The 144,179-nt window shown below is 33.1% G+C and overlaps 9 protein-coding genes and 1 non-coding gene across 14 annotated transcripts; 5 read left to right on the top strand and 5 right to left on the bottom strand.

The window, feature by feature from the left end:
* Positions 1 to 1,416: 1,416 nt before the first annotated feature.
* LOC128042033 (small nucleolar RNA R71) lies at positions 1,417 to 1,523 on the bottom strand. The gene has a single exon (XR_008197241.1). It is a non-coding gene; the product is annotated as a small nucleolar RNA R71 (small nucleolar RNA).
* A 25,717-nt stretch (positions 1,524 to 27,240) lies between these two features.
* Positions 27,241 to 31,296, top strand: LOC105773871 (transcription factor VOZ1). Of its 2 annotated transcripts, none has more exons than XM_052632925.1 (5): positions 27,241 to 27,491; positions 27,954 to 28,217; positions 28,433 to 28,582; positions 29,704 to 30,208; positions 30,343 to 31,296. In XM_052632925.1, exons 2-5 carry the CDS (start codon positions 27,990 to 27,992, stop codon positions 30,882 to 30,884), a joined length of 1,425 nt encoding a protein of 474 aa, XP_052488885.1. In that variant the 5' UTR covers positions 27,241 to 27,491; positions 27,954 to 27,989; the 3' UTR covers positions 30,885 to 31,296. The 2 variants fall into 2 exon arrangements, with proteins under 2 accessions (XP_052488885.1, XP_012451500.1); XM_012596046.2 differs by having other exon boundaries at positions 27,243 to 27,491; positions 29,686 to 30,208.
* A 21,728-nt stretch (positions 31,297 to 53,024) lies between these two features.
* On the bottom strand, positions 53,025 to 54,618 carry LOC105773310 (transcription elongation factor 1 homolog). Its single transcript, XM_012595083.2, has 5 exons — positions 54,462 to 54,618; positions 53,906 to 54,027; positions 53,609 to 53,679; positions 53,463 to 53,484; positions 53,025 to 53,361 (listed from the first exon to the last, which is right to left on the bottom strand). The coding sequence occupies exons 2-5, from the start codon at positions 54,016 to 54,018 to the stop codon at positions 53,244 to 53,246; spliced, it is 324 nt and encodes a 107-aa protein (XP_012450537.1). The 5' UTR covers positions 54,019 to 54,027; positions 54,462 to 54,618; the 3' UTR covers positions 53,025 to 53,243.
* Positions 54,619 to 54,685: 67 nt separating this feature from the next.
* Positions 54,686 to 59,191, top strand: LOC105773309 (uncharacterized). Of its 3 annotated transcripts, none has more exons than XM_012595081.2 (8): positions 54,687 to 55,141; positions 55,215 to 55,418; positions 55,577 to 56,068; positions 56,192 to 56,302; positions 56,801 to 56,986; positions 57,981 to 58,211; positions 58,588 to 58,708; positions 58,806 to 59,191. In XM_012595081.2, the coding sequence occupies exons 1-8, from the start codon at positions 54,737 to 54,739 to the stop codon at positions 58,916 to 58,918; spliced, it is 1,863 nt and encodes a 620-aa protein (XP_012450535.2). In that variant the 5' UTR covers positions 54,687 to 54,736; the 3' UTR covers positions 58,919 to 59,191. The 3 variants fall into 3 exon arrangements, with proteins under 3 accessions (XP_012450536.2, XP_012450535.2, XP_012450534.2); XM_012595080.2 differs by having other exon boundaries at positions 55,574 to 56,068; XM_012595082.2 differs by lacking the exon at positions 57,981 to 58,211 and having other exon boundaries at positions 54,686 to 55,141; positions 55,574 to 56,068.
* A 14,897-nt stretch (positions 59,192 to 74,088) lies between these two features.
* LOC105774527 (NAD-dependent malic enzyme 59 kDa isoform, mitochondrial) lies at positions 74,089 to 76,868 on the bottom strand. Its single transcript, XM_012597046.2, is given in 5 exon segments — positions 74,089 to 74,155; positions 74,276 to 74,382; positions 74,510 to 74,593; positions 74,669 to 74,772; positions 75,467 to 76,868. Coding segments are annotated over 5 exon segments (369 nt in total). The 5' UTR covers positions 75,474 to 76,868.
* A 6,297-nt stretch (positions 76,869 to 83,165) lies between these two features.
* On the top strand, positions 83,166 to 85,077 carry LOC105795911 (40S ribosomal protein S6-like). Its single transcript, XM_052632050.1, has 4 exons — positions 83,166 to 83,195; positions 83,961 to 84,045; positions 84,502 to 84,737; positions 84,946 to 85,077. The coding sequence occupies exons 1-4, from the start codon at positions 83,166 to 83,168 to the stop codon at positions 85,075 to 85,077; spliced, it is 483 nt and encodes a 160-aa protein (XP_052488010.1).
* LOC105794389 (probable serine/threonine-protein kinase At1g54610) lies at positions 84,425 to 87,141 on the top strand. Of its 2 annotated transcripts, none has more exons than XM_052632912.1 (5): positions 84,425 to 84,733; positions 84,946 to 85,186; positions 85,433 to 85,750; positions 86,593 to 86,693; positions 86,780 to 87,141. In XM_052632912.1, the coding sequence occupies exons 3-5, from the start codon at positions 85,445 to 85,447 to the stop codon at positions 86,997 to 86,999; spliced, it is 627 nt and encodes a 208-aa protein (XP_052488872.1). In that variant the 5' UTR covers positions 84,425 to 84,733; positions 84,946 to 85,186; positions 85,433 to 85,444; the 3' UTR covers positions 87,000 to 87,141. The 2 variants fall into 2 exon arrangements, with proteins under 2 accessions (XP_052488872.1, XP_052488871.1); XM_052632911.1 differs by having other exon boundaries at positions 84,425 to 84,749.
* Positions 87,142 to 104,829: 17,688 nt separating this feature from the next.
* LOC105774509 (ras-related protein RABA1f) lies at positions 104,830 to 106,112 on the bottom strand. The gene is made up of 2 exons (XM_012597018.2): positions 105,713 to 106,112; positions 104,830 to 105,568 (listed from the first exon to the last, which is right to left on the bottom strand). Exons 1-2 carry the CDS (start codon positions 105,931 to 105,933, stop codon positions 105,142 to 105,144), a joined length of 648 nt encoding a protein of 215 aa, XP_012452472.1. The 5' UTR covers positions 105,934 to 106,112; the 3' UTR covers positions 104,830 to 105,141.
* An 842-nt stretch (positions 106,113 to 106,954) lies between these two features.
* Positions 106,955 to 108,733, bottom strand: LOC105771987 (rac-like GTP-binding protein RAC13). The gene is made up of 7 exons (XM_012593351.2): positions 108,484 to 108,733; positions 108,299 to 108,386; positions 108,098 to 108,207; positions 107,951 to 108,014; positions 107,556 to 107,620; positions 107,369 to 107,434; positions 106,955 to 107,285 (listed from the first exon to the last, which is right to left on the bottom strand). The coding sequence occupies exons 1-7, from the start codon at positions 108,580 to 108,582 to the stop codon at positions 107,187 to 107,189; spliced, it is 591 nt and encodes a 196-aa protein (XP_012448805.2). The 5' UTR covers positions 108,583 to 108,733; the 3' UTR covers positions 106,955 to 107,186.
* Positions 108,734 to 134,067: 25,334 nt separating this feature from the next.
* Positions 134,068 to 135,076, top strand: LOC105771470 (pathogenesis-related genes transcriptional activator PTI5). The gene has a single exon (XM_012592938.2). The coding sequence runs from the start codon at positions 134,148 to 134,150 to the stop codon at positions 134,757 to 134,759; it is 612 nt and encodes a 203-aa protein (XP_012448392.1). The 5' UTR covers positions 134,068 to 134,147; the 3' UTR covers positions 134,760 to 135,076.
* Positions 135,077 to 144,179: the final 9,103 nt, after the last annotated feature.

Below are 144,179 nucleotides of genomic sequence, written 5' to 3'. Positions count from 1 at the left end.
CGATCATGTTTTCAATTAAAATCAAGTCTGTATTTCATTCATACGTGATCAGAATGCACCTGAATTGGCTGAACGATCCTGACCAGAAGATGACTAATGGACACATAATTGAAATGTGCATGCTCAATTTAGATCCTGACCCGATTAAATTGTAGGCTGCATAACAACTCTGACCAAGCTCTGTTATCTGCATAGTTTTTAGATTTGTGTGATTAAATTGTTTCAAACCTGACACGTCCCTATTACTTCACACGAATACTAAGAAACTCTTAGTAAATAAGGATCAGTAAAATGTGTATTTACTGAGTAAAGGATTCCAAAAGGACCTAATGTGGTTTCCAAACTCATGAAAGATCGAATTGCCATGGAATGTTTTTCCGAATGTTATTAAGCATGTTGATAATAAATTGAGTTTAATTAGAGTAATTGTCCTAGTTTATTTATGTTATAATTGTTTCAAATTGTGTTTAATTTTACTAAGATCTATTTCATTCATATAGTTTGTATACATAGGATAATTTGCATTAGTGACCATTGTATTTAATTTAATATATTTTAATCATCACTTCTCAACTATATTGTGTTTTTTATTTACCAAATTGTTAATATAATTTTACAAATTAAGTGACTTAGCACACATACAATCCCTGAGGAGACGATAACTCGATACTTACTTATTACTTGATAACGACTGTGTACACTTCCACAAACCCCAGCGTTACAAGTTTTTGGCTCCATTGTCGGGGATTGTTAACTATTGCCATAGTCATTTTTTTCGTGAAATTATTTATTTTTAATTTGATTTATTTCTAACATTACTAACTTATTCTTTTTGATTTTTAGTGATTTTCCATTCAGGTGTTTATAAGCATAGATTGAATTATCGATTTACTTCCTATAGACCCTGAAATTGAGCGAACTTTCAGACAAAGAAGATGTGAACGAACAGCTTAAAAACAAGTCGAGATGGACCTTGGAAATCAGAATCAAGACCAAGGTAATGAAGCTGTTTATGTACGAAATCATATCCTTATTGCTGATGATAGGGATTGATGCATCAGACAATATGCTATGCCACTTTTTAGTGAGTTAAACCCAGGAATTAGAAGGCCAGATATTGAGGCAACCCAGTTTGAATTGAAACCAGTGATGTTTCAAATGCTACAAACTGTGGGCCAATTTAGTGGTATGCCCAAGAAAGATCCACATCTCCACCTTCGATTATTTATGGAGGTGAGTGATTCATTCAAGATAGTTCGTGTAACTGAAGACGCACTGAGGTTGAAGTTGTTTCTTTACTCGTTGCGAGATCGAGCACGAGCATGGCTCAATTCATTGCCACCAAGTTTCATATCTACATGGCAAGAATTAGTAGAGAGATTTTTGGTTAAGTATTTTCCACCTAGCAAAAATGCTAAGTTAAGGAACAAGATCACAACTTTCCAACAATTGGATAACAAGTGTTTGTATGAGGCTTGAGAGCGATTCAAGGAGTTACTTCGTAAGTGTCCTCATCATAGGATTCCTCATTGTATCCAGATGGAGACATTCTATAATGGTCTTAATGCACATACAAGATTAATGGTAGATGCTTCCGTAAATGGTGCAATTTTGTCTAAGTCTTACAATGAGGCTTATGAGATCATTGAGAGGATCGCGAGTAATAACTATCAATGGCCAACAAGTCAAACAGCTTCAGGAAGACGTGTAGTCGGAGTTCATGAAGTTTACTCTTTCACTTCATTATTAACTCAGGTATTGTCTATTTCATCTATGTTAAAACAGTTAACCGTTAATAGTACTAATAATTTTACAGCTCAGCCACGATGTCCGTTTGAAGTAGTTTCCTGTGTGTACTGTGGGGAAGGTCATTCTTTTGAGAATTTTCCATCAAATCCTGAGTCAGTATACTATGTGGGGAACCAATATCAAAATAGGAGTGGACAAGGATCCCAGTCCAACCTCTACAATCCTTAATGGCGTAATCATCCTAACTTTTCTTGGAGCAACCAAGAAAATGGACCAAACAACAACTTATTATAGCAAAGACCCAATCAATCTCAAGGGTTTAATCAGCAAGCTCCAAAACTACCTCAAGCTAAGGTATCAAATAGTTTGGAGAACTTGTTGAAAGCATACATGGAAAAGAATGAGGCTTTGATCCAAAGCCAAGCAGCAACATTCAAAAATTTGGAAAACCAAATGGGTCAGTTGGCTACAGAGCTTCGTAATAGACCGTACGGAACCTTGCCGAGCAATACAAAGAATCCAAGGAATTTGGGTAAAGAGCATATCAAGGTAGTGGCATTGCGAAGTGGTAAGACTCTAGAACCCCGATTGATTGATGTTGAAGATGAGCATGTTGAAAAGGAGGGAAGTCAACCAAATGTTGATGTTCCTACACTGAAGGAATCAGAATCTACAAAGTCTAACAAGGTAAACCCTGACTTAGTGAATTCAAATACTTTAACATTTTCTTTGAAGGTAGATTTATCGAATTAGAAAATTTGTCTGATTCAACCAAAAGTTCCATCACCTCCATGTCAGCAAAGATTGCATCAACACAAGCAAAAATAGGAGGTGCAATTCAAGAAGTTTCTGGATGTTCTGAAGCAGTTACACATCAATATTCCGTTGGTGGAGGCTTTAAAAAATGTCGAATTATGTGAAGTTTATAAAGGATCTACTTTCCAAGAAGAAACGACTGAGTGAGTATGAGACTGTTGCCTTGACAAAGGAGTGTAGTGCGTTCCTGCAAAACAAATTGCCACCGAAAATGAAAGACCTAGGAATCTTTACTATACCCTATAACATTAGTGAATCTTACTGTAGTGAAGCTTTGTGTGACTTAAGAGCGAGTATCAACTTGATGCCTAATTCTATCTTCAAGATGTTACGGATAGGAGAAGTAAGACCTACAACTATGACGCTTCATTTAGCGGATCAATCTTTAGCGTATCCCGAAGGAAAAATCGAGGATATTTTGGTAAGAGTCGATAAATTTATTTTTCTTGCTGATTTTATTATTTTAGATTTTGAAGCAGATAAGGAAGTGCCGATTATCCTTGGGAGACCTTTCTTAGCCACGAAGAGGACGTTAATTGATGTGCAGAAAGGCAAACTCACCATACGAGTTCAAAACAACTAGGTAACTTTTAACATTCTTAAAGCGATGAAATTTCTTGATCCAGCAAAAGAGTATTCAGTTATGGAAGAAGTAGAAACATTGGTTTTTATGGAAAGCAATTTTGAGGAAGATCTATTGGAGAAACCCTTAGAGTTTGACCCTTTGGAGGATGAAGAAGGTGAAGAAAACATAGCGTTGGTGGAAGTCAATCCAAGAAATTTTATTCAATCCACATGATTTGAACCGTTAGAGTTAAAAGTTAAAGAATTTATGCAACCCAAGTTGTCAATCGAAGAACCACCTACACTAGAACTGAAGGTACTTCCTTCCCATTTGAAATACGTTTATTTAGGTGATTGTTCTACTTTACCTGTGATTATTTCAGCGGAACTGACGAAAGAGCAAGAGGAGCAACTAATTGCTATTTTAAAGAAATTTAAGAAAGCAATTGGTTGGTCCATAGCTGACATTTGAGGTATAAGCCCTTTTTTTTTGCATGCATAAAATCATTTTAGAAGAAGGTGAAAGAGCTCGAATTGATGGGAAAATGAGGCTCAATCCTATTATGAAGGGAGTTGTGAGGAAGGAAGTGATCAAATGGTTAGATGCAAGAATCATCTATCCTATTTCAGATAGTTCATGGGTAAGTCTGGTGCAGTGTGTGCCGAAAAAGGGTGGAGTCACGATTGTTGAAAATGAACGTAACGAGTTAATTCCAACAAGAACTGTTACCGGTTGGAGAATCTGTATTGATTACAGAAAGCTGAACAAACCCACTTGGAAGGACCATTTTCCGTTGCCTTTTACGGATCAGATATTAGGTCAACTGGTAGGTAATGAAGTCTATTGTTTTTTTAGATGGCTATTTGGGATATAACCAAATAGTTGTAGCCCCGAAGGACCAACATAAAACAACCTTTACTTGTCCATATGGTACGTTTTCTTTTAGGCGAATGTCGTTTGGTTTATGCAATGCACCTGCAACATTTCAATGATGTATGATGGCAATATTTACTGATATGGTCAAAAATTTTGTTGAGGTTTTCATGGATGATTTTTCTATTTTTGGTAACACTTATGATATTTGTTTGAGTAATTTGGCTAAGGTACTGAAGAGATGCGAAGAGACAAATCTTGTCATTAATTGGGAAAATGTCAATTTATGGTCAAGGAAGGGATTGTCTTAGGTCATAAGATCCCAAAGAAAGGAATTGAAGTCGATAAAGTAAAGGTAGACGTAATTGAAAGATTACCGGCCTCAATTAATGTGAAAGGAGTCAAAAGTTTCTTAGGTTATGTCAGTTTTTACAGAAGGCTTATCAAGGATTTCTCAAAGCATGTTTAGAAAAAATAAAGCATGTTAGAGAAAGATACAATGTTTGATTTCAACAAACCATGTTTAAAAGCTTTTGAAGAGCTAAAAAAATAATTAATCTCAGCCCCAATAATCATTACACCCAATTGGAGAACACCTTTTGAATTGATGTGCGATGCAAGTGATTATGCTGTTGGAGCTGTGATGGGTCAAAGAAAAAACAAAGTGTTCCACCTCATTTACTAAGCAAGTAGAACCTTGACGGGAGCCCAACTCAATTATACAGTAACTGAAAAGGAACCATTTTTTATAGTTTTTGCTTTTGACAAATTCCACTCATATCTTATAGGTACCAAAGTTACAGTATTTACTGACCATGCGGCCATTAATTACTTGCTCACGAAGAAAGATGCAAAACCAAGGCTAATTCCTTGGATACTTTTACTCCAAGAATTTGACCTTGAGATCCAAGACAAAAAAAGGTGTCGAAAATCAAATAGCTGATCATCTATCGAGGTTGGAAAAGGATGAGGTAACTTAGTCATGTGTGCCTATCAATGAGAATTTCCCAGATGAACACTTCTTTGAGGTAAATCAAATTCATGAAATACCCTGGTTTGCTGATTTTTCTAATTATCTTGCTTGTGGAATAATTCCTTGAGAAATGACATACCAATAAAGAAAGAAATTCCTTCATGATAGTCTGTATTATTTTTGGGATGATCCGTTTTTGTTTAAACAGTGTGCAGATAATATAATCCAAAAGTGTGTAGCTGAAAGTGAGATTGCTGAGATCTTATATCGTTGCCATTCATCTCCAAGTGGCGAACATTTTGGTGGTTCACATATTGCAGCAAAGATTTTGCAAGTAGGTTTCTTTTGGCCTACACTATTTAAAGATGCTTACGCTTATGTAAAGATCTGCGATTAGTGCCAAAGAACTAGAAATATATCAAGGAGGAATGAGATGCCCTTGACAAACATTTTGGAGATTGAATTGTCCAACGTTTGGGGTGTTGACTTCTTAGGCCCGTTTCCTTCTTCGTATGGAAACAAATACATATTAGTTGATGTGGACTATGTATCCAAGTGGGTTGAAGCTGAAGCATACACTACAAATGATGCTAAGGTAGTCATACAATTCCTACATAAGCATGTGTTTACACGATTTGGGACACCAAGAGCTATTATTAGTGATGAAGGTTCTCACTTTATGAACAAATCGCTTAAGTGGTTGCTTGAAAAATATGATGTGAAGCACAAGATTGCTACTGCCTATCACCCCTAGTCGAATGGGCAAGTTGAAAGAGTGAATCACGAAATCAAAGGTATCCTTGAAAATGTAGTACGCCCTAGCAGAAAAGATTGGTCTCGAAGGCTTGATAATGCATTATGGGCTTATCGAACAGTATTGAAGACTCCGTTAGGAATGACTCCTTATCGGTTAGTCTTTGGAAAGGCATGTCATTTGCCATTAGAATTGGAGAATAAAGCTCACTAGGCTTTGAAGCAATTAAATTTTGATCTTAAGCAAGCCGGTGAGAGAAGGATGTTACAACTAGATGAGTTGGAAGAGCTGAGGTTGTTTTCCTATGAGAATGCCAGAATATGCAAAGAAAGATCAAAGAGATGGCATGATACTCATATACAACCTCGTGAGTTTAAAGAAGGTCAGAAGGTGTTGTTGTTTAATTAAAGGCTGAAGTTATTTCCTAGGAAGCTAAAATCCTGATTGAACGGACCCTATACCATCTACCGAGTTTATCCTTATGGAGCTATTGAATTATATCACAATTACGGAGGTACGTTTAAATTTAATGGTCAACGTCTCAAACATTATTGGGATGGTGAAGTTGAGAGAGTTGATTCCTCGTTCAAATTAACAGACCCTTGATTTTTCATGAACTCGCCTTGTAAATAAATAAATAATTAGAATTTATTTTCTTAATTAAGTACATTTAATTAATTCAGCCTAAGGAGATTGGAACTTAAGCGGGACCAGTGTGACCCCTCCAACCTTTCCTGGGAATTAATTTAATGTAATTTGTTAAGAAGAAATTTTCTAATTAAAATTTTTAAGTTTCATTTTGTTCAGTTTAAATTTTAAATTTTTATTTTAATAAAGAGGGTCAAATTTGGCCCAAGTACTAATCAATTTTTTTAGTAAGATAAAGTTTGAGTTTGAGGCCTAAGACAGTAAAAAGGAGGGAAAAATTCATGCCTTGCCGTCACACCTATTGCTTGCCGCCCAAGTAACCCTAATAAAATTTGTCAAATTTTCGGGAAAAAATACCATGTCTCGCAAAAAAACTAGATTGTCAAAGACTACTCCTGAAAACCTAATTGTGGTTGATGAAGAAGTGAAAGAGCGATTTGATTTAATTTTCAAGCATCAACCTATGATGCCGGAAAAAGGTTTTAATCTGAAGAGCAATAATGTGATGGTTGTTCATGTGCTAATTAGAAAGATAATCAATGCTCTCAAGTGGGAACGATTCTGTGACACTCGCTCACTTCCCGATGATGAACTAGTTGGAGAATTCTATGCTAGTTTGACTACGCAAGATGCTACTGAAGTCATCGTTCAAAAGAAAAAGGTACCACTTACTTCTAAGTCCATCAATGATTTGTTTAATTTACTTGATGTTGAAGAAGATGAGTACTACCCTATTATGAACAATATTAATTGGGATTTTCTTCAACAAGTGCTTGATGTTGTGACAAATCTGGGATCCCAATGGATTATAAGAAAGTATGGGAGCCATTCTTGTTGAAGAGAATACTTAAAACCAATAGCAAAGATATGATTTTATTTTGTTCGCTACAGTTTTATGCCTATCTCACACAGTTCCACCATCTCGATGGAACGGATGTTCTTGTTATATACAATCTTGACAAAAAAATCTATTAATGTTGGGAAAATTATTCTCAATGAGATTTATGATTGTGCTAAAAAGAAGACAGGAAGTGCTTATTTCCCATCATTAATCACTTCACTCTGCTTAAGGGCCCGTGTTAAAACACAAGCAAATCTGAAGGGGCAGCATGTCAAAGGGTGCATTACAAGTCATGATCTTGAAAGGTTAATAGAGAGAGTGCATGAGCTGAACCAAGGCGAGCAAGAGGAACCAACTGAGCCAGAAACCAAAGAGTCCACAAATAAAACTGAAACTGAAGCTGATTCAGTTACAGACACTGAAGAAGAATCTGATAAGGAACCAAATAGTCCTCAACCAGCTGAAGGAGCTAATAACCCTGAACCTAGGGTTGAGCTAGAAGAAGAACCAATCAAGCTAAGTGTTAAACCTGAATATACAACTCCTATGCCGACTTCTGCAAGTACTTCAAGGAAATCAGAGTTGTCAATTTTGATGGATATGTGCAAGTTCATGCACAATCAACAACAAACTTACTGGAAATATGCAAAAATTAGAGGTGATTCAATTCAAAATGCTTTTAAAAATATCTCTAATACTTTTGTTCCTGAGTTCTCAGATGCTATCTTTGAGACATGGACAGAAGAGACTAACGATGCAAGCAAAGATGGAGCTAAGGAAGACAAGGGGAATAAGTCAGAAAAATAAAAGGAGGGATTCTTGTCTTGTTATTTATTTAATTGTTTTTAGGTCTTTAGGAATTTATTTCTTTAGTAATTAGGTTTTAATTTTTTGAAAATAAAACATAGCAAGTATGAATAAATACTTCTTTAGAAAGAAAAAGACTAAGTGATGTGGCAATGGGAATGAACATGTCTAGGATTGGGTTATTAGGAAAGACTTGGTATTTAAGCAGTCTTAATGACTCACCTCTCTTTCTTTACAACCCTACCTGGTGTTCAGTTTTCATTCATTACTTTGTTCTTGCAATAAGGACATTGCTTCTTTTTAAAAGGGGTAAGGCAAATTGCTCAAATTTTTTAAATTTTCAAGTATGTTTCAAATCATTCTTTCATAAGTATGTCTTAATAAATGAATGTTTAGAGAAATTCTTTTTAATAAGATAGCTTGTATGCAAGCATGAATGATGATTTTATTTGAATGATTGTATGTTATCATGAAAAATGGAATGTTTTTATGATCTTAGTCTTAGGTAATGTTGGCCATGAAAACTTAGTTTCTCTTGAGATTAGACATGCATAACGGTTTATATCTTTAGAATTGACTTAATAACTTTCTTGAGGCGAAATCCTATGGGACATAAAAATCTTAAAATGATATAGGCACCATTTTTCTTTGGATCGTTTTAGCCTTTTCAAGCCCACCTTATGATATTAGACCCTTGAAACTATAATTTTGAGCTTAAAGGCCTGTTCATTGTAATAAACCTACATTATAAGCCAGTTACCATCTTTTTTAAAATTATCCTAATTTTGTGCACCTATCTTAACAAAAGTTGTCTTAGGAATCAACATTTGAGGAAATTTTCATAAAGATGTATGTGCTCATGCTTAAAAAAAAAACAACAACAACAAAGACAAAGAAAGAGTAAAGACAATTTTGCTCAGTTTCCAAAAAGGAAATGTATGAGTATGAGTTCAAAATAAGTTTGGGGGAGTTCCACAGGTTCACTTGAAGAAAAAGACTGAATTTCGAGAAATCCAAGATAAGTTAAACGTTAAGATTTTGAAACCGAAATGTCTCATCTCTTAAAATCCCCACCTTTAACTCAGCCCCATTACAACCTTATAAAAGACCTATTGATTTGATGATTATGTCACCTACATTAGTGGAGAGGAAGTATTAAGTTCAACATATGAAGATCATAAATAAGCCTTATGATTTTTTTGCTTGATTGATGAGAAATTGTGTTGAATGAAAAATAATATCTATGGCTCTGACATACATGCAAACTATGATTCATGTTGGCATATCTTGAAACTTAGAATAAAATTTTCAAAATGTTTGTATATGAGTTACTTGTTAATAAATAAGGTCTACGAGCATGAATTTATTGATGCATGATTATCAGACAAAGATTGACACTACTCACACTCTTAGCAAAATTTGCCTTAGCAAGACTTTGTGCTGTGCATAAACATTACTCGGGGACGAGCAATGATTTAAGTTTGGGGGTGTGTAAACTAAAAAATATATAGGATTTTTCCTATATAATTCATTACCTTTTTACTTAAATTTGTTCTTAAAACCAAGTAATTGTTTAATAAATTAATGAAATGTGCAAAAAATTAAAATTAGGACATAGATATTATTAAAATGTGATTTTATACTTTATTATATAGTTTTCATGAATAAAATGGATTAGTTTATATTAATTTAAGCATATTATATTTTTAAGCTATAAAGTGGGCCGTCCATGATTAAATTAAATAATAAAATATAAAGTTATGTTTCATAATTTATTTTTAATATTTCATTAATAAATTGGGTTTTAATTAATTAAGTAAAATGATTAATTAAAGTGGTTAAATTATATTATTTAGTCCTTTAAACTATCTACTATTTTTCGATAGGTTTTAGAGTTTTCTTGTACTTGCAAAACCGTCAAATTGGGGACAAAGTCAACCCAATTTTCAGCTGCACATGGATGTCATAAACCATTTTTTGGTTTAATTATACAAATTCCTTGAAGAGTTAAAGAAATTGGAGATTCTCCCGAAGATTTGCTAATGACCGAGTCTTAGTCCTGAGTTGTTGTGGCACTCAAATTGACCAAAATCAAGGAAAAATCAGCCACCTTTCCTCAATTCATGGCTGGCCACTCTTGGAGGAAGTTTCAAAGGATGGACACTCGTATTTTTAGCAAACTAGCTCCCTTACCTCACCTATAAATAAGAGCTCATTTCTCACTTTATCCCTCATCCTTCATCCATCATCCCTCATCGTTCTCTCCTCTCTCAACTCTCTTAGCTCTCACACCTATCATTATCCTTGCATAAGGATTTTTAGCAAAATTAGCCTCTTAAAGAACCCTTGATTGGCCACCTTGGAGAACCATCAGCAAAAGAGCAAAGCAAAGAAGCGAAGGAGTCTCGTCAGTCAGAGTCTTGGGTGACAGCCACTCTGAATTGGTTTAATCTTTCTTGTTTTCAATTTAATTTAAAGATGTCTACTATGAGTTCTATGTTCTTGTTTACAACAATGATAGCTTAATTTTATTTAAGCTAGGATGATTATTTTAATTAAATAATATTTATTTGATTCATGCTTATAATGTTTGTGCCTCAATCGATCATGTTTTCAATTAAAATCAAGTCTGTATTTCATTCATACGTGATCAGAATGCACCTGAATTGGCTGAGTGATCCTGACCAGACGACGACTAATGGACGCATAATTGAAATGTGCATGCTCAATTTAGATCCTGACCCGATTAAATTATAGGTTGCATATTAACTCTGACCAAGCTCTGTTATCTGCATAGGTTTTAGATTTTTGTGATTAAATTGTTTCAAACCTGACACGTCCCTGTTACTTCACACGAATACTAAGAAACCCTTAGTAAATAAGGATCAGTAAAATGTGTATTTACTAAGTAAATGATTCCGAAATGACCTAAAATGTTTTCCAAACTCATGAAAGATCAAGTTGTCATGGAATGTTTTTCCGAATGTTATTAAGCATGTTGATAATAAATTGAGTTTAATTAAAGTAATTGTCCTATTTTATTTATGTTATAATTGTTGCAAATTGTGTTTAATTTTAATAAGATCTATTTCATTCATATAGTTTGTATACATAGGATAATTTGCATTAGGGATCATTGCATTTAATTTAATATATTTTAATCATCACTTCTCAACTATATTGTGTTTTTTATTTACCAAATTGTTAATATAATTTTACAAATTAAGTGACTTAGCATTCGTACAATCCCTGTGGAGACGATAACTCGATACTTACTTATTACTTGATAACGATTGTGTACACTTGCACAAACCCCAGCATTATAGTGGCTGTCTAAATTCGTAGGAAAAATTTGAGTGGGGAATACCCTGAGTTCCTAAATACCTATGTATTTCATCCTGAGTGGTACTACATTCGTTCGAAGAAGTTTCCACGCGTGATGGAATATAATTGGGAGCTTGAGGTCCTAAAGAGAAGGGATTTTTGGGATTGACGTTTCAATTATTTGGTAATGACCACTCCCTCTAGTGGTTGTTTTAACCATTTTCATATGTAAAAGAGAAAGGAAAAGGAATGAAGAAAAGAAATTGTTACCTTGGAGAAAGTTCAAAATGAAGATCAAGAAGGAAGAAAAATTAAGTAGAAAAGAAGTTAGGGTTTCAAGTAATTTAGCAAAAGTGTTTGAAGGGGTATTTGAGTATTTGTTTCATAGAGACAAACTTGTGTAAGAAGTTTATTTCGTGGAAACTATTTAGGTTATCTAATACAAATTTGACATTTGTCCAAAAGGTAAGTTGTATAACATTTGAATTTACGTGAGTAATGACCGCCTCTAAATGTACTAACATCATAGTATGAATATTATAGTAAAAGATATAGATATATGAGGCGATATCTGCAAGTATACAGGTCCAGTTGTAATATAGCTACAACGGAGTAGGTGAGTACAACGAGGATCATACCATAGGGAGGCTAGTCCTAGATTCAATTTTAACTTGAATACTAAAAGATCTAATTAGTACTTTAATTCAGTTATAGTACGAAATTAAAATAAAATAGAGTTTTTAAAATTTCTATAATAATAAAATTAAATAACGTGAAGAAATAAAATTTAAGAGATCAAAGAATAGAATAAATCAAATATGATTATGGGTGATTAGCTTGCTTCGGTAATCCCTATTAACTATCGCTTCGAGTTTCTCGTTAATCAACTAGTCGCTATCCCAACAGGATCTTCCAATCTTCCACTCAAATAACGAGTTAGCAAGGATTACTTATCTTCCGACCTCACAGTTCAGAACGATTTATGGTGAAAGTGTTCAGGGATAGGTCATACCACTTTTGGGTTAATTCCCTCCTTGATGACTTCCTAGGGTTGTCAGGCCTAAGGTTTAGGTTCTTCCTTTCCCAAAAAGCTGATCCATTGAATAACCCTATAAAACAGTTAATAAATCATACCTCCACTCGCTAATCCCCCATAGAGAGATTAGTTCCTCATGGTTTTCGTAAAAAATATGGAATTAATGTAAAGAGAAAACATGATGAATGAATTGAAATGTAGATTTTAAGAAAATGCTTTGTATTAAGAACGAAGTGAATCCACAAGTTTGAACATTTCCACAAATTAGATCTCTTGAAATAAATAGGGATAACTGGAAAATAAACCTAAAACCTACAAATAAAAAAAGCTAAACTAAATTTAAAAGAAAAATTCTAAACTAAGTGAATGCTCCCTTTTACATGTGACAAAGAAGCCTATTTATAGATAACAGGTGGTCGTCATACTTAACCCACGGTTAGCTAACGTTCTCAAGCTTTAAGTTTGATATTGTCTAGACCAAAACGCTTATTGGCTAGTGTTTAATTCTCGTCCAGAGTCGATGTCGTGACACACCAAGACTTGTGTCATGGCATAGGAGATAGGAGTTAGTATACTCCTCTTGGGATATCTTCAAAGGTATGTCACGACACCCTTAGGTTGTGTCGCGACATCGAAGTTAATCTGGCAACTTCTTCATTTTGCTTTCTATGTTGTGACATTGATCATTAAATGTTCCGACATTGTGACCAGTATTGATTTATTATTGCTTCTAATGGTCTCCTGCACACTTATAAAGTTCATTAGCTCGCCCTTAGGCCTCATTCGACCCCTAAGGTCAATAAAAGACTCAATTTACACATTTTATTAACTTAAAGGAAACTTAAGAAAACATAACTAAACTTAAAGAAAATGTTTGTCTTCAAGCTCCTAAAGTGTGAAAATTAGTTTAATCTACTACACCGTATTACGACAGATCAAGTAACCACCAAATTCTAAATTTTCCAATTAGTGGTATGCGTCTAGCACGAACAGTTAGTTTTCAGTTATGTAGTGGAATTCTATAAAGTTAGAAAAATTTCGACGAAAAAATTTTATTAAGAGGGGAAGAGTTGTCACATCCCAAGTATGGTGGGTCCAAGATTTATGCATAATCTAGTAAAATAATATGTTTGACGAAGTGTAATCCGCCCATATCTTTCTTTTGGTGCATAGGTGTGCATGTATAGTAACTATCGTGTGAGTAAGTGAAGATTTTATTTTAGATTATTCTGCTATTTAAAGAGAAATATTTGGTTAAATAAAAGCTAATTGCGGTATGAGTTAACACCAAAGGTGTAGTATGTCTTGTTTGTCTGAAGTAGCCGAAGGTATAGTGTAACAATCCTTACCCGTATTCGACACCGGAATAGGGTACGAGGAATTACCAGAACACATATACTTATAAACATGTTTAACCAAGTTATAAAATTTCATTCAAATTTAAACTCTTCAAATTTTTAACATGCTTTTATAAATCTTCACGTTATAACTTCAAAATACTATATTTGTAGCAAATAGGGCTTTTGAGACCCAATACATACTCATACAATTCAATACTTCATTTCCACTTCATTTAATTCATGATTCTCATGTTCACGATTCAATTCAATTTCTCAATCCAATATACATTTCAATACCACAATAATTCATTTAATTCAAATCAAATCATTTTCAATTTCCATTTAATTCACGTACAGTTCAATTTCATTAAGTTCAATACTAATACATATTTATCGTTTAACTTAACGTCCCATTTTTGCGTCATTTTCCACTACAAGCATGAACTTAGTATTTCATTTCCTTTCCACTCCCGTTTCCTATGCATATCACATAAGATATAAACATTACACTCAACCATAGTCTCAAGCTAGTGCATTTAATCCATATACCATTCATGGCCTTACTTCATACCAAATTATATATCAAATATACCATACACATATACTACGAAACTTTATTTTCCAATATGAGCTTAGACCATGATCAATAATATACAAATGTAAGCATCATTTCTATTTCCACGTTTATCGATTATAATCGATCATATAACCAACTACACATAAATCATTCGTATATATATTTAATTTTCCTCCTCCTCCTCTCCATTCCACATCCTTAGTGTACTTAACACTCTTAGAAATAACATTTTCTATAGTTTCTTTATTCACCCTTATGTATATTCAAAGCTATCTATCCGAGTCAAGATCACTAAATTATTTTTATCTAGAGCTACAGAACTCCAAATTAATAACTGTTAATTTTTCCTGAAACTAGACTCACATATCCTCTTATCATAAAATTTTAAGAATTTTGGTTTAGGAAAATAGTACATTTTATTCTTTAAAGTTTACCGTATTATGCGGTCATGATTCGACCACTCTTCACTCAAAATGAATTATCTCATTATACAGAATTCAAATGGTGTTCTTGTTTGTTTCTATTGAAAATAGACTCATCAATAATTCTAATAATATAAATTATAACTCATAATTATTTTTGAACAATTTTAATAATTTCCAAAATCGAATAGGAATTCCAAAATCAATTTGTCCCTGTCTCACTAAAATTCAAATATCTCAAAATATATAACTCTTTTGCTTGCTATGTTTCTTTTATGTAAAAATAGACTCAGTAGGATTTTATTTCATTTCTTATTCACTCTCTAATTCTATTTTCACCATTTTTGGTGATTTTTCAAAGTCACATGATTGTTGCTGTCCAAAACTATTTTGTTGCTAATTCAACTTTTTCATAATTTCACCTTTTCACTTTCAATCACTATTCAATTCAAAATTCACTTTGCCATTTTCAAGTCAATATTCAATTCAATTCCATGCATATATTCATTATTCAATTACACTTAATCGTTACATGATCTCATGTATTTTCACTTAGTCAATTTCCCGATGAACACTTTGGAATACTAACAAATACACGGTGGATTCAGCACACAGCAACCACCCTTTGTAATCAATGAAATCCGGTGGGATCAGCACATAGCAACCACCTTATGATTAATGATACTGGTTCACATAATAGCCTACACGTAGTATTACACATGTGACCATCACTATCCGATACACGTAGTAGCCTGCACATAGTACTACACATGCGACATTTCTTTCTAGTACACGTAGTAGCCTGCACATAGTACTACACACGTGACCATCACTTTCACTTTCACATAGTGGCCAACACACAGTCCGTGCCACACATATGATCATTTCTGTCACGTCATTTGTATCCCTGTTTATTTCGAAGGTTCAATTGGGAATTTTTCACTTTTTCTCACTTTTCTTTTTCACTAATCAAAGTCAATTCTTTGTCTTTCTTGACTTATAATGACACATTTAACTTATTTAACACTCGCATTCATCAAAACAATCCTTGACTCGAACTTTAGAAAAATTACGATTTTGCCCCTAAACTTTTGTATATTTACACTTTTGCCACAAAGCTCGGAAATTGAACTTCATCTCTTATTCTTATGTTTTATGACACGTTGAACATTTTTCCCTTCTATGGCAACACGAAATTCCCACTTTAACACTTACTTATGAACATTAGGTATTTTTACCGGCTCTATCGTTTTACTCGTTTTCACTTAAAATCGCTTAGTAAAAGTTATTTAACATAATTTCTAGCTTTATATTCTACCATAAAACATCAAAATAAACACATTTCACCTATGGGTATTTTTCCAAATATAAACCCTAGGTTAAATTATTGCTAGAATAAGTTAAATCAAGTTACCGAGACTCTAAAAACGTAAAGAAAATTAAAAATGGGGTTAGAACGGACTTACAATCGACCTTGGAAGCTTGAAAACCCTAACCATGGCTTCCCCCTTGCTAATTTCGGCCATGAGGTTTAAGATGATGATTTTTGGCCTATTTTGTCTTTTTAATACTTTTTAATTACTAAATTGACAAAATGCCCCTAACTTAAAATTTTTCTATTTCACTTATCTCATGTCCATTTTTGTCCACAATTTTTTCAATGGTCTAATTACCATTTAAGGACCTTCAATTTAAAATTTCATAACAATTGGACACTTCTAACATGTAGAACTTAACTTTTGTACTTTTTACAATTTAGTCCTTTTGGCTAAATTGAGTGCCCAAACGTCGAAATTTTTGAACGAAATTTTTACGAAATTATTTTGTGAAATTGTAGATCACAAAAATATAATAAAAATAAATTTTTCCTCGTCAAATTTGTGGTCCTGAAACCACTGTTCTGACTAGCCCCAAATTCGAGCTGTTACAACTCTCACCCCTTTAGGGATTTTCGTCCTCGAAAATCTTACCATATAGTAGATTAATGATTTGCTTCCACACAGTACATTTCAAATTCACACATGATTTTGGACTTTCATATCTCTTACAGATAATCACATAGATTCATAAAAAAATCAGGATAGTGATATTTCAACATTTGAAGCTACACAAAATATTAAAAAAATTACAATCCATATAGAATGATATCAATTCTGATGATATCCCAGAAAATGTTTAGAAAGATCAATGTCACTCATAAATACTGGAATCTAAAGTAACAGAGGCAATATAACTTCACGTATATTCAACAGAACAATAACCAGTAGAAACAAAATATTAACCTCATTGGGCTTTACCGTTAATTTTCGTATTCACACAAGGGAATAATTACCAGAAAAAGACTTGACAATGTCAAACATAACCCAAACAGACCAATAATACTTTCATTTATTAATATGTTTAGCTAATGTTCTCATACGATAAGAATTCTTTTTGAGACTAAACAGTAACATATACTTCTGAAGATAATTGTACACACAATGTCTAAAAGGAATCATAGTAACTACCCAATTATAGCTACTGTATTTAGCTATTAATACAATACAAACATTATTCAATTGTCTAATTTTGTCATCAGAATTTACATTATCTCTTCACTAACAAAAATCAATCCAGAAAAGATTCTGGTTAATTCTTTCTTTAAATAACATACCTAAATAAATCATTTAATCGGATTTAACTTCTTTTGTGACAGTAACTTTGCATAACCTGAGTAGTTTTCTGAAATATCCAATATCTCTCTTTTTTTTATATTGTCTTCATTTGCTAATTCATTCACTTTTCCGACCACATTATTAATCTTTCGTACCCAACCTTCTGTAACACTACATTCGTAAGCTTATTCAACCTAAATCTTACAAATATCATTGTAACATTTTACTAATATGGGAGTGAGTCTAGTAAAGCCTTAAATTTATCTTACACATAAATGCGCATAACACATACCATCATAAATGGCCAGTTCATTGCTAATTTCACTTTCTCAAAGCATTTAATAAACATTTGCTTTTAATCACTTTTGTTCTTAACACATAATTCATATGCCAACTCAAATCACTAATTCACAATCGAAATTTCTATATAGCATCATAATCCAAATATAATAACTCATGTGCTCATATAATTATAACATTTATCAATAACAAAATGTTATACTCTTTGATCCATACCTTTACGAGTTTCAACTCATAGTCAATAAATTTTCACTCAAACATTTAAGTGTTTACTTCTATACTATCAGAATTAACTCAGTTGAAAAACATATCTGTTTCATCAAGATATTTTGTCATAAAACAATACTGATAAGGGGGTGATGGTGAGGTCATAATGCCTCTAACTTACTCTCATAGATACATATATTTATGACTTTGCATTCATCATCAATGTAATATCATATAACCACGTAGTTCATTCCAAGCAAATTAACACATCTATTTATTATGAATATTTTCTGTCACCTATAATTTTACACAATGAATTTACGTTCTCGAGCTCAATACTAATATCTAATTAAATTCCAATACTTAGCTTCCATTTTACTTACCGAAATTTATTTAATTAGAGAACGTCTTACAGAATTGAGTACTTCGTTTTCTCTATGCCATAGTATAACTATAGTCGTGCACATATTTACATATTGATGCCATAACCCAGCTATGGTCTTACACAGTAGTACATATCACACCGATGTCATATCCCGAATATGGTCTTATACGGAAATCACATATCACATGTTGCCCTGGTCCAACCATGGTCTTTTTCGTCAATTCATCACATATCACTGAACGAAAGTACTCATTCCTGTGTTCTACTCAATTTAATCTTCTAATTCAATTTCCATACTATTATAATATTCATGATTCAATAATAAAAACATAAAACAAAACATCATATTACCTCTAATTTAACAACTAAACATAAGATCCTATCATATGAACGTACCGATTTCACTTATTCAAGCAAATGTACATAAACACACATTATATCTATTTAAGTAAATTCGCTTAACATATTCACTTAATCAAATATGTTGAGCACATAGCATCATATGATCACCAACATACTTGGATGAGCTTATCACAACATAAACTTTCATTTCGTTTTTTTTTTCAACTTATGATCATCTCTTTTCATACATGAACACATACATATCACGAATTTCTATTCTTACCTTTCCAAATTCCAACATAACATGAGCATATTTCATTTATCTCAATATCATTTTCAATATTATCGAAAATAGCTCGGTTGAAAATCATCTCTGTCGTAACAAAACAATTTCGTTAGAGCTCGGAGATATCACACCATCACGAGTCATAACATGGCATGTATAGCTGGACTCACATATGTTATGTTCAGTCTGAGAACCGACTAAACCGTAGCTCTGATACCACTAAATGTAACACCCCTTACCCGTATTCGACACCAGAATAGGGTACGAGGCATTACCAGAACACATACACTTATAAACATGTTTAACCGAGTTATAAAATTTCATTCAAATTTAAACTCTTCAAATTTTTAACATGCTTTTATAAATCTTCACGTTATAACTTCAAAATACTATATTTGTAACAAATAGGGCTTTTGAGACCCAATACATACTCATGATTTTCAATACTTCATTTCCACTTCATTTAATTCATGATTCTCATGTTCACGATTCAATTCAATTTCTCAATCCAATATACATTTCAATACCACAATAATTCATTTAATTCAAATCAAATAATTTGCAATTTCCATTTAATTCACATACATTTCAATTTCATTAAGTTCAATACTAATACATATTTATCGTTTAACTTAACATCCCCTTTTTGCGTCATTTTACACTACAAGCAGAACTTAGTATTTCATTTCCTTTCCACTCCAGTTTCCTATGCATATCACATAAGATATAAACATTACACTCAACCATAGTCGCAAGCTAGTGCATTTAATCCATATACCATTCATGGCCTTACTTCATACCAAATCATATATCAAATATACCATACACATATACTACGAAACTTTATTTTCCAATATGAGCTTAGACCATGATCAATAATATACAAATGTAAGCATCATTTCTATTTCCACGTTTATCGATTATAATCGATCATATAACCAACTACACATAAATCATTCATATATATATTTAATTTTCCTCCTCCTCCTCTCCATTCCACATCCTTAGTGAACTTAACACTCTTAGAAATAACATTTTCTATAGTTTCTTTATTCACCCTTATGTATATTCAAAGCTATCTATCCGAGTCAATATCACTAAATTATTTTTATCTAGAGCTACAGAACTCCAAATTAATAAATGTTAATTTTTCCTGAAACTAGACTCACATATCCTCTTACCATAAAATTTTAAGAATTTTGGTTTAGGAAAATAGTACATTTTATTCTTTAAAGTTTACCATATTACGCAGTTTGACAGTTCTGACCACTCTTCACTCAAAATGAATTACCTCATTATACAGAATTCAAATGGTGTTTTCATTTGTTTCATTGAAAATATACTCATTAATAATTATAATCATATAAATTATAACTCATAATTATTTTTTTTACAATTTTTAATAATTTCCAAAATCAGAACAGGGGATTCTGAAATCAATTTGTCCCTGTCTCACTAAAATTCAAATATCTCAAAATATATAACTCTTTTGCTTTCTATGTTTCTTTTATGCAAAAATAGACTTACTAGGCTTTCATTTCATATCTTATTCACCCTCTAATTCTATTTCCACCATTTTTGGTGATTTTTCAAAGTCACATGATTGTTGCTGTCCAAAACTATTTTGTTGCTAATTCTACTTTTTCATAATTTCACTTTTTCACTTTCAATCACTATTCAATTCAGAATTCACTTTCCCATTCTCAAGGCAATATTCAATTCAATTCCACACATATATTCATTATTCAATTACACTTAATCGTTACATGATATCATGTATTTTCACTTAGTAAATTTCTCGATTAACACTTCGGAATAATAACAGATACACGGTGGATTCAGCATACAGCAACCACCCTTTGTAATCAATGATATCCGGTGAGATCAGAACATAGCAACCACTTTATAATTAATGATACATGTTCACATAGTAGCCTACACATAGTACTACACATGTGACCATCACTATCCGATACACGTAGTAGCCTGCACATAGTACTACACACGTGATCGAAGCTATCCGGTACGCATAGTACCCTGCACATAGTACTACACATGCTACCTATCTTTCTGGTACACGTAGTAGCCTGCACATTGTACTACACACATGACCATCACTTTCACTTTCACATAGTGGCCTACACACAGTCCGTGCCACACATGTGATCATTTCTGTCACTTCATTTGTATCCCTGTTTATTCCGAAGGTTCAACTGGGAATTTCTCACTCTTTTCTCACTTTTATTTTTCACTAATCAAAGTCAATTTTTTGTCTTTATTGACTTATAATGACACATTTAAGTTATTTAACACTCACATTCATCAAAACAGTCCTTGACTCGAACTTTGGAAAAATTATGATTTTAGCCCTAAACTTTTGCATAATTACACTTTTGCCACAAAGCTCAGAAATTAAACTTCATCTCTTATTCTTATGTTTTATGACACGTTGAAAATTTTTCCCTTCAATGGCAACACCAAATTCTCACTCTAACACTTATGAACATTAGGTATTTTTACCGATTATGTCGTTTTACTCGTTTTCACTTAAAATCGCTTAGTAAAAGTTGTTTAACATAATTTATAGCTTCATATTCTACCATAAATCATCAAAATAAACACATTTCACCTATGGGTATTTTTCCAAATATAAACTCTAGATTAAATTATTACAAGAATAAGCTAAATCAAGTTATCGGGACTCTAAAAACGTAAAGAACATTGAAAACGGGGTTAGAACGAACTTACAATCGATATTGGAAGCTTGAAAACCCTAACAATGTCTTCCCCCTTGCTAATTTCGGCCATGAGGTTGAAGATGATGATTTTTGGCCTATTTTGTCTTTTTAATACTTTTTAATTACCAAATTACCAAAATGCCCCTAACTTAAAATTTTCCTATTTCACTTATCTCATGTCTAACCAATGGTCTAATTACCATTTAAGGACCTCCAATTTAAAATTTCATAACAATTGGACACTTCTAACATGTAGAACTCAACTTTTGCACTTTTTACAGTCCTTTTGGCTAATTGAGTGCCCAAACGTCGAAATTTTCGAACGAAATTTTTATGAAATTATTTTGTGAAATTTTAGACTATAAAAATATAATAAAAATAATTTTTTTTTCTCGTAGAATTTGTGGTCCCGAAACCACTGTTCCGACTAGCCCCAAATTCAAGATGTTACATATAATATGCCTTGTTTGTTTGAAGTAATGTTCTAGTTAAGTTGTAAAGTAACATGGATAGGAACCAACTGGATAGACTAGTTTGATATCTATAATGCAGGATTCTCATTTATGTTTCTCTCGGAAACTGTAGGGCCATTAAGAAGGAAAAATTATGAAGTTTGTGACACTTTTTAAGTTCCACTATGTAGGATGGGTCATATTTATAAGTGTCAGAAGGTTTTGAAAGGGGTTCTTCTTCTTCCTTCAATACTATTCTCTGATTCTTTTCTTAAGTCTAATTGCATCTCTTCCTCGTTAAGTTTGAAGCTATGGTTCTTAGTTAATGAGTGGTTATTTCATCTCTGAGTAAGTATTACAACTCTACAAGTTAAGTTTTGAAAGGTTTAAGTCTGTAAGAGGTATATGAATAGTAATTTTTAAGTACAAGGTTTTGCATTGAGGTTATTAGTGATTGAGATGATAGTAATTTGTATGAAAATGAGTTTTAATTTGGTAATCATATATTCTGTAAGTAGTTGTTGCTGCTGGTTCGAGAAGTATATTTGAGTTTGGAGCTTCAAACTATTATAAGTAAGTATTAGGTGAGTTTCTATCCTGACTCATTTATGTGAATTTCTTAGGTAGAAGCATAAATATATATATGGGATGATGATATCTACAATAATTGGTAAGAGTATGAGTATAGTAAGGATGAGATATGGGCTATGATGATATGTATAAAGTTTTGCTAAAAAGAGTGATGATTTGGTAAGCATGCAAGTAAGGTCTGATATACGAGATGTATGAACTAGTCAAAATGTGAACAAATCTGGGTAAGTGAATGCTGAGCAAACGTTCTTTTGTGAAGCCTCTGGTACGATAATTATATTGCTAACCAGATTGGCAGATCACAGTATGAAAGGCTAGTATAAAACCATGAGGTTGTGACCCATGGCATCGTATGATATGAAAACACCCATGGTGTAGCCTCCAGTAAGATGGAAACTAGAATGGTAGATCACGATACATGATAGTATGTAAGTCCATGTGGTTGAGACCCATAGCAAGATATGTTTGTATGTGTGTTCATGATGTAGCCTTCGATAATGTGTAGATTGAATTGGCAAATCACGATACATGAAATTTATGTATAAGTCCATGAGGGAGAAACCCATGGAACCTTCTATGAAAGTTCCCCCGAATAGTAAACAGTGACTCTATATGATGTCTTTATGGCGTACTTTGTTAGGCCTTTGTGGCGTAATCTGCTAATTATGTTTGGTAAATTGTGCTTATCTTCCTTGATGGTAAGATCTGGACAAATTCTTATTGTTTTGTAATAAGTATTGCTATGATAAGGTTATGATATGTGCAAGGTGAATTTGGTTGAATTGGATCTGTGAAGTAATAGAATAAGTTTTTAAGAAATTTCTTGTAGAAAAGTGTTTATTTGTATGCTAAGAAAGGTATCCGCCATGATAATCTATTAGTGTTGAAAATGGGCATATTCATAGTGATGAGACATATAATAAAATGTTAACATGAGTTCGTTTGTGTTATGTAATTGTTGAATCTAAGTTATTTGGAATCAGCCATATATGAGTTATATTATGTCTTCTTTTAAAATCATTTGGAACCTGAGCTATTGTTATCCTAAGTTTCTAGGGTCCCAAAATAAAGTGGTATGGAATTCATTCGATTGATCTGTGCAGTATATTATTAGTGTGAGTTTGTATAGTATTAAACTAGGGTATGATTTGATTAGTAATTTGATGGTATTCTAATTAGCGTAAGTATTCGCCAAATGCATATGTATTCTCCAGTGATTAGTATTTGTGAACAACTGTTATGGAATAAGTGTATATGTTAAAAGATGGTAGGTATGAAGTGAGATCTAACAATATATTTTTTTGAGAAGTATCTATGTGATAAAGAGATTTATGAAATGTCTAGAAGGACCTTCAGTTAGTTAGTTAGGAAAAAATTGGTACATTAAGAGTATGGTAGGCAGCGTGTAAGTGTAAGCCAAAACCGAAATAGTATCCACCCAATACAGAAGTACATGGTTCAGAAGGATAGCTAGCACACAAATGTTCTTCCAATATTATAAAGTATCCGCCAAAGTATTTTGTAATAGAGCTCTCTAGGTTCTCTTGAACTTACAATGTTGTTGTTATAGGTGTTTGGTAAGAGAATGCACCAGGAGGGACGACGCAAGGAGTATGCCTAAGTAGCGCCGAAAAGAGTTATTATGCATACAATGGAAAAGTAGCATACTATAGTATTCTGCCCTAAGAGTTAGTCTTGAGTAAATGTTTGTATTTTAATGAATTGTATTCAGTTTGATGTAATATTTTATTCCTAAATTATCATGTATTTCTTTAATATTGAGTCTTTAAATGAAATAATAACTAAAATGTTTTAAGTAAGGAATGTCTGTCAATTGTTTGTTATTTTGTTTAAGTATTGTATGTTGTAACACTTGAGATTCGGACCCCGTGAATCAGGTTGGGTTGAGGGTGTTACACTAAATATAGACTTGGTATATAAGTATGGTTACTTATTTTAGAGCTAAAATGAGATTGAGATGGTTACTTAATTGTCATGTAATGATATGTTATCATTTAGTACATTGCAAGTTTGATGATATATCAAGCTCACCTTGTTGTTATGTTGTGATATGTTAGGCAAACTTGGTCATGTGTAATAGTTTAATATGTATAATGGTTCATTGAGGTAAGTTAATTGTTTAAATACATATGAACTTACTAAGCATGCGTAATGCTTACCCTATTATTTTCTTTTTTTTGTAGATTTTGATTTGTGGAACGTGTTGATCAAATCCTCAAGGAGCTTACACTATCCATCTCCCGATTCAGTAGACTTTTGATCGCTTGAACTCAATTATGTGTGACATGTACTTAGGAGTTCCAAGTTATTTATAATATTAAGCATTTTTTGAGACATAGTTGAATATGAACTCTTATGGTAATGACAATTTGCTCATATTCATGGATTGAATGTTATATAGTATACATATATGGATTGGAAATCAAAATGAGTAGGGTATGAATGGTATAAGTAGCTTGTATGGCTTGTAATGGTTCATATGTACAAGTATTAGTGCTAATGTGGCATATTGGTTAGATGTTTGGGAGGATGATGTATGATATGTTTTGGCATGGTTTTAGGATGTTTTGAACAGGTTTAAATGTTGCTAATTGCACTTTTTTTACTACCTTTAAGAGTTGGTTTCAAAACAAACACCAAATGGCCTATTTTTGCACCAAATAGATTCATTATCCCGACATCGATCTCCCCTCGTTGCAACGTCGGCCAACAATTTGTGTCTTCCCAGCGCCAAGTGGTCTGACGTCATGATGTGACAAACTGTTTGGTGACATCTCGACATGGAGGAAGTCACATCACGATGTCATTCTAAAATTTTGAATTCTTTATAATTTGGTCCTTGCTCGATCCCGGGTCAACTTTAGAGCTCACTAAGCCCATATAAGACTCGAGAAAAATTTTAAATTATATTGAATGATCGATATGATTGAATTATCAAACTTTTGTCTCAAGTTATCTGTTAAATGTCTGTAGTTCATCCGTTTTGTATTGTAGCACTCTGTAGCTTAGTCTCGGCGATCAATTCGGCAAGAGATGTTACACAACTATTTGAAATTGATCATTTAAGTCAACCCTCTATTAACTTGCTAATAGACTTCAATACATGCCATTAAGTCACGATTCCAAATATATTTTGATAAGGTACACCATTAGTCATCCAATTATTAGTAAATTTTTGTTTTGGTCACTCAATGACGAAAATTTACAAAATGATTACTAATGGGCCGAAGACATGGCAAATTAACTCATAGGCTTTATAGCTAATCGGTCCCTAAACTATAACTAAAATATTAAATTGGTACTTTTAGATTTTTTTTAATAGTAAATCCAAAAAAATTTAAAATTACTAGAAATTTCTATAAGAAAAGGTTGAAAGTTCATAATTTAGTTTTGTTTTTTTTAATTATAGAAGTATTTTAAAATCTTGCAATTATGCAAAAAAATATTATAATAAAAATTCACCAAATTCTAAAAGGTTTTTTTTTTTTAAATGCTTGAAATTACATTGGTCGGTTGCATGATTTTTTAGATCCAAGTTTGTTTGTTAGTTTGTTTTGTTTTGCTCTTTTTTGTTGTTGTTGGTACTTATTTTGAAAGTAAGTTAAAGATGATGAACATGATTGGATCACAATTTTTCTTTTTTGCTTGATGGATAATCCAATTTATGCCATATCTTTACAGTTTTACATCATGTTATTATGACCATCATGTTAAATACGTTTGAGAACTCACCTAGATTTAGAAGAATATCTTTGAAGAAGCAATGCATAATGTTAGAATGCCAAAAACACTACTTGGCCAATTAAATCAAAAGCTTGTGATGTTCACAAGTATTACGAGAAACAAAATTAATATATATATATATATATATATATATATACCTAGTTTAATAACCTTTGTTTATCTCTAATGAAGTTTTAAGATTTATATTTACTTAATTTTATATAATTCATTATGCTCTATCATGATAAAATTTTTCGAGAATAATTTCTAATAAATTAAAAACAATCTTATTTTGATAAATCTCATTTATTTGTCATGGCATTGTTAGAGTTTAAAACTAAAATCATTACTGCTTTAAAAAACAGGATAAACAAAATAAAAATATATATATGAAAGTGTGAATAGAAATTACAATAATGTAAATTGAAAAACAAAAAATCAGAAAATTAGCAGTTGAAACAAAGATTTGATTTGAAAAATTATAGAACCCAATTTTAATTCAATTTTAAATAGGTAAATAACCAAATTATAAGTAACGATGGGTATAGTTTATTTCTTTATTTCAACTGCTAATTTGAAGAGATAGATCAATCTTTCACAAATATCCATGATGGTAATTTTCTTCATTTAATAGAAAGCCAATCATGCTCTAATCCACTGCTAATTAACTTTTCCCGCGTTACGGCGTACGTATGCAATGCTCTTTGTCTTAAAAAAAAAATTGTAGACAAATGCTTTCGATTCAATCCCCATTTGATTAAAATGAATTAATTCTACCAAAATAAAAATAAAAATGAATTAAAAAGAACCTTACTGTTGAGGATTTGGAAATAATTTTTTAGAAAAAACCGAATAAGAAAAGAAAAAGAAAAGCATGGAGGCAAGGAGCATCTTTTTGTTTTAGTAGTTTTCTTAGGCTGAATGAATAGTGAACTGTTTTGTTTCATCGAATATTTGTTGTTCTCTCTTTATTGCAATTTCCCAGCACTTCTTTTTCTTCATTTCTCTCAATCTACTTTTGTCTCCATACAAAGTTGAGAAGCCCCTGAGCATTTGATCCCTTCACGGTTAGCTTTCTAAGATAACTCTTTCCAGCTAATTTTATTCTACAATTTGTCTTTGATCCCATGCTGTCTTATTTTAATCTCAGTTTCTGTGTATTTTAGAAACTGGGTTGCTTTTCTTTTTACATATGGCTCAGATTTTATGGGGTGTTTTTTTATATAATCATTTTCTAACTTTCCATGCTTATGGGACTTTAGTTTATATCGTTTGATGTAAATTTATTAACCATGACTTTAATAATATTTTATAGTTTGGTTTCCTTTTAATGGGAGTTATCTGTGGCAATCACAGCTTATTTGATTCCAAAGGGAGGAATCTAACTTTTTTTTTTTTTTTGTTAGCCTTGTGATTACTGGAAACTGATATCTAGTTATAAAATTTATGAAATAAGACTAGTGATTGTTGGATTCGATTTCAGTCTGGATTGGATCTTAAATTGTCTTTTATTGCTTTTTTTATTGCAGGGTTTTGGTGGGAGCTGTTAAGGGTTGTTTATTCTAATGGGGAAAGGTTCAAAAAACAACTGCAAGTCAGCATCCCACAAGCTCTTCAAGGACAAGGCAAAGAACCGGGTGGATGATCTTCAGGGGATGTTCTTGGATCTGCAGTTTGCGAGGAAGGAGAGCCGTGGCGTTGATGTTGCAGTCCTTGAGGAGCAACTCCATCAGATGCTCCGTGAATGGAAAGCTGAGCTCAATGAACCTTCTCCAGCTTCTTCATTGCAACAAGTTAGGACTGCATTCATTGGTTTAATTTGAATTACATGTATAAATTTATGTCAGTGTGAGTTTGTGTGAATTGTGGTTTGTATATTGTTAGAAGGATTTGGTTTGGCTCTTAGAAAAGGTAACTAAGATCAATTCTTTTTAGTTATGATCTCAAGGGGTGAAAATACTGTCCGAAATGTGTGGTCCTGAATTGATGATCCTCTGATGATTTACAGGGTGGGAGTCTTGGTTCATTTTCATCGGACATTTGTCGCCTGTTGCAGCTTTGCGAGGAGGAAGATGATGCAACTAGCATATTAGCTGTGCCAAAGCCTGAGCCTAATGATCAAAGCCTGCAAGTAGGAGATACTGCTGCCTCCCAAGAGGTGATTTCTCTTTTTCATTGGATTCTTTGCCTAATGATCAAAGCCTGCAGAAAATCTTTGTAGAAATTGAGTTTCTTGTTATAAATTGATCAGTGCTTAGTAGACTATTCTCGTTAGTGCAAAACGCAAATAGTCATTAGTTTCATTGTATCTAATTTGCTTGAAACTCTTTTGCACACCGAATATATGGGGATGAATATAACTTTAAAGATAGTGGATTGATACACGGCTTGGAGCCTTGTCCTATTTCTTCATTTTCTATTCGAATTCCGTTTGTGTATTTGAGATTTTCCTCACCGGAGATTTGTACTAATATTTTTAACCAGCAGGATACATGATATTTTATTAGAGCATTAAGTATGTTTCATTGATTGCACACTCGATGAATAGGAACACAGGTATAGCGAGTGGATTTCATTCTAAGTTATCTTCACACAGCACCAATAATCTCTTCTAATGAACATTTCTACCCTGTAATCTTCTTGTTAACATTTAGTTTTTAATTTATATCAATGTAATTGAGGTAAATTATTTTTCCTTTAAAATTGCCACTGATCTAATTGAGCCAATTTAGATGTTGATAGTATAGTTGGTTACTTTATAGATGCCTATCAAGTGGATTGCTTTACTGCCATCTTACTTTATGGGGATTAAATGATAAGACTGAGCTGGCTTGTTAGTCACATAGAGTGGGGGTGTGCAGTTTGGAATTATCATATGTGCAGATAAGGGGGACCAAGCTTCTGCCTACAGGGCCTGAGTGGAGTGACCTAGAATGTGCTTCAGGGCTGCATTTTAAGGTAGGGTTGGCAAGCTTGAGAAGTCGATGAAAATTTTCCCTAATTTTATTTGTTTACTTTCTTCATGTTAAGCTTTATTCGTACTTTAAAAACTAGATCTTGATTTGAGCTTACTGGGGCTTTAATCTACTTTGTCTTGTTTGTACTTTTGCATTAAAATGTAATCTTTTCTAGATCAGAAGTTTATCTCCTTTGTTTTTTTATTAATTATATTTAATGTATGAGTTCCCATTTTTCTTTGACATGTTATCATGTTGAGAAAGGCATTCACTTGCAAGATTTATAATCAATATGTTTTTACAGCTTTATGCTGTGAATCAGGGGCAACATGAGTGTGGCTTTCCATTAGTTGATCAATGCAAAGAGTCACCTTCACAAGTGTGTACCATGTCAATTAACAGCTTGGAAGGGGCTACTCAATTGGAGTACCATCAGTTTGATTTGGATCAGGATTTTGAGCATTTCTACACTGGTTATAACGGTACAGAGTTCTGTAGGGAGGATGATGCCATGCCTCGTACTTATAGCTATCTGCCAAGTATATGCCCATCGCCATCCGCATTCTTAGGTCCAAAGTGTGCACTTTGGGATTGTCCAAGACCTGCTCAAGGGTTGGGTGGGTGTCTGGACTTCTGTAGTAGCTTTCATGCCGCTTTAGCAATGAATGAAGGGCCCCCTGGAATGGGCCCAGTTCTGCGACCTGGTGGCATTGGTCTCAAGGATGGTCTGCTCTTTGCTGCTCTCAGTGCAAAGACACAAGGGAAAGATGTGGGTATACCAGAATGTCAGGGAGCTGCTACTGCAAAGTCTCCATGGAATGCTCCTGGTATGTCTTATCAGCAATTCTTTACTCGGTTCTATCGACAACTTTTATTAGTGGCAAGAGAATATATTCTCTAAGCATACACTATGTTCTTTATGACTTTGGTTAAATTAATTAATTTTCTGCTGTGATTGCAGAGCTCTTTGACCTTTTGGTTCTTGATGGTGAATCAATTAGGGAGTGGCTCTTTTTCGATAAGCCTCGAAGAGCATTTGAAAGTGGGAACAGAAAGCAGAGGTCTTTGCCGGATTACAATGGGCGTGGCTGGCACGAGTCGAGAAAGCAAGTCATGAATGAATTCGGAGGACTGAAGAGATCATACTACATGGATCCACAGCCACTAAACCATTTTGAGTGGCATCTTTACGAATACGAGATCAATAAATGTGATGCTTGTGCCTTGTATCGGTTGGAATTGAAGCTTGTTGATGGAAAGAAAAGTGCGAAGGGAAAACCAGTGAATGATACAGTTTCCTATCCGCATAAACATATGGGAAAGCTCCCCGACGGGTTCCCTTCTGAAAATAAGTGCTGTGTCAAAGGAAGGACAAAGGTTAATGCTAAGATTGGTGTTGGGAATTTTTTTTCCACTCCAAATGCAGTGGTACCAACGAGTGAGAAGTTCGAGTACGGCCCGAGTGTGCAGTATGACTATGGGGGCAGCTATTATCTAACATAATATAAGGAATGCGGATTTGTATACGTCTGCTGAAGCATTTACAGTCATAGAAGGGGTGGAGATTATGCATTTTTAGTAGTCTCTTTTTCTGGTTGATTATCAGAAAACCAAATCAAGCACTTATTTTTGGTGACCATAAATTTGTACAGTTAATTTGCACTTCAAAACAAGCAGTCCGTAGATCATCTCTCACATGCCATATTAGACGATCCAACCTTTGGAAGAAGGTTACTAGCAGCAGAAATAACTGTTTTTACATCAGTGCATTACTATACCCATTGAGTCATAGTAACCAATGGCAGCTAATTTTCTTTTCTAGACCTTTGATATTGTATGCTAAATCTTTCAGTTTCTCATGAAAGAAATTTTTTTTTTTCGTAACTGAGTTACAATAAAATATATTTTGATTCAATGAGTGTTTGATGCTTTCTCATGTTATAATTTCAATTAAATGTAAGTTTTTTAATGTGGTTAATAGGGACGTTATTACTAAAAAATTACTATATAACATTTGGTATATATTAAAAATTAATATAATTAATTTAGTACAATCATCATTTTTCTAATAAACGAATGTTACTTTATAAAATTATTATTAATAAATATTTGAATTAAATATTTAATAATAATATTTTCAATAATCTTTATTATTAGAAAATATTTCAATCAACCCATAATGTATAATCTTTTATGTTCTAATTGAATTTGTTACATGAATACATTTGAAAAACAATTTGTATATTCACTCAATATTATGAAAATGTATAATTTACAAAGGAATAATTTTCGTACAATGACAATGAAGTTTTAGACTCTACAAGTAGGGTTAGAGGGTAGACAAGTGTCCTATAGGAGGTATAGTAAAATGTTAAAAAATTACTAAAAAAAAGGAAACACAACAATTTTTTTAAGGATGCTTGTGAAATAAATAAAAAAGTACATTGTTAGTATACCAAATACTAACCCATTTTAAAATGTGCTCATGAAAAATATATTTTGTTATAAAATAAAAGGATAGAAAGTAGAGAACAAAGAGAATGAGAAAGTAAAAGAGAGCATATTTTATTGATCAATCGAATATTTACAAAATTTCTCAAATGTTTCTATTTATAGGCATAAGAAGTATAAATGAAGTAGAGATCTACTTCTAATGACTATAAAAATTTAAAGTACATCAAAACTTATCTTGATCTTGATGGACATCCACTTAATAATATATTCATAACACTCCCCTTGGATGTCCATTGGTGGATAATGTGTCTCGTTAAAAACTTACTAATATAAAAACCTTGTGGGAAAAAAATCCTAATGAAAGAAAAAGAGTACACATATCTATAATATGCATATTATGCTGCCTTACTAAAAACCTTACTAGGAAAACTCAATAGGACAAAACCTTACTAGGAAAAAGAGTATAGCGCTATTGACTCCCCCTCATGAAATCATCACATACTTTCTCATATTCTACGTACTCAATCTTGAATACTAGTTTTTCAAATGATTATTTGAATGTATTTGTTAAGCATTTACATCACCATTCTTTTGAAAGTCATGAGTGAGGAAAAATTTGGGGGAAATATATTTTGGTCTCTTCAAGAGTTTTAACAATAATCATAATAAACTTTAATCATGATTCTTCTATAAAACACAAATATGTATTTTGGATCATTTTATAATCCTCCTTCAACTACTATTCACTAAGTCAAATTTACCACATACGTTCAAATTATTTTAATTCATATAAATGAACAATTTCACGAGAATTTTAATATGCTTTTAGCGTCCTAAATCCTTCAATGATTTTAATATAAACTTTACTATATAGTAGTTCATAAAAGGTTGTAACAACAACCATTAGATGCAAGTTAAATCTTTTATGAATTGTCAAAATAATATATCTAAGGGTTATTACTTCCACCACAAAAGAATATTATTTTTTTCATAATCAATTCGAACTTGGAGAAAAGCTTCATATTTTATTTTGCTTTTACAAAACTACTTCATTTATACCTTTAGATATTTGGATTCTTGGTCTACAAACTCCACGAATTTAATTGTACTTGAGATCGTCTTTCTATTTTGATGATTTATTTTATATCTATATTTCTCAATAAATTTATTCAAGATCCTCATTTTATTTCATTATTTCAATAATAATATTGCATTCAAAATCATTGTTGCCACTTTTATTATTCGGTTTCACATTTTTTCGAATTGACATAACTTATCGAGATCTCTTATTATTTTAATCTTCATATTCAAGTACCTAAATCTCTTCTAGAGTTTTACTTATTAGTTATGTCTTGGGTCTCTTCGGAACACATGCCTCTACTATATGACCATTTAAAAGAATTTTCATCTTTGGAACCAATGAATCTATTATTTATTCTAACTGATTGTCCTATTGGGACTTTGATTCCAATTAAGATATTAGATGGTATATAACACTTTGTTATTCTCATCAAGTTTGTAAAAACATTTGACAGTTAACTTGTAATGAGTTATCCTTGTTAAACTTTTGGTTAAAAATACTCTCCCCAAACTCATTGCAAGTTATTATTGTTGGAAAAAACGGGTTTGAAAAACGCAACAGAAAATAAATTTAGGGAAAAACTAGAGTTTTAAAAAAAATTCCAATACAAGATGTTGGTTTTGATATCTAAAGTAATAAACACTTGATCAAAATTGTATCTTTTTTATTCACCTAGGATGAGCCTTCGACCAAGTAGTTTTCTCCGTTATCCTCAAGCTCATGTCTGCCGAGTGTGGGCTCGCTTCGAATCAGAAAATTTTTCACAAAAATTACCAATGGGGTAATTTTATAATTTCTCTAAACTTTTAGGTCTAGTTGTAAATCAAAAAAATATCTTTAGAAATTTTCTTGAATATTCTCTTTAGAGAATTTTCTCTCTACAACTTTCTCTCGAATTCAAATGTGTGTAAATAATGACTCAATGCTCTCTTTATATAGAGAGAGTTTAGGCATCTTGTAACTCATCAAAAGAATAATCATTTAAAGTAGATGAGTTATAAGTTACCTTAGGATCATTGATGGCCATAAGGCATAAGTTGGCTACTTCATCATCAGATGAATCTTCACCACTCCAAGCAGCAACATAGGCCTTTTGTTTGCTAGACCCCTTCTTTTTAAGTTGAGGACAATCATACTTGATGTGTCTTGGTTTCTTGCACTCATAGCAGCAAATAATAGGATATTTCTTCTTGGTAGATTTAAGCTTAAGTGCTTCCTTTTTTTTTTTTGAAATTCTCTTCCTTTGTTGAACCTCATGAATATTTTGAATCTTCTAGCAAACATCTTCATCTCTTTATATTTATCCACCTCTTCACTTGATTCATTATCGTTATTAGTGGTGGAATTTAGAGCTTTACCAACATTCTTCTTCATAATTCTTTCTTCTTCACTCCCTTTGTTAAGTCTCATATCATGTGTAAGCAAAGAATCGATAAGTTCATCGAGGAAGAGTGATTTGAGATCTTTTGATTCTTCTATTGCCTTCACTTTAGCTTTTCAAGACGTTGGGAGACTATTGAACATCTTCTTCACCATCTCTTTCTTGGGATAGATCTTCCCAAGGGCTTTGAGACCATTGATGATGTGGCTGAAGTGATCGGACATCTCCTTGATTCCTTCTTTCGATTTTTCTTTAAACAACTCATAGTCAAGGGCGAGAAGACTTATCTTGGACTCCTTAACTCTACTTGTCCCTTCATGGGTAACTTCAAGCTTGTCTCATATTTCTTTAGTATTGTTGCACAATGAGACTCTATTCTACTCATTCACACCAAGAGCACAAAATAGAGTGTGCATAGCTTTTGTATTTAATTGTATCTTCTTGATATCATTGTTATCTCATTCACTCTATTCCTTTGGGACAATAACACCTTCGACCCTCTTCATTGGAATGAATGGTCCATTTGTAATTATCCTCCAAACTTCATAATTATTGGCTTGGATGAATAGTTTCATTCTTGTTCTCCAATATGAGTAGTTGGAAACATTAAATAAAAGAGGCCTCATGGTGGAATGCCCTTCTCCCAATATGGTGGAATTTAGCTCGAAAGTGGATGTTATTTTGTGGAATGAGTCGATGGTCATTTAAGCTTCTTCGAAGATCTTCTCTTGGTTGTTATACCGTCTTTAAAGGCTAACTCTGATACCAATTATTAGCTCGAAAGGATCAACTCGAGATCAATGATAGGGAGGATAAATCAGCCTTTGAGAAGTTGTGATGGAAGCAACAAAAATTATGCAACAAAGAACACAATGATTTATAGTGGTTCAGCCCCAATTGCCTACTCCACTACCTTAGCTTTCCACAACTAAGGATTTTCCCAAAATCACTAATTTAGCAACCTTTGAGGACAAGGTTTAACCTTACAATATCTCTTAACACTTATGCCCCAAAATCTTAAGATACAACTCCCTTAAGGTTTCTACCCAAACCTTAAGAATAAACCCTCTCTCAAAAGAGATACAAATAAGCAAACAAAGAAAACAATCCTCACAAGATCAGGATGTTTGCTAACTAAGCATAAATACAAAGAAGAACACTTGAGCTACATGAATACAATGAAAACTCACAAGTGTCTACAAGAAAATGTATGAAAGAATTAAGCTCTAGGTTGTTTTGATTCATCTTTAAGTTTTACACATTGCTCTTCTTGTTGCTAGACTTTTGGAAGATGGTATTTATACCCTCTAATTGATTTCCAACCATCGTGGTTGTTGTAGAAGTAAATATAGTTGTTGGGGATGAAATATCAGGTCATTAACTGCACCTACAGCAACGAGTACTGATACCTACTAAAAGGGTATCGATATTTTTTTGTAATTAATGCATATTTCAATAACCGTTGTAGCAGGAATATCGATACCTTAGGAAATATATCGATACCTTAAGAAAAGTATCAATACCGGATCGATACTTACTAGGGTTTGAAAGAAACAGAATGTTAATTTGGTATCGATTATCAGAGGGGTACCGATATCTTGTAAAATATCGATACTTAGATAAAAAAGTATCGATACTTTTTGTCCTAGAGCAATTCTAACTTGTTTGAATATGGTTAAAACATATTTGAAAATGTTTGACTCAATTGAAATCATTTCAACTTGATTTTATCAAATTACTCAACTTTACTTTTATTCAAAAACATTAATTTGTTATATCAAAACATATTATCCAATAAGGCTTAGTTTAACAATTGCCCATAAGTAGATCTTTCATAGCCAAATATTTCATTTTCAACTCCTTAACAGGGATGATGACAAAAGAATATTACAAAGATAGTCACGATCAATTAAATTTATAACAAGAGTAATAAATATAAATAAATAATCCAATCCTCTTTTTATTCATATGAAATATAATTTTTTTTCTCATTTACAATCTCAACATGAGATCCATAACAAATATTGTTGACACCATTTTTTGGATGAAAACGGAGTCGACTTAGGTTTTGAAAAAAGAAACGGGAGTCGCCACCAATCCATTTTTTTAGGTGTGATTGGATCACCTCGAAAAGGGGTTGCTTTTAATAAACGGTTTGATTTTATTAAAACAACAAGTTTGGTCCACGAAATTCAGAAAAACGGGTTCGGGAGTCGGTTACGCATGAGGAAGGATTGGCACCCTCGATACGCCCAAAATTGGTACCTAGTTGATTACTTAATGTCTTAATGTCGAAAATTGAAAACCTTGAAGAATTTTAAAATACGATCCTTGTATTAAAACATTGAAAATTTTAGGAGAAAATGGGATATTTCACGTTATTAGAGAAGAGAATCATATCCGATGAAGTTAGGACACAATGTCTCGAATTCCGATAGGCGAATGAAAATGCTTATTTAAAATATATTTTATTATCTCGGGTTTAAAAATGAGATCATGACCAGTAAGTTAGGACACGATATTTTCACGATTTCCAAGATCGTTTAAAACTTGAATTTGAAAAGATTAGTGTATTTAGATTTATTGTGAAAATCGAAACCCGATGAAGTTAGGTACGATCTTCTTGAATCTAAACACGAAGTGCCATTTTTAAAAAAATTTGTTATATCGAGTGAAATAAAAAACATGAAGTCGTAGTAAAAATGTGAAAGCAAATTACATTGTTATGCATGGCAAAACCATGATGAATACAAAAGTATAAAAATAATACGGACAATAATACTAAAATAAAATAAATAAAAAGAACAAATCGATAACATGCGGAATAATAAACCGTAACATATAAATAAAATGTGCAAATACATATAAATATTACATATATAAAAAAATATATATATGTACATGTGAGATATAAAAATAAAATGAAATAAAATAATATATATAAATATAAAAGAAACTATATATATATATACATATACTCGTAAAACAAAGCACATAGATATTTATATATATAAATATTTATATATATTAAATAGGTTAAAAAATACATATATATATTTAAGCTATCACATAATAATAATGATAAGTAACAGTAATATACATAATAATAATAATAGAAATAATAATAATAATAAATGATAATACATTAAAATAATGAAGAAGATAATGAAAAATGCTAGAAAGGGACTAAATCGAAGTAAAGTCTAAAATACGGGGTGAAATCGAAATAAAAAAACAAAAAAAGGACTAAATCGTGATGCGCACCTAAAGAGAGGGGACCAAAATGAAAAATACCCTAAATCCCCAAAATGCAGCGTTAAAAAGGATCAAATTGAAGCAAAAACAAAATTATGGGGTTAAATCAAAAATAAAAGAAAATAACGAAAAGGGGCTACATTGTAATGCGATGAAAAATAGAAGGGACTGCGCGCGTAAATACCCCCTTTAAGAAAACACGCGGATCCTCCCCTCTGGGTCGGGTCATTAGAAGCGGGTCGAGAACCAAACAGGCGTCGTTTGGCACTGACCCTAAGGGTAAAACGGCGCCGTTTTATGGGGTTATTTAAACCCAATTTTTTTTAAAAAAATCTTCATTCTTTCTTTTCCCTTTGAAAAAAAAAATTGAGAAAGTTCTCTCCCCCCTTTCTCAAATCTGGCCATGGGTTCCCTCAACCCCAGTTCTTTGTTGTCGTCATTAAACCACCGTCTTGTGATTCTTGGAAACTTCGAAAAAGGTAATTTTTTTCTCTTTTTTCTCTTTTTTTGTTTGTTATATATATTATACGTATATAAATAAATGAACAAAAAAAATAAAAAAGGGTTAGAATATGTAAAAACGAAAACAAATAGAGCCAGAAACCTTTGATTTTTGTGTTTCTTATTTCTGAACAACCTTAAAGAGGAAAGGAAAAGAAAATAAAACCAAAAAAAAAAACCCCCCTTCTCCAAGATGATATTCGGCCTCCTTATAGCCGATTTTGCTTCTGCCTTTGCTGCTTCTGTGTTTGCTTCCTTATTGCAGGTAATTGATGGGACGAATGGGGCAACTGGCTGAGGCGATGGGACGTAGGCGGCGGCCAGCAGAGCAAGTGGATACCCTAGGTGCGGCACACCTAGGGTTAGGGTTGTTGTTTTCTGATTTGGGTGGTTGGGCTTTTAATTTTGGGCTTTGTAGTTGGGTTTTAGGTTTAGGTGCTTTGGGTATTGGGTTAAAATTTTGGTAATGGGCCCAGGCAAAAATTGGGCTTGTACAGTTGCCCCTCTTTGTTCGTTGTCGTGTAACGATAACAGAGCAAAGACTAAGAAAGACCAATTTTTGCCCGGTCTCACCAATTCTTGACTTCTCTTGACGATTCTTTTCAAGTAACTTTATTCCAATCCACTGTGTCTTGTCGCTTCGATCCATTCCACTGTAAATTCAGAAAGATTTAACTTGTAGCTTCAATCCACTTCGCAGCAACTTCAGGGGGACGAGATTCGTGGTTTTAGTTTGTCCTACTGCAACGTCAGGGAGATAAGACTTGTAACTTCAATCGCAACTTCGAGGTATAGACATTGGCGCTTGACCCACTCCATAGCGTCGGGAGATAGAATTATCGCTTTAATGTACTCCACTTGTAACCACGGGGAGGTAAAACGATGCGATCTACTCTACTATAACCCGGAGAGATAAGATCCTTTGTTTTAATCCGCTCCACTGTAATCTCGGGAGATAGGATTAATAGCTTCAATCTGCTCATTGTAATCTCGGGAGATAAGACCTATCGATCTTCTCTCGTAACCCGGAGAGATAAGATCCTTTATTTTAATCCACTCCACTTTGTAATCTCGGGGAGATAGGATTACTAGCCCGATCTGCTCATTGTAATCTCGGGAGATAAGATCGACATTCTTGATCTGTTCCACTTTGTAATCTCGGGAAATAAGACTGGCGTGATCTACTCTCTGTAACCCGGAGAGATAAGATCATTGGTTTTAATCCGCTCCACTTGTAATCTCGGGAGATAGGATCTGAAATTCTTGATGCATTCCACTTTGTAATCTCGGGAAATAAGACTGGCGTGATCTACTCTGCTGTAACCCGGAGAGATAAGATCATTGGTTTTAATCCGCTCCACTGTAATCTCAGGGAGATAGGATCTGAAATTCTTCGGTCTGTTCCACTGTAATCTCAGGGAAATAAGACCTGACTCGATCTACTCTGCTGTAACTTCAGAGAGATAAGATCCTTCATTTTAATCCACTCTACTGTAATCTCAGGAAGATAGGATTACTAACTTCAATTTGCTCCGCTGTAATCTCAGGGAGATAAGACCTGACGCGATCTACTCTACTGTAACTTCAGAGAGATAAGATCCTTCATTTCAATCCACTCCACTGTAATCTCAGGGAGATAGGATTACTAACTTCAATCTGCTCCGCTGTAATCTCAGGGAGATAAGACCTAACGCGATCTACTCTACTGTAACTTCAGAGAGATAAGATCCTTCATTTCAATCCACTCTACTGTAATCTCAGGGAGATAGGATTACTAGCTTCAATCTGCTCCGCTGTAATCTCAGGGAGATAATATCTGAAATTCTTCAGTCTGTTCCACTGTAATCTCAGAGAAATAAGACCTGGTGCGATCTACTCTACTATAACTTCAGAGAGATAAGATCCTTGGTTTTAATCCACTCCACTATAATCTCAGGGAGATAGGATTACTAACTTCAATCTGCTCCGCTGTAATCTCAGGGAGATAAGATCTGACACGATCTACTCTACTGTAACTTCAGAGAGATAAGATCCTTCATTTTAATCCACTCCACTGTAATCTCAGGGAGATAAGATTACTAGCTTCAATCTGCTTCACTGTCAATGCAGGAAGGCAAGATCCTTTATCTTCAACCAGCTCCATCACAACTGAGAGAGGCAAGGTTTGTGTCTTCGACCTGCTTCGCTATCAATGCAGGAAGGCAAGATCTTTTGTCTTCAACCAGCTCCATCACAACCGAGAGAGGCAAGGTTTGTGTCTTCGACCTGCTTCGCTGTCAATGCAGGAAGGTAAGATCTTTTGTCTTCAACCAGCTCCATCACAACCGAGAGAGGCAAGGTTTGTGTCTTCGACCTGCTTCACTGTCAATGCAGGAAGGCAAGATCTTTTGTCTTCAACCAGCTCCATCACAACCGAGAGAGGCAAGGTTTGTGTCTTCGACCTGCTTCGCTGTCAATGCAGGAAGGCAAGATCCTTTGTCTTCAACCAGCTCCATCACAACCGCGAGAGGCAAGGTTTGTGTCTTCGACCTGATTCACTGTCAATGCAGGAAGGCAAGATCTTTTGTCTTCAACCAGCTCCATCACAACCGAGAGAGGTAAGGTTTGTGTCTTCGACCTACTTCACTGTCAATGCAGGAAGGCAAGATCTTTTGTCTTCAACCAGCTCCATCACAACCGAGAGAGACAAGGTTTGTGTCTTCGACCTGCTTCGCTGTCAATGCAGGAAGGCAAGATCTGTTGTCTTCACTGATCTGTTCTCTAGGGAACATGACCTGTATGTTCTATTTTATGAACCTAATTGTGCCTAGTGATTAGGATGAGATGATCAGAACGAATCAAATGCTCCTAACTAGATGTGTATGAATGACATGCAAAATGTCATGAAAATGATTCCTTAATGCTTAGGTTATCATCACACAAAAGCTTATTAAGGCTTTATCACTGACGTGCTACACCGTCTTCTTGCTCGGCTAGCATATCCAAAGAAACACTTAATCTGATTGCCCCCCACTGTGCACGTCAAAGTTCAATCCACTGGGATATAAAATTTGTACCATCAATCTCCCACTGTAACCCAAGGGTAGAAAGGTATGACTTTTCTCGATCTTCTCCTATTGCAATTCAATGATATTGAATGTGAAACTCTTTGGTCCTTTACCTCATCCCCAAGGTGTCATACCAAATGCTCATGCCCAATTACAAAAATTTTCTTCTCCCAGAAGACCTTTTCTTTTTGCCTGGTAAACATCACTTGTCGGTTCATTGAAGCTTTGCCACCAACACGACATCTTGTCATTTTGTTCAATCAATGTTTAGACAACAAAATCTGAAAGGATAGTCTTTAACTTAGACTCTTCCTTCTTAGATATTTCACCCTTTAAACTTGGTGTTTTCTAAACAATAGTCCTGTTTCAGGTCCCTATATTATTTAGAAACTTCTAGAGTAATATGCAAAACTTCCATTGTGAAAGTATTATTAGTCCATTAATCATTATTCTAATGCAACATGCTTGCAAAAAAAATCATAATGATAGGTAAAATAGAATTGATTTGAGAGCATAGCTCGAAATGAATAAATTATCAAGGATAGCAAAAATAAATAGAGGAATTGATTAGAACATGTATCTTGAAAAAGAAAAAAGTATTCCAAGAATGACAAAATCAATATATAAATAGTATGAATGTCAGGTGCCCCAGATATCGCAGCTTGAACTTCTCTGTACAAACTTTCTGAAGACTTTCCTCAGTTTGACATGTGTTTAGGAGATCTACAGGATTTTGTCGATGCCCCAAGATGTCACCTTACCCTTTCAGGTATAGCAAGATCACCACATGCCCCAATCTGATCAATATTTGAGCCGCCCTTTTCGGGTTTTCAACTCAAATCCCCTTTGGCCTAAGGTGCCCTTTGCGGGTTTTTCCCTTAGCCTCTCCATTTTTACTTTTTCATTTTTTTCATCTTTTTTTTTACTCAAAGTGCCCTTTTGCAGGTTTTCACCTTGGTCCTTCCTTCTTCTTTAAACGAAGTGTTTCTTGACTGGATCCGAGTTTATAGGATTAGCAATCTTACTCAAGATCAGTGCTCCTATAAAAATGGTCTTCTTTACAACATAGGGACTTTCCTAGTTTGGCATTCATTTCCCTTTAGAATCCTTTCGTTAAGGAAGAATCTTTTTCAACATCCAGCCCTCTTGTGGAATTCTCTGAGACGAGCCTGTTTATTATGGGCTCATATTATTTATTTATGGTACATCTGACCCTGATGAATAGCTTTTAACCCTTTTCCTAGGGCCAACTGATCACATCGCGACTGGATCCCTTCAACAAGCAATGAGGGGATTTCAATAAGTAGAACTACCACAATCCTGTAAACCAAAAAGAGAGGCGTTGCCCCAGTACTGATGTTCGACAAACAATGAGGGCAAATGGTAATTTCTCACGTCAATCCTTGTAAGTCTCAGTCATTTTCCTTTAATTTTCGATGTTCAACTCTAGGAAATTCAGTGACGAATCGTGGTGTCTACTTCTGAGTTAATTTGAGACTTCAGCGATCGTGCTATTGTTTAAGCTCAATGCATTCTCCAATACCCTCTTCTCTGAAATTCTGTATCGGTATACGATGACTTTAGCTCATGAAGTAGCCTCTCAAAATGAAGCAATGCCCATTAGAAGTCTTCAATAATGGTGAGGTCCATGCCTCATTGTGCTCGAAATTTGAGTCGCCCTTTTCGGGTTTTCAACTCAAATCCACCTTTGGTCAAAGCACCCTTTGCGGGTTTTCGCCTTGACCTCTCCTTTTCCTTTTTCTTTTTCTTTTTTCTTATTTTGACTTTGATTTTTTTTATTTTTTTATTTTTTTTGATTTTTTTGATTTTTTGATTTTTTGATTTTTTGATTTTTTGATTTTTTGATTTTTTGATTTTTTTTTTGAGTCTGAACTCATGAGATTAGGCAAGTCTTGGTCATGCTTTTCGACCAGAATCAATGTTATTCTAAAGTCTTCCACATAAGATCTTCCACTTTCATCTTGTATGTGAAAAACCTTCTTTGGTACCAGATTTTTTCATAGAGCCCTTTTGGGACACAACTACGACAAAAAAATTTGGATCTTCCTCTTTAATCAGGATAAAATCCAACAACATCTTGAAGGGATGGAGACTCGACTTCAAATGGGCAAAGCTATGCAGACTCAACGAGAGAGACATTGCCCCGGCAAAGAATTACATCGTTCGCACTGTAAATTTCTGATATCGTGCTGTTATACAGGTTTTATTATAAGAATCGAGGCATACCCTGGTATGATCATACAAAGACATCTTTGAACTCTAGAGGTAACTCAACAAGGTCTTACTTCGTCTCTGTGGTCAGGTCAATTCTAGTCTTCACCAAACTCACAATTTCTAATGATTCATTGAGAGGTAGGATCTGTTTATCCTCTTATTCTACCATCCTCAACAAGTCCAGAGATAGGCTACGATCTATGTCATCTTAAAGGCGTGAGTTCCCTCTAAACACATGTCTCACTCAAAAGGAGATTCTAAGTCTGTAGCAGTGTCATTCATGTCGTTGATATTCAGGGACCTACTGTAGGTACAAAAGAATATACAAAGAATGTATGAATTTAAGAATAATTATTTATACAATATGATTATGAATGAATGAATGATGTGGAAGAAAATCCAAAAATAATCAGACATAATTATTCAAAAAGAATGAAAGAATATTGGCTCAAAAGTGAATGCAAAGATGTGTTTTATTAGAATAATAACGTTCAGACATTAGCCTATTTCACAAAGGAATTTCTATCGCTTCTAGGCTAAAAACAACAAAATGTTCTGAACATTACTCTAGATAAGCCCTAAAAACTAAAGGGATTTCTTCCATGACCCAATTGCTTAGAACACTCCAGTTTATAAGGCGGATATCTAACAAGGTTCCTTTTCATTCGTGTCTTCAAATATGTCATTGGTGTGAACGCTTGCCAACATTGAGCGTATGTTTTCCTCCTCTTTAATTTCCTCACGAAGTTTCATCCCCTTATCCTCCATCATGTCCTGAACCAAGGCCTTGAATTCCACACTCTCTTGGGTCTCGAACCCTCTCTCATGATGGAAATCGCAATGGTTCCGTGTCTTTCCCTTATTTCCTCCTGAATCAGAAATAATTGATCCCCTTCCTACCTTCATGTCTACCCCATTATCAATATGGCTAGGTAGTAGATTTTCTGCACTAGACGAGTCATCAAATCTGACAACCCCCATATTAATGAGTTTTTCAACCAGTTTCTTGAAGGCAATGCAGTTCTCTATTGAATGCCCCGTAATTCCCGCATGGTAGTCGCATTGTACGTTCGTGTCATACCATTTGGGATACGGTGGCTGTATGGGTTTTAAGTAGAAGGGGGACACCACACGTGCATCAAATAAGCTTTGGTATAACTCACTATATGACATCGGAATTGGTATGAACTGGAGCTTCTCAGTACCTGGCTTCACTCCAGATTCTTGCTTTGAAGACCTCTGATGGCTGGTGGTTTCTGTCTTTGGTCGGCCCGTAGTGATTGGTTTTGAGTGGCCCTTGTTATACCTGCCCGCATTATCCCATTTATTCCCCTCCTTCTTTGGGGCCTTTGTGGTACTTAGGTATTCCACCCTCGCCTGCTTTGTTTCAGCCAGGTTGTCGAGAGCAACAGGAAAATTGTTCCTCACTTTGGACCTTAGGTCCGTCAAGCCACTCACCGGTGCTGTTGTACCAGTCTGATATTGTTGAGATCTTATGGTAAAGAGTGCCCCTTGTGGACGCCCATCCGGCTGGACTTGGACACTTGTCGGAGTATAATCTAGGGAATGGGCAGGATCCTTATTATCAACCCCAAAGTGGACCACTAGGTCCTTCCTTTTTTCTAACTCTCCAGCTGGCGATCGGTTGAACCGACTCATCAAGGTTCTTTGTAATTCTAGCATCGATCTCTCATCTCTGTTGAAATTCAGTCAATTGCTCCCGCATCTGAATCTGCATTCGCTCTAATCTCTCAAACCTTTGGTCCATTCCTTAGTTTCTATTCGGGTACCGCAAAAATGTTGGTTTTCCAGACTTTCTGAAATAATTTTACCTAATTAGGGTCACTTCGTGAAAATCTAATGCATATGATACAATGTAATGCAAATGCATGAAATGAATGCCTAAAGAGACGTTGATTCTGATTCAATTACATTTAGGAAACTTTTCTAGGAAGCAAATTCCCTTACATAAAACGGATACATGTACGACCTCACCCTCATATTCCAAGAAACAATATCGATTTTTCTTCATCCGCATGTTTGAGGTAATCTCTCTAATAGATGCCATTGCTAGATGCCATTGCTAGCTCATTTTCTTGATCTTGGTCGCGATCCATCATCTGCCCATCTTCATAAAGCTTGTCCGCCTCTTTAAGGGGGTGAAATGTTGAAGGCTCTTAGACAATTGCCTTGAATCCTCAGGCTACGAAGTAGGGTCACGAACTCTTCCATCGCCATTCTTGTGTTTCTCAGAATATATTCGGGAAGTCGTATTGTTTTCCACTTTATCAAGGAATCCGTATTCCATGACAAGCTTTCTAATTTAGTAATCGGACTTGAATCAATATCTCTTTCCTAAGATGCAGATGCGATGCAATCATGATCAAAGCACAAAAAAGATGGGTTAGTACAAAAATAAACAAGGAAAACAGAAAGTACCTAATCGGGTGACTACTAGGGGTTTGGAGTGGCTCTATCTAGGCTAAGTTCCTAAGTCCACTATATGATGTTTGGCTCTAAAGATAATGTACCCGAACCAGCAGATTCCTCGATCTTCACCCATTATAGGCTCATATAGACCGAGTTCGGTTCAGGGGAATACATTTCCCTATGGCTGCACGGAGATGAAAATCTCACGAAGACATAGGTACGGATGTATCCCGAAAGCGATCCACTATCCTGCACAGAGGTGAAAACCTCACGAAGAAGTAGCTTCTCACTCCCACTTAAAAATGTGTGACCAAAGGTCATGCAATGTAATGCAAAAGATGCCAAAATTTAAACAAATAGAGCAATTATAAATCAAAATGATGAAAATTATAATGAAGAATGATATGCAATTAAAGGATCGTAAATTTAAACCAAATTTTTAATTTTTGACAAAAAAGACAAAAAATAATCAACTCGTGGCTCGACTCACTTATTTTGAAAAAGTCCCCAGTGGAGTCGCCAAGCTGTTGACACCATTTTTTGGATGAAAACGGGGTCGACTTGGGTTTTGAAAAAAGAAACGGGAGTCGCCACCAATCCATTTTTTTTAGGTGTGATTGGATCACCTCGAAAAGGGGTTGCTTTTAATAAACGGTTTGATTTTATTAAAACAACAAGTTTGGTCCACGAAATTCAGAAAAACGGGTTCGGGAGTCGGTTACGCATGAGGAAGGATTGGCACCCTCGATACGCCCAAAATTGGTACCTAGTTGATTACTTAATGTCTTAATGTCGAAAATTGAAAACCTTGAAGAATTTTAAAAATACGATCCTTGTATTAAAACATTGAAAATTTTTAGGAGAAAATGGGATATTTCACGTTATTCGAGAAAGAGAATCATATCCAGTAAGTTAGGACACAATGTCTCGAATTCCCGATAGGCGAATGAAAAATGCTTATTTAAAATATATTTTATTATCTCGGGTTTAAAAATGAGATCATGACCAGTAAGTTAGGACACGATATTTTCCTGATTTCCAAGATCGTTTAAAAACTTGAATTTGAAAAGATTCGTGTATTTAGATTTATTGTGAAAATCGAAACCCAGTAAGTTAGGGTACGATCTTCTTGAATCTAAACACGAAGTGCCATTTTTTAAAATAAATTTTGTTATATCGAGTGAAATAAAAAACATGAAGTCGTAGTAAAAATGTGAAAGCAAATTACATTGTTATGCATGGCAAAACCATGATGAATACAAAAGTATAAAAATAATACGGACAATAATACTAAAATAAAATAAATAAAAAGAACAAATCGATAACATGCGGAATAATAAACCGTAACATATAAATAAAATGTGCAAATACATATAAATATTACATATATAAAAATATATATATATGTACATGTGAGATATAAAAATAAAATGAAATAAAATAATATATATAAATATAAAAGAAACTATTTATATATATACATATACTCGTAAAACAAAGAACATAGATATTTATATATATAAATATTTATATATATTAAATAGGTTAGAAAAATACATATATATATTTAAGCTATCACATAATAATAATGATAAGTAATAGTAATATACATAATAATAATAATAGAAATAATAATAATAATAATAATAAATGATAATACATTAAAATAATGAAGAAGATAATGAAAAATGCTAGAAAGGGTCTAAATCGAAGTCTAAAATACGGGGTGAAATCGAAATAAAAAAACAAAAAAAGGACTAAATCGTGATGCGCACCTAAAGAGAGGGGACCAAAATGAAAAATACCCCAAATCCCCAAAACGCAGCGTTAAAAAGGATCAAATTGAAGCAAAAACAAAATTATGGGGTTAAATCAAAAATAAAAGAAAATAACGAAAAGGGGCTAAATTGTAATGCGCTGAAAAATAGGAGGGACTGCGCGCGTAAATACTCCCTTTAAGAAAACACGCAGATCCTCCCCTCTGGGTCGGGTCACCGCGCGGGTCAAGGCCAAAACGGCGTCGTTTTGGCACCTGGCCCCTAAGGGTAAAACGGCGCCGTTTTATGGGGTTATTTAAACCCAAATTTTTTTAAAAAAATCTTCATTCTTTCTTTTCCCTTTGAAAAAAAAAATTGAGAAAGTTCTCTCCCCCCTTTCTCAAATCCGGCCATGGGTTCCCTCAACCCCGTCATGTGCATTGTCGTCCTTGCCACCACCGTGTGATTCTTGGAAACTTCAAAAAGGTAATTTTTTCTTTTTTTTTTTTTGTTTGTTATATATATTATACGTATATAAATAAATGAACAAAAAAAATAAAAAAGGGTTAGAATATGTAAAAACGAAAACAAATAGAGCCAGAAACCTTTGATTTTTGTGTTTCTTATTTCTGAACAACCTTAAAGAGGAAAGGAAAAGAAAATAAAACCAAAAAAAAAAAACCCCCCTTCTCCAAGATGATATTCGGCCTCATTATAGCCGATTTTGCTTCTGCCTTTGCTGCTTCTGTGTTTGCTTCCTTGTTGCAGGTAATTGATGGGACGAATGGGGCAAGTGGCTGAGGCGGTGGGACGTAGGCGGCGGCCAGCAGAGCAAGTGGATACCCTAGGTGTGGCACACCTAGGGTTAGGGTTGTTGTTTTCTGATTTGGGTGGTTGGGCTTTTAATTTTGGGCTTTGTAGTTGGGTTTTAGGTTTAGGTGCTTTGGGTATTGGGTTAAAATTTTGGTAATGGGCCCGGGCAAAATTTGGGCTTGTACAAATATCTTTTAAAACCAATGAATTAACCATCACAAGATATTAATATATTAGCTCTTTTGGAGCTTTCAACTAATTTTGTACTATCAAATATTGGAATAATATTTGTTTGTTTCAGTACTGAATAAGATAAATATTTTCTATCTGTAATGATAAAATTCATTACTACATTCTCATATATTTCTTCAAATAATATTAACAAAAATAAAATATTTGGGCATGCGCCACATATGTGGCCAATAATCTTTCATATTACATTGATAACATAAGTTATCTTTGCCCTTTGAAGAGTTATCTTGAGAACTCTCATTGTTCTCTTATTTATCACTATGTTCCCACTTTTAGTGGTCTATGATTATATCTTTTATTTTCTTTATATTTGCATTCACTTTAGGGAATGTAACAAATCTAGTAGGACAGACTTCTAAACACCTCCATTGATTCTTTATTTCATAATCACCATCACAAAACATGCGTGGATTTCAAATTAAAATATATTTATTCATGTTGTCATGATTAGTCGCCAATTATAATAAACATGATATAATAAATAAATCATAGTAAAATACACCGAGATTCTTTAACATCATTATTATCACCACAGCTATTATCACGAGTACTATTACAAGTAGTAAAACAAATTTGTCTTCGTAATAACATTTATAATCTAAGAGTAAAATAAATCATTTAATAAACAAAACCAAAATTTTCGTATACGATGATTGAAAGTTATTTGATACACAATGTATCAAATTTTAATATCACATATATGTTATAAAATCTTATGAAGCTTCTAATCAAATATTTATACATTCAATTTAAAAGATATAATACAATCATTAAACATTAGCAAGTTAATAAGACTTAGTAGATCCTATCAAAATTCCCTTTAATCAACTATGGTAAGTTAATAACACTTTCCACCATAATTTTAATCAAATTATAAGAATATTTAATGACAAGAATTTAATAATCAAATCTTTAAACATCTAAATATTATGCATATTATAATTTAATAAAAAATTTTAATTTAAAAGAAACCTTAAAGTAATAATATTTTTCATAAAATAATTTTACCAAAAATCAATCAACAAAGGAGAAAAACATACTACGTAAGGATTATATATATATATATATATTTCCATGAAAGGACATAAAAAAGTATAGAGATTTATGCGTACCTAAGTGGTTAAAGGCTCTAATAATTATTCATAGTGTGCAGACCTCAATTGATATAGCAGCAGCTCTAGGAGATAATCGACAATAGCAAATTTTGAGATATTTTTATGACTTACAGAGAAAAACAATTAAAAGAAAACGGTGTTGATAACGTGTTATAAAATAAAAGGACAGAAAGTAAAGGACAAAGAGAATGAGAAAGCAAAGAGAGAGCGTATTTTATTGATCAATCAAAATATTTACAGAGCTTCTCTGAAGTCTCTATTTATAGGCATAAGAAGTATAAATGAAGTAGAGATCTACTCCTAATGACTATAATAATTTAAACTCCATCAAAACTTATCTGGATCTTAATGGACATCCACTTACTAAAATATTCATAACAATTTTAAAATATTTTAACAAAAAATATAAACATTTACTTACTTTAAATAAGAGAACATCCAACAAATGTGTTTTTTTAGGCTTAACTCACGATTTAGCCTCTGAAGGACACTCATTTTTTTTTCATTTTGGTACTTTTTTTGTCCCAATTTGGTACCTAAAATATTAATTTCCTCTATTTTTGGTTCATTTTGTAACGAACGTTAAATAAAATCTGTTAGGTGGCTGAAAAGCACCACATGGCATATTTTGTCTAATGAAAAAAATGCCACATGGCAACTAGGCTTATTTAAAATAAAAACATTAAATTTAGATTTAAAAAATAAAAAATTATAATATTAAATATTTAAATATTAAAAAACACTTGACGTTGACCAACCTTTAACCGGAGTTGACTGATCGTTAATCGGGCATTGACTGACCATGCGACGTTATTAGAACACGTTATGTGTCCTTTTTTAATATTATATTGATTAAAATTTTAAACAAATCATATATAATATATATATATAAATTTAAAAAAGTTGAATTTTTTATAAAATTCTTAAATATATAATTTTAAATTTTAAAAATTCAAAATAATATATAAAAATTGAAAATTTTATAAAATTTTGAAATAAAGTAATTAAATTTCAAGTAATCTTGAAATTTAAATACCTTTAGGATTATATATTTTAGAATTTTATAAAAATATTTTAATTATTTTTAATTATTTTTATAATTTTTACGGTTTTGTAATAATAATATTATTTTCTTTTCCATTATTTTTATTCTTTTGTAAATTTTATTTTTATAAATTTTTTATAATTTATATGTTTTCTAGATATTATATATATTTGTGAACTTTTATATATTTATTTCTATTTTATACGTTTTAATGTGTAAACACATTTAATTAAAGAAAATATTTGGCTTTTACCATAAAAACACCACGTGGTACTTTGTGATAGGCTATAAAATTTGTTTTTAACGTCTATAAAAATGGACTAAAAAATAAGGTATGTGTGTGCTTAGGTACCAATTTAGACAAAAAAGTTTAGATACCAAAAAAAGAAAAGGGTATATTTTAGAGACCAAATTGTGAATAAAGCCTTTTTTATTATTATGAATAAGTTAATACCCTAAACACAAATAAGATTATTATTTTAACTCTATCAAAATTGGACTAAAAGTATAACAGAGGTACACTTTAGGTACTAATTTGAGAAGTGAGTGTACTTTAAGTACCACTTTTGGCAAAAAAATTGAGTACCAAAATAAGAAAAAGGTATAATTTAAGAGCCAAATCGTGAAATAGACATTTTCTTTATTATGAATAAATTAATACCTAGATACAAATAAATAATAATAATTTAAATAAACTTTTAAATCAATTTGAAAACCACATCCACATTTCAACCAATTAAATAAATTTTAAATTCAAATCCAAATATTTGTTTTAAATTTAAATTCCTTTACTATTTAAATTAAATTTAAAAATAGTTGTAGAAATCAAAATTAGTTAAATTATTTAACATATAAAATGAAATTAACTATCCATAATCTGAATTCATATTGAATATTCATCATCTAAATTCATTCGAGAAAAATAAAATGAATTAAGATACTAAGTACCCTAATTAATATTCATTATCTAGTTAATATCAATATCTAAATCAACTACAGATAATAATTAAAATATCCAAATCTAAAAATTCAATTTACTTTAATAAATATCTAAATCTGCACTATCTAAAGTCATTATCACTTCATCTATGTTTGGAAACTTATAAATTATTTCAAATTTGGCAAGAACGACACGGTATTCATGAAAATAATATTAATGTCAACGTTACTTATTATTGTGAAAATCCTTTTACACTACTTTTGATTTACTTGAATGGAATAAAGTTATAATGAAATAGAATTTTGATGGAATAGAGCTATAATTACTAATTCAATTATTTAGTTGAATGAAATAGAATAAAACTATAATTGTATTCTTATATTTGATTGAATGAAATAAATTTATAATAGTATAAAAAGTCAAAATTACCAGAATACCCTTAACAAAAACTATTTTAAATAAATGATTATTGTTATTAAATTTTAATAAAATTATTATTAAATATAATTTAATAAAAATAAAAATAAATAATTTAATCATATTTTAATATAATTATTATTCAATGTGTAATATATATTCATATTATTCAATATGTAATATGTATATTCATATTACTTCAATAATATAGTAAAATATTTAATAAATATAGTAAATTTTAATTAATATATAAGTTTTTTTTTACTTTTTCTTTCCCCTCAAATGTTTATTATTTGGAGAAAACCTTTTATTAAATTTCAGATTCCAACAACGATCATTGCTGTCTCCACCGCCACTTTAGTTGTGACCAATCCAAAATAATTATCTGATTCTCCTCTTTTTCTTTTCCATCTTAGTTTTGTTTTCCTAAAATTCATCACAAAAATTCAGATCTACATAAATTATTTTTAACTTTCATTACTATTTTTGCCGTCAACCATCATGCCCATCACCACCAATCGAATACCCATCCACAATAACTGTGAACTAACTCAATCAAAATTTCTCTTCAATTTACTGCAAGTTTCTCTCTTGGGAATGTGTTGAATAATTTTTGCTCTTACCATTTTTTTCTTTTCCCTTTTGATTTTTGATTGGGTTAAAATGGAAATAAAATAATAATATCTATTTTAAGTTGCTTAGAATAGCTATTCGAAGTAAAAAATGACTACTCGGGAACTTTGAGGAATAGTAGTCCCGTAATGAGTTATTCTGCTGAATAACATTCAGTAAACCAAACTAACGTCGTCCTGTAGGACATGGAACCGGTCAGCTATTACAGTCAACCAAACGTGCTGTTAATCTTTCAGCTCTTGGATGATAACACCGGATAGCTTTGCGTAAAACCATGTGCAGCATCATTCATAATAGGATCACGTAGTTGCATTAAATCAACATAACAACACGAAACGAGTATCTGATAGCCCTTTGACGAAGTTCTTGCTTAGCATACAATGGATCATTTAGGCTATTCATACCATAAGATGCTGGAAGATATGCATACATGCACACCAACTACTCCCCACAGAAAACTAACATAATTACAGCCTTGGTAAGTACTATAACATCCATCGCTACTGCTAGTCCCATTCAGATGTTGAAACCCGTTTTCTAGGTACATAACCTTCATCCTGATCCCCATCATCCTCTTCTTCAAGGTTGTTAACACGTTCACATTCATCAATCCATTCACTGTATCTGAGAAGTCACGGATATATGCAAGAGAGTGAGGTAAAGACTAAACTCCACACTGATAGGCGACGGAGTAAACACTAAAAATCACATTGATATGCACTTACATGTCTATTGGTTCAGTCAAAGCTGCAAATACGTAAACAAAGAAACATGGATGAGTCAATAAAAAGCCAGCCAACTTAGCTTTCATCACAACTTGCAAAATATTTGAAGTTCTTTACCAGCCACAAGGTATTGGTATCATAAGTACCTGTTATAACAGTGCTAAAGCTTTCCTGGCATATTCTGCAAGAGGCTTCGCCAATCAAGTTCTTCATATCACTGGAACAGAAAAGCAAAATATATTTTCACATAAATTCTTATGATACAAACGCCATTTTCACATAATACAACTTTTTCCTTTTATCTTTCATCAAAGACAAAAATGGATAACAATGTTTACCCATTGAAAGTTGAAATAGAAGCATCTTCCCAAAATTATCTCAGTTATTAGGTCACAATATGGGCACAATTTCTCATAAAACAAGCATAAGAAGTTTGTACTTACAGGCGGCACTCAACACTGGTTCCATGGTTACAAAAGGGGCAGCTGAACACAGTGTCAAGCTTATCCATTCGCTTCTTAGGAGCAGGCTTTGCTCTTGATTTCCTCTTTCCCATACTTCAATTCTTTCAACATGTCAAATTACAAGTAAAATAAGCATAAAAATTCTGAAATTACAAAGTTTTTTTAAAAAAGTTCTCAAAGAATACCAGATTCTTCAATTCAAACCCTAACTAATTATTTTAGACATTCTTCCTTCGGGAAAAAATAATTAGTTTAAGCGGTAAAACAAAATATTAAAACAAAATATTTTTTCCCCTCAAATTTCTCAAAAAGCATTTAAATTCGTTCTTCGATTTACTGTTCTTCTTAAGGCTACGCAACATTGGAAAAAAAAGAATTAGGCAAATTTCAAAGGCTAATCAATCCGGCCGACAAAACATCCACCAGATTAATCTAAGCAAAAAGAAAAAGAATAAATTTTTATTTAGAAAACAAATGATAACGAATATAACTCGAAACTCATCGATAAAGAATCAAGTAGAATAATTGAACTTACAAGAGGACGATCTCGATAATCGTAAGGAGCGAAAACCCTAACTTTTCGATGCGTTTCGAAGCAGAGATAGTAGAAGAATGAAGAGAGGGATTTAGATTTTCTAATTTATAGAGTTAAATGCAAGGCAGTTGAAACGACACCGTTTTCTTGAAAACAGTTGCCCAGACCCACGTGTCCATCTAGCACCTGCCCTCAACGTTCAAAACTAAAAATTAAAGGAAAAAGAAAGGTAAAAACCCTTCTAAAATCCCTAAAACCCTCTGCTTTCATCACCAATGGCTTTCACTCATTCACTTTCCCTTCCATTTTCCATCCAATTCCCCTCTCATTCCCCCCAAAAGTTCACTTCTTTCCCCAAGCTACCCTTCCGCAACCCCAAGATTCCCTTCCTTATCCTCTCCCGTTCTTCTCCTAAGCCGGCTCCATCCACCGAACAGGAAGCCCTAAAATTCATAGCGGACTCCGATGGAACCACGCTCCCTTGTGTTCGAACCTACGAAAACGACCTCGCTCGCCTCACACTCGTTGGGGCCGTTAGCTTCGATCAGGCTTTGACGGCTGCTGCTGCTGATGGAGGCCGAGCCGCCACCGAGCACGTCGACTCCGGTATCCCCGCTATGGTTATTGAAACTGTTTTCCCAGGTCCAACCGCTAAAAGCGCCACCGTTTCTACACGATTGGTTCGTTCATTCCCGTTCTTTATCAAAATAGGAAATTAGCCGTTAAATATTTATCTAATTTTTTTGGGAACAGTTTTTGCCGGCTAGGAAAGTTAAAGAAAAAGCTCAAAAGCTGAAAAAGTCATTTTCTGAAGATATTTTTTCCGGAACATCATCAAAAAACATACTGGCTATGACTTTTAGGCAAGTGGTTATGCAAAAGATTTGGAGTTTCGAACTGATTTTGTTTCGACCTGGAACTGAAAGAGATATGGAAGATCTTGAAAATCCAAGAGAGGTTAGATAACCGCTGGTATTTCATTTTTGTGGATTCTGTTCAAGTTTGTTTTCTGTATGTCGGATTTTTCCGTGTAATGCCATAATTAATGTTTTTTCTGCAGGTTCCACTTGATACTGATAGGTTCGGTTCTCTTGTTATGCATTTACTATCAGCAGGTTCCAGCCTCGTTCACTCTCCGGTCATCAGAAGAAAGGGTTATCTCTGTGCTCGGTGAAGTAGTTTGCATCTCAGCTTTACAAAGCACTGAAAAACATTTCCTGGAAAATTTATTGGGAAAAACTCCCTCAAACTTCTTTCGGTGGTTTCGGAAATCAAAAGGGATTGTATCAAAAGATTCATCTGTTGTTTTACATAAAGTGTTTGAAGATGAGATTGTTGAAAATGCCAGGAATCTTCTTGAAAGTTTTAATTCCAGTAAAGAGAGTTTCAATGCTACGGATCTGAGGCAGAAAAACTATTGGTGGACTCATCCTTTGCAGTCTAAGCTGGAAAAGAATGGTGGTCATGAGTTTAGTGCTTGGACAAGTGAGTATATACCTGCCTATCGGCTGGAAATAGATGCAAATACACTTAAGAATGTAAAGTTTGAAGGATGGAGAGAATCTAACGAGAGTAGGTGGCAAGTTCTTCTGACACACTCCCAAATGGTACTTTATTCTTTCCCTTTGGTGTTTCATCTTTTTCTTTATATATTGTATTTAGCTTATTAGTGTGCATTATTTCGCAGATACTATCCTTCTCTTTTGATGCTAGCTTATAAAAATTTGTAGGTTGGATTGGCTGATATATTAGATATGTACTATGAAGATGTTTACACACTGCCCAAGAAACAACTACACAGTGGCATGGTTGCCAATTACAACAGCTTGACCAAAGCAAAGGTATCAAAATGCATATTGATTGTTAAAATTTGAAGCTCTATTGTTGTTTGGTTTTATCATACTTTTGTTTGCCCATTGGCTGACCTTCGCATATTAGATGTTTAGAAATTTTAAGATAGGAGGTGACTGTAAATAATTTGTAATTTAATAAATCAGTTAAGCAAATATTAAACAAGTTTTAATGCTTTTTATTGTGGAAGTATGTGTAAGATTATTGATAATGCTTGGAGAAGTGTTAAACCCAGTACTGGATAGACATATCAAGGATGTTTGAAACTATCTCTTGGAGAATATTCAATAGTAATTGTTAGAATTTCATGAACTCTATGCTATATTTGACTAATTTGAAATTTTTTGTTTTCTTCTCTTATTTTGTGGTCTTTTTCTTTTCAAGTTGTTTAGCCTTTTATGAACTTGAAGGATCTTGCTGATAAAAATATTGGTATTTGAATTGAATCAAGTTCTTAGTCTTTGTCTAATTGTTTCAATTTCTTACAGAGGAACTCTTCTTTCTTGAAAGTAATATCTTCCATCATTGCAAGTGGAATTCTTCTTATTACCATCAGTACTATCAGTCTATTTAGTTTTCCTTATCTAGGCAGAGGAGGGAAGTACCTTGGAAAATCTCGGTCTCCATCATCTATTATTGAGTCTACAACAATTCAATCTGTAGACGCTGAAAAGGTGGGAATACACTGGTCTCTTTGTAGCTTTGTACTAATTCAGTTTCAGTAATATCTGTGTATTTATTATTGTATCCATGCTCTGTTAATGCTAGTATTAGAATAGGCAAACTAGTTTTCCCTAGAAATTTTCTATGCTATTAGTCCTTGTGGCGTTGCATGTATTTTCTTTGCTGCCAAAAGATTCATGTGATTTAGGAATGTGATATATAACTCTAGAGCCCCATTTAATTTGTAGACTGAAGAGGAATCTTGTTGAAGAAATATTAGCAACAAGAAGAAAAAGTATTCGTAGCTAAACAAACTTAACCATCAGAGGAGAAACTTGGAGGAAGAGTAACTGCCATAAAGAGAAAGTTTTAAGACAGCCATCAGGGCACATCCTGTTTCTTGTTCTGCTTGCTGATTAGTTTGCACTTTTGCGACAACAATACCTAACCAAGCTCAGATGGCCAGGAGCAATGCTTATTTCCTGAAAAATTTTATTTCTCAAGATTTAATCCACATCCCATCCATGACCTAGAGCACTTTGACGAACACAATGTTCTTGAAAACTATTTCCAACTCTCTCAAAAATGTTATACTTCCGTTTCTTACTGTTGATTCTTCTAGCAAAGACGGAACTTGCTAGCTTCTTCAGAGACCCATATACTGTTCAAGGAGCACCTGAACAGCTGAACCATTCTAGGACAGTGCCTGTACATTAATATGCTTTGAACTTGTGTTGTACATCCCTGTTTAATAAGTTAAGAGAATGGACTAAGTTTGGATTAAGAGTAAGTTTAAAACTTGCTGGTGGCTTGATTGTGCATAATATGGTCGCAATGCATTCAAGTCAACATCCCTAGCAATATAGAGGCTAATGTTTGAAACCTTCAATCGTAGTTTCTTTTTGAAGTTCTGTTCTCTTTTATCTTTTCTGGTTTATTATTATTTTTTATTAATTTAAAAAGTTGCTTTTAATGTATCAACTGATCTTGATTGAGTATTGGTAGTTGGAGACATTTTGTGTACTGGTAATCCAAAAGATTAAGGATGCTTTTGGCTGGCCTGGTGAAATAGCAACAGAAACCAATATTGGTGCCTGGATTGGTGAAATACCAAGCTGTCTAAAAGCACCTCATCAAGCTAATTCTAATAGTGAGGACAATTCAACTAGTTTTGCTGATGTGAAAAAAATTGATGCTGATATAAAATCATCTGTCCAGGATATTGCTAGTTATCAGGTAAACTCCTTGGTTTAGATTTTGCTTTTATGTTCTGTCTGCTTTTTAGCTATATTATTTTAGCTAAGCCTTCTTTCTAGCTATATACTAGGTGTCAGAAAGAAAAGAAGGAGAAAAGTGAAGTGGGAGCAAACTTAAGTTGATTTTGGTTCTTGACACGCTTAATCTGGTGTCTATTTAAATTGATTTAGCTGGCAACTATAACAGCAAAATTGGTTGCAATCCTGGATTTGAATCTCAATTAAAGTGTTTTCACATGGTTTGGTACTTGTTAGAATATAAATATGATCAGAAATTTAAAAGAATCAAGCTTGCCTTGGCAGTGCAGCCTATATTTCTAGTTTGATTGCGTCTCCCTTTGGTTGGTATCATCTAGGTGGTTTTATCAACTGAAGGAAAAATAGTTGGGTTCCAACCTACAAGTCGGGTGGGTGTCAATCACTGGGCTGTGAATCCCTTAACAAAAGAGCTATATGGTGGGAAAAAACTCTCCCCTGGTAAGAACTTACATTTGTCATGTATTACTACTCCCAATTTAACCCTGTTGCTTGTTGGCTTGTGCTAATATTTTCATGTTATGAATGTTGCAAGCAGGTTTAATTGAACCTCGTCTCAAAATCCGACTTCCTAATGAGATTGTTGTACTTGAGCTGTTGATGTCAGTTAACCCAGATTCCTGCTTTGCATTGGCTAGGCCAATCCAATGATCATTGCTTGGTTTGATTTTAAAAAGAGGAGTTAATTGTAATAAAGTCGATGGCATCAATAATCCAGGTCCTTTCTTTTCCTTTCATTTTCTTATTAACTATTTTGGTTGAAGTTGGAAAACGTGTAAAGGTACATCTCCAATGAGATTTCATTGGGTGCAATCTCATTCATATACGTTTATAATATGTAGAATGTTCTAGCCTCTAGCCATGTTTACAAATGTATGAGAATGATATGCATATCAATACAAGTGTGATTTATGATTCTTTTAAGGTTTTTTTTTTTTTTTCCTTTAGGATTTATGCTGTTAAATGAGAACAGAAATTCTATAGAAAATATTAGCCAAAACTTGTGGTTATTTACATAATCAAGCTAGTAAAATGGGTTCAGATTTTGTTTCGCTAAATTCATTTATTGTGGTTGACATCGAACATAAAAATTACTATCGATCTTTGTGTTCCCGGTGACTAGTGTATATTTATGTATTTATTTTTTGAAAATAAAATGAATTTAGCGAAAAGCTTAAATTTGAGGCACATCGAAGTTAAAAGTTTGGCCTGTATTTAGCTGATACAAGAAAAAGCGCGGGTTGCAGTTGGCCATAGTATCTCCTACAAATTCCCTTCCCAAGCGGAACATGATAGAGGTTGAGCCTTTCTTCTTTCAAATCTCATAACCGTCATTCCCTTTCCCTTGGCATTGAGACAACGGCGGTGATTTTTTATTCTTCTTGCGCCAGTTAATTTCTTCAAACGATGCTATTGGTTTCTAAGACATCAAGGTAGATTGAAGGGACTTGTGATTAGGGTTAATATATATAGGTACTTAAACTTGGTAATTTTTACTTATTTAATAAACCTAATTGGTATCTAAATATGAAAATCATAACTTAACTTGGTATTTTTTTAGGTACTTTAAATACATTATAAATTTTAATATTTTTTCATGTCAAAATGTGAGATTACTGTGTATTCATGTTATTAGTCGTCAGTGTCACGTCAATAATGTTAGTTAGGTACTTAAAAAAAATACAAGTGGGCTTATGGTTTCCAAGCTTAGGTATCAATTAGATAAAAATAAAAGTTTAGGTATCTAGCATGTATAAGTTGCCAAATTCAGATATTTTTATATGTATTAACCCTTGTACTAAAAACTATTTTGAAAAAACAATGATGCTGACAAGATTGCAAATAACTGCAAATAAGGCATTTGACAATGGGTACTATTGTTGATCTATACAATTGAGTGTGTTCGTTATAACTCATCGATCCTGATGATGATGAATATTGGTAAAGAAAATGACGGGAGAGAAAATCATTTTGGTTTTCATATAATCTTAATAAGTATATTACAATTTTTTCACTCACATTGTGGGCAAATTTTGGCACATATGTCACTTTTAAAAAATATTTAGGTACATTGGTTGTTTCATTTGAAATTTAAGGAAATAGGTTGATTTTGGTATTGGTGACAAAAACGTTCCCTGTAGAAAGTAGGGGTGAGCATTCGATCGAATCGAATCGAATCGAAAATTTTCGAGTTAATCGAGCTTTCGAATCTCGTTTTATCATCCTAACTTTATTTGAAGTTTTCTCGAATCGAGTCGAGTGAGATGGAATTCGAATCGAATCGAATCTAATATATTTGTTCGAGTTAAATTTTAAAAAATAATTTTGGGTCCTTGTAACCATTGTCACCCATCGTAATAAAATTTGACCACCTTAATCAAATTTTTTATTAACTTTCATCACCTTATAATTTATTTATTAATTTTTTATATATTGGTTAGCTTCTTTGCTTGCTTAGTTGTTTCAATTATTTTCAGATTCTTGTCACTATGTATTTTGGAATTAAAAATATATTAAATGTAAAAATATGATTTTTTAATAAAAGTTATTTTAAAAATAAAATGTGAAATTGATACCAATATAAAATTTTAACATGAATATTTTATGGCATAATTAATAATTCAATTTTAATATAAATATTCAATATGACTAAACAATTCAATAATATAAATAATATAAAATGTGAAATTTAATATAATAATATAAATAGTAGATATAAATAAAATTATTACTATTTATGCTTAGTGATTTTTTTTTTGGATAATTTTGATTTTTCTTTGAGAGTAAAGGGTGAGATGTAAAAGTTTAGGGGAAAATAAAAGTTTTGGGGAATAAAAGTTTGAGGGAAAGTAAATAGGGGGAGTAAAATTTTGGAGGAAAATATTAAAAAAAATTGGAGGGGAGGGTTTGGGGTAGATGGGAGGTGGGATGGGAAGAGAATAAAAGTTTTAGGGGAAAAGTGGGAGGGAGTAAAAATTTTGGGAGAAAATAAAAGGTTTTGAGGGTTTTTGGGAGTAAAATTTTGAGAAAAAGTAAATGGGAGAGTAAAATTTTGGTGGGAAATGGATTTTGGGTAGATTGGAGGGTTGGGTGGGGAGGGGAGGGGAGTAAAAGTTTTGGAGGGAAGTGGGAAGAAGTAAAAGTTTTGAGGGAAAAATAAAAAGGTTTGGGAGTTTAGGGTAAAAATGTAAAATATTATAGTTTGATATTCGAATTATTCGAATTATTCGAGTTATTCGAATTTGAAAACTCAACTCGATTCGAACTCGAAATTCGAAAAAAAAAATTCGAGTTGATTCTAATAACTCGAATAACTCGATTCGTTTAACTCGAAATTCGAATTTTTTTTCGATTTTTTCGAGTCGAATCGAGTTTTGCTCACCCCTAGTAGAAAGCATTTTCAAGTGATGTAGCGGAAGAGAGGGGGAAGCACAAGTGATGTGGCAGTGAAAGCGCACCCTATAACACAGCCTACGAGGTGCACTTTCCCCTCTCTCCAGCCACGTCACTCAAATGTTTTCTACACCCTCTGATTAAACTTTAAACAATAAAAAAGAAATTAATGGTTAGATTGAATTTTGAAAAGACAAGAATCCTAGAATAAAGATATTTGAAAACTCGAGAATCTTGAGATAAAATTTAAGTCATCTTTTTCATGGCGTAATAAGAATATGATCTTAAATTTTTTTTTAAAAACGCTTTAAAAGAAGCATTTTATGACTTGTCATGTTCGATTATTTTCAATATTTTGAAATATGTTTCATATTAGTGGTAGAGTTTCTTATAAAATGAAAAATGATATGGTCAAGTTTTCATAGTTAAAATTTGAGCTTTCAATCGACCTAATAAAGTAAATTAGTTGAAGTAAGTAAATTTGGTGCCATTTGAGTTGGTTAATGAGTATTTATTTTTTTGTATAATGTTTTCGTTTTAATTTTATATTAAAAATGTGAAACAAGTTTCCTTTTCTTTTTTTACAAAAATGAGTAGAAAAATTAAAAATTTTATTTATTACGACGGTCAAATTTGTGACATAAAATTGGGATCGTTTTTGTATTAGCCCAATCTACAAAATTGGTTTTCCATCGGATGTCAAATTGAACTAGCTTTTGTCAAGAACTAGAAGAAAAGTCTCAACTTCAAGTTGGAGGAGGATTTCGAGTTGAAATATAAATATTTAACATCAATGAACCTTGTTAAATATGATATATTTGAGCTCAAAGGAGACGTGGATGTTGAGTTAATGTTTGATACACATTGCTCAATTAAAAATGTTATACTAGAGTTATATAACTAGTTTGTTAATGTAAATGAAGGTGGTTCAAGTTCAACAACAGTCCAAGTTAATTTGTTTCGAGAATAGAAAGCAGAAAGTTCAACCACATGATTGTCCGATGGTTTCACGACATTATTACAAAAATCGTATCAAGGAATGCCAGAATCATCAATGGAAAGGCATTCTTCAATTTCAGCCCTCGATTTGGACTTTGGTGTACAGTCGGGGCTAGTTGGTAACCCGTACGAGAGATCTTGACATGACATTCTATGAGTGTTTTTTATTTTAACTTTGAAACATCGATGTTTTATGCTAGACACAGTTATGCGGGTATACGATCAAGTTACATGGATGGGCGATTCATAAGTAGTATTGATTTTAATGTAAGGTTGACAAGAACGGATAATGTTCACCTTACAAACTACACTAACGTAAGGACATCCAAGCTTAGATATGAAATCGCAACTGGGGTTGATAATGAAGGGGAAGTTGAGAACAAAGAGGAAAATGAGAACGAAGAGGAAGTTGAAACCGATAATGATCCAATCCGAGAGTTCGAGTCTGATGGTTCAGAAGTTACATTATTTTTTGAACTAGATGCCATTCATTCCTACTGACTAGAAGGGATTGATTTTGACAATAAAGGTCTGAACAATGCTAGAGGAACCCAACCAAATTTTACGGCATATGAACTTTCTCCTTACATGCTTAATATCGACATTGATGCTAAAGATGAGTTAGAATTTTCAAAATTTCCTCATAGAAGATTGGAGTATTGGGTTCTACAAATTTCGATGATTTACTAGTTAGAATGGAGTTTTCCTCTAGAAATGTTGTAATAAGCAATATGCATAAAGCATGGGGTAAATTTTCATGTTATAAAATCGCGAGCGAAAAAATATAAGACAATGTGTACAATGTGTGACAATAGATGTTCATGGAAAATCATGATATCAGTGAGAAAAACGAGATTCTAGTTCACGTACTTGTGTTATTGCAGGTATGTCATAATCATGTCATATTCATTAAACATTCTACATGAACCATATTCATCAAGTATGCAGACCTTTACAATTAGATCCTTTATTCATTTCTCACCTTTAGTACTCAATTATAAACATTGTAAAATTACAATCTAATATTATATATAGATTCACAATTCAATCACAATCAATACATAAAAGTACAAAACCATATCCTATGAACTTAATAGATACAAACAACAACAATTGAAGTGTTAAGGATTAATTTGTAATTTTCAAATTTTTTTCTTCTATTATTTATCGGTTGGTTCAAATCTTGATCTATATAGTAATTCATTTCAAATTATTAATTCCAACTAACTTCTAACAGCTCATTTAAGGCATATGACAACTTAATTTCATTTTACATAAATTTTCAAAAAATTCATTTTATTCAATTTAGTCTCTAAAACGAAATCGCTATTTCTTTAAATTTTAAGCTTTGTTTTTCAATCCGATTTCAATTTCATCCTTCTATAACCATATAAAATAAATAATTATAGAAATTTCATACCAATTTCAAATTTTTTTGTTTTAGCCCCTATACTCAAAATTAACAATTTTCACTTTACAATTTAATCCTTTAATTAATTCTAAGCTTACAAACAAGCCATTTAACAACAAAAACATCAATGACAATATTTCAAAAATTTAACAATTTTACGATTTAATACCCAGGATAGTTAAATTAAGCTACAACGATCTCAAAAATATAAAATTTACTAAAATTGGGATTAGAAAAGCTCACCTTTCATAGATGAGTAGCTTAGCCGAACAACCAAGCTTCAACAATGGTTGATGTTTCTTTTTATTTTTAGGTTTCGGTGGAAGAAGCCAAAATGAATTTATAATGGTCACTATTTCATGTTTTAACATTTTATTATTAGTTATTTAATTAAAATTTTAACAACCAAAATGACAAAAAGGCTCCACTAATAGTCCATTGTCATTAAAAAGGGTTTATTTGACAATTTAAGCTTTAAACAATTACTAATTAAGCATTTAGCTAATAAAATTTAATAGTGATACACTTTTGCGGTTTTTACGATTTAGTCATTGTACCACAATTAACCACTAATTTGACTGAATTACTTATCCAAAATTCAATTTACCAACATAATAATTTCATAAATATTTAATAAAAATATTTACAGTATCGGTTTATGAAAATGAGATCCCAATACCTTAATTTTTAAAAACACTAACTTTAGGGTCAAACCACTTGTGCTTTAACTAACTGTTCAATTAACAAATTTATCAAATAAAAATCCAATATAACACTATAATAAACTCATAAACATTATTAAATAATATTTACTAACACGATCATCGAAATACAGGGTTCCAAAACCACTATTTCTGGTACCACTGAAAAATGGGTTGTTACACCAAGGCAAAAAAGTTTTCCATAGTCTTTTTTGGACATTCAAGTAATGTATTGAAGCATTTTGGTACTGTAAGCTAATAGTCCAAATTGATGGCACATCCATGTACGAGAGATAGTTTGGACATTCAAGTCATGTATTGAAGCATTTTGGTATTGTAAGCTAATAGTCCAAATTGATGGCAAATCCATGTATGAGAGATAGTTTGGACATTCAAGTCATGTATTGAAGCATTTTGGTACTGTAAGCTAATAGTCCAAATTGATGACACATCCATGTACGAGAGATAGGCCTAGGATGGTAATCCGAAAATCTCGTCAATAGCTTTTGCAATTGTTGAACAAAAAATTGCAGATGCTTGAGACTTCTTGACTAATTTGAGAAGGTATGTTGTGTCACAACCCGATATATGTATCATTTGTGATAGGGAACTCGAAACATAGGTTGTGATCGATCGATGTGAAAGCTTATGGGATCATGCACACCATATGTATTGTATACCATATTGGGTCAAATTACATAGGCTAATTCCACAAGGATGAGAAGCGACGATATGTTATTAATATGGGTATGTAGTAAATATTATTTTCTATATCATTTTTTAACATGTATATTGTTTGCATTCATGAATATACTCTCTTTTTTTCCGAAAGGGTACGAGTTCGTCCAACGTTGATTTCATGAAATGTTTGACAATTTACGAGAAATTAACAGAAAATGTGTTGAATACCTCGATGGGATACACAATGAATAGTGGACTCAATCATATGATAAAGGTCTACGATGCGACTATATGATAATGAACTTAACAGAGTACATAAATTTTGTATTGAAGGAGACATATCATTTGCCAATAATATTGGTGGTCAAAGAAACATATTTCCACTTATCAATCTTTTCAAAGCGAGTAAAAAAATATGTTGGATAAAGGGCAGACACATTTGGCGTGAGGAAAGGAGGAAAGATATGGTGAAAAGTGCAACAAGACGAACTTTATGCCTATAGCGTGTCACCTGCGTCCAAATGAAATATTTCAAGTCATGGGGTTCCATAGATCGGATAAAGGAATCATGGAGGATCGTATCCTGTATACCTGAAACAAAGGACCTGCGATTGTGAGAGATTTCAAGCACTTTGTTTTTCATACGCATATGCAATTGCTGCATGTGTCTTGAAACATATGGATTGCATAAAGCATGTTGATGAAGTGTACAAACTAAAATGAATATATAAGGTATGCAATTGCTCCATTTGAAATGCTATCGAATATTTAGTTGCGTCGCAGGCCAAAAGGTTAACTGAAATCTAGCTAGATACACAAAAATATGGATATTCAATATAAGATAGACCAACAGAAGTTATTTAGTTTTTGTAGGAATACAAGACATGTAACAAATCATGTCCACATTTGGGGGCAACATTGAGGCGAGAATCAAATTAAAAAAATTTAATTAATTGAGTTATATTTATACATTTTTTGATAAATATACAAAAAATATACAATTTTTTTGATAAAATGTAAATAAGTGGATTAGCGATGTAAAAATACAATACAAATGCTAATGGAAACATTAGATATATAAATTAAAAGTTAACAAACTAAATAATAATAAATATGAAAAATTTAAAATAAAGAAATCATCTACATCATGAGGCCGAATGTGTGCTACAACCTGATGAGTGTCGATTACGAGGAGGACTTTGTTATTGTTAGGGTTTCGGCTCATCATCATCATCATCATCATCATCATCGCCATCGCCATCTCTATCTCCACTTCCACCTCCACCTTTATCTCCAATGCAATCTTCATCTTCGTCTTGTTCTTCCGTGTTAAATTGCACTTGCATATTAGAATGTCATTGTATAACGTTGGTTGTATTAGTAGGTGATTGTGAAGGAGACCCGCTTTGGAAGAATAATGATTCTGGTGGTCTTTGCGATACTATTAGCGGAGAAATATATGGTGTCGAACAATCCGGTTGTACATAAAATGTTAGAATTGTAGCTGATGACAGATGCATTGGTGTTGTTGACAATAGTGGTGTGTAATATGCTCCTGTGAATGGAAATGGTGCAAAAAATATTCTTGAAGAAGGTTTTGATGCATGATATTATGTGCATAATTTGGTGCTTATGTGAAAAACATGGAGTCAATAAAATGCACCAGAAAAGTTTGAACTGTACTAACCAGGAGGTGCATCCATCTGTATAAAATTAGGGGTTGGAGCTAATGATGAACACGATGCGTGTACTTTTGATCGAAACCTTATATAGGGTCGTGTTGGTCTTTTACGATGAATTTGTCTACTCCTTTCCTCTTTTGGATTTAGATATGACTTACTATGAAGTTTAAATCACGTCATTTAAATCAAAGGTGTTGTCAAATTCGGTCTGACAATTGGTTCACACACAGGCATGAAATCATACTTATGTTCCCACAAGTAGATATACTTGGCACAAAATTTAGGCCAATCTTCATTGATTTTTCCTTATAAGTCAATCTTGTGAAGTTTATCGAGGTTCTAAGGTTAGGGCAGAAAATTTTGCACAAACCCAAACTAGGGCATCACTTGATCAGATTCAAGTATCTCAACCATTGCAAAAATTATCAATGACACTTTGGCATACATATTGCGATTCATCAAAAATTTGGACTAGATGCATTCTTGAATTCTCGAATCAAAGTATGACATCCATTCAAATTGTAGTATGAAATTATAAATTTCATTATGTACCTAATATTAAATTTCAAATCTTTACGTAATTATTATGTAACTGAAAAATTCAAAAACTAATCTCAACTTCTTCAAACTCCACTACAGCAAAACAGGCTTTTAGCGGCATTTTTAGCAGCGTTTGGACAAAAAGCGCTGCTAAAAATCGAGCATTCGCGGCGCTTTACGTGAAACACCGCTATAGATTGAGCATTAGCAATGCTTTCAATAAAGCGCAGCAAAAAATAAGCATTAGCGACATTTTTTGTAAAAATGCCGCAAAAAACCTAAGCCCAATGGCATCGTTTTCTGACCTTTCGAGGCTTTAGTGGCGCTTTTAGAAAAGCGCCGCTAATGCTCGGGCCTTTAGCGGCGTTTTTGAAAAAGCGGCACCAATGCTCCAGTCTTTAGTGGCGTTTTTAAAAAAGTGCCGCTAATGCTCGGTCCTTTAGCGACGTTTTTGAAAAAGCGCCACTAATGCTCGGGCCTTTAGCGGCGTTTTCCAAAAAAACACCGCTAATGCTCGGGGATTTAGCAGCGTTTTTGAAAAAGCGCCGCTAATGCTCGGGGCTATAGCAGCGCTTCTTGGAAAATGCTGCTAATGCTCGGGGCTATAGCGGTGCTTCTTGGAAAATGCTGCTAATGCTCAGGCCTTTAGCGGCGTTTTTGAAAAAGCGCCGCAAAAACATTTTATCTGTCTATTTACTATTTAATTGGTTAATTTATATTAATTAAAATTCAATTTATTTTTAATTGAATATCTGTTAAAAATGGATAAATTTGAAATAATGACACGTAGAAATAATTTAAAATAAAAACGAGAAAATATTTGTTAAAAATGAAAAAATTAAAATACTATTATTTAAAATAATTTTAAAATTTTTGGGTACATTATCGATTGTTTTTAATTTATATATTAAATAATTTCTTATATAATCGTAAAAGAGATAGTATTAATTTTAAAATATTGAATTAATTATCACTATAGTTTAGGTTTTTGGTTTAGGGTATATGATTAATTTAAGATTTAATGCCGGTTTAGGAGTTAATAGTGTAATGTTTAAGGAGTATGGATTTAGGGTTTATGGTTTAAGGGTTGGGATTCAAGGGTTAGGGGTTAGGGGTTAAAAGTTAGGGATTTATAAGGTTTAGGGATTCAAGGGTTGGGTTAAGGTTTAGGGTTTAGATGAGTTAGTTTTTTAATTTAGGGTTTAAGGGATATGGATTAGAAGTTTAAGGTTTAGATTAATTAGTGTTTTTTAATTTATATATTAAATAATTTCTTATATAATTGTAAAAGAGATAATATTAATTTTAATATATCAAAAATATGATTATAGTTTAAATTATTTAAGAGATAATAGATAAACTTTATATATATTAAATGGTTTAGGATATAAGGTTTGGGTTAGAGGTTTGGGGTTTCAGATTAGAATTTAGAGTTTTGTGTATGGTTTAGGGTTTGGGTTTAGGGTTTGGGATTTGGAGATTAGTGTTTAAGATTCCTTTTTAATGTCTTTTGTCTCTTTTAATATCTATATTTCGGGTTTAGGGTGTATATTTATGGTTTAGGGTTTAAGGCTTTTGGTTAAAGGTTTTAGGGTTTAGATTTTAGTTAATACGATAAAGGTTTTTGGATTTAGGGATTAGAGTTTATGTTTTAGGGTTTAGGGTGTTATAGTTTACATTTTATGGTTTATGGGTTTTAAGGTTTCAAGGTATTTAGCTGTTTAGGGTTTAGGGTTTAGGGTTTAGGGTTTAGGGTTTAGGGTCTTATCCTCTTTTTTTAATTATAAATTGACTTCTCTTTTATATATGAAAAAGAAAAGTTAATTTTTTTACTTTAATTCATTAGAATTTAATCTTCGTACTTTAAAAAAACTAATTTAAAAATAATTAATAGAATTATTAAAATTTTAAGATACTGAAATTAAATTATTTGTTAATAGTAGAGGAAGAATTGTCTTCCATCATTATATTAAATTTTAAAATTGAATAATTAAATAATGTCATGAAAAATTTAGAAAATTTAACAATTAAAAATAATGTCATATTAATGTATCAAAGTATAATTTTATAAAACTATTAAAAATTTTAACAATTGTGGCGTTTGAACCAAAAATGACGCAACAATGTCTTAAAAGTTATACAAAACGGCGTTGTTTGGTTACAAGAATTTGTTTATTGTGGCGTTTTTATCTGAAACGCCGCAAAAGGTATTCAATAACGGCGTTGTTCTACAAATGCCGCAAAATATGTATAAAAAAGTGTACGTAAATGGCATCGTTTGCTTAACGTATTTTAAGTTATTAGTGGCGTTTTTTCTTAGAATCACCGCAAATGGTAAACTGTAGTGGCGTTTTTAGCAAAAATGTAATCGCCTAAATTCAAGGTTATCAGAACAGTGGTTTCGGGACCACAAATTTGATAAGGAAAAAAATATTTTTCTTATGTTTTTATGGTCTACGATTTCACAAAATGATTTTGTGAAAATTTCGTTCGAAAATTTCGACGTTTGGGCACTCAATTTAGTCAAAAGGACTAAATTGTAAAAGTGCAAAAGTTGAGTTCTACATGTTAGAGGTGTCCAGTTGTTATGAAACTTTAAATTGGAGGTCCTTATATGGTAATTAGACCATTGGTTAAGTTGGTAGACAAAAATGGACATGAGATAAATGAAATAGGAAATTTTTAAATTAAGGCAATTTGGTAATCTAGTAATAAAAAGAATTAAAAAGGGAAAAAGATGGCCAAAAATATCATCTTCTTCATAGTGGATGAAATCAGCAAGGGGGAAGCCATATTTAGGGTTTTTCAAGGTTCCAATCTTCATAGTAAGTGATTCTAAGCCCCGTTTTTAATGTTCTTTACGTTTTAGAGATCCCGATAGCTTAATTTAGCTTATTCTAGCAATAATTTAACCTAGGGTTTATATTTGGAAAAATATCCATAGGTGAAAAGTGTTTATTTTGATATTTTATGATAGAATATGAAGCTAGAAATTATGTTAAACAACTTTTGCTAGTCGATTTTAAGCGAAAACGAGTAAAACCCCACAATCGGTAAAATACCTAATGTTTATAAATACATGTTAGAGTGGGAATTTGATGTTGTCATAGAAGAGAAAAATGTTCAGCATGTTATAAAACATAAGAATAAGAGATGAAGTTTAATTTCCGAGCCTTGGGGCAAAAATGTAATTATGTAAAAGTTTAAGGGCAAAATTGTAATTTTGAAAAAGTTAGAGTCGAGGGATGTTTTGATGAATTAGAATATTAAATAAGTTAAATTTTCTATTTTATATCAAGAAGAACGAAACTCGATGTTAGACAAAGGGAAGAATAAAGTTGAAGACTAAGTTGGTGAATTGGGCTATATTTGGTACCAAGGTAAGTTTACGGTAAATAAATGCAATATTTGAATAATTATTATTGATGCTGTTAATTTCCAGAAATTATATTTTTATTTTATGAAATTATTTAATGTTAACTCAAGTATGAGATGACAGAGAATCAGTGCTAAAAAGCCCCGTTGAAACATGAGGAATGTATTGGATACAAATGTCATGACATTTGGGTAAAGAGATCCCATGTAAGACATTGGCATTCTTGAAATCATGAGAGGTCCCATGTAAGACCATGTCTGGGACATGGCGTTGGCACCGAGATGAGAGGTCCCATGTAAGACCATGTCTGGGACATGGCGTTATACTGAGATGAGAGGTCCCAGTAAGACCATGTCCGGGACATGGCATGGGCACCGATATGAGAACATCCCATGTAAGACCATGTCTGGGACATGACTTTGGCATGTTATGATCAGAAGAGACCCAAGTATCCTTATTATTCCAATGTGGCTCAACGGGCTAGTAAACGAATCATATACATGAAAGTTCAGTTAAAAGAAAAAATAGCAAGCTTAGGTGAGTTATAAGAGTTAAGAATTTATTAAATTAACAATTGATATTCAATGATGCAGCAAGAGAAGAGTAAGTTATGCACACAAGTATACTAAGTAAACAAGCAAGAGAACTAGAATGAGATTAACTAAAGAGTAAACTAGAGATATAGACACTTGAGTTTAATTATTTGTGTTTAATGTTGTTATTTATTTGTTAGTAAACTTACTAAGCTTTATGCTTACTTCTTTTATTTCTCTTTCTCTTATAGTATTGCAAAGCTACTTCAAGGATCCTAAAGAAGTCGGAGATCGTCCACACTATCAACCACAACTGCTCGGTATTTTATGATGAAATACGTTTGGTTATGGCATGTATAGGGATTTGGTTGTTTTGCATGTTTGTAATTATGATTTTGCTAAAGAATGGTGTGTAAGTATTTGATGATTAATGGTTATTAAAATGGTTAAGTATGAAGGTGTTTGTTGTTATAAGAGTCTAGGTGATAAATTATGCATGGAAATCATGAAAGGGTAAAATTTTGCAAAGAAATGTAATTCTGTAGTAGCAGTGATGTGACTTTGAAAATCACCTAGCATAGTATATAATGAGTTAGAAGGTGAATGATATATATATTGAAATCTTATTGAGTCTATTTTCATGGAAAATTAACGGTTTAACAAAAGAAATTTTATATTTTGAGATATGTGAATTTTAGTGAGACAGGGTCAAATCTGTTTTTTGAGTCCCCTGTTCTAAGTTTAGAACATCATTAAAAATTGTAAAAAAATGGTTATGAGTTATAGTTTATATGTCTAGATTTCTTATTGAGTCTATGTTATGTAGAAACAAGTAAGAACTTCATATGAAAACCCTATAGTGAGAAAACTTATTTTTAGTGGCAAGAGGTCAGGACAGTTAAGTGGTGAAACAGGGGAGACTTTAACTAATAAATTGTACTAATTGGCTGGACCAAAAATTATAAAAATTTTATGGTAGAAATATATATGAGTCTAGTTTTAGGGAAAATTTACAGAATTATATTTAGAGTCCTGTAGCTCGAGTTATAATCAATTTAGTAACTGCTGCGCGATTGGACAGATTTGCTGTAAATAGTGAAATTAATTTTCAAAACAAGTTTTTATGCTTCGAATTAGTAAGATAAGCTAAGTAATGCCTTGTGCTCGACTCCGAAAACAGTCTCGGGTAAGGGGTGTTACAAAAAACGCCACAAAAATGTGCTAATAATTTTTCTTAACGTTGCTGTTTCGTTTCAGGAACATAATAATTATTCAGCACGTCGTCGTTTTCTTCCAGATCACAGTTGATCTAAACCCTTTCCCGCACCCAGGCCCTAATTCCCTTCCAAATCCCTAACTCCCCTTCGAAATCTCTGCCAAATCCCTAATTGCACTCATTCACATAGTCGAACCTACATAACTAGCATTGGTTTCTTCGATTCTTCATTTCGTCGGTTTACGTATTGGGAGCATCTATTTCGGTTTCATCATAGCAATTAGACGAAGGCAGAGTAGAGGATATTTTGTTTTTTGGGTAAGCTTGAACCAGTTTAATTTCCAGTTTTTGGGTGTTAGGGTTTGGGTTATTATTGTTAGATATTAATTTTTTGTTTATTTCAAAGTCATTGTCTTGTATAATCTAGTGAATTCAAAACTGTTTTTAGGGTTTCCATTCGCTAAAGACGTTCGCATTCCACATTGTCACGATTGGAATCTGTTCGAAAGTGACTTGATTTATCTTTATCTTCATCTTCATCTTCCTAAAGGTACCTTCCTTCTTCTCTCTTAATTCTAGTTTTAAATCTTTGGTCTGTTTAGGGTTTTAACCATTTACTATTACATTTTGACAATAAAATCACTACACCAAAACAGGTCTTTAGCGGCATTTTTTTAGGCCTTTAGCGGCGCTTTTTAATGCCACTAAAGGTATTTGCAGCGCTTCCATATGCGCCGCAAAAAAGGCCGCTAACGAGAACGTCACAAACGTTTGCAGCGTTTACAAACTAAAACGCCGCTAAAGACCATGTTCTTTAGCGGCACTTTTCCCACAAACGCCGCTAAAGAACATGACCTTTAGCGACGCTTGTAGCAAAAACGCCACTAAAGACATAAGCTTTAAAAAAATTATTTTAATCAAATAATATTTATTTTTATGATAAATATTATATTATGTTTTATTTTTTAAATTTGAACTTTAAATATACTTGTTAAGGATAAATAAAAAAAATATTATTTAAATTAAATTTTCTATGAAAATTTTAACTTTAAAACTAAATATAAAAATTAATGAATTTAGTTTTAGAATTTAAAATAAGAAAATTTAGATTCCTAGAGTCAAACCATAAAGATTTTCTCGTAGAAGTAAGAAACTAAAAAGAAAGAAAACTATGAATGAAGTAGATATCATAAAAAGAAATCCGCAGATGATTTTCTAGCAAAACAGTTTTACATGATTAGTTCATAAAATCTACATCTTCATTATACAAGAGAAAGGACATTACATATCTAAAAGAACATAAAAGGCTTTGCACAAATAGGATGAACAGCCATGCTAAGAACACCAAGCCCTGCACTGGAAGCCAGAAAGAAAAGTTTTTATGAGAAATAAAGCTGTGAGGGAATGGATGCAATGAGCCAAAGAAAAATTATGGTGAAAGATTGAAAGACCAAGCTTTATAAGTCAGCCAAATACCTTCCAGCTCCCACCACAGCAATCTTGTGGTTTGGAAAATCATCCAAAGATCAACCTTGTTCTCTTACAGTTCCTAACAATCCAGCAAGTGCAACTCCAGCAGTTACCTAAGAGAATTAAGTAACCACAACTTTCTAATATTGGTGGCATTCATAGTGATGCTGCAGCAATCTAAGTTACACTAGAATCTAATCCTATCCATAAAAGTAGCAACTTGCTAGGCCAAGTGCTCACCTGTACGTCATCATTAAACATGCAAAACCTTTCCCGATAGCGTTTCAGAGTTTTAAAGGCCCACTTCATTTGAAAATCCTCAAACTAAATGGGGTAACCATCAAATAAACATCATGGTATAAGCATAAAACAAAAGTCTTACTTCTGAAAGAGAGAAACCTGTACAATAGCCTTAGGCCAACGTGTTAAAACCGCTTCGATGAACTCATCAATAATTGATAAATATTCTTCCCCTTCTAACCTTGGTTGTCTTAGTCCTAAATCTGTCCAAACCCCCAAAGAGAAACATGTCAAAAGAAATCTCCACAATCGGTAAATAAAACAAAGTACCACCAAGCATTTCATATGTTCCATTCTATGAATAACAAAGTAAATAAGCACATATTTTACAAAGCGGGTCTTCAATTAGCTTTAGATTGTTAGTACCAACATCTAGCATAACTGGGAGTATATGTCAGAGACAAATATTGATTTAATAATTAAAGTTCTAACACAAGACAATAGTAGGTTCTAGGATTTCCAAGTCTATACCTTGTCAAGAATTTTTATAATGAATGTTCTACAACCCAATTAAAGCATTACTTTCTTTAAGCCTGCCTGTTGGTTACTGTGTCTGTATGGCAGGGATTTAGGTTGTGGATGTCTAAGCTTAGGCTTGCTTTATATTTTAAATAAAAATAAAAATCAACAACCAAAGCATGCAATTCATTAAGGATGAGCAAGAATGTAGCCTACATTGATTAAACATTTTTCTAGAGGAATAGATGAGGTATTAATAAGGTTAAAATAGCCTAAAAATACAATAGTTTATATGAGATAACTCATAAAATCGATGCCCTTAAACCACATATCACAAGAAAAGCATAAATTTCACAAAACATGGAGAAAGTTGCAAACAACGAACAAAGAGAACCCATTTTATTAAACAACTACACAAATATAAATAAAAGGAAATACCTTGCATCTGAGCTGAAGAGGAATCCAAAAGAAGAAGCAGCTAGAATAAAAGAAGTGAAAAGAGAAGCCTTTTCTCCATCTCCATGGTGAAGGCAACAAATGGTAAAATGAGAGACCATGAAAAAGAAAAGAAATGGTGGCAAAAAGAAAGCAACAGCAGCTAAAAAAACAAAGAGAGCTCTTTGTGACTGTATATATATATTAAATACAAAACCCAGAAAAGAAAAAATAATAAAAAATGAAAATCTGGTTTTGGTGCTCTTTAGAAATAGTAAATTTCAAATTTCAGAAGTACCCATATTATGCAATTATACTTTGAAGTTAGCTTGATTAAGGATAAAAGATCCATTCCACCATTAGTTTTATAATATACAGCTTGTCAACATCAACTAATCTTCCTTTGTTTTTACTAAAAGAATCATTTGTAATTTTGTATTTCATAAGAATTGCTCTAACCAGTCAAAGAAATCCCTACATATCAACTCATTAACATGATTCTAATTATTTTTGTACAGTTGATAAACCAATAATATGATCAAATTATAACCCCTTACATATGACCAAATTATAAATCAATATAAAGGAAAATTATGCTTTAGCCCCCTCAAAAAATGGAAAAATAGTATACTTAATCCTTTCAAAAATTATAAAATCATAAACTAATATATGATAAAATATATATTTGACATCTCAGAAAATTACAATTCAATTTTGGCCCCTAAAATAAATTATGGATTCGCCCCTGCATACACAAATGCCATTGCAAAAATAATATCTAACACAAATCACTTCAAAAGATATTGTAATTGGCTGGCTTCTACTGACATTCAAAGAGGGCAGCAACTACATATTCCAATAAAAAATAATGAACCATAATAAACCCAAAGATACAACTTTTAAAACTATAAAAACAATGAACCAGTAATATAAACTTTTAGCTTTGATGCATTTGCTTGAGAGTCATCATCGAGTTAACAATTACGTCCAATGAAACTAAAACCAGTAAAAGCTAAAATCCAAATACCTTTTGGGGCCATTGCTTGCTGCAAAAAAAGAGTTCAAAAAAATGGCGCTTCGAAGCTGTCAGTCATTTAGAAAAAAAATGAAAACCCAAAACAAGAATGATAAAAAAGAATTGAGAGAATAGCCGGCAAAGGCAAACCTACTTGGAATTGTAGAGACTACCTCACCCATCTGAAGCCGATCTGTTGGAAGATGATCAAAATAGAGAGAAAATACGAAAAGGGAAAGCATCCACAAACTAGCAAAAGTAGATTAAGGTAAAACAAAAGGGCAAGTCAAATTTACTATAATTAAAACCATTTAATCCAAAGGGCTTTGGGGATTTGCCTTTCTATTTTTGCCAAACAAAAAACTGAAAATTTTGTAGCTGAATTACATGCCAAAATACTCGCCTTCACAAGCCATAAAGGCAACTTAGCTGCTTTTGTTTTCAGACTCTTCTTCTTCCTTGATGTAAAGCTGCTCGGTCCGATTTCTATTTGGGGATTTCAGCTGAAGAAAACAAACTTTTATTTGGGGGATTTAGGGCGCACGACGGAGATGAGAAGAAGAGGGAGTAATGAGCGGGTAACCAAAAAATCATTTTTTGCAATCCATGTCACCAAACAATCCATGTCAAAGAAATCAAATTCTTTTCGAAATACATCAAGGGCCTTGGGCGTGAAACCATCAATAATACATCAATAATAATGTCTAATCTTCAAACAAGAATGAACAACAAGATTCCTGGAAAAATAACAATCATAATTTTGCTGCTTTTCTTCATGCAGAAGAGATTTTTAATTTGAAGCAAATATAAAGATTTTTTTATTAATATTAGACAAAACCCAGGATCAAAAAAGTTGTAGATGAACAAATGGACGGTAAAAAAATTTGACCCGCAAAAACATTTAAAGGAAAAAACTGAATGAGCTTTATTGGAAAAGTTACCTGATCCAAGGATTTTTAGGATGGAGAAATGAAATTTAGGTTAATAAAAGAAGAAAAAATGAACCCTAAAAATAAGCAAAAATGTGAGAGGCGTTTGTGTGTGTTGTCGGAGTGGAGTTCAATTTTTGGTTTTTGGAAATTGAAAGGAAAGGCTTAGGGATTTTAGGGGGGAAAGTAGGGAATTTCGGAAGGGGGATTTTATAAAATGGAGTGAAATTATTTTTGTGGCGTTTTCTCTAACAACGCCGCTATTGCTTACCTTTAGCGGCGTTTTTCATAAAAACGTCACAAAAAAATTTCATTTTAAAGAAAACTACGCCGTTTTGTTATGCTATGCTGAAAGGGGTCTATTTTTTTAAAGTAAAATTATTTTGTGGCGTTTTTTATAAAAACGCCGCTATTGCTTAACTTTAGCAGCGTTTTTCATAAAAACGTCGCAAAAAATTTTCATTTTAAACAAAACTACGCCGTTTTGCTATACTATGCTGAAAGGGGGCTATTTTTTAAAGTAAAATTATTTTGTGGCGTTTTTTTATAAAAACGCCGCTATTGCTTACCTTTAGCAAAATGACGCCGTTTTGCTATGCTAATTTTTTTTTATTTTTTAGTAAATTGATTTATATTTTGTGGCATTTTTATAAAAAACGCCGCTATTTCATTTTGAACAAAATGACGTCGTTTTGCTATGCCTTTTTTTTTGATTTTTTTAAAATTGATTTATTTTTTGCGGCGTTTTTTTAATAAAAACGCCGCTATTGCTTGTATTTTTAAAAAACGCTATTGCTTGTATTTTATGCGTTTTTATAAAACGCCATAAAATATTATTTCATTTTGAACAAAATGACGCTTTTGCTATTTTGTTTTTATAAATTGATTTATTTTTTATGCGTTTTCTTACAAAATATTATTTCATTTTGAAAAAATGACGCTGCTTTTGCTATGCTAAAAATTTTATTTCGCTTTTTATAAATTGATTTTTATAAAATAAAAAAACAAGTACTCTCAAAATAAATATATATTGTATATTTTAATAAGAAAACAAATGATAAAATGGTTGTAATTAATTATTAAGTTAGAATTATCTAAATTAAATAATTACCTATATATCCATATCATTTTATTTCATTTTTATTTTTGTATTTTTTCTTATAATTTGGTCCTCTCCAAAATAAATAATTATACCTAAATATCCATATCAATCTATTACTTTTTTAACTTATTTATTAATTCTATTTAAACTAATATTTAAATATATCAAAGGTTTAGATTAAATTTTTTAAATATAAAGCATTAATTAATTGTACAAAATTTTATCATTTAACAAATCTCAAGTAAACCCTAAATTAACCATTCAATACATATAAAGTCTATCTATTATATATCTATTAAATAATTTAAACTATACTCATAATTTCAATATATTTGATTTATTATTATCTCTTTTACAATTATATAAGAACATATTTAAAATATAAATTAAAAAATAATTAATCTAAACTCAAAACCTTAACTCGACCCCTAAATCCCTAAACCTTAAATCCCTAACTCTTAACCCCTAACATCTAACATCTAACCCCTAAACCCCCAACCCCTAAACCTTAAATCCCAACACTTAAACCATAATCCCTAAATCCATACTCCCTAAACCTTAAAATATGAACTCCTAAACCGGTATTAAATATTAAATTAATCACATACCTTAAACTAAAAACCCTAAACAAATTTATTATTATCTCTTTTACAATTATATAAGAACATGTTTAAAATATAAATTAAAAAATAATTAATCTAAACCCAAAACCCTAACTCGACCCCTAAATCCCTAACTTTTAACCCCTAGCACGTCTAACCCCTAAACCCCTAACCCTCTAACCCCTAAACCTTAAATCCCAACCCCTAATCCATAATCCCTAATCCATAAACTCTAAACCCATACTCCTTAAATCGGCCTTAAATATTAGATAAATCATATACCCTAAACCAAAAACCCTAAACAAATTTATTATTATCTCTTTTTCAATTATTTTAAATAATAGTATTTTAATTTTTCCATGTGTTTTATTTCAAATTATTTCTACGTGTCATTATTTTTTTGGCCGCTAAATCCCCGAAAGCTCACAAAACGGCGTCGTTGGGATTAGGTTTTTTTGCGGCGCTTACTCACAAACGCTGCTAAAGCCCTAAGCATTAGCGGCGCCTTCTTAAAAACGCCGCTAAATCCCTGAAAGCTCACAAAACGGCGTCGTTTGGCTTATGTTTTTTTGCGGCGCTTTCTTAAAAACGCCGCTAAATCCCCAAAAGCCCACAAAACAGCGTCGTTGGGCTTATTTTTTTTGCGGCGCTTTCTCAAAAACGCCGCTAAAGCACTAAGCATTAGTGGCGCTTTCTTAAAAACGCCGCTAAATCCCCAAAAGCCCACAAAACGGCGTCGTTGGGCTTATGTTTTTTGCGGCGCTTTCTCAAAAATGCCGCTAAAGCCCTGAGCATTAGTGGCGCTTTCTTAAAAACGCCGCTAAATCCCCCACAAAACGGCGTCGTTGGGCTTATGTTTTTTTGCGGCGCTTTCTCAAAAACGCCGCTAAAGCCCTGACCATTAGCGGCGCTTTCTTAAAAACGCCGCTAAATCCCCAAAAGCCCACAAAACGGCGTCGTTGGACTTATGTTTTTTTGCGACGCTTTCTCAAAAACGCCGCTAAAGCCCTGACCATTAGCGGCGCTTTCTTAAAAACGTCGCTAAATCCCCAAAAACTCTGAAAACGGTGTCGTTGGGCTTAGGTTTTTTGCGGCGCTTTTTGGAAAACGTCGCTAATGCTTATTTTCAGCGGCGTTTCCATAAAGCGCCGCTAATGATCGATATTTAGTGGCGTTTTTTATCTAAACGCCGCTAAAAGCCTGTTTTGGTGTAGTGAATGTATCATTTCGAATGCCTGAATGTATCTTGTATTGATATATAATTTTAATTTGTTTGTAGGATCAAGTAATTTTGGTATTTAAAATCGATTTGTAAGCATATTCTAACTGTTATTATACATTTAGAGCAAAAATAACAAAATGAATAAACATTAGATAAACTTTAGGAGTACTGTCATTATGCATTTAAGAAATTAGATAAAAACTGAACAAAAGGTTAACCGAACATTGGTTTTGTTGGCAAAAGTTGGATACTTTGGTTTTACAATGGGTACTTAAGTTTAAGTCTCACCAAGTGCTACTCTCATGTATGAATCTCCACTTCCCACCATAGCTAGTTATCATGGGTAAAATTTTATCCTGTTATATTTTGATTTTTGATTTTGTCGTATGTTTTTGTAATTTTACTTTGTATTAGCCTGATTATTTGATGGGTGTCGAATCCACCAATATAAACCTACGCCTAATTTGCGATTTAAGCAGTTAGGGAGTAGGGTCGATCCCTCAGAGACTGGGTTTACTGCAAATTGTTCCTCTTTTGACCAGATTTATGTCGGGACAGTTGCCGTGCCCAAGAAGTTCGGGGGGATAAAATTTGAATACCTGAAATAAATAAATAAAATGCATGAAAAGAAAAAGTTAAAAACAGAATAATAAAAACAGTTAAATAAATATGAAGAAAAATTAATTAGAATAAGCTCAGCTTTAGGCATGAGTTTTCCTCGTCTTTGAACCGATCCTCGAAATTAGATGAACTCCACTTTTCCAATAAGCTAGTCATAGCTACCAAGGACGCCTCGGACACCAACTCTTCCTTGTGTAAATTAGTTATGGAACGTCCAATAACTAACCCTTATCGATCGAACAACCACGAAACGTTCGTGATTTAGAACTCCGACAGCTTTGCGTTCTAGAAGAGCCTAACTCGAACCAATGCCCTCAACCGCATGGGACATTTAAATCCAGTTACTACTTCCCTTGACGGAACTAAACAACAATCTCCACTTGGCACGCCAATGTGTTCACAGAAAACCGATTAGAAACGTTCCTTTCGGAATTCCAACTGTACGCCTAACCACACTAAATCAAACGACGTCTTTTTTGACTTAATGTTGACCTGACTTTGTGAGTTGACAAAATCATACTCTTAATCTGGAGAAATAATAAGTACTGTAATTTAGGAGTTAATTTGCTCGGGTGCGTAACTCACGGGTTTTGACGAGGCTAATTCCGGCCTAAAGCTGAAATGGATACTTAATAAAAAAAACTTGGTAATTAAAAACTTGATTAATGACTTGATTCAAGACTTCATGATAAAATGAACAAAGTAGCCCACTATTTATATTAGTGGCTTTGCTAAATTAAGAGCCAACTAGTATAGAAAATCAAAAAATAAAATATTAAAAATCCCTACATAATCTCCCACTAAGTCAACAAAAATTTCAGCTAATTAATCTTGGAAAAATTCTGCTTTGGTCCTCCTTCTTTGCTTCTTTCTTCAATCTAGCCCAATTGTCTCATTTTTCTTCTATTTAGCCCCAAATTGCACCCCTGCACAAAATTCAACAAAAACATGGAAAAATAAGTGGTGCACTCTCATAAATTAACCAATTTAATTACTTAAAATATGTAACTTTAGCATTTAATCAAATCCCCCTACTTAGCTTATGCTAGTCCTTGAGCATTTTGTATATATCTGCAAAAAGAAAAAAAAATTTCTCAAAAATAGGACATGACCACCATGGTTTGCACAATTCAACAATTTAATCCTAGCACAGTAACATCTCAAATAACCTAGCCTAATAAGTAAGTAAATATATTTCAGAATTTATTAGAGCTTGATAGACCTACCCCTAATTTATTTTTATTTATAATAATAATTTTTTGTGTACTTAGGACATTTTCGAATTTTTTTACGCGAGACAAGATTACAACCTAAGCACCATGTTCCGGTTACTCGATTCGGATGTCTCGAAGCGGGTTATTTCACCCTACTCGTGCTAGCTTGTTAGCGGAGTGAGTGCAAAGAAATTAGATAGTCACACGAACCTTTTTGCGCGAGATGTGATGACAACCCAAGCACCACATTCCGGTTACTCATCCCGATGTACAACCCCAATTTTTCACTCTTAACATTCGTATCAGAGGAGTATTTATTCATTTCTTCTTTTTTTCTCTTTTTTTTCTAAGAAGAGAAGGCAAAAAATTGAGATGTGATATAAGGTAGGCAGTCAAGCAAACTCATAAGTCCTAAAAAAAAAAAAAATTTCTTACCCACTAAGTCTAGGCTATTGAAAAGTTTATGTGTAAAGAACTAAATAGCTAAATAGGTCAAACCATAAGTGTACCATCCTAATTTATCAAAAGAAAAACTTTACCTTTTACGGATAACATGCAAAAACAGCGACAACGAATAAGCAAAATAGAACCAATATATGTTCCCTTCCCCCTACTTATTTTACATTGTCCCTAATGTAATTTGAATTGAATTAAATGATAAAAAAGTAAAGGTAAGTAGGGAAAGGAAAAAGAAACTCCCCATGTATTTCAACGTTGTGGAGGGTTGCCTAGTAGGTGTGTGTCCACGGTGTTAAATGGTGGGTAGGTGGATTGGGCCTTGGCTGAAATTAAAAGAATTTTGTGGGCTGACAAGGGGGATTTAATTTTGTCTTGGAATGTCTCCCTGCAAAATAAAAATAAAAATAAATAATAAGAAAAAAATTAAAATTAAAATGTGTATTTTTTTTATTTCTTGAATTTATTAGCTAAGCTATAAACTCGAGAAATAAATTATTAAAAACCAAGATTACAAGATTTGGTAAAACTGTCGTGATACATGCACCAAGTAAGTTCCCAGGAAAGAGAGGTGAGTCACAATGGACATTCTTAAGTACCAAGTCTTTCCTTAGACAGAACTGATCCTCGACATGCATTTTCATTTTCCATTTTACCAAAAATTTTATTTGCATAAAGGGAAAAATTTGGGTTGCCTCCCAACAGCGCTTTGTTTAATGTCGTTAGCTCGACGACCTATTATTTAAATTATGGACTCCTCGAGAACAATTGTAAGTGTTGCCAGTCCCCGGCAACGGCGCCAAAACTGATGGGTGTCAAATCCACCAATATAAATCTACGCCTAATTTGCGATTTAAGCAGTATAGGGAGTAGGGTCGATCCCTCAGAGACTGGGTTTACTGCAAATTGTTCCTCTTTTGACCAGATTTATGTCGAGGCAGTTGCCGTGCCCAAGAAGTTCGGAGGGATAAAATTTGAATACCTGAAATAAATAAATAAAATGCGTGAAAAGAAAAAGTTGAAAACAGAATAATAAAAGCAGTTAAATAAATATGAAGAAAAATTAATTAGAATAAGCTCAGCTTTAGGCATGAGTTTTCCTCGTCTTTGAACCGATCCTTGAAATTAGATGAACTCCTCTTTTCCAATAAGCTAGTTATAGCTACCAAGGACGCCTCGGACACCAACTCTTCCTTGTGTAAATTAGTTATGGAACGTCCAATAACTAACCCTTACCGATCGAACAAATTGAATAGAATAAATTTGCCCATTTATGTGTTTTTGGACTAAATTGAATGGAATAATATTTAAACTAGTTTATTTTGAATATATGTAGATCAAGAACAAAAGAAATCAGAGCCGGATCGAGGAAAAACCAAAATCGTCGATTAATCACCTTATTCCGATTATCACCGTCCGAGGTAAGTCTATTAGCAAATAAACTTTATAAAAATTAGTATTTACATATAAGTTTTATAAGTTGAATATAATTGAATGAGTTGTAGGTATATAAGAGCCGAATATATACGTTTTGGTTACTGATCTTTAAAAATTTAATTCTTGTTTTATTTTCTTTTTAACTTCCCTTTCCTTTAAATTTTTTCCTTTAATTTCTTTATTTTTCTTCTGTTTCTTTTTCTCCCTTTCATAACAGAAGCTAAAATGCAAAGAAAAATAAAGCTTGGGTTTTAAATTGCCCAGGGCAACAGAAAAAAGTAACACCTCTAATAGGATTGAAATCTATTTATATTCAGTTCAAAATATTTTTCCTATATTTTCTTCTCTCTGTGGACTCTGAAATATTTTTCCTTGTTCTTATTTGTGTAGAAACTTTTTTTTGGTTAATTAAATGTCTTCTTTTCTAATTCTTTAAGTAGGTACTCCCTGCTTCCGTGGGTATGGTAGGAGAAATGGAGAGCGTAGGAGGAAGTCAGTTCGTGGATGCATTGTTAGTCAAGATCTTTCAGTTTTGAACTTGGTTATTGTGAAAAAGGGTGAAAATGATCTTCCTGGACTGACTGACACTGAGAAACCAAGGATGAGGGGTCCGAAGAGAGCATCAAAAATCAGGAAGTTGTTCAACCTGTCTAAGGAGGATGATGTTCGGAAGTATGTTTATTAAGCTGTGAGTTTATTAAGCTGCTTTTATGATAAAATTCAATGCATTTTCTGAGTACCATTTGTTCTTTCTTTGGTACAAAGTTTGCAACAATTCTGAGCTACAATTTTTGTTAAGCTTATCTTGGATTTCGATTTTTGCATTTCATGGTAGCTCTTTTCTTCTTTGTTTGATGCTTCACATCTATTTTGAACATTTTCAGGATGCAGTTGATAACAGGAATGTTGGAGTAAATTCTAGGAAGCCAGAAGTTAAAAATGATATAGAAGAAGAGATGTCTGTGAAGCATCTGACAATGAAGAAAAGAGTCATTTGTGAATTGCAAAATCAATAGGTTAACCCCAAACTTGTTGGCCATTCAAAGAAGAAATCCAGTCACTTTCGTGCTCGTGGCTGTAAAGCAGCAATTGAGGGGTATAGCCAGCCTTCTCTGCCAACAAGAGGTTTATACCCTTCAATCTAATAATTTCTCATTTAGTAACCATGTGATTTGCATTTATTTATGCAAAGCTACATGACTTAAAGACAGAATTGAGTTTAGAAAGGAAGATAGGAATTCTAATGCAAGGCCGACTATGGATTGTGGCATGATGCACCTGTCGTTGTCTGTGTTTTATGATGAGGTTTACGTGGCTGAAGATTTTAAATTTGGATGATCCATTTATTTGGATGTATCTTCCCTCTGGCAGGTGAAATGCTATATGAAGCAGTTACTATCAGGGTTAGAGCATTGCCACAAACAAGGTGTTTTGCATCGTGATATCAAAGGTTCTAATCTGCTTATTGACAGTGAAGGCATTTTAAAAATTACGGATTTTGGGTTGTCTACTTCTTATGACCCTGAGCAGAAGAAACCCCTGACTAGTCGAGTAATCACTCTCTGGTACCGTCTACCTGAACTACTTCTTGGGGCAACTCATTATGGTGTTGGGGTTGACTTCTGGAGTGCTGGCTGCATTCTGGCAGAACTGCTTTCAGGGAAGCCTATAATGCCAGGAAGGACAGAGGTATTAATTTTTCTCTTTTTCTTTTCTTCTTCGCTGAGTTTTTGAATTCTTCCGGTCTTTTCTTTTCTGTGAATCTGATGGAATGCAAGTGGTATTGGTTATGTAATTACGATTAGAAATATTTGGTCTTCCTGTTTGTTGCTTATTGTATTTGTTGTGGAGCTGCCGGTGTCAAGTCAGATGAATATATTATGTGGCTATGATGTCTAAAATCTAACTATCAGGTGTTTGTTCCATAACTAGAGCTTCTTCTAATTGGTTTAGTTATGTAATGTAATATTTTCAATTTTTTGATAAAAATTTTCTTTTCTTTTATTGGGCTAACGTCCTATTTATAGATTGAACAACTGCATAAGATATTCAAGTTATGTAGATCCCCTTCTGAGGAATATTGGAAGAAATCTAAATTGCCAAATGAAACACTCTTTAAGCCGCAACAGCCATACAAACGCTGTATAGCAGAAACCTTCAAGGATTTTCCATCTTCTTCTTTACCTTTAATTGAAACTCTGCTTTCGATAGACCCTAAAGAGCAGAATACTGTTACTGCAGCTCTTAATAGTGAAGTGAGTTGTATCACCTTAGTTAATGCATCTCTCAAGAAAATCAATATTTTGCTGTACCTGTAATCTCTATTTATAGTATTTGAAAATAGCTTTTGTGGATTTACTTTGCTAGATAGCCAGACCAAGAACATGTTGTGCATGCCAGGGACTTCCATGATGTTTATCGTTTGCGTTATCATATATCCACTATGGAATACTTGATATTCTGTTCTCACCATTGGCTTGCTGCCTTATCTTTAAACCAGTTTGTGAAATATTTGGTTTCTGTGTTTGCAGTTCTTTATGACTGAACCATATGCTTGTAATCCATCAAGTTTACCAAAATATCCTCCCAGTAAAGAAATTGATGTAAAATTGAGAGACGAAAAAGCAAGACGGTTGGCCAGCTTCCCCTTTTCACCTTTTGTTTTCTTTGCCTAATTTGGCTACATGTTGATTGCTGATATACATTTTTCCTGTACAGACAAAGAAATATAGCCGGCAAAGTCAATGCAGTTGATGTTACCAGGAGAAGTAAGGGTCACGAACGCCCTACTCGAGCAGTTCCAGCCCCTGAAGCAAATGCAGAGATTCAAGCAAACTTAGATGTGAGTGTGAGACTTTGCTATACTTCCAATTGTCAATTGCACCTTATAAGGTTCAAGTTGATAAAGTTTCCAAGCTGCATATTTCTTGTGATGTAAGTTAGTTCAGTTATGAATATTAGCGTTATACTTAGTTCTCAGGTGTCGAGCTTTAGATGTATTGCTAGTCACTAGTACCTTTGTAAGCATAGTTGCTTAGCATTAAACCTACACTAATCACTTAAGAGTTCTAACTTTTGGATTTTAATTGTGTTATTAATTTATTATTTTAAATTCTAAATTTAAATTTATTAATTTTTATATTTAGTTTTAAAGTTAAAATTTTCGTAGAAAATTTAATTTAAATAATATTTTTTATATATCCTTAAAACATAATATAATATTTATCATAGAAATAAATATTATTTGAAAAAAAATTATTTTTTGAAAGATATGTTTTTAGCGGCGTTTGTGTGAAAAGTGCCGCTAAAGGTCTGTTCTATAGCCGCGTTTGTACGAAAAAGCGTCGCTAAAAATATATTCTATAGCAGCGTTTATGGGAAAAACGCCGCTAAAAGTGATGATCTATAGCGGCGTTTGTGGAAAAAGTGCCGCTAAAAGTCATGATCTATAGCGGCGTTCGTGGGATAAGCGCCGCTAAAAGTCATGACCTTTAGCGGTCATGACTTTTAGCAGCGTTTATTTCTAAAAATGCCGCAAACGTTAGCAACATTGTCAAAAGCGGCATTTTTTGCTACTTTTAGCGGCGCTTAAAAAAACGCCGCTAAAAGTCTGTTTTGGTGTAGTGCTCGTTTAGTATACTTACATGACTCGCGTTATTGTTTCACTTGTTCAAATAATATGTTATTCTAAAAATATAATAATAGAAAAGATAAGCTGATAATTCTATTATTAAATGAATCTTACCTTATTACGAGTGAGAATTGATAAGGGAAGTTTACTAAGATACATAAAAGTAAGAGATACCATGTCCAAGACTGAAGAAAGAGTATACAACCATCGATTTTAATTTTCTGTGCTCTAGTTCCCCGACACATCTCTCGATACAATGTAGTTAGGACAATTGATCCCAACTGAGTCACATGACCTTTTTTAAGTTGATTAGTTGTAGGAATCACCTTAAATGTAGTAGATTTTGAGATTTATCTTGCATTGAAAGAACTTTGATCAACCTTAGTATGAATGTTCGAGCGAATTGTTGTCTTTCTACCACACTAGAAAAGTTGTTGAGGTATGAAAATTATCTTCTAGTCATTTCATATTTATCTAGTTACCACTAAACTTGTCTGGCACATTGCCTAATAGTTGGTGGCAAATTGGCCTCCAACCACCAATGCACAGTACCCCCGTAGCGACTGGCCCATCAATTGGTAGGCCGAGTTGTAATGTCACCTCCTCGTTTGTAATTGTACACTCACTACACGAAAGATGAAATGTGTGTGTTTTAGGTCTCCATCTTTCCAACAAAGCAGTGATAAATGCGGACTCCAATTTAGTCTCGCCAAGCATATGAGACACATGTAAGAATCTCACCTCTTCCAACTATTATTCAATAACATGTGGTTCTCTCACACTTAAATTATGTATATATGTTTCGATAATCCAATCTTTATCTTGATTATATAAACATAAAAAATAAAAAATATTAACAACTTAATAATGATATAATTAAAATAAAAAATATTATAATATTTTCTTACCATTTGTAATTAGACACTGAAAATGTGTGATCCAAACAAATTAGAGACATTGACATTTTTAAAATTTGTAACATTTATCAAATTAAAAAGATTAATTAATTTAGACAATTAAATAAACTAAAAATATATAATATTATTAAATTATTACTAAATTAACAATTTGTTTAACATAAAAAATATTAAACCTATTAAAAAGTAAATAAATTAAAAATAAATTACCTTATTTTACTTGAAATCTTTAAAATGATGAAAACCAAATAAAATCCAAGAAATTACAAATAGTTAGGATAGAAAATTGAGAGAAGAATAATTTGAGAGAAAATTGAGAGATTAGATAGAAAATTAAGAATAAAAGAGTTGAGAGAATAGATAAATAAGTTTGAATGAAAAAAATTATAAGTGTAAGGGATATATAGGAAAATTTTTATAACCGTTGAAAGCTGTTTAATGATTTTATTTTCATATTATAGTCGTTGGTCCAAAAGTTAGAAAATTAACTTGATTTTCTAACCGTTAAAGATACAACGATTAACTTTTAAAAAAAAAATGTATAGCGCTTTTGTCACGTAACGATTTACCTCCCTAAATTTCGAAAAAATTCGACTTAAATAGTTAATTATTTATCAAAAACGGCATATATGCCCACATTGTGTGTATCATAATTGATTGGAACTTCTCATAATTGCTAATGATTAACAGATACTTGTAACAAATTACTAGACTCTTCCGCTCATTTAGCTTGTGTTCAATGACAATTAATCTAATATATATCAATCATGATGTTTTTGTAATCAGATTGGTTTGCTATTATTAATTGCTCTAAAACCATCAATAGTAGTTCAAACAACGATTAGTCATTTCACTGTTTAATCTTTGTACATTCAATATTAGAATAAATAAAATTGTAAATGAAAATAGTATTAAAATGGTTAAAAGATAGTAAATGTTTATTTACTTTTAAAATATTAAATCATAATTTAATTCGAATAGAAGATATAGTCTCAACATTCATACAAACGGAAAAAAATATTCTAATATATAATATCAACATTTTTTCATTTTAGTTTATAAATTTTATATCTATTTTGTTTTCATCAAAAAGCGTCAAAATTACACGAAAGCAAACATTATTATATAAAAGATTTAACATTCAAAGACAGGAAGTCATAACGAATCCATTACATAGGAACTAAGGCTTAAGCTAAACATATCATATAGAACATTGTAGGTAGGGGCGAATGACAGGCCCCCTCCCCCTAAATGGAGAAGTTGCTATTTAAAATGATTAAATTATAAAGTAATTTATGGTAAAATTATATTTTGACCCTAAAAATAAAAGAAAATTATATTTAATTATTTTAAAAATAAAATTTAATACATTAAAAAATTATGTTTTGATGTTTTGAAAAATATATTGTCTGATTCTGTTCCCACTAAAAGAACTTCTGGACTCGCTCATGAGTGTGAGCGCCTACTCGAAAATAGACCACATTGAAAAAAAGTTTAGTGACAAATTTAGCTACTAACATTTACATGTTTTGTCAAATGGCTCTAACTATAATTTTGAGCTTTTTTTTGCCATCTTTTTTTCAAATTACTTTTTTTAATAGATTTGATGAAAGTGCGAGATAAAAAAGTTAAAGGGATGATGTGAAAATTCATGTGTAGAATATTTTTAATGAGATATAATTTATTACTTAGATAACCCAATAAAATAATTACATGTGGAAAATAATAAAATAAATAAATAATTCATGAAGTTAAAAAATAACTCTTAATTTAAAGAAAATAACGTAATTATCTAAAAAGGTTTCAAAATGAATGCATACATTCAAGTATTTTCGGTTTGATTTATTAATTATCTTTTGAAACCTCTCAAGAAACACACGTATGCATTCATTTTGAAATATTTTTTAGATAATTACATTTATTTTCTTTAAATTAAGAGTTATTTTTTAATTTCATGTATGATTTATTTATTTTGTTGAGTATGACTCATATTTCAATCAAATTTGAGAGATAATCTCCGCTTAAACTCTATTTATTTGTTTCAATGAGCTCGATTAATCTAGATTATTTTATTATTATTTGACCTACAAATTTAGCCTATAAATAGGTTATTTTAAAACCTTAGAAAATACACCCATTAAAGATTAGAACTCATAACACTTTTGGAGAATTTTTATGTTTACGTTTTGAGGGTTTTTTATTTTCGGGTTTCGAGGTTTAGTATTTATCTCCATCTTTTGTACTCTTCGTTCTTTTTCTATTATTGTAAAATTATCTTCGTCCGTAGTTTTTTATCCTCTTTGAAGGGATTTTTTCATGTTAAATTTGTGTGTTCAAATTCTCAATTTCTTTTACTATTTTTGCTTGTTCATTGCTTAATCGGGTCGATTCCCTTATCAGAGCTAGTTCAATTTTCGTAGATTAGCTCGTTCAGAGATAGCAACAATAAGGTTTGACATTAAGAAGTTCGATGTTGTCACAAACTTCAATCTGTGGTAAGTTCGGATGATGACAATTCTAGTTTAGACCGACATGAAAAAGGTCATTACCTGGAAAAAGCCTGAGAATCTAAATCAGATAGAAAGAGAAGAGCATGATGAATATGCCCTATCTGCAATCTAGTTATGCCTCACGAATAGGGTATTATAGGAGGTATTGATGGAGAAAACCTCATCCGCATTGTGGTAAAGGTTAGAAACTCTTTATTCGACTAAGTCTTTAGCTAACCGTTTAGTGTTAAAATAACGTCTATTTACATTTCGCATGAACGAAGTTGAGCTTCTTAGAGATCACATTAGTCAATTTATTACTCTTTCAAATGATTTACAGAATGTTGAGGTTAAGATTGACGATGAAGATCAAACTATGCTATTATTGTGCTTTTTACCCTCTTTATACAATTCTTTCAGAGAGACCCTGATTTATGGTAGAGACAAACTCTCGTTCGAGAATGTGAAGGGTCATTTGTGGAGTAAAGACAAATGCGACAATGAGTTTGGTTCGGATAGCAAGGCAGAAAAGTAAGCTTCCGTTTTAGCAGCATTAAATAAGTTAGACAAAAGGTGTCACTATTGTAAGAAGTTAGGTCACGTTAAAGCAATTATTATAAATTGTAAAATAAAAGGACTGCTGAGAGTATCGAGGAAGATGTAGCTGGTGCTAATTTGGCTGATGAAAGCAGTGATGATTTCTTATTAGTGTCAATAAGTGATAGCTCTGAGCTTACATTCGAGTCGATCCTAGATTTGGGATGTTCTTTCCATATGTGTCCCAATAGAGAATGGTTCTCCAAATACAGTTCTGTTGGAGGTGGAGTTGTGCGTATGAGAAATGATTCATCTAGTAAGGTAATCGGTATTCGTACTATTAAAATTAGGATGCACGATAGGACGATTAGGACACTCTTAGATGTCAGGTATGTACCTGATTAACGAAAAAATCTCATCTCTTTGAGTATTTTAGACTCGAAAGGTTGCAGAATCAACATCGAGTCGAACGACATTAAGGTGTCTCGTGGGGCTCTCATTTTGTTAAAAGGTAAAAAGACCGACAACCTTTATATTCTGGAAGGTTCTACAGTGACTGGTGAAACTGAACGTCCCCTGTCTGTTATGGAGTCGAAGTCAACTTGTTTAGAGCGGAGGCAACTTGGTCATAGGAGGGAAAGATGTATGACCATTTCGTTGAAGAGAGGTTCTCTTTTGGATGCATGTCTTGAAAAGCTAGGGCACTATGTTCGTGAAAATTAGACTCGATTTATTTTTAATTTGGCAGTACACAAGTCGAAGGCTAGAAGTCTTCTAGCTTCTAAGCATATTTCTAGCTTCTAAGGCTAGAATTCTTCTATCATAGTTCAAGATAGGCCTGTGGCGGGCTATGGTAGAGATGAGATTGTCAAAATACGAGTCAATGTGGAGATTTGTTGTGTATGACTCATATTTCAATCAAATTTGAGAGATAATCTCCTAGTTAAACTTTGCTTATTTGTTTCAGTCGAACTTTGATTAGTCTAGATTATTTTATTATTACTTGAGCTACGAATTTAACCTATAAATAGGCTATTTTACAACCTTAAAAAATAGACCCATTAAAGATTAGAACTTATAACACTTATGGAGAATTTTTGTATTTATGTTTTGAGGGTTCCTTGTTTTCAGATTTTGGGGTTTAATATTTATCTTCGTCTTTTGTATTCTTCGTTCTTTTGCCGTTAAAGTAAAAATTATCTTTGCCCATGGTTTTTTTATCCTCTTTGGAAGGGTTTTTCCACGTTAAATTTGTGTATTCAAATTCTCAATTTTTTTCCTATTTTTACTTGTTCGTTGCTTAATCGGATTGATTCCCAACATATTTTATTATTTTTCATATGTAATTATCTTATGGGGTTACCTAAATAATAAATTACATCTCATTAAAAATATTTCACAACATCCTCATCAATTTTTTTAATAGTACTTCCATCAAATCTGTTAGAAAAAGTAGTTTGAAAAAAAAAAGATTGATGGCCAAAAAAGGATCAAAAATACAATTAAGGCCATTTTGACAAAAAAAAATATGAACGTTAGTGGCCAAATTTGTCATAATACCTTGAAATAATTATTTGCTCTTTAGAGTCCTACTACGAAAGTAACAATAGGAAAAAAAATCATGAACATCACAAAAACAAAGCCATATTAATGGGACTCAACCACTAGATCGAAGCCATGAGTTGGTGCATTGATTTCGTTTGACGACGGCATTATCGTTTTTCATTGTAACCTATGTAATTTCAATAAGCAAAAAGATAACAAATCAAGTGTAGAAAAAAAATGAAGGTCCAATGACTCAGTGGAACAAGCCCAAAATGGCTTAAAAGAAGACAAGCTTCACAAGCACTTTAACTTGGGAAAAATGGCCCGACCACCACCTTCATGAAAAGGATTAAAGGTGTTCATCGATCGGGTCAGATCGGACCATAATAGAATTTTAGGTCCGACTCGAATTAAATTTTTAATTCTTATAACCCTAGAGAAGATAATCGAGTTGAGTTAAAAATAAATAAGAATTAAATAAGCCTACAAGAGAGAAAAAGATCAAATGAAGAATCAAGAACAATAGTTCATTAGCTTCTAATATGGTCTGAAATCAATGCATCACAAAACTCAAATGCACAGACAAGCTGATATAATACAAGCCTCTCTAGGAAAAGTTATATGACAATAATAACTTGAGCATGATAAGGTAGCCATTTTAAGGTTTGCAATATGCAGTAGAACCTAGTTTATACTCCTAAGAAGAGGCCAAAGTTATTGTAAAAAATAATATCAGGCCTACAAGGGAGATAATGATCAAATGAAGAATTAACCACGGGAACATCCAATAGTCAAACAAATTTTCACATTACCATCTCCATTTCAAAAATTAGCAGACAAGGCAACTACTAAAGTAAGTAAGTCTAAACATGGCATTTGCTAAAGTAAATGCAATAGACTATTACAACTCTTTACCAACATATTACAATGTCTAAACGATTTCATATTTTATATTTTATAAAGAATCAAACACTAATTCATATAGTTTGAGACTGTCAAGAGATTAATAAAACAAAGGTTCTAAAATATCCAAACAAGATTAAAAACGACAACGGAATAATATTAAAAGCGGTAGTGAAACAATATTAAGGGTCCATTTGTTTCATGGAAAATGACTTAAGAAAAATGTTTTCTCTATTTTCTTGTGTTTGTTTCACATATAAGAGTTTGGTCACCGGAAAATGACTTACAGATCAACAAAAAATAAACTTTTTTTCCTGTAAAATGATTTACCCTTTTGAAAAACTTAAGTCATTTTCTGGAAAAGAACTCCTCTACAAGTAATTTTATTTTTATATAAAAATTAACTTAAATCAAGCTTAATATTATTATATTGATAATATATTTTATTTTATTTTAAAATATTTACAAATATTAATATATTAATATAAAATATTATAATTTTTAATATTACTAAAATAGATATTTAATTATTTATATTTAATCATACAATAAATTATTAATATAATTTATTATTTTAACAAATTATTTAATATTTGAATTTTTTAAAGGTGTAAAATACCCTAAAACTTTTTTTAAAGAAAGAAAGATATTAAGCCCTTTCTTATTTTTTGTGCTCAATTGGATACTTGAACTTTCAAAATGTCAAAAATACTCTTAAAATTTTTCAAAAAAAACAATTAAGCCCTCTCTTATTTTACTCAATTGGGTACTTAAACTATCAAAATGCATAAAAATTCTCTTTAACCGTTAACTTTAATAGTTGACTGTTAAAATTAATCATCCCTAATTTTTTCAATTAAAGCCAACCACGGTGTGACATGTGAAAAAAATTATAAAAATAAAAATAAATAAAATTATAAATATTATTAAATATTAATAAAATATTTAAAATTAGAAAAAATATAAAAATCGTAAAAAACTATAAAATTGAAATTTTTATAAAAATCATAAAAAGTATAAAATACATAAAAAAACCCTTTAACCATTTACTTTAATCGTTTACGTTAAAGTTAACAATCTCACTTTTTCAATTAAAGTCATCACATGTCACAACATAGTGTGACATTGGGCAAAAATGATAAAAATAAAATAAATAAAAATTATAGAAAATTATAAAATATTTATTTTGGTACAATAGTTTTATAATAGTTTTATAAATTTTATATTTCTTTATATTTTATATTTTTCTTACGACTTTATAAAATTTTATAATTTTATAATTTTTTAAATTTTTTCTAATTTATATATATTTTTATTAAAATTTTATAAATTTTATTGATTTTTTTATCATTTTTTACCACGTCACGCCGTGGTTGTGACATGTGGTGACTTTAACTGAAAAAAAATAGGGGTTGGTAACTTTAATGGTCAACTATTAAAGTTAATGGTTAAATGACTTTTTTAATGCATTTTGGTGGTTCAAGTACCCAATTGAGTGCCAAAAAGAAGAAGAAGAAGAAACAATGACTAAATTATTTTTTTGAAAAAGTTTGAGGGTCTTTTTGATATATTTTAAAAGTTGAAGTACCTAATTAAGTGCAAAAAAAAAGAGGGACTTAATTGCTTTAAAAAAAAACATTTTAGGGCTTTTTACACCCTTAAACCTTTCAATTTTATTTTAGTATTTTTATCAAACCAAATATATGTCAGAATGACATATTCTAACCAAGGTTTTCAAAACTGGATTGGTGGTCAAACCGGTCAGGCCATCAAATTGCCAGTTCAATTGATTTGTCTAGTTCAACTAAATAAAACATTTAAAAAAAAATGAATCAACTGTCCGGTTCTCAGGTCAATCGATATAATGGCTTTCTCCAGCCTAATACTCTTGTCGATTTCAATCTAATCGGTCCAACCGACTGATTCTGTACAATTTAAGTTTTTTTATGATTTTTATAAAATTTTAAATATTTTAAATATGTTTTATTAATTTTCTATAATTTATTAGATTTTTTATATTTTTATATTTTTATAAGTTGATATCAATTTTATTTTTTCTTCATATTTTAAATATTTAATAATTTTAACTTTTTGATAACTTTTATAAATTTGTCTGATTTTTCTTATTTTTAATATTTTTATGGGAAAAATATTAAATTAAACTAAAACAATCATGTGTCAAAAACTCTAGTGATAAAATATAGGAGCTTAATTGATTTTTTGTTTGCATTCTGTTAAGAGTTTTTTTTTGACATATAAGTTTTTTTTTAAATTATAAATATATTAATCTCTTTTGTTCTTCAGGCCCAAAAACTCTAGTGACAAAATATTTAAGAATTCGTTGAAAAACTTCATCCGAATCCAGTTTTCGATGACAAAACCCAAATTCCAACAGATTTCTTTTCTGTTTTTAAACATCAGTTTCGATTCCTTTCACCCCGATCAAAACCTATGTATTTTTTTTCTTAAAAATAAAATTTTTCATTCTTTACTATATATTTTGCTTAAAATAGTTAATGCTGGGTTAACCTCTATAATAAAAAAAAGTGCAAGGAGAAGAAGGTAAGTAAAAAAAATGATAAAAGGGTTGAAAAGAAAAACTTATCTAAAAATTTAAAAAATCACATTAAAAGAGTAGTAAGAATTATGTAAAAAATTAAAAAGATTTAACAAATTGTTTCAACAGTATTTAATTTAAAATTTTAATTCAAGTGAATACATTTAAATTGAAAAGTTTATTGGCGCATTAAATTAAATTAAGTGAATACATTTAAATTGAAAAGTTTTAAAAACTCATCTTTAATTTTTGACAACTTGTTTCTTTCTACTCAGTGGACATGTTTGGTTTCACGATAAATTGGACGAGATCGTAGCGTGTACTGGCATCATAGTTTTTGCTTCATTGATATTAATTATAAATGGAGTCCTTTTTAGGGCAATTTACCAGAAAAAGTCCTTTTTTTTTAAAATTTACTGAAATGGACCGATTTTTTGATTATTTCTCGGAATGGTCCATTTTTCGGGAAATCGCGCCCACGTTAGCGCGATGTCAGGGTACATGGCAGGACATCGCGTCCACGTCGGCGACCTGCCGACGTGGAAGGAAATCGCGTCCTTGAGGGAGCGATTTCCTTCCACGTCAACAGTCGCTACCGACGTGACGCTGATGTCCGCCACGTAGCGCATTCTTGGGGACGCGATTTTGACGTATTTTTCACGTTTGGTTTTTTTGGCTTTTAGGGTTTAGGGTCAGGTTTTTTAGGCAGAAAATGTTCTGGAATAAATTATTTCGAGTTGACGTTTCTGGTCAAATAGTATAAAATCGCTTCTACCGGATGCTATTTGAGAAGAATTGTGAAATCGCTACCGTGGGCGCGATTTTGCTACGATTAGTCATGTAAGAAATAATTTTTTTCGATGTTTCGAGCAAATAGTATAAAATCGTTTCTACGAGAATGCTATTTGAGAAGAAATTGTGAAATCGCGCCCTCGTGGACGCGATTTTGCTACAGTAGGTCATGTAAGAAATAATTTTTTTGTTGACGTTTCTGAGCAAATAGTATAAAATCGCTTCTACCAGATGCTATTTGAGAAGAATTGTGAAATCGCTACCGTGGACGCGATTTTGCTCTGATAACAAGTTTGTGCCGAGGCTATAAATTAGGCGAAAATGTTCTTAGAATGCATAAGTCATAGCGAGAAAAAATTTAGAGAGGCTAAGAAAGTTAGAATTTCAAAATGAGTGAACGATTAGTCTTTGTTATTTACTACGATGGTGAGGTTTGCCACACCGAGAATGGTGTTGTTTTTTTGTCGGAGAATACGGTGCGACTGTCATTTAACCAGAACATAGATTTGACAGAACTTCGTAAAAGAATTAGGCGTAAAATCTTCAGAATGACGCCAATGAAAGTTCTGTCAATCACGTATCGATTTTGTTCTTGTGTTGATCTGGTGACATATGACTCGTTCGACATAAAATGTGCTCGTAGCTTGAAGGCAATGGTGCAGACTCATCTTGCTAGTGGAGCAACTTATATTGAGTTATATGTACAATTTAAGTCGCCAACTGATGTACTTCCGTCCGGTGTTCGAGATGTATACACGACCCCTGGCCGACACTCGGTTAGCGGGTTACAAAATACGGAACAGCCCATGTTCGGTAGAGGTGTCGAACGCACATCCCCCGCAAGACACTCTATTGGTGGATGGGACATGTACGTCGGTGGCTTGACGTTTGATGCTGGAAATACGTACTGGGGAACTGCGTCAAGTTCTAGTGGATGGCAATCTACATCCAATTGGGGACGTTATCAAATGCCCAGAAGAAGGGATGACGTACTACCTACGATGTCAACCGGTGAGGGAACGTCGTACGCTGCAAATGATTGTGGGTTAGAAGATGACTCCGATGTGGATCCACCTCGAGAGCCCAGGCCGGATGGTGCAGAAGTGGGATTATTTTCTAAACCGGAGCCTATTTTAACAGAAGGTGAAGATGCTGAAAGGAGTTCAGATGATGAAGTAAATCCACGATTCAGAGCAAACTCACCTCCAGCCCACATGCATAATGTCGATCTGTCAGCAGATGATGCGTTAAAGTTTCCAGATCTACCATACCGGTTGCGCGATCGTACAAGTTCGGGGGTAGATTTCGGTGAACTTGAAGTTGGTAAACAGTTTACCAACAAGGATAGTTTTATTGGTGCTTTGAAACAGCATAGCATCAAAAATGGCGTTAATTACCACGTCGTTAAACCAAAATCTGATAAGTTTGAGGCGAAGTGTGCGGTGCAAGACGACACATGTTCATGGAAAATCGTCGCCTCGTTAAGGAAAATGATAGGGTTGTGGGAGATAAAAAAGTACAAAGGTCTACATACATGTACTGCAGGTACAATATTGAATGTATTTGAATAATAATTTTATTTTGCAATGTTGCATTATTTAATGTACTCCCTCTGTAGGTGTTTCACAAGATCATCTCAAAATGGATTCAGCTATGTTAGCCAGCTTGATAATGCCCACGATAAAAGCAGATCCCAAGACTTCAGTGCCGGTGATAATTGCCAATATCCGTAGCCAAATAGGGTACACGCCCTCTTACCGCAAGGCTTGGATAGCTAAGCAAAAGGCGTTGGAGAAGATGCATAGTGGGTGGGACGCCTCATATAATGAAATATGGCAGTGGTGTCAGGTGCTAGAGAGATACGTCCCAGGTGCCATCACAGACCTTGAAACGGAACATGCGTACTACAACAGCCGATTGCTACGTGGATGCCAAGTGTTCAAACGCCTATTTTGGACCTTTAAGCAATGCCGAGACACATTTCCATACCGCAAGCCGTTGGTACAAATTGACGATACCTTCATGTTCGGTAGGTATACTCATCGGCTATTGGTTGCAGTGGCACAGGACGGTAGTGGGAGAATTCTTCCAATTGCATTTGCAATAACACCGGGGGAGCCATCTGATGACTGGGATTTCTTTCTCTCTAGGTTAAGGAGGCATGTCTGCCCCCAACTTGATATCTGTGTTATTTCAGATCGGGGCGTCGGTATACTAGCTGCATTTGATCGAGAGGGAAGCTTGTGGCAGCGCACACACCATAGATATTGCCTAAGACACGTTGCTTCGAACTACTACAGGCAATATCCGTCCAAGATCGAACGACGATAAGTGACCAACATGGGTATTTAGTTTATAACTGTATTATTTCGTTTGTCAATTTGAATTAGTTTTATTGGTAGAAGTGGTATAAAATATTCACAATTATCTTATATTGGCAGAGTATGAAATAAATAAATATCTTTTTCAGGAGATGTTGGCAATTTTACGATCCCAAAACGGAGAAGGGGCGGACTACCTTTGTAACATATGTTTCGAACAGTGGACACAAGCATACGACGGAGGCCTACGATATGGCCATATGACGTCGAACCTGGCTGAATGCATAAATTCTATTCTTAAAGGAATGCGCCATCTATCGATAACATCGGTTGTGCGAGAGATATATTTCCGTTTGGCGGCGCTATTTCCAAAGTGAGCAGCAGCTTATGCTGGCCAGATGCAGGGTGGACATGTATGGTGCAGTAAGGTAGTTCAAGAAATTAACAAGGCGAAGGCGAGGGCAAACATCATGCACACAGTGTGTCACGATCGAGACAATTTATGGTTTCGCGTGACGGAGTTTGACAGACCGCACCAAGGTGTTATTGGCGGGCAGTATCGTGTACACTTGCGAAACAGGACTTGTGACTGTGGGAAGTTTGATGCACTTCGTTATCCATGTGCTCATGTTATTGCAGCTTGTCAGAAACTCCGTCTGGATCCGATGAGTTATGTGGACAAAGTCTACAAACTAGAAAACATGTACAACATATGGAGACACGTTTTCCCACCGGTCCCAGATGAACGTAAGTGGCCGCCCGTATCTCTTGCTCCTTTTAAGTCATTACGGATAGAGAATTGCGTCAAGAAACCAAAGGGTCGACCTTGCTCCACTAGAATACGGAACAATATGGATATCTGAGAAACATCCAGTCAACAAAAGTTGTGCGGATGGTGTAGGAACCCAGGCCGTACAAGTCGATCATGCCCTAATCGCAATAGCTGAATGTAATTTTAGAAAAAAATATATTTTCTTCAATTATTAATTGATAATTGTTTTAATTTTAGTAAAATTATCAAATTAGTTTAATTTCTTGTCAAATTTTTAGTACCAGTCAAAACATTTTACCAAATCTAACATTATGTAAAATTATGTAAAATTATTAAGCCAAAAAATTATGTTAATGGTTAGTAAATTTTATCAAATAAACTAAAATTATTAAGTCCAAAAATTGTGTTAATGGTTAGTAAAATTATCAAAATATGTAAAATTATTAAGCCAAAAATTGTATTAATGGTTAGAAAATTTATGAAATAAACTAAAATTATTAAGTCTAGAAATTGTGTTAATGGTTAGTAAAATTATCAAAATATGTAAAATTATTAAGCCAAAAATTGTATTAATGGTTAGTAAAATTTATGAAATAAACTAAAATTATTAAGTCCAAAATTGTGTTAATGGTTAGTAAAATTTATCAAATTAAGTTAGGTTAGGGTTAGGGTTTTTAGTTAATTTAGGTTAGGGTTAGGGTTTTTAATTAATTTAGGTTAGGGTTAGGGTTTTTAATTAGTTTAGGTTAGGGTTAGGGTTTTTAGTTAATTTAGGTTAGGGTTAGGGTTTTTAGTTAATTTAGGTTAGGGTTAGGGTTAGGGTTTTTAATTAAGTTAGGTTAGGGTTAGGGTTTTAGTTAGGTTAGGTTAGGGTTAGGGTTTTTAATTAATTTAGGTTAGGGTTAGGGTTTTTAATTAAGTTAGGTTAGGGTTAGGGTTTTTAATTAAGTTAGGTTAGGGTTAGGGTTTTTAATTAATTTAGGTTAGGGTTAGGGTTTTTAGTTAGGTTAGGTTAGGGTTAGGGTTTTTAATTAAGTTAGGTTAGGGTTAGGGTTAGGGTTTTTAATTAAGTTAGGTTAGGGTTAGGGTTTTTAGTTAGGTTAGGTTAGGGTTAGGGTTTTTAATTAATTTATGTTAGGGTTAGGGTTAGGGTTTTTAATTAAGTTAGGTTAGGGTTAGGGTTTTTAATTAATTTAGGTTAGGGTTAGGGTTTTTAGTTAATTTAGGTTAGGGTTAGGGTTTTTAATTAAGTTAGGTTAGGGTTAGGGTGTTTAATTAAATTAGGTTAGGGTTAGGGTTAGGGTTTTTAATTAATTTAGGTTAGGGTTAGGGTTTTTAATTAATTTAGGTTAGGGTTACGGTTTTTAATTAATTTAGGTTAGGGTTACGATTTTTAATTAATTTAGGTTAGGTTAGGGTTTTTAATTAAGTTAGGTTAGGATTAGGGTTTTTAATTAAGTTAGGTTAGGGCTAGGGTTTAAGGTTAAGTTAGGTTAGGGTTAGGGTTTTTATTTAGGTTAGGTTAGGTTAGGGTTAGGGTTTTTAAATAATTTAGGTTAGGGTTAGGGTTTTTAATTAATTTAGGTTAGGGTTAGGGTTTTTAATTAAGTTAGGTTAGGTTAGGTTAGTGTTTTCAATTAAATTAGGGTTTTTATTTTATTATATCAAATAATATCAAAATTTTCTTCAAAAATTTCTATGCGTATTCCATCAAATAAACTTCTATTTTATTACATTAAATAATAAATTTAAATACGGCAATCAATGTCTATGCCCGGAGGATTCGGTTCCACATGGCGGCCGTCGACGGTTGCGCGCTGGATTCCTCCTTCTTCTAGCTTCCAGCGGCGGTTGTTCTTCCTCCGGTGGTGATTGTGGTTCTTCCGGTTCGGCATCTGGTTGTCGGTATGTGGAGGTGTTTGCATCATGAACGACGACGGTGTTTGAAAGCCATACGTTGCTGGATATTGGTAAAAAGGAGAGCTCCCCGAAGGCATGTGCGATCCCTCCTGCTGCCAGCCTAGATATCGATCGTCCGCTTCGGCATAACAGAAATGGAGTGAACCGCATTTGGCTCCAACTGCCATAGTATTCTAAAAGGATACATGTAAGGGTTAGGGTACATATAAGGGCTAGGAAACATACCTGGCATCATAGGGAAAGGCAGTTGCGTGGGTATCATCTGTTGAATTGCTGCGTCACGTGATTGCGTCGGTGCTCTCGTTGGGGCCGGTGATTGCATGCCCGCTGATGATGCGCCGGGTGACTGTCTAGGCCTCGTTGAGGGGCTGCATTCGAAGTCTTCTCGTCTTGGATTTAGAGGCCCGCGCCTTTCCCTTCCGAGACATAATTACCGTTGCCTCTCATCTGGCGTAAGTAAATATGGCTTGCCATGGATCCTAAACCATGGCATGTATTCTGGAACGCACGCTAACTCCGGAACGATGATTTCTTCCCGAGTAGGTAGATATTCATGCTGATTTTCCCACATTTCCGTGTACTCGGACCAATATCTAAGCCAATCCGTACCTAATAGTCGAAGGTCAATTTTGTGGTGCTCGTCAAACTCCTCAGGGTCCGCAGGAATCGGTTGTCTACATCCAAACTGTCATAGCACTCTGTTTGTCTGGTGGGGCTCCACGGTTGCATAGTTGATCAACACCACTTTAACGTGCCAAGCGTTCGAATTTTGTAAAAACTCTTCCGGGATTACTGCCCGAATTGTCGGATCCTCGTATGGTGTCCATTGAAACTATATGAACATGATAGAAATATTAGTTATATACATAATACTAAATACTAAATACTAAATATCAATCGACTAGCGAATGTATGGAAATATCTATTTGCAATAATACTTACTTCTGCTTCTGACCGTTGGTCCAATAGAAGTCGTATATCTTCAAGTTCAGACGGTAATCCACGATAACTTGGCGAAACCGTGCCCATAATTGCAGTAGTGACAGGCAACCTCCGATGGTTGCTCTCCTCGGTCGCGTCGCCCCGCACATCTCCTGATATAATGTTGCCAAGACGGCAGACCCCCAACTAAATTCACCTGCTCTTCTAAAATCAATGAGTTTTAGCAGCCACCTTAGATGTACACGGCTCCGTGACGTGTCCGGCATCAGATAACCTCCAATTATTTGAAGAATGTATGATCGAGCATATCGGATTCTTTGGATTTCGGTTGAATTTGCATTCGGATCGGGGAAAGTGGAACGTAACCAGCCCATCTCGACCTTACTTCCATCCATTTTTTCCGGAATAGCGCCCAAAAGCTCGTAGCACACCGCCTCCCAATTGCTAGATTGGGCAAACCCGGTGATTGGGTGCCCGTCCACCGGCAATCCCAACTGCATGTTGACATCTTCTAGAGTGATAGTGCACTCTCCACATGGAAGATGAAATGTGTACGTCTCGGGTCTCCACCTCTCGATCAACGCACTAATCAGTTTCGGGTCCAACTTGCATCCTTGGCCTACCATCGCCACGTGCCAAAAACCCGCTTCCTGCAGGTAGTTCTCTACTAACGGTGATGGAGGAGCATGCATATTCCGAATATGGCATTCCAATACCCGATCTTCAGACTTTTATAACAAACAATAAATTAATAATTATCTAAAAATACTTAAATAAAAAAATCTTAAATAATAATTACAAATTAAATTTAATACTTACCATTTTCATTTGCTCCACCGATATGTGATTGCTATCAAGACGAATCAATGATCCGGCCATTGATGAAAATATAAAAAAATTTAAAATTATTTTAAAAAAATAAAAAAATTTATAATTATTTTAAAAAATAGATTTGAGAGAATGTTGGAAGGAAATTGAGAGGAAATTAAAATTAAATATGGGTTTGAGAGAATTTTAGAAGGAAATTGAGAAGATTAGAGAGGAAAAATTAGATAGGATTTGTTTGTGAAAAAAAATAAAGGGGTGGGGGTATTTATATATATATATATTTTGACCGTTGGGGGGGGCAACGGTCAAATTTTTGACCGTTGGGGTACTGTTCATGCGCGGAGGACATCGCGTCCTTGAGGGCGCGATTTCCTTCCACGTCAGGAGGTCGCACTGACGTGGACGCGATGTCCTGCCATGTACCTTGACATCGCGCTGACGTGGGCGCGATTTCCCGTAAAATGGACCATTCCGATAAATAATCAAAAAATCGGCCCATTTCGTTAAATTTTGAAAAAAATGGCTTTTTGTGGTAAATTCCCCTCCTTTTTAACCCTTTTGTTCATGTATAAGTTGACAGTTTTAGCAATCAGACATCTAGAGGCCAAGCAAGGTACCATATGGAGTTTTCAATTTTCATTACATATATAAATTACGATATAACTCTTGCATTACAGGAGCTCAGATCGTGTATTAATTTTGGGTTTCCATCAAAATCCTAAGCAAGCTGTAACTTTATATAAAATTAAGATGGGTTTAGGTCTTAGCAATGCATGACATTAACAAAAACCATTTAAGTCCTAGAGCTCAAGCTAACATAGACTAGTTTGTATTTGACATGATCCAAACCACAATGTCAACTGGTTTATATATTGTTCACGCTTGTATGAACAAAGGGCATTCAATTTCAAAGCCCCCACTTAAGTCTAGCAACATCCACCTTTCTTTATGGCTGATACATCATCTTTCGATCCGACATTGATCATTTGGCCTTTTGGCAGAGTTGCTTGGATGTTTCCACCTTCAAGAGCTTTCTTGCTTACAACATGATAAATCTGGGTCAGCACTTCAGTGAATGCACTCTCAACATTGAGAGACTCCAGTGCGGATGTTTCCATGAAATAAGTTTTCTCTTTTTCGGCGAAAGCTTTGGCATCTTCGGTCAAAACTGCTCGCAAGTGACGCAAGTCCGACTTGTTCCCGAGCAGCATAATCACGATGCTGCCATCGGTGTGATCTCTAAGTTCCTTGAGCCACCTTTCTATGTTCTCAAAGGTAACATGACGGGTGGCATCGTAGACTAGTAAAGCACCAACAGCCCCACGGTAGTATGCACTGGTGACTGCACGATATCTTTATCCAAAAGAAAGGAAAAGAAATTATCCATTTTGCAAGAAGCCAAAAAAAAAAAAAATAAAAAAAATAAAAAGAAAAAATGAAACCCAGATCACGATCTGCTGTAAGGAAAAAAAATGGAAGTGGAAAGAAAGAAGAAACCTTTCTTGGCCAGCGGTGTCCCAAATCTGAGCTTTGACAACCTTATCCTCGATAGTAATGCTACGAGTGGCAAACTCAACCCCAATAGTAGACTTGGATTCAAGGCTAAACTCGTTTTTGGTAAATCTAGACAAAAGGTTGGATTTCCCAACACCAGAGTCGCCGATCAGGACAACCTTAAACAAGTAATCATAGTCATCATCAGCTCTGTAAGCTCCCATTGCTCTTTCTCTTTCTCTTTCTCGTGTTTTCTTTTGTCCTTGGATGTTGTCTTCAATTGAAAACAAAGTATTTAAAAATGAAGATAAAAACAAAAGAAAAAGGAGAAACACGCTTTAGTTTTGGTGTTTTGCTTGTTATTTGGGTAAATTACTTGCATGTTACGGTTGGCATTTTCTGTTTTAGAATCTGTCTGGGTTTGGGAACTGAAGAACAAAGAATGAAACAGCTAAACGCTTGAGGCAAATGGCTAATATTACAACGGCTGCTGCTGGCTGGGTTTACCCAATTTTAACCTTTTTTTTTTCTTCACGTCATTTTCGAGGGTAAAAGGTTAGTTTTGTAACAGCGTTACTAACAATTTACACATTCAAAATAGCTGTCCCTTGCGACTTTTCCGTCTACTGGTTTTTTTTTTTTTTAAATTTACAAACCAACTAACATAATCACATATAATCTCTAAGAATATATTTTTAAAAATAATACATAATAATCAATTAATCCATTTCTGTTAATAAAATTTTAAATTCTTTAACCGTTTTGTTCTATGAACGGCCTACCACGATTGGTTCCTTTTTCTTAGCTCAGGTAAAAATGAAGCGTACATTATCAAACTACATGTTCTTTCTTGTTCTTGTTCTTGTCCTTGTCCATCTCACTTTCTGTTTTTGTTTTGTTTGATCATATGTACAAAATTTGATTAGTTAACTTCACAGGGATAAATTTTGACAATTTATTGGAAACTCAGTTAAATTAAAACGTTGGCTGTCAATTGTCGTTCATGCTTTCTCAATCATTTAAGTATATACTCGTTTTTATCAAACACTTTTCCATCATTTTACCACATGAATCTGTGATGTACTTAAAAAATTTGATAATAAAAAGAAGAAGAGATAAATGTCAAATTTGTAAGGCTAAAAAATACACTATCTAGTAAAATTTATTTATTATTCTCTTTTCCATTCTTAAAGTTTTGATAAGATTGAACAGGATTCCCGGGAACAAGAGTTCAAACAGTTGGAGTACTCCATTGAACTTTAATCTAAATTATTGCTCAGAAAATTACAAACATTTCAAAATATAGCTTATCCCAAAGATGATTACAAAAATAAAAACAAAAACTATTTCTTTCAGTAATCAATTACAGCATTTTTAATGGATATCCTTTATATTCATATGGAATTTAAGTAAAAAAAAAAAAAAAGGTATAGCAGAAAATATATTTTCTGCAATTGAGTGTAATGTTGATTGAGACTCAAAGGAAAACACATGATCTTTTCTTGTGAGGCTTTCTCTTTGGCTTTGGTGGCCTCAGTGCTACCTTTATTGCAGTATCGAAAACAGCCTTCACATTCTGAACATTAAACACCAAATGCAATAAGAAAATATTATTATGAACTTCTTTTTTGGGATGAAGGGTACATAGAAACGGGGTACCTCTTGGGTTTTGGAACTGCATTCAATGTAACTAACTGCTCCTATAATTTTCTTTAGTTCCTCCCCCTGCTCATAGAGTTTCCAGTAAATTATGTATACTTGAACTTCAGTGTAAGTATAGGAGGATCATATCCTCGTACTCGTGCTCGGGAACACTTGAGTCCCCCAATAGTTGATATTAACTTACTTGAGAAGTTGTTATTACCGTTGCTCCTGGATGATCACTCAAGAACTGTTTGTCATCTCGCAAATCTGCAGTTAGTTAGCGTCTAACGTAAAACAGGATTATACCCAAAAAAGAGAAAATGGAAGGCAGAATTGAATAATATAAAGAATGATCTACGCTTGTAATATGGAGTTGTATCCGACATATATTTGGATATGAATTTGGAGTTGTGACCCTCAAAGAATCCTCCAAGTACATGAAAAAGATTCATATCCGTATCCAACACATAACATGGATCGTAACCATACATTCCAGGAAAAATGAAATAAGATGTTTATGTGTGACCAAATACCCTGAAATTCAGAGTTAGGTGCCCAAGAATATACATGTAGCAACAAGCACAACAGGGAACTTACCTAGTTTGGTCCCAACAAGCACAACAGGGACATTAGGAGCATAATGTCTTAGCTCGGGAATCCACTGTTAGTCAACAATTGGGTAGTTTTGTCAAGTGAACACAATGAAGAAAACTGTAAGAATAGAAGCATGGAAGCAAAATTGACCTTTTTGTAGACGTTTTCATAACTGGCCTTGCTAATAAGGGAAAACGCAAGCAAAAACACATCAGCTCCTCTGTAACTCAAAGGTCTTAGCCTGTTGTAGTCTTCCTGCCCTGCAATTCACAAAATTACACCATTGCTTTCAATGATGAGTGACTTTTAACATAAATGATGGAAATCTGGGATTTTCATTAAGTTACTTACCGGCAGTGTCCCATAAACCAAGGTTGACCGTGCTGCCGTCGACCACCACATTGGCGCTAAAGTTGTCAAAAACTGTAGGAACATAATCCTACAGAAAAAGAAGGAAAAGGCATTGCATTATTATCACATTTGATGAGAAAATCCATCACATCACATAACATCCATGAAATGTTGGTCGATAGTACGGTGGGGAAAGTATTGCTCGTATAGGAGATAAGCATGCAAGTCTTTCCCACAGCTCCATCCCCAACGGTGACGCACTTGATGAACCTTGCGGTGCTCATTATCTCAGTGCTGGGACCTTAGAGCTTGTTCCAATGAAGAAAATGGAGGCTAAGGGAGGGGGGGGGGGGTTTAACAACCTGCTACAATCCCATCACCCAACTTTAACCATTAGCGTATCGGATATGGAATGGAATGATTGCAGGGTGGGGTTTCTTGTCTTTAAGTGCAAGGATATGGCTACAAATAGGTGAGTAAAGTAGGTTTGGTGCCGCTCTTAATTACTTTGTTTTAAGTGTTGGGGAAGGGAGAGGCCATAGGGACAAATGATGATCATTATAATTTTGTAAGAAACAAATTGCTTTAGTCTTTCATTTGTACAGCTAATATGCCACACTCCAAAATTTATAAAATTATAAATTAATAACGTACGATAAAATTAGTTTATCTTTCAAAAATAATAAAATTTTAATTTAATCATTCTAAAAATATAAATATATAATTTAATAATAAAATTACATTTTAATTTTTAAAATATATAATTTAATCATGACCTCTAAAATTATTGTTGACTTCACTTCTATACTAGACAATTATATAATATGATTATTGTATAAAGCAATTAAAATTTAAAATTATACATAAAAATCAAGATGATATGAATACACAAAATGTTAAAATTAATATAATACATTTTTAGTTTAACAAAACTAATATAAATATAAGAATATAACAGGAGAAAATAGGAAAATACGCAAATTGCATACAAAGATACTCATAATGAACTGCAATTGAGACAGTAAATCATGGGTGATCCATTTTAATTATCCGCTAGTTCGATGAGACCAGTAATTCTCATTGGACTTGTAAGTACCACTGATAAATTTTATTCTTTTAAAAATAAAAATAAAAAATAAAAAGGATTAATATATTTTTAAAAAAGTGGACGTAGTTAAATTTTGTAACTTGAATTTTGAAAAGTTTTATCAAGAAATAAAATGTTGATTTTAGGCATGATGATAGAAAATGAAAATATGTATTTAAATAATATTCAAATTCGTTAATATTATGATATTTTAGTAAGAATATAAAAATAATTCATTACAACTCATTATTAATAATTTATCATCATATATATATACTTTAATTACATTATTCAATCATTATATAACATATTAGTTCATAACATATATCATCATTTCAATCATTCAGTCTTATATTTTCATTTCTATCGCATTACATATACCATTCATTCAATTCCTTTGTTGTTAAACACTACTCCACCAAAACACACGAGATTGCTTGTTCGAGCGATAACTCTAATACACGCCTAAGCACCAAAGAGCTCGTAGGCATCATATGTCATAAGACATTACATCCCTCTCCAGAACACACCAAGGTCTCCGTAGAGACAATTAGTAACAATGGTCTCCGTAGAGACAAAGCTCGGTAATCCGCAACAAATGTTGGATTCCAGTATAAACAGTGAATTCTCCGTAGATTAGTATCATCACATACCATATCTCGTACTGTGTGCAAATAATGCTATTGGCATGCCAATTGTATCCTATCATTACTTATGTTCATCCGGGCACATTTAACACATTAGTTCATTTCTTTACAATTCAATCATTTTCTCACCTTTTTATCCTAATTCATATACAATTCAAAATACATTCACACAAGATAAATTTATAATTCAAAAACATACATTAGATTTGCATATATAACTTTACCATATGAAATCACCTGAAAAAACGATAGCAAATGAGGTGTCGAGGACTAATTTGTAATTTTCCCTTTTCCTCGATTATCTACCGGTTGATTCAAATCTTGATATATTCAGTAATTCATTTCAATTTATCAATTTCAATCACTTATACTATCTCATTCCATGTATATGACATATTAATTTCACTTTTCACAATTTCTCTAAAGTTTTACATTTTATTCAATTTAGTCCCTAAAATCGAAACAATCATATCTTTCACATTTAATTCCCATTTTGCAATTTGATTTCAATCACATCATTCTGCAACTCCTAATATCTATAATTAAATAAATTTCACGTTAATTTCAAATTATTTTATTTTAGTCATTATACTTAAAACTAGCATTTAAACTTTATAATTCAATCTTTTTCATTTCTAAGCTTAAAAGCTAACATTTGAACACCAAAAGCTTCAAAAGTCATCAATGGTAACTTCTATAAACTTTAACAGTTTTATGAATTAATACTTGGGTTAGTTAAATCAAGCTACAACGATATAAAAAACATAAAATTTACGGAAAATGAATTTTAGAATCACTTACGTGCAAAGATTGAATACAATTTTTGAAGCTCTCAATTCTTCCTTCAATGGTGATATTCTATGGAGAAGATGAGAATGAAACTCGTAAGTGATTGAGGGTTATATATGGATCAAGTTCTTCTGGTAGTTGTTGAGTATTGCAATTATTTAAATGGATCAATTTGAATTATTTTTGAATATTTGGTATACTTACTACTTTTTATCTGTTTTTGTAGATTTTTAGAACTTAGAACGTGTCAATCGGATCAGCAAGGAAGCTCACACCTATCATTATTTTTATTCGGTAGAACTTTTGTAGTTGTTGTGGATAATTGTGGCATGTATATAGGTCATTTTTTTGTTAATTTATGTACATATTATGGCATCTAGTTTATGTTTATAAATGGAAGTTCTACAATTGTAAAATCAAGTTTAGTTCTTGGTTGTGAATGAATGACTCAATCTATATATATACACTTATATGTTTGATGTGCATGTAGTTCATTATGAATGGGTATGATTTGAGGTGCCTAAAATGGCACATTTGTTAGAATGTTTTATTAATGAAATGGTGTGTCTGGTTTATTACGTTAGGTGCAAGTTCCATGCGGTCTGGGCTGTGTCACACGGTCATGTGACCTCTGTTTCTCAATTTTTCAACTTTTTCTCAAACTTTCTGATTTGTTTTAAATTAGTCCTAGATTGTTTCTAACACATTTTTTTTATGTTTCGTGGACGTGATTTAAGGCTCAAACTGTGTTTGGTTGTTATAATTTGTTTTAAATTAGTCCTAGATTGTTTCCAAGACCACTGTTTACGACACCACTAAAATATGGCTGTTACATGACTCATAAATATTTATTAATAATATTTACGAATTCACTCATTAGATTTGTAGTCCAGAAATCACTGTTTCTGACACTACTGAAAAACGGGTTGTTACATTGCGAACTGGTTTGTTGATGATGATTTTGGAAGCCATTGCAACTTTGAACTTTAACTTTTAAAGAGAAGAGATGAAAGGTAGTGATTGTCCCACCGAGCATGCCAGAAATTTGTAAACACAAATTTTGAGTCATAAATTGACTTTGAAAATTTTGGAGTCAAAATTTATTTATTAACTTCAAAAGAGTTACAATACATGAATTTCTTGATTACAAAGAGAACTATTTTGATTATTCTTTTCGATTGAGTTTTGATTCAAGGGTCGTTTAGACATTATCTTGGATGAATGTAAGTTGCTTCTGTTGGACAAAATACGTTAGCGAACAAATATAAATATAAATAATTATATAAACAAATATTTATATTTATGTTAAAGCACCAAATTTAAATAAAAATTATATTTATTTAAAACATCAGATTTGAAAACAATTAAATAAATAAGATTTTGGAAAACCAAAGATCGAATAAAGGGAATCGAGTTTTACTAGATGTTGAGGTCTATTTTCACAGTTTCCTTAAGACAAATTCGGTCGCTCCTATAGTACTTGGAGAAACGTTGGTCAACTGTCTCCTAGGATACAACAACAAAATGATCACGGTTGTAGTACCTTTACAGTGATCAATGAACTAACCTTACCTTCTTTTATCACCCAAACATTTGAAATTTGAAGAGAAAAGAAAAGAATTTTTGGGAGTGAAGATTCGTTATTTCTCTGTGTGAGTGTAAAGAATTCTACAGGCTTTTATAGGCGTTCAATATAGAGGAATTTTGGAAATTTCCATGAAGAAAGTTACAAATCTTTCCATTAAAGAAGCTTTTAAATCAAATTGAATAAAATCGAGTCAAATTAAAAATCAATTTATTTGGAATAAAATAAAATCGAGATATTTTCCCTTTTAATACGGATTATGTATAATATTTGCTGAGAATAATAAATTTCGTGTTGGGCTTAAAATATCCTTCTTGGGCCTGAACATTTCACGTCGCCCATGTCGTGTGGGTGTACCCCAACCCCAATAGGTTTGGATCTACACCCCTTGCATACGAGGTAGGGTTTTAAGCTTAGTCATTCAATAACCCTTCAAGTGGGTTCTCATATATATTCATTCATATCTCACACTTGGTATTTAAAAAATATGGGATCTAAGCTTTTCTTTTCCTCAACAAATATTCACAAGTAGCTTACTTTGAGCATCAATTTCTCATTCATCACTCGACCATTTTGAGCATATGATATACCATTGTAAAGGTCTCATGGAGTAGAATATAAAATCATAATTTTATGATTCAAATATGTAACGCCCTGACTAATTTAATTTTTTTCTGTGAATTCTATCATAAATATGTATCTGTTTTAGTGGTTAAGTGTTCTGGGTTTGTGTGTTTGAGGTCTTGGGTTCGAGTCCCACATTTGGAAATTTTTGCTATTTTTAATCCTAGCCTATCCCTTGGCCGTTTGGCTTATATTGTATTGTTAATCAAATCATATTAGAATGAGTTTGTTGGTTCAAGTGGTAAGGTGTTAGATTGCCCTAAGGTCTTGTGTTCAAACTAAGTTCTAAGGATGTTATTTTTTTTCTTCTGGGCGCGTGTGTCGGTTATGTAGTAGAGATCGGCTTTGTTAATCCATTGATTTTGCTTCATTGTACGAGTGCTTGAGATTGTTTGTTCTACTATCGGAGCATTTCGTAAGTAGCATTTTTACTCTTTACGTTGCATTTTGAAGATTTTTTGTTATGCAAATTAGTTTGAAATTTTACTGAATATTGGTTTTAAAAGTTGAAATTGGTTAATTGTTTAGGAGAGGGGGTGGAAACATTCGATTCTATGGCGAATTAAGTTTGAGAAGTGTTGTTCGTCAAAGGTGAGCACTTCGTTGAATTTGGGATTTTAGTTTTGTAAGTCGTTTCGGTTATTAACTTAGTATCCTTAATCGAATTATAGGATTTGGTGGTCTCGGGATTGCTGTAACAGCAAAAGCGAACTAGGTGTGTAACAAAAACACGAGAAAATGAGTTTTGGCAAAAGCTAAAAAAATTATGCCGACACCACACCGGCGTGTGCTCAGTCGTGTGGCTGGCAGTATGCGACACATAGCCATGTGACAGGTATGGCACACGGGCAAGGCCGATTTAGGCGTGTGAGCCACATGGGCGTGTGGCCCCACATGCATAATTCTAAAATTTTCCCTAGGCTCACATATGTCGTTTCGATCAATTGTGGGCCTTCCATAGGGTCGGTAAGGGCAAAACAAACCCTAATGCATGATATCTACTTTTTTGATAGATTGATTTGAGCATTTAGAAATTGATATGTATGATTTGATTGGCTCGTATAACATGTATGTTATCTGTATATGAGCATGCTGGACATATTAACTCTGTTATATTTGTATATCAGTATTTTGTATCTGTATATGGGGTGGGATTTGTATATGTGGAGGAAGTGTTCTGTGAGGCGACATTTCACCGATATACTGGCAACTTGGTTGCAAACTATTCTAATAGGTGTCATAAAGACACTATGTGGTGTGTAGGGATAGGTAGGTGTTTTATACCCCACATGATGTGTTGGGATGGTCGGAGATGGTGTGTAGAGGATGGGGGTAGGACTTTGCATATCTGTATATTTCTGATAATCCGATTATGATATGATCTAATTCTGTTAAAGACTATGTCCGCTTCTGTTCTGATATATTGAGAAATCTAAGTTTATGTGTATGTATGACTCTGTTTATTACATACTGAGTTTATGAAAAATCACATCTGTTTGTCTGTTTTGTTCAGGTAATCCTCAGACATAGGCGGGTCAGTACGGTGGAGTCTCAACGGTGACCACGTGTTCGCAAACTGGTTTAATTAACAATTTTATTTAAATTCTGGATTATTTTGAGAGTTTTGTAATTTATGGACTCTCTGGACTGTTTGTTTATAATTTGAGTTTTGGGTGCATTTTGACTTTTAAACTGCAACGTATGGCAAATAACGGTTTTACACAAACAAATATTTTTGAAAACGCAAGCTCGATTTTCAATTATAACAAGTTACAAACTTCCGCTGCAAATTTACATTTTACCTAAAAGGGCAATAAATGACGGTCTCATTTAAAGAGTATAATAAGTGTTTTCGAAAACGTGGACTCTTTTAGTAACAATTAATATGAGAAATTTTAAAATGAAAGTTTTGTTTCAAAACCCTTCTTCATAACATTTTCAGATTCGGCCAGAACGTCTAGGTCGGGTTTGGGGTGTTACATTTAATGGTATAAGAGCTAAGTTGCAAAAGTTGAGCTGTGAATTTTGGGTTCAAAATTATAATTGTAAAAGAACTGGTTTTCAAACAAAGTTTTTTTCTTTTGAGTTAAGTACGTGGTACACCAAGTCTCCAGCGCCGATCCTATTAGTACTTCTGAACTTAGAAATACTATAGTTAGAACTGTTTGAAACTATACAGAGTTAGTTAGAGACAAATTTTTGAAAGATTTCTAAAACTTCTAATAAATGTATGAAGCATAAAAAAATTGCTAATAAACACTGAAACTGATGCATAAAATTGTGTAATGTAGATAAAACTTTGAAACAATAAGCGCTCATGGAACGCGTGGTCGTGGTACTCGTGGGCGCAACGGGCGCCGTAGGTGGACTCAAGATGAGTCTTTCTCTTTGCGCAATATGCCAAATTTGGATATGAGCGAGACTCTGGCTACACTTATTGCTGAGACTGGGTCTCAAAGCCACTCAGCTGGGGACGACAAACTGTTCCAAGCCATGTTGAGGCTTTTGGAGAGGGTTCTAGACCTCATTCTAGATCTGAGAGCTGTGGGTCGGTTATTGAACAACTCTAGTCCAATGAAGCTGAACTATTTTAGGGTGTTGTTGGAGTCGCCCCTACTGTGGCTGAATACTGGTTAGAGACCACTAAGAGAATAATGAATAGTATCGACTGCACTCCTGAGAAGAAACTGAAGGGTGTAGTTTCTTTGCTTTGCGATGAGGCATACCAGTGGTGGTTATCAGTTGAGGAGGGTACTCAACTGGGTCATCTTAATTGGGATTATTTCAAGACCGCCTTCCAGGGAAAGTATGTGGGAGCAAGCTTTGTAGATGCTCGTAGGCATGAATTTATGAATCTCACACACGGTGATAGAACTGTGGCTGAATATGAGGCTGAATTTCTGAGACTGAGCCACTATGCTCGAGGGATGGTGGCATCTGAGTACGAGAAGTGTGTTCATTTTGAGGATGGTTTGAGGGACAATTTGAGGGTTCTGATAGCTCCTCAGAGGGAGCGAGAGTTCACCGTTCTGGTGGACAAAGCGAAGATCGCCAAAGAGGTTAAGCGCGTGGAGCACCAGAATAAGGATCGTGAGAGAGGCAAGGATAAGAGGGATTTGGAGCCCTCTAATTTTGCTCAAAGGCTTAACAAATGGGCCAGACTTGATGGGACTTCTAGAGTGGGAGTTCCAATTACTTCTATTGGGGTTCAACCATGTAGTGACTGTGGTAGGCGCCATTCGGGCGAGTATTGGAGGAGATTGGGGGCATGTTTACATTGTGGGTCGATGGATCATGATATTAGAAGGTACCCACAGCATTCAGATTAGATGCAAGATTCAGTTTTGGGATTTTTCAGCCTCAGAGGGCAGTATAGCAACCGCCTAGGGGTCGTGGTTCGGGCAGGGATGGTAATGGTTTAGGTAGAGGACAGAGAGTACCGGGCCGAGGTGGTAATCAGACTGAGGCGAGGCTATTGGATCGCTGGCACCCCTACGGCGCAGAAAAAAATAAAAATTTGGTGACCCTAACCACGGATCCATGTGTGAGGAACGAATCGGGGTGATAAAGGTTACGAAATTACTGAATGTTTATTCTAAGTAGACAACAATGCCTCAACAACGAGTAGTCTGATCTGCTATCGAACCAAGCCGCAATCTATCGTGACCCCGGCCTCTACGTAATCCACCCAGTTGATTATGAACGGAAGGAATCCCCAAAATAGTTTTGAAAAGAATTTTCTTTGACGGCTGCTAGACCCAAGCAAAGAAAAAATGGGATTCTTATATATCATTTTTTAGGGTTTCTAGAAATTAAAATAAATATAATAATATTTTAAACCAAAAATTATAATTACATTAATTATAATATAATTTCGGTAAACTATATATTTATTTGAATTTATATACTAACCAAATTCATGTTCTCATAATACGTACAACAACCTTGTACATAATGTGTTCGATATTTGATTACCCATTTAAATTAATTCTATAATTAATTTAATTCAAGCGACAACCAAACACAATACCAACTATGTTTTATTCCGTTCATTTCAACTATAGGGTGTGACCTTGTAGGTTCCTGTAATGTTAGCAGTAATACTAGAATGATTCCAATGTTACAAACAATAAGTGGCATCTAGCAATGCATCATTGCTACCTAAGTCACAAGAAATCATGATTCGATATAACCTTTTATGATTAACCTTTTATGCAATAATCCTTAAGTCCTTTATCTCTGGATTGGACTCAAGTCATGGAATAGTCACACTTACATAGTCCATTCCATGTTCCTTGATATATTAAGTAGACTACGATATACAAATAAGTATGACATCTCATATCAACTTATTTGAGCATGGCCATGCATTTCTAGTCTCACTCAATCAAGTGGCCTAAGATATTACTCCCATTATGTAGGAGGGGCTTATCCTATCTCGATCAACCATATCCCTCTACATAGATCGTGGTATATCCAACATCAGCCTTTATAGAACAACCAATTATGGTGTACATTTGACTGTATCAAAATATACAACTCAAGATATTGGGATTATGATGATCTCAAGTCTGAGGATCATATACATATTAATCACTATGAGTAATATTGTGACAATGACATAATAATCCAAGAAACATACTCATAACGGGTCAGTCCAATATGTTGTTCTCTAACACACATATTCATGCATCGATTCTGACATTCCATATCAATGACAACTCTTTATCATCAACCAACTACATGTTAGTCTTAATGCATTATCATTGTCCTATCCAACAATAATACTTGACTAAGGAACTTTTAAGAATAATCATATTATTCTTAGGACATTATTATAAAATAGTATATTTATACACACAGAAAAGAAACTGAAATAATAATGGTAACGCCTTATATTAATAAACATGATAAATCAAGTATGTTATTACAACCATCTCATGTTTGATCTTTGGGCATACTCTAACAGAGGCAGCCTGCGCTAGTATATGTTGCACGATGCCATGAGGATAGAGACGCCCTTGATGTGATTACGAGTACGTTTCTTATTTATGATGTTCCATATGTTGTAGTGATAAACATAGGGTCAACACACTCGTTTGTAGCTAGTTCTGTCTTCGGAAACTTGGGGATTACTGTTGAGAGTACTTCAGGTGAGATTTCTGTATTAAGTTTGCTGGGTCAGTCGGTTTGGGTAAATAGACTGTATAGGAATGTACCACTAAAAGTACAAGGGGTTGTGTTTCTAGCAAATCTGATGGAGCTACCATTTGGGGTGGTCGATTTGATTCTAGGTATGGACTGGTTAGTAGAGCACTGAGTCAGCTTGGATTGTGCGACTAAGAGGGTAGTTTTGAGAATCGAGGATGATGTGGAAGTTGTTGTGATCGGCGAGCGTTGGGATTACTTATCCAACGTAATCTTTGCTTTAGTGGCCAAAAAACTGGTTCGAAAAGTGTATGGCATATCTGGCCTACCTAAGCATTTCAATTTCTATGGAATTTTTAGATGCTTTTCCCGATGAGTTATAGAGTTTACCTCCGAATCGAAAGAAGAGTTCGGTATTGAGCTTTTATCGGGTATAGCTCTAGTGTCTATTGCTCTTTATCGAATGGCACCGAAGGAGCTTATGGAGCTTAAGGCTTAGCTTTAAGAGCTTTTGGATCATGGATTCGTCCGTCCTAATGTGTCTTTGTGAGGGACACCGATTTTTTTCATCAAGAAAAAGGACGGTACCATGAGGATGTGCATCGACTACCGATAGTTGAACAATTTAACTATGAAGAATAAGTACTCTCTTTCAAGGATCAACGATTTGTTTGATTAGTTTTGTAAGGCTTCAGTATTCTCAAAGATAGATTCTGCTCTGGGTATCATCAACTTAGGGTTAAGAAAGTTGATGTTCATAAGACGGCTTTTAGAACTAGTTATGGGCACTACGAGTTCCTAGTTATGCCTTTTGGTTTGGCGAAAGCTCTAGCTGTATTCATGGATCTGATGAACTGATTTTTTCGACCGTATTTAGATAAGTTCATCGTAGTCTTCATCAACGACATTCTGGTATACTCTAAGACCGAAGATGAACATGATGAGTATCTTAGAGTAGTTATTCAGATGCTTCAAGAGAAATAGCTCTACGCTAAGTTGAGCAAGTGTGAATTTTGGTTAAGAGAAGTAACGTTTCTAGGGCACGTGGTTTCTGTTGAGGGGATTCTAGTTGGTCCTAGAAAGATTAGGGTTGTACTTAATTGGAAACAACCTAAGAATGTTTTCGAGATCCACAGTTTTTTGGGTCTTGCAGTTAATTATCAAAAGTTTGTTGAGGGGTTCTCGTTGATTACAACTCTTTTGACTAAGCTTTTACGCAACTCCTTTCGTCTGAAATGATGGGCAACAATCAAGCTTTGAGAAGCTTAAGTCTGTTCTAACTGAGACTCCTATTCTGATACAACTTGAATCTAGTAAGGAGTTTGTGGTTTATAGTGATGCTTCACACATCGGTTTGGGATGTATATTGATGCAAGATGGTAAGGTTGTGACTTATGCGTCCTGACAGCTTATGTCACATGAGGGAATTATTTGATGCATGATCTCGAGTTAACTGCTGTGGTTTTTACCTTAAATATTTGGAGGCATTATCTGTATAGTGAGAGGTGTATCATATAAAACGATCACAAGAGTCTTAAGTCTAAGTCTGTTTGAGGATGGGAGTCTGTTAGCTGAGTTGCAAGTTAAGCTGACTTGGATCGATTAGATTCGGGAAAAATAGTTGGGGGATGATTCTTTGGTTCCGTGTTTCTGTCAGGTTGACAGTGGCAGTATGTCTGATTTTGGGCTGAATAATGATGGGGTTTAGTGTTTCTGAGGACAAGTTTGTGTAACGAACGATTCCGATCTGAGACAGTCGATTCTGATAGAAACGCATAGTAGCCTTCATGCTATGCATGCCGGTGGAAATAAGATGTACCGAGACCTCCATGAACTATACCGGTGGCCAAGTTTGAAATGAGAGGTAACAAATTTTGTTTCTCATTGTCTGACGTGCCAACAAGTTAAGGCTGAGCACCAATTGCCTTTGAGTTTACTCAAACCCGTTAAGATTCTCTTATGAAAATGGAAACATGTGACTACGGACTTCGTTAGTGGGTTGCCTTTAACACATACTAAGAAGGATTTTGTTTGGGTCCTCGTGGATCGATTGACCAAGTCTGCCCATTTCATTTCAGTTCAGACATATTACTCATTGCAAAAGTTGGCCAAACTCTACATTTCTGAGATTGTGAGCTTCACGGGGTTCCGGTTTTGATAAAATTTTATACGGATCCTTGCTTCACTTCTCAATTTTGGAATAAACTTTATGAAGCTCTGGGTTTGAGATTAGACTTAAGTACTGCATTCCATTGTCAGACCGATGGTCAGTCCGAGGGGGTGATGCAGATATTGGAGGATATGCTTCGGAGTTGTGTAATTGATTTCTGAGGGAGTTGGGAGGATTTTCTACCTTTGGCCGAGTTCGCCTACAACAATAATTTTTAGTCTAGCATCCAGATGGCACTGTATGAGGCTTTGTATGGTCGTAAGTGTCGTACTCCACTGTGTTGGACTGGGTTAGGTGAACGACGAGTTTTGGGTCTTGAGTTGGTTTCTGAGACTGAAGACAAAGTCAGATTAATTTAGGATCACCTTAAGGCGGCTTCTGATAGACTGAAGTCTTATGTAGATTTGAAAAAGAGGGATATCGACTACTCTGAGGGTGACTTTGTTTTTCTTAAGGTATCTCCTTGGAAGAAAGTTTTACAATTCGAACGTAAGGGCAAGTTGAGCCCTAGGTTCATTGAGTCGTATCGGATTCTGAAGCGTGTGGAAGCGATCGCTTATTAGTTATAGCTACCTTTGGAGTTAGACCGTATCCATGACGTATTTCACGTCTCTATTTTAAGGCGGTATTGGTTTGACCCATCTCATGTTGTTTCGGTTGAGGAGATTGAGGTTAGACCAGATTTGACTTTTGAGGAGGAACTGGTTAAGATTTTGGATCAAGACGTAAAGATTCTGAGGAGGAACTCTATTCCGTTAGTTAAGGTTCTGTGGCAGAATGATGGCACTGAGAAAGTCACGTGGGAACCTGAGGATGCGATGAGTCAGCAGTATCCTCATTTGTTCAGATGAGGTAAATTTTGAAATTGAAATTTCTTTTAGGGGGTAGAGTTATAACTCATTGACTAATTTAATTTTTTTCTGTGAATACTGTCATAAACATGTATTTGCTTCAGTTGTTAAGTGTTCTGGGTTTGTGTGTTTGAGGTCTCGGGTTTGAGTCCTACCTTTGGAAATTTTTGCTATTTTTCATCTTAGCCTGTCCCTTGGCGGTTTGGCTTATATTCTATTTTTAGTCAAATCAAATCAGAATGAGTCTACTGGTTCAAGTGGTAAGGTGTTAACTTGCCCTAAGGTCTCGTGTTTGAACCCTCGTGTGAGCGACGGATGCTATTTTTTTACTTTTGGGCGTGTGTGCTGGTTATGTAGTAGAGTTTGGATGGAATTGAAAGTCTATGATACTGGATGAATGAGTGGGTAGTTGGAGTTGGTTTGAATGAAAGATCATGGCTTAATTTGGGGCATTGTATTTTATTTTGTTTTTTTAATTAATTTTACTTTCTCTTTCCAAATTTTCCCTTCCCAATTTCACGTTCTATTTTTCCCCATCTCCTATATTGTCTTCTTCTTTTTCCCTTCCCTCTCTTTCTTTTGGTCAAATTACGACTTTGTTAGTCCATTGATTTTGCTTCATCGTATGGATGCTTGAGATTGTTTGTTCTACTGTCGGAGCATTTCGTAAGTAGCATTTTTACTCTATACATTGCGTTTTGGAGATTTTCTGTTATGAGAATTAGTTTGCAATTTTAATGAATGTTGGTTTTAAACATTGGAATTGATTGATTGTTTAGGAGAGGGGTTGGAAACATTCGATGCTGCGGTGAATTAAGTTTGGGACGTGTTGTTCATCAAAGGTGAGCATTTCGTTGAATTGGGGATTTTAGTTCTATAAATCGTTTCGGTTATTGACTTAGTATCCTTAATCGAATTATAAGTTCTAATGGTCTTGAGATTGCTATAACAACAAAAATAAACTAGGTGTGTAACAAAAACACGAGAAATCGAGGTTCGACAAAAGCCGAAAAAGTGGCCTATCGACACCACAAAGACGTAAAGACACTATGTGGTGTGTAAGTATGGATGGGTGTTTTATATGAGCATGTGGTCGGCTGTATGCGACACATAGCCATGTGACAGGTATGCCAAACGGGCAAGGCCAATTTAGCTGTGTGAGCCACACGTGGGCCCATAATTCTAAAATTTTCCCTAGGGTCACATATGTCATTCCAATCAACAGTGGGCTTTCCATAGGTTCGGTAAGGGTAAAACAAACCCTAATGCATGATATCTACTATTCTGATAGACTGATTTGAGCATTTAGAAATTGATATGTATGATTTGACTGACTCGTATAACATGTATGTTATCTGTATATGATCGTGCTGGACATGTTAACTCTGTTATATCTATTTATCTATATTTTGTATTTTTATATGGGGTGGGATTTGTGTATGTGGAGGAAGTATTCTGTGAGGTGACATTTCGCCGATATACTGGCAGCTTGGTTGCAAACTATTCTGATAAGTGTCGTAAAGACACTATGTGGTGTGTAGGGATGGGTGGGTGTTTTATATCCCATATGGTGTGTTAGGATGATCAAAGATAGTGTATTGAAGATAGGGGTAGGACTTTGCATATCTTTATGTTTCTAATAATCCGATTCTGATATGATCTGATTCTGTTAAGGACTTATGTCCGCTTCTGTTGTGATATATTGAGAAATCTAGGTTTATGTGTTTGCATGACTCTGTTTAGTTACATTCTGAGTTTATGAAAACTCACATTTGTTTGTCTGCTCTGTTCAGAATCCTCAGACATAGGTGGTTTAGTGTGGCGTAGTCTCAACAGTGACCACGATTTTGCAAACTAGTTTAATTAATGATTTTATTTAAATTTTAGATTATTTTGAGAGTTTTGTAATTTATGGACTCTCTGGACTGTTTGTTTATAATTTGAGTTTTGGGTGCGTTTTGAATTTTAAACTGCAACATGTGGCAAATAACGGTTTTACGCAAACAAATGTTTTTGAAAACACAAGCTTGATTTTCAACTATAACGACTTACAAACTTTCACAAAAAATTTACATTTTACCTAAAAGGGCAATAAATGATGGTTTCATTTAAATAGTATAATAAGTTTTTCCGAAAACATGGAATCTTTTAGTAAAAATTAATACGAGAAATTTTAACATGAAAGTTTTGTTTCAAAACCCTTCTTCGTAATATTTTCAAATTCAGCCATAACCTCTAGGCCGGGTTTGGTATGTTACAAACTCTCCACCTTTACCAATCAAGAATGTGCTTCAAAGTTTCCAAAAATTACATATTTTCCAACAATCACCCACATGAATGAAAATTGATATTTTTAACGAAAAACATTGACACGATGTGGTGATAGAATCTACGATTGATAGTTGCATAGGATAGGTAGACATCCACACTTGAACCTTCCCTTGTGAAAGTATATTTACTTTACTAGCAGACCAGTAGACGCGATGTCCTTTGAACTATTCTGCCTTTTTTGTAAACAATGATATACCTCACATAACTACCTCTCTAGCAAGGTTTTAGTTCTCATAGGTATGTTCATATAACCGTGAACATCTCCTGGTTCTAAAAGATTTTGAGAGAACTATTCTCTAATAGTCTTCTCGAAGTGACCCCATTTCATTCTCACATAGGTGACTTATGTTGCTCGACTCACCGAAACACACAACGGTCATTAAAAACATTGCTTAACCTATTCCATTTTTAGTCACTGTTTACATCATAGGAATGGACTTGGGATAATAACCTAGAGTGACCTCACAGGTCTATGCAAATAAGTTATCCCTATAAACCTAGATCTTGGGATCTCCAGTCAGCTAGGTAGGGTTTTCCTTCACATAGCGCCTTTTATTTCCATGAGCTTTAGTCTCATTCCTTTTGATATTTTATCAACTCGATCTCGATTTAAGCCTTTAGTTAGTGGATCCGCAATGTTATATTTTGATTTTACAAAATCAATAGAGATAACTCTGTTTGAGATCAGTTGTCTAATTGTATTGTGTCGACGACCCATATGTCTTGACTTATGATTATACATTACATTTTGTGCCCTACCAATTGTTGCTTGGTTATCACAATATATACATATTGTGGGCACAAGCTTTGGCCAGTCAAGAATATCCTCTAAGAAGTTTTGAAGTCATTCGGCCTCTTCTCCAGATTTGTCTAAAGCTATAAACTTAGATTCCATTGTGGATCTGGTTATAATAGTTTGTCTTTAGGATTTCCATGACACAGCTCCTCCTCTCAATGTAAAAACATATCCACTTGTGCCTTTGGTATCTTGAATATCAAATATCCAATTGGCATGTGCCTTTGGTATCTTGAATATCAAATATCCAATTGGCATCGGAGAATCCTTCTAAAATAGCAAGATCTTTGGAATAATGCAATCCATAGTCTAGAGTATATCTGAGATATCTCAGTATCTTCATAATTGCTTTCTAGTGGTTTTCCCCTGGATTGCTTGTGAATTTGCCTAAACTGCTTACAATGAAAGTAATATCTATCTAGTACAGCTCATAAGGTACATTAGACTGCCTATGACTCTTGCATATTCCACTTGATTAGAACTTTCACCTTTGTTCTTGGACTGATGTTGCCTCATATCTATTGGAGTTCTGGCTATGCCAAAATTGTCCTTGCTAAATTTCCTAAGAATCTTGTTCATATAGTGTGACTAAGTTAATATGAGACCTTCAGATGACCTCCTGATTTGGATGCCTAAAGTCACATTAGCTAGTCCCATATCTTTTATGTCAAACCTTGAATTTAACATGTCTTTGGTACGTTTTACCATTTCATAGTTACTTCCAACAATGAGTATGTCATCAATATATAAATATAAGATTATATATCCACTATCAGTAGTTTTGACATACACACATTTGTCACGCTCATTAACCTTAAAGCCATTTGTCATCATGACGTTATCGAACTTTTCATGTCAATGTTTTGGTGCTTGCTTAAGTCCATATAAAGACTTCACCAATTTACAAACTTTCCTTTCTTGACCTGAAACTACATGACCCTCAAGTTGTTCCATGTAAATTTCTTCATTAAGATCTCCATTTAGAAAAGTTGTTTTAACATCCATTTGATGTACTTCTAGATTTCGTAAGGTGACAATTGCAAGTATCATTCTTATAGAAGTTCTTCTGGATATTGGAGAAAAATGATCAAAGTAGTCAAGGCCTTCCTTTTGTCTATAACCTTTTATAACCAATCTGGCCTTGTACTTAACAATTGTTCCATCTGCTTCCATTTTCCATTTGAAAATCCATTTAGAATTTGATGGTGTAATTCTCGGAGGAAGGTCCACTAATTACCATGTATGATTTTGCATGATGGAATCAATTTCACTTTCAATAGCATCTTTCCACGAGGTGCTTTCTAATGACTATATAGCATCATAATACGCTTAAGGTTCGACCTCTAGCATAAAGGTTAGAAAATTCGATCCAAAAGATTTTTCCACCCTTGCTCTTTTACTCGTCATTGGCTTTATCTCAGTTTCAACCTATTCTTGACTATTTTCATTTATAGTCTATGAAGTTCGTTTTGTTGAACTTGAATCAACTTCCCTAGCTTTACAAGGGAAGATATTTTCAAAGAACGAAGCATTCTTTGATTCCAATATAGTATTATTGTGAATGTCAGGATTCTTTGATTTATACATAAGAAACCTATATGCATTGCTATGATCTGCATAGCCAATACAAATCAATCCACCGTTTTAGGACCTCTTTTCATTTGCTTTGGTAACAGAGCCATTACTTTTGCAAGACACCCCCACACTTTCAAGTAGTTGTAAGAAGATTTTCTATCTTTCTATAACTCATATGGTGTCTTGTCCCTTTTCTTGCGGGGAACCTTATTTAAAAGGTAATTAGCTGACAGAATAGCTTTTTCCCACATGTTCTGTGATAACCTAGAGCTTCCTAGCAATGCGTTCATCATTTCCTTTAGAGTCTGATTTTTCTGCTCAGCTACTCCATTTGTTTGAAGAGAGAATGGTAGTGTCACTTCATGAATAATACCATGTTGTGCACAGTATTCACAAAATGATACAACATATTCACCACAACGATCACTTCTTACCATCTTAATCTTTTTATTAAGTTAGGTTTCAACTTCACGCTTATAGAGAATAAATTTCTCTATAGCTTCGTCTTTGCTCTTAAGCAAATATACGTAGCAATATTTTGTGTTATCATCAATGAAGGTAATAAAATATTTATTCCCTCCTCTCATTTGAACAAACTTTAAGTCACAAGTATCGATATGCATTAGATCAAGTGAATCTGTGCTTCTTTCAACAGTTTGAGATTAAGACCTTGTTAATTTTGCCTCAACACAAGTTTCACATTTATGTTTATAGTTAATGTGAAATGAAAGAATGTGCTCTAAGTTAATTAATGTTTGTAAAGTATCATAATTAACATGTTTGAGCCTACCACGCCATAAATTAAATGACTCAAGCATATAAACAGAAGAAGAAGCAACATTTTTATTCATAGTTTTGGCTTTTACAGAGATTACATTAAGTTTCCACATGTCATTTAATACATATCCCCTTCCTACAAACATTCCCCCATTAGACAAAATTAGTTTTTGGGATTCAAACACAATCCTAAAGCCGTGCGCACTAAGGAGTGTTTCAGAAACAAGATTCTTCCGTATGTCAGGCACATACAACACATTTTGAAGCTTAAGTTTTTTGCCAGAAGTTATCTTCAAGACCATAATACCCTTCCTCTTGATCTTGGAAGTCGCAGCATTGCCCATATAGAGCTTCTCCCTACTTTCACAAGGCTCCAACTCAGAAAAGGAGTTTTTGTCACAACAGATATGACGTGTGGCACCAATATCAAGCCACCATTCTCTTGGATTTGAGCCAACCATGTTGACTTCAGAAATCACAACACATAAGCTCATATCTTCCACAGCGTTGGTGGGAGTTTCCATTCTTTGTTAAGATTTCAGAAACAAAACCAGAATTAGAAAAATTATCAACTTTTGTTAGACAACAGGAATTTAATAAAACCCAGAACAAAAGTTTATACGGCCTAATCAAAAACATAATAAAATAATGCACCAGGTAGGTAACTCTGAACGACAGGTGGTGCACTTGGTGTGCTTAAATACCAAGTCTTTCAAAGAACCAATCGTAGACATGCACTCTCATATTGTCTTTTTAATTCATCGTTGATAAATTTCTTTTTCTTTGATGTCACAATTTTGAAGCTACAATTTAAGTTTTCACAATTTAAAGCCATAATTAATGCCATAATAAATAAAAATTTTAATTTCCAATTTATATTACCCTTTGATTTTGTTAAACAGCAGAATTAATATTCTGAAACAAAATGAAAATCAATTCTATTGTAGCTTACTTTGAGGGTAAATTTCTCATTCATCACTCGACCATTTTGAGCATATGATATACCGTTGTAGAGGTTTATTGGAGTAGAATATAAAACCATAATTTTATGATTCAACTATCCACCTTTACTAATCGAGAATATGCCTCAAAGTTTTCTAAAATTACATATTTTCCAACAGCTTCAAGTGTTGTCGTGACGTACTCCTAAAACAGGTTTAGACCTCTTTTTTTTCAATTAAACAATATCGAAACATGATATTTTTTAGAAATAAGTTTTGACCTCCTTTCTTTAGTTGGACAAGTAGGAACACAACTTTGTTTAGAATTGATTTAGTATTCATCAAGATTTCTTCAAAAAGTTTTTGAAATTTTAGAAAGGGCTTCAAGTATGCAAAATATTTCCTTTAGAGAATTTTTAAATTTCTAAATTTGTGAATGTGTAGAATGACTTGAAGGTGACTCCCTTTTATAGTGCTAGTGTAACACTCTTAACCCGTGTCCGTCGCCGGAACAGGGTTACAGAGTATTACCGGGTTTACGGATCAAATAGATAGAATTTTGAAACGTTTAATAACATATAAATATTCATAATAAAACTAATCAAAATCTTATATACTGTCCCTTATACGAGCCCTCAAGACCCTAAATACGCATTAGAAACAAGTCAAGACTAAATCGGAAACATGTAGAACTTCATGGAAAAAGATAGAAAAATTCACATTGTAGGGGTCACACTGTCGTGTGGTCAGGCCGTGTGACTCACACGATCGGGAGACACGCCTGTGTCTTAGGCCGTGTAACTCTCTGACTTGGTCACATGGCCAAGTCACACGCTCCTGTGCTAGGTCGTGTACCCTTCGAAGTAATCTCACACACTCGTGTGCCAGGCCGTGTGTTAGGCCATGTAACAGCCTGACTTGTAACCCTTTAAAAACTACAGAGGACATACGACCGTGTCACCTGGCCGTGTGTCACACACGGCTGAGACACACCCCCGTGTTTTAAGCCGTGTGTCATACATTGCTGAGACACACGCCCGTGTCTTAGGCCGTGTAGACAAGAAAATGACCATTTCCAAGCCATTTCTACAAATCTTACCGTTTTATTTAATTACCCCTATTAACACGACTTGGAATCGAACGGATACACGGATCCAACCAACACACCAGTTTGGTACCCAGTGCCTCATCGGATAAATCCGAAGTACTAAATGTGCCTAGCGCTATATAAATTTGACATCTAATGTCTCATCGGTTAAACCAAAGTAAATTGGCACCCAGCCTCATCGACTCGAAGTCGAAAAAATTCCTGAACTCTTCCTATCCTATGGCATGTCATCTATACCCGACTCAGCCTGATATAGTTAATAGGGCTCCAATTCACTTTCCAAATACAACTAATATCCAATTATCATATTTGCACATTATCACATTTACAAAATCTCAACTGATGAATTCATTTATGTTCAAGTCAATATTCAATAAATAACAAATCTTTCAAATTCATTAAAAAAATTACCTTACCGAGATTTTCCATAAGAAAAATGACTTATGATATGAGTACATTTTTAGTCCAGCCAAACACACCAAATCACGACTGTACTCTATCCTGCATTCAATCCAATCCGAGTAATCAAATTCAATATTATATCTCAAATTACCATTAATTATCAATAATTAAAAATAAATATACAATTTGTACCAGCTAATCTACTCAAAAATTCATATTGATGTTAAATTCTAACCGTACGAACTTACCTGGCTAAATTGTAAAAATGTCAAAGTATAGGGACATTTTGGTCAATTTTCTATTCTCCTCGATTTTTCACTCGACCTTAATCTAAATTAATAATTTCATTCAATTTATTAGTTCAAACAATAAAACAATTTATTTTATGAAATTTAGTATTTTTACATTTTTACAAAATTGCCCCTAACATTTTACTTTTATTCAATTTAGTCCCTGAGCCTAAAACATGCAAATTAACCATTTTTAATGCAAGCTCATGCTATTCTAATATTCATGGCATTCATTACAGCCCATTTTTGCAATAATTTCACAACAAACTCTTGTATTTTTCTATTTTAACAATTTAGTCCCTAATTGGAAAATTCATCAAAATTACTTAACAAAATACTTTTAAATATATACCAGCATCTCAAATTCATCATTTAATAGCTAAAATCATATAGATTCATCAATGGAAACATTCACAATCTTTAGCAGTTTCAAAATCGAAGGTACGGGCTAGCTGGACCTAGTTCCAACGATATCAAAAACATAAAAAATTATTGAAAACGGGGCTAAATTGAACTTACATGCACCATTAAAAGAATGGACGAAACTTTTTCTTTTAATTTAATTTAATTTAATTATCAAATTACTATTTTGCCCTTGATTAAATAAATAAATAAAACACCAAACTCATGTCCATATTTGTCCATCACATAAATATATGGCATAATTACCATCAAAGGAAGGTTTAATTTCACAATTGGTCCTTCAATTTAATTAAATTCTAACTAAATAAATTTATTTACAACTTAATCTCAAACTAATTAGGACTAAAAGAACAATTAATCCAAAAGCTAGTGGATTCAATCATAACACCATTGCTTGGAAACTTTGAACATGGTTTAGTTACCGTTTAAGTCTCTTTTCCTTTATTCAATTAACCATTTAATCACTCAAATCAAATAGTGATTAAATTTTACATCTTTACAATTTAGTCCTTTTAATTAATTAACTATCGAAATGTTAAAATTTTTCAACGAAACTTTAATACCACCTTAATGACACTTTGTAAATATTTATAAAAATATTTACGACTCGGTTTATAGAGATGAGGTCTCGATACCTCATTTTCTAAAACCACTTAACCTTAGTGTCTTACCACTTGAACTTAATTAATCATTCGAATAGCATAAATTATCATATTAAAAATATTTTTAAAACCATAGTTAACTCGTAAATATTAAATAATAATTACGAACTTACTCGTTGAATTTGGTGACTCTAAAACCACTGTTTCTGATACCACTGAAAAACGGGCTGTTACAGCTATTTTTTTAAGTAAATGACAGTTATTGTGGAATGTAAACCATCCGTTTAAAGTGATAAAAAATATTTAAACTATTTTATTTATTATTTATCTCAAATTAATTTAATTAGATAGAGATAAAATAATAATTTGATATTATTACTTAATCAATTTAATTTAATTTAATTAGTGGCATTATAAATTTTATTATTTATCTTTTAATTAATTTAAGTTAATTGAAAAAATTATGAAACAATAATATTATCATTTTAACCATGATAATTTTGGCTTGCAACATATATATATTTTATAATTAATTCGAAAATTTCTGCGTCTACCACGAAAAACACCTTGTAATATTTCATATAATATAATAGTAACAAATCATTCATTCTCAATCCAATAATATAATATAATAAATAAAACAATAATTTAATCTATTCAAAAGATTCTTTTAGACCCACACTATTTATAAAAAAATAACAAATATAATTATAATATATGAAGAGATTTTTAAAAAAAATTATATATTTTAAAAATTATTATTTAAACTCGATAACGCAGGTCAAAGTTTTCATTTGATAATATTAAAATAATTTTATATTGCGTGGACTGGTGGAATTCTTTATACTCTAGAAGCTGTGGGCAACAATTTAAGAAGGGATGGAGTTGTATCAGGTTTTTCATTGCTCTGTACAAGTTGAAAAGTCAAGGCGGAGATCGACTTGATTTCCAGCTATTTATTTCGAAAAGGACTCTGGTGTTCTAGTAATAACATGACGACCTTGCTGACCTCAATCATTCCAATGGATGCCAAACTCTTTCGTCATTAGATGTTGATATAAAAGGGTTCAACTAACTTAACTATCGAATTTTAAAAAATAATTATTATAATTATGAAATGGATATTTATGAGATTCTTTTTGATAAATAAAAATAAAAAAACTTGTGGATTTTAAACTTGTAGAATTTTCGTGGGAAATCATTAGCTTTTTCAGCCTTTTGCTTTTCAATGTGTTTGCACATGTTTCTACGCAATCAAAGCTACATTCAACGAAATGAAGTGTTCAAAATTGACGTCCAACCTAACTTTGCTTTTCCAATGAAAATTATTCATTTAAGACAATCCTATGCTATTTTTCCCAAACGAGCATATGTCCCTCACCCTCTCACAACTCCTTCAAGTTTTTGGTACATTCATAATCTTTATGCCACGTAATATTACTAAATTCAATATTTTTTTTTACTTAAATCTATAATAAATTGAAACTAAATATCTCATCCTTTACCATTTTTATACTCTCTTTCAGATACCAAGGAGCCTAAAAGGATATATATTATTGTAGGATCAACAAGTGTTTAATTTAATAGTGAAATATATTGTATTCCTAAAAGGAGAATTTATATTCAATTTTAAAGATAATATTATTAAGAAAAACAGTCACGAGCCTTAAACATGTACCACAAAACGAACATGGCAAATATCAAAAATATATATATGAATATCGAACTTACCTCAATTGGTCATATAATTATCTTAACAATGGTATCCAATTTATGTTATTATTTAAGATTTTAATTGAGTAGGTGTCATCTATCAACCGGTTTGAACTCAATTGTAAATTTATTAAAACACATTATTTATTCAATGTAATAAATATTATTTTAGGAAGATTTTTGTATTTTTTAATACAAAATCTAAGAAATATATGCATACATATAAAAGGGTAGGAATTTGAGACATAATTTTCACTTTCCCAACTTACATATTTAACTTATATATTTTACAAATTTATTATATAATCATTTTCACCAATATTATAGATATGTCATGATCCAATATAGTTAAAGAAAATGAAATAAATTCATGTAGAAACTAAAAATATGAGGGTAAAATTTCATCTTTTATAAATTCCAATCAAGAAATAAAGTAGAATCTCTAGTTTCTCTCACCTTCTTTTTGCTTATATAATACATTAATGCTACTTTTGGTATTACGATTAATTTTATCATATTTTAGAATATAAATTAGTAATAATTTAATATAAATTAGTAATTTTAGTCATTCACATTACTTGTTTTTGCATAAGTGAAGGTATAATTTTTAATTAAATTAAAGAGGTCTAATTTTAAAATATTTTTTACTAATATTTCTAAATTTAAATATAAATTTGTATTAATTATTCTTTATTGTATATCTATCTATGTAATACATATTTATCAAATAATTTTTCCTTATGTTATTATATTAATAACCACATAACATTAAGAATTTATTTTAGTTGTTTTAGCATTGGCCAAATAAAAATTGCATTTTAGTCCCTCAAAAATTATTTGTTCAATTTAAATTATTTTAACAAAAAGTTTTAGCTTTAGTCTCTCAAATATTTTTAATTTTATTTTGATTTCTTATACGAAATTTCTTACATCATCCTTGTGCCTATATACAAATTTCTATAAAATTCCAAGTAATTTTAGAACATGGTACTTTTAAAAACTATTTTAAGAAAGTTTTTTTAGAAAAAGAATGATAAGTTTAAAAATGACATTAAGTATTTTGAAAATTATTTATACCGTTAGAATATTTGTTTCATATATATAATATTCATTTTAAACTAATATATAAAAAATTAAGTATTAAAATTTAAAAACATAATATAATTTTATAATGAGATAAAAATTAAAACATAATATGATCGGAAGTATGAACAAATGTCAGAATTATAAATGACACAAATAAAATTTAAAACATAATTTTTATATATTAGTTTAAAATGAATATTATATATATGAAACAAATATTCTAACAGTATAAATAATTTTCAAAATACTTAATGTCATTTTTAAACTTATCATTTTTTTCTAAAAAACATTCTTAAAATAGTTTCTAAAAAGTACTATGTTCTAAAATTACTTGGAATTATTGTATAAAATTATTTGGAATTTTAAAGTTAAAATTTTATATTCAAATATTAAAAAGGTTATTCAATTATAATAGTTTATTTAATTTGTGAAAATAGTGATAATATTTTTAAAAAATTATTAAACTGTTTTAAAATTTATAGTGACATATAATGTAAAATTGTAAGTTGAATTAGTGAATATAAGCAAATTGAAAGCACTTATCATGAAGATATAACTTGCAAACACGTTTAAAAATTATATAAAAAGCTAAAGGGTTTATGTTGCAAAATTTTTCTCCGTAAATAATTTTTTATCGCATGTCAAATTTTTATTGTATAAACATATTAAAAATTTAATAACTTTGTAATATATATATATATATATATATATATATATAAAAATTATATGATATTAGAATATTAAGGAAAGAAAAAGAATGATGGTATCTTCGAACAAATCTCAGCATATTTTAAACGAGGATATAAATATATACTACGCATAATCACGATTATAGTTTCTTAAATTAAATACAAGTGTAGACTAGAGCCACTCTGTACAAACTTGAGGGCTTCATCAACCCAACATGACATCCCATAGAGCAAAAAAGGTCCGAAAGGAATCCATGGTTGAAGTCTCCCAGTCCCAGAATATGGATCATCATCTCCCACTTAATGAGAATGATTCACAAGACATGTTCATCTTCCAAGTCTTGGACGAAGCCAACGCTCATCACGCCCTCCCACTCAATAACTATTGCCATCAGTTTCAGTTTCAGGTAACCGCAACAAACCAAACCACGCTTGAACCAGCCAGGAACTCACCCAAGAAGCATTACAGGGGAGTCAGGCGTCGCCCATGGGGTAAATACGCCGCCGAGATCCGTGACTCCACTCGACAAGGGGCACGGATGTGGCTAGGCACATTCGAAACAGCTGAAGCTGCTGCTTTGGCTTATGACAAGGCAGCTTATAGGATGCGTGGTTCAAAGGCTTTACTGAATTTCCCAGCTGAAGTTTCGGTGGAACCATCATCGGTTCAAAGATTACGGCCGAATGTAAGCTCAAAAAGATTGGAAGAAACAACCTGTGGTTCAGGTAGTAGCTCCACCGTGATTTCATTTGGGGCATCCATATCGGAATCAGAGAGCAAGACAACAGGGAGTCCCCTAATAAAGGATCAGAATCGGATAACTTAAACAAGACAACCAGTTCTTGAAAGTTTCCTAAGACTGGGTATTCATATGTGTTACGGTTTTCATTTACCTTTTTAGTTTTAATTTTAATTTCCTTTTTCTGGGTTTTACATTTTCCCTTTTGATTTAATTTTTCTGTATAGAAGAGGTCTGTCTAGTTAGATCGTGGATGTCCAATGAACATTGCAACAGAGTGCACAAATGCGATTTGAGGACCATAAAATTGGTAGAAAATATGGGTTCGATTTTATTTTATATTACATTTATTGTATCTAAATAAATTCAATAGGTGTAAATTTCACAATTACCTTTTTGGTTTACTCGTACAAGACTAAGGGTGGGTTTGGATGGGCGATTGGGTGCATGCGGTGCGGTGCGTTTAACTTACTTTTTGTCTCACGTTATAGTATCGCTACAGTATCTAATCTTATCGCCACCGCTATTTTTACACTAACCGCAAGTAAACATACGGCCCATCTAAACTCACCCTAAGTGTGTCAATTTGGTTTCGATTTGACTTATGATTAGTATATAAATTTAATAAACGTAAAAGAAAAAAAACCCTTTAGTTTAAGGTAAATTTGCAACAAGACTTTTATCAAAACCCTTTTGATCCATGTGAAAATTTACCTACCCCAAGTTTACTTGTCAAAGGATTCAATGGTTGGTGCACATTTGTTTTTAAATTTTGTGTCTGTATGTCAATAATTTAAAATTAAAAATAAGATTAATTATATCATTGACGTTATAAAATAAAAAATAAGAAAAATAAGAAAACAAAATATTTACAATGATTTCTATATTTATAGACATAAAAATATAAACAAAATAAATCTCTATTCCTAAAAGACATTAGAGTCCTAAAGTATATCAAATTTCTTATTCTAATGGATATTCACTTTATAATAGTAAAATATTTAGGGTAAACTACACCAAATGCCACAGAACTTTGGTTAATTTATAATTTTTGCCACCAACTTTTTAAAACTTATGAAGATGTCACTAACATTATCACGTTATTACAAAAATACCACTCAACCCTTTGCTACCGTTATTTAGTAACGTGCGTTTGACGTGGCATGTTAAATGTGTCACATGTTTTTTTTCTTTCTTTTCTTAATATTAAAATATTTATTTTCTTTTTTTTATTTCTTTATTTTCCTTTCTTTTTCCTTCTTTTTCTTTTTCATGTTCTTTCATTTCCCAGCAAACCACTAAAAGAATTATTTTCAAACACCATCAATGAGATTGTTAGAACTTGAATGGATTAACTAATCAAATATCTAAATTGAATTACAAAGTTTGCAAATTTTACAATGGTCCTACAACTTTTGACCAAACAAAACCAAATAACAACAATTGACAGCTAAACTAAAATCATTTGTTCTTTCGAGGGTAAATTGCAACACAAAAAAATCCCATAACTACATATGAAAATAAAATTTAAACAACAAAAAGAAGAAGAAGAAGAAGAAGAAGAGATTTCCCTTTAACCTAGAATGTGCAATATTGCCACATTGAATACATTTAGGCTTATTAAGCCCACATCGTGTCTTAGGTAGTATATCCATACGCTAAAATAGCAGAGGAGGATGAGGCAATGTTGCAACAGTCGTAGTTGTAGTTGTGGTAGTTGTTTTGGAGGTGCATTTCCTCACTGATGGCAATGAAGTTGTCATTTTAAAGCATATTTTTCCTAATGAGTTCATTTTTGGACTATCTACTGCTACCCCCTGTCACACCCCAAGTTTGGTAGACTTAAGATTTTGGCGAATAGCGACAAAATAATATGTTTGGCGAAGTGTAATCCGTCCATATATTTCTTTTGGTGCATAGATCTGGGCGTATTGTAACTACTGTGTATGTAAGTGAAGATTTTGTTTCTAGATATTATGCTATTTAAAGGAAAAGATAGTGTTAAGCAAAAAGGGGTAAGTATGATATGAATTATCGTCAAAAGTATAGTACACCTTGTTTGTCTAAAGTATTGTGCTAGTTAGGTTGTAAAGTAACCTGGTTAGGAACCAACTAGATAGACTAGTCTTATATTTATCATACGAGATTCTCATTTATATTTCTCTTGAAAACTATAGACCAATAAGAAGGGAAATTCTGAAATGTGAGACACTTGTAAATTCCACCGAATAGGATGAGTTATATATATGTAAGAAGAGTTCAGGAAAAGCTCATTCTTCTTCCTTGAATACTGTTCTTTAATTATTTTCTTAAATCAAATGGTATCTCTTCCTCATTAAGCTGGAAGCTGTGAACCTGGATCTAATCAGTAGCTATCTTATCTCTGGGTAAGTATTACAACACTGCATGTTAAATTCTGAATGAGTAAGTTTATATGTGGTATTTGAACTGTAAGTTGTAAGTATAAGGTTTTGCATGGGGGTTATCAGTGATTAAGATGATAGTATCTTGTGTGTAAATGAGTTTTAATGGTGATCCTATATTCTGTAAGCAGTTGTTACTGCTAGTTCGAGAAGGATGGTTGAATCTGGAGTTTTTCACTACAGTAGGTGAGTATCAGGTAAGTCTCTACCTTGACTCTCTCTCTTAAGTAAAATTTTCAAGTAGAAGAAAATCTATATATATATGGAATATGATTATATCTATAATAATTAGTAAGTGTACAAGTAGTAAAGATGAGATAAGTGTTATGATGATATGTAATAAGTTATGTTGAGAGGAATGTTGATTGGTAAGTATGTAGGTAAAACTTGTGACATGAAAAGTATGAGTTAGTCAGTAATGCGATCAAATCTGGGTAAGTGAGTAATGAGAAATGTCCCATTGTGAAGCCTCTGGTAGGGCAGTTATATTGCTAACCAGGTTGGCATATCACGGTATGAAAACAAGTGTAAAACCATGTGGTTAAGACCCATGGCATGATATGCTTGTATTTATATTCATGGTGTAGCCTTCGATAGTGTATGAATTTAAATAGCAGATCACGATAAATAAATGTGTGTAAAACCATGTGGTTAAGACCCATGACATGATATGTCTGTATTTATATTCATGGAGTAGCCTTCGATAGTGTATGAATTGAAATAGCAGATCACAATACATAAATGCATGTAAGATCATGTGGTTAAGACCCATGACATGATATGTCTGTATTTATATTCATGGAGTAGCCTTCGATAATGCATGAATCGAAATGGCAGATCATGATACATGTATGTGTGTAAGACCATGTGGTTAAGACCCATGGCATGATATGTTTGTATTTATATTCATGGTGTAGCCTTCAATAGTGTATGAATTGAAATGGTAGGTCACGATACATGAATGTATGTAAGACCATGTGGTTAAGACCCATGGCATGATATGTTTGTATTTATATTCATGGTGTAGCCTTCGATAGTGTATGAATCGAAATGACATATCACGATACATGAACTTATGTATAAGTCCATGAGGAAAAACCTATGACACCTTCTATGAAGTCTGTTGGGATAGTAAAAATGAGATTTTTTATGATGCCTTTTATGGCAAAATCTGTTTAGCCCTTATGGTGTATTCTGCCAAGCCTATTTGATAAAATTTGCTCATATGCCTTTATGGTAAGTTATAAATAAATTCCGATAGTTCTGTATAAAGTATTGCTGAGATAGGGTTATGATATATCCGAGGTTAAGCGACTTTTCTTGAACAAAAATATGTCTGTATGTTAAGAAGGGTATCTGCCATAATAATATGTTAGCATTGAATATGGATGTATATGTAGCTATGTATGACCTGAGAAATTGCTAATGTGAGTTTGTTTGTGATATGTAGTGGTTGAATCATTATTATCTGGAATTTGTCATATCTGGGTTTTATAATGATTTCTTCTAAAACTATTTGGAATTTGAGGTATTGTTATTTTGAGATTTTGGGGTTCTATGAAGAAGTGGTATGGAATTCATGTGCATTATCTGAGTAGTACATTATCATTGTAAGTTGGTAATGTATCAAAATAGTGTATGGTTTAAATAATAGTTTGGTGGTATTCAGGTCTGCGTAAGTATTTGCCAAATGTATATGTATCCGCCAGTGATTAATTTTTGTGAGCAATTGTTTTGGGATGGGGGTATGTGTTAAGCTATGGTCTGTATGAAGTGGGCTCTGAAGGCTTTTTTTTTATAAGTGTCAATGAGAAAAAGAGACGTATGAATTGCCTGGAAGGATCTACAGTTAGTCAAATAAGAAAGAATTGGTATTTGAAGAGTGATAATTAACGTATAAGTGGAAGCCGAATCTGTAATAGTATCCGCCTGATACAGAAGAAAGTGGTTCAGAAAGATAAATGGTGCACAAATGTTCTTCAAGTTATATAAAGTCTCTGCCCATGTACTTTTGGTGATAAAAATCACTAAGTTCTTCAGAACTTAAACTGTTTGTTTTTGTTTCAGGTGTGCGATCAAAGTATGCGCTAGGAAGGACGATGCCAAGAGTACGCCAAATTAGTGGCGAAGTGGGTTAATATGCAGACAATGGAAAAGTGATGTAGTTTAGTGTTACGCCTTATATGTCTACCTTTAGTAAACTTCTATATTGTAATGTTGTCAAGTTTGATGTAATAAGTTATTCTAAATACTTTCCCTTGTCCTTAGATATTAACACCACATTTGGTTGGAGGGAATGAAATAAGGTTGTAATGGAAGAGAATTGTAATTAGTAATTTAATTGTTTGCTTGAATGGAATGGAATAGAACTGTAATAGTATTATAGTGTTTGGTTAAATGAAATAGATGTTGTAATAGCATAAGAAAAAAGGCTTAAATGACTAGAGTAATAGATTTTTTAGGTAGATGATTATTGTTATTATTATTAAATTTTAATAGGATTATTATTAAATATAATTAAATAACATTATTAATATAATTATTATTAAAATATGAATTAATAAAAATCACAACATAGTCTCATGGGATAATAGTTGCCAAAATTACAAATATTGATCCAAATAATAATTAATCTCATTTTTATGTATATGAAAAAATATCAAACATCTATACACCACAAACCTCAGCAAGCAGACCCCTATTTTAACTTCTCTATATTTTTTCCAACCCGTTAACATCAACTCCAAAAATATTCCCCCAAAAATATCAGAAAAGAAAAAAAGCCCTGCTGTTGCCATTGATGTATCTTCAATCTGAATCACTTTCTATACTCCCCATGGCCTATAATCCTCTTGGGCTCTGCATCATGCCAAAACCCTACATCAGAAACATGAACAATAGCATAAAAAATTATTCCATTGTAGGAAATATAAAAGAAAAGAAATCAAATCATATGTTACCTTCTTAGAACTCTTCTTTTCTCTAATTTCATATCTTTCTTGGCACATATTAGTCAACCATGCCCCAGGGCTCACCAACTGCCACCACAACCTACCAATACATGTCAATTTTAAACAAAAAATATATATGAAACCTACATGTATGCTTCAAATACAACAATGTTTACTTACAAGTAAGCTCTTCTGGATAATCTTGGATCTCTTTTTAGGCCTCTAAAGAGGTTTACACCCTTTCATTGCCATAAAATCGTCCTCATTTTCTTTGCTTGACCATGTGATATACAACTTTGGCCACACTACCCCATTGTTATCCTCTCCATTATTGCTATCCACTGCAATTTTCCCGTTCTACAAAAAAAAGAATAATAATTGATAGATTTAATTGATAGATCTAGCAAGAACTCAACTAATTTCCATGGCTAATGAAAGTATGAAACATCTACCATTTATTAGCTTAATCTGTAACATTCCATTTTTTAGTGGTGCCGAAAATAGTAGTTTCGGGGCCACCAAATCTGATGAGTAAGTTTGTAAATATTACATTTAATATTTACGAGTTAATTATTTTTAAAAAGGTTTTTGATATTAGTGACTTTTGTTTTATGAGCGATTTATTCAGTTCAAATGGTATGACCCTAAGGTCAAGTGGTTTTAGTGTAATTAAGGTGGTATTAAAGTTTCGTTGGAAAATTTTATTGTTTCGATAATTAATTAAACAAAAAGGACTAAGTCGCGTATGGTACAAAAGTTGTGTTCTATAAGCTAAATGTATTAAATAGCTATAGAAATTTAAAGTGGAAGTCCTTATATGGTAAATATATCATTAAAGGTGATAGTGGATGTGCATGGCTTGGCATTAGTGTAATTTTTAAAGTTAGGTAAGGGTAATTTGGGAATTAGGTAATTAAAGATAAAATAAATAAAACAAAAGACAAAGCTTTCATCTTTATTATTTTCTCTTCACCAACCGATTATACAAGCAAGAAAGAGCCATGAAAGCTTGAAAAGTTTAGCAAAATAAATCCCTTGCATGTAAGTGCGTTTTTGATCCGTTTTTAATGATTTTTATATTTTCGGGATCATTGTAACTTAATCCAGCTAGCCCGTGCCTTTGATTTTGAAATTGTTAAAGATTTTGAATGTTTCCATTGATGAATCTTGTGATTTTTGATGTTAGATGATGAATTTGGAATGTTGATTTGTATTTAAAAGTATTTTGTTAAGTGATTTTGATGAAATTCTTCGATTAGGTACTAATTTGTTAAATTAATAGAAGTACAAGGATTTAATGTGAAATTATTGCATAAATGGGCTGTTTTGGATACCATGAACATTCAGCTAAGCTCAATTTTGGGTAAAAATGGTTAATTTGCATGTTTTGGGCTTAGGGACTAAATTGAATAAAAGTAAAACATTCAGGGCAATTTTGTAAAAATGTCAAAAATGACCAAATTGTATGAAATGATTTTTTTGTTGTATAAATTAATATATTGAATGAAATTATTAATTTAGATCAAGATCGGGTGGAAAATCAAGGAAAATGTCCCTAAACTTTGTTATTTCTGCAATTTAGCAGGTAAGTTTGTATGAACTGTACTATTTATGTTTTTGATTAAATTGAATGTTATTATATGAATTTTACTAAAAATGAATTGATATATATATATGTTATTATACAATTTATCTTGTAATGAAACGAGGGAAATTCAACGATGTACGACGACTATCGAGTCCCATTTGAACCTTAGGAATATATAGGATACAAATGACATTTCATTAGGGTTACCGTGATTACATGCTGGTCCTGAACATCCTACCAGTGGCTGAGTTTCCAGCATATGTTGCGGTTACTTGACAGCTTGTGTGAGCAGCATCGTGTAGCTATGTTCCGACCGACAGCTTGTGTGAGTAGACCCAAGTTACCATGTTTCAGGTGCTGGTCTTAAATGTCTTACCGATGGCTAAGATCCAGCATTAGATGCAGATACTCGATAGCTTGTGTGAGTAGCATCGTGTAGCTTACATTATGACTGACAACTTCTGTGAGCAGACCCATTTTACAGCTCATACAAGTTATGACTATATATTTAACACAGTTTGTGTGAGCTTTTCCCGCGTATCTGGTATTATTCTAAGTGGTTCAACGGGCATGAAATGGGATGAACAGATAAGGGTTCCGGTTGAGTTCACTATGACAGTTATAGAAAGGTCTGATGTATCTATGATTCAAGTAATAACATTCATGATTATGAAAAGTATGATTTAAGTGATGCTATGTTTATGCCTTATGTGTTATGCAAATGAAATGGTAAAAAGAACGATATGAATTAAGACATGAAACTATATGAATATCCTTGATATGGTGATACATGGGAATTATGTAAGTTAAGATGAGTAATAGATTTAAGTGATAATGTTGAGATTAAATGACTATTCATGTTAATGTGCTTATGATTTGTATCATGTATGCTAACATGTTTGGTGTGAATGCTTATGCTTTTGCCAAGCTTTAGTTGGATCATGTAATGTTAATTTATAGGTTATGTATTGTAATGGTGAGTGTACAAATGGAAATATGCTCGTGTTTATGAAAGAGTGGTAAAGTTTAAATTATGTAATTTCTTATGAAATGGTTTATCATGTCATCAATTCGAAAAGAGCTATGTTTAAATGCACTAACTTGTGGCTATGGTCGATGTTATGCTTATAACTTGTGTGTTATGCATATGGAACGAGTGTGGAAAGTAATGAAATGCAAATGAAAATAAAGAAATTTGGAAGAGTTTAAAGTTGTTTAAAATCCTACTTTGTTAGGGATGATAGGTATAAGTGATGTTGTGGAATTATTCAATTTGTGATTTGTTGAATTTGGTTTCATGACTTGTGTGGTATCAGTATATGATTATTCTTTATATGTATAAAATTCATATTGGAAATGGATTTATCTGATTAAAGTTTATATGATCTTACTAAGCATTCATTGCTTAAGTAGTTATTTTTCTTTACTTTTTAGACTATCGAAAGCTCGATCGGGTTAGAAGCTCGTTGGAGATTTATCACACTATCCAGCGATTATATCGGTAGATTTTAGTGTCTTGGTTAAGGTTATAATGGCATGTATAGGTATTTTGGGTAATGATGACGTGTGTTTTGGTTGTCTATATGGTCATTTGGTTTGACTTGACTTATGGCATTTTGGTAGTGCAATGAATTTAGTTTTGGCATGTAAATATTACCCTTAAAATGGTGAATGTTTGTTTTGCTATGTTTGAATGATGAAAGATGAAATGAAAGTCTAAATATACATATTGTAATTATCTTGTGGCATATGTAAATATGGTGAATTGGTACTTTATTATGAATGACTCATATGACTATTGATGCTAGTGGTTGAATGATATACTTAGTACCATTTGGTATGTTATGGTAAGTAAATTCAATGGTATGTAATGATGCAGACTTAGTTAGAAGTTAATCAATTATTTTGGCCAAATTGAGTACATGGTTATACATGTTTTAATGTTGCCATTTGAGGTGCCTTTGGGCATATTGGTTGTATGTTATTATACCGTATGTGTTTGGCTTGGTTATGCTTGGTTTTGGTACCTTTTGAGGGCTTATGTATATGTGCAAAAGGAATTATAGGTACATGTTGAAAAGGGTGAGAAAAATGGCTTGTAAAATGGCCTATTTTCGTCCACACAGGCAGATACATGGGCATGTGTCTCATCGTGAGTGACACACGGCTAGGTAGAATAACTGTGTGTCCTCTGTAGTTTTCAAAGGGTTGCAAGTCAGGTTTACACGGCCTGGCACATGAGCGTGTGAGGTTATTTTGAAGGGTACACGGCCTGGTACATGGGCATGTGGTTTGACCGTGTGACCCAAGTTAGTGGGTTACACGGGCACAGACACAGGTTGGGACATGGTTGTGTGTCACTATTTTGAATGCCCACACGGCCTGGCCATAGGGGCGTGTGATCCCTTCACATTTGAAAAATTTTCATGTTTTTCGAAAAATTCTTTGAGTACCCGATTTAGTCTCGAACTATTTTTAATGTTTATTTTGGGCCTCGAGGGCTCATATTAGGGGCTATATGATTGATTGTGATTGGTTTTTGATT

The sequence above is a fragment of the Gossypium raimondii genome, chromosome 6 (genome assembly GCF_025698545.1).
Source record: "Gossypium raimondii isolate GPD5lz chromosome 6, ASM2569854v1, whole genome shotgun sequence".
Taxonomy (NCBI): domain Eukaryota; kingdom Viridiplantae; phylum Streptophyta; class Magnoliopsida; order Malvales; family Malvaceae; genus Gossypium; species Gossypium raimondii.
Note: the sequence above shows the minus strand (reverse complement) of the source record. Positions and strands in the feature narration are given on the sequence as shown.

Excerpts from the sequence above, each read along its gene's own strand:
- LOC105773309 (XM_012595080.2), top strand. The coding sequence starts at position 54,737 with ATGGCTTTCACTCATTCACTTTCCCTTCCATTTTCCATCCAATTCCCC. Across the intron at positions 55,419-55,573 it reads ATCTTGAAAATCCAAGAGAG|CAGGTTCCAGCCTCGTTCAC; the intron begins GTTAGATAACCG and ends ATTTACTATCAG. Across the intron at positions 56,987-57,980 it reads AATCTGTAGACGCTGAAAAG|TTGGAGACATTTTGTGTACT; the intron begins GTGGGAATACAC and ends GAGTATTGGTAG.
- LOC105774509 (XM_012597018.2), bottom strand. The coding sequence starts at position 105,933 with ATGGGAGCTTACAGAGCTGATGATGACTATGATTACTTGTTTAAGGTT. Across the intron at positions 105,569-105,712 it reads GACACCGCTGGCCAAGAAAG|ATATCGTGCAGTCACCAGTG; the intron begins GTTTCTTCTTTC and ends TTTTGGATAAAG.
- LOC105773871 (XM_012596046.2), top strand. The coding sequence starts at position 27,990 with ATGGGGAAAGGTTCAAAAAACAACTGCAAGTCAGCATCCCACAAGCTC. Across the intron at positions 28,218-28,432 it reads CAGCTTCTTCATTGCAACAA|GGTGGGAGTCTTGGTTCATT; the intron begins GTTAGGACTGCA and ends GATGATTTACAG. Across the intron at positions 28,583-29,685 it reads ATACTGCTGCCTCCCAAGAG|CTTTATGCTGTGAATCAGGG; the intron begins GTGATTTCTCTT and ends ATGTTTTTACAG.
- LOC105771470 (XM_012592938.2), top strand. The coding sequence starts at position 134,148 with ATGACATCCCATAGAGCAAAAAAGGTCCGAAAGGAATCCATGGTTGAA.
- LOC105795911 (XM_052632050.1), top strand. The coding sequence starts at position 83,166 with ATGCACCAAGTAAGTTCCCAGGAAAGAGAG. Across the intron at positions 84,046-84,501 it reads TCCGATTATCACCGTCCGAG|GTACTCCCTGCTTCCGTGGG; the intron begins GTAAGTCTATTA and ends TTCTTTAAGTAG. Across the intron at positions 84,738-84,945 it reads AGGATGATGTTCGGAAGTAT|GATGCAGTTGATAACAGGAA; the intron begins GTTTATTAAGCT and ends GAACATTTTCAG.
- LOC105794389 (XM_052632912.1), top strand. The coding sequence starts at position 85,445 with ATGAAGCAGTTACTATCAGGGTTAGAGCATTGCCACAAACAAGGTGTT. Across the intron at positions 85,751-86,592 it reads TAATGCCAGGAAGGACAGAG|TTCTTTATGACTGAACCATA; the intron begins GTATTAATTTTT and ends CTGTGTTTGCAG. Across the intron at positions 86,694-86,779 it reads AGAGACGAAAAAGCAAGACG|ACAAAGAAATATAGCCGGCA; the intron begins GTTGGCCAGCTT and ends TTTCCTGTACAG.
- LOC105773310 (XM_012595083.2), bottom strand. The coding sequence starts at position 54,018 with ATGGGAAAGAGGAAATCAAGAGCAAAGCCTGCTCCTAAGAAGCGAATG. Across the intron at positions 53,680-53,905 it reads ACCAGTGTTGAGTGCCGCCT|TGATATGAAGAACTTGATTG; the intron begins GTAAGTACAAAC and ends TTTCTGTTCCAG. Across the intron at positions 53,362-53,462 it reads TTGACTGAACCAATAGACAT|ATACAGTGAATGGATTGATG; the intron begins GTAAGTGCATAT and ends GTGACTTCTCAG.
- LOC105771987 (XM_012593351.2), bottom strand. The coding sequence starts at position 108,582 with ATGAGCACCGCAAGGTTCATCAAGTGCGTCACCGTTGGGGATGGAGCT. Across the intron at positions 108,387-108,483 it reads CGAGCAATACTTTCCCCACC|GATTATGTTCCTACAGTTTT; the intron begins GTACTATCGACC and ends CTTTTTCTGTAG. Across the intron at positions 107,621-107,950 it reads GCTTGTTGGGACCAAACTAG|ATTTGCGAGATGACAAACAG; the intron begins GTAAGTTCCCTG and ends AACTAACTGCAG.